At 48.3% G+C, this 139,098-nt stretch overlaps 8 protein-coding genes and 1 non-coding gene across 11 annotated transcripts in view; 7 read left to right on the top strand and 2 right to left on the bottom strand.

The window, feature by feature from the left end:
- Positions 1-45,507, top strand: part of SLC7A8 (solute carrier family 7 member 8) — a 47,767-nt gene extending 2,260 nt beyond the window's left edge. Inside the window, exons 2-11 of the mRNA XM_032343828.1 lie at positions 14,039-14,243; positions 15,161-15,312; positions 33,165-33,290; positions 35,007-35,160; positions 35,752-35,875; positions 37,336-37,439; positions 40,720-40,816; positions 42,839-42,988; positions 44,569-44,746; positions 45,244-45,507. Coding sequence (XP_032199719.1) covers positions 14,039-14,243; positions 15,161-15,312; positions 33,165-33,290; positions 35,007-35,160; positions 35,752-35,875; positions 37,336-37,439; positions 40,720-40,816; positions 42,839-42,988; positions 44,569-44,746; positions 45,244-45,344 — 1,391 coding nt within the window. The 3' untranslated portion in view covers positions 45,345-45,507. The remainder of the gene's footprint in view (positions 1-14,038; positions 14,244-15,160; positions 15,313-33,164; positions 33,291-35,006; positions 35,161-35,751; positions 35,876-37,335; positions 37,440-40,719; positions 40,817-42,838; positions 42,989-44,568; positions 44,747-45,243) is intronic.
- On the top strand, positions 34,006-34,167 carry LOC116592282. The gene has a single exon (XR_004286445.1). It is a non-coding gene; the product is annotated as a U1 spliceosomal RNA (small nuclear RNA).
- Positions 45,508-51,970: 6,463 nt separating the features above from the next.
- CEBPE (CCAAT enhancer binding protein epsilon) lies at positions 51,971-54,168 on the top strand. Its single transcript, XM_032343829.1, has 2 exons — positions 51,971-53,013; positions 53,628-54,168. Exons 1-2 carry the CDS (start codon positions 52,504-52,506, stop codon positions 53,961-53,963), a joined length of 846 nt encoding a protein of 281 aa, XP_032199720.1. The 5' UTR covers positions 51,971-52,503; the 3' UTR covers positions 53,964-54,168.
- An 8,449-nt stretch (positions 54,169-62,617) lies between these two features.
- Positions 62,618-67,721, top strand: LMLN2 (leishmanolysin like peptidase 2). The gene is made up of 14 exons (XM_032343827.1): positions 62,618-63,224; positions 63,334-63,427; positions 63,518-63,569; positions 63,836-63,979; positions 64,258-64,383; positions 64,592-64,676; positions 64,823-64,968; positions 65,043-65,214; positions 65,377-65,449; positions 65,526-65,622; positions 65,731-66,003; positions 66,227-66,456; positions 66,632-66,811; positions 67,313-67,721. Exons 1-14 carry the CDS (start codon positions 62,921-62,923, stop codon positions 67,518-67,520), a joined length of 2,184 nt encoding a protein of 727 aa, XP_032199718.1. The 5' UTR covers positions 62,618-62,920; the 3' UTR covers positions 67,521-67,721.
- Positions 67,685-70,930, bottom strand: C5H14orf119 (chromosome 5 C14orf119 homolog). Of its 2 annotated transcripts, none has more exons than XM_032343831.1 (2): positions 70,849-70,930; positions 67,685-69,022 (listed from the first exon to the last, which is right to left on the bottom strand). In XM_032343831.1, the coding sequence occupies exon 2, from the start codon at positions 69,019-69,021 to the stop codon at positions 68,593-68,595; it is 429 nt and encodes a 142-aa protein (XP_032199722.1). In that variant the 5' UTR covers position 69,022; positions 70,849-70,930; the 3' UTR covers positions 67,685-68,592. The 2 variants fall into 2 exon arrangements, with proteins under 2 accessions (XP_032199722.1, XP_032199721.1); XM_032343830.1 differs by lacking the exon at positions 70,849-70,930 and adding an exon at positions 70,385-70,767.
- Positions 70,722-104,783, top strand: ACIN1 (apoptotic chromatin condensation inducer 1). Its single transcript, XM_032343823.1, is given in 19 exon segments — positions 70,722-71,033; positions 72,444-72,509; positions 74,685-74,796; positions 75,197-75,316; positions 83,972-84,060; positions 85,345-86,616; positions 87,317-87,532; positions 88,035-88,150; positions 95,773-95,914; positions 99,438-99,480; positions 100,373-100,506; positions 100,604-100,756; positions 101,268-101,409; positions 101,950-102,095; positions 102,467-102,574; positions 102,714-102,821; positions 103,062-103,386; positions 103,498-103,598; positions 104,385-104,783. Coding segments are annotated over 19 exon segments (4,032 nt in total). The 3' UTR covers positions 104,712-104,783.
- A 651-nt stretch (positions 104,784-105,434) lies between these two features.
- On the top strand, positions 105,435-116,329 carry CDH24 (cadherin 24). Of its 2 annotated transcripts, none has more exons than XM_032343826.1 (13): positions 105,435-106,437; positions 107,964-108,268; positions 108,574-108,754; positions 108,909-109,028; positions 109,102-109,269; positions 109,446-109,633; positions 110,022-110,275; positions 111,200-111,336; positions 113,520-113,641; positions 113,723-113,834; positions 114,057-114,305; positions 114,878-115,893; positions 115,992-116,329. In XM_032343826.1, exons 2-12 carry the CDS (start codon positions 108,068-108,070, stop codon positions 115,375-115,377), a joined length of 2,232 nt encoding a protein of 743 aa, XP_032199717.1. In that variant the 5' UTR covers positions 105,435-106,437; positions 107,964-108,067; the 3' UTR covers positions 115,378-115,893; positions 115,992-116,329. The 2 variants fall into 2 exon arrangements, with proteins under 2 accessions (XP_032199717.1, XP_032199716.1); XM_032343825.1 differs by having other exon boundaries at positions 105,737-106,437; positions 108,460-108,754.
- A 3,523-nt stretch (positions 116,330-119,852) lies between these two features.
- Positions 119,853-120,734, bottom strand: PSMB11 (proteasome subunit beta 11). The gene has a single exon (XM_032341814.1). It carries the CDS (start codon positions 120,732-120,734, stop codon positions 119,853-119,855), a length of 882 nt encoding a protein of 293 aa, XP_032197705.1.
- Positions 120,735-126,875: 6,141 nt separating this feature from the next.
- On the top strand, positions 126,876-134,368 carry PSMB5 (proteasome 20S subunit beta 5). Its single transcript, XM_032343822.1, has 3 exons — positions 126,876-127,110; positions 127,849-128,155; positions 133,861-134,368. Exons 1-3 carry the CDS (start codon positions 126,913-126,915, stop codon positions 134,145-134,147), a joined length of 792 nt encoding a protein of 263 aa, XP_032199713.1. The 5' UTR covers positions 126,876-126,912; the 3' UTR covers positions 134,148-134,368.
- Positions 134,369-139,098: the final 4,730 nt, after the last annotated feature.

Genomic DNA, 139,098 nt, shown 5'->3' with positions numbered 1-139,098 from the left:
AATGGAATCCCGTTTTATCTAATTCTCTGACTCTGGGAAATTTTCCAGGCATCTACAATTATAAGAAAGGTAATGTTATTTTTAAAATTACAGTCATGATCTGAATCTTATTACCTTTTCTTTGCTTTTCCTTTATCTCAACTGCTCTAAAAAAATGAGATCAGCAAAGTATTCAATATGTACAGCACATGCCAATTTAAGGTTTATAAATAGCCCAGAGCCTGTTACCTCTTTCACCAGTTTGACTGATAGGATTAAGCATTTTCCTCCCTTTGGGAAGGTTCTGATTCATACACAAATGTGCACACTCACATGCACACAAGCACAATCAAACCTCCTTCCTGCCTCGGCCTTGCTCACCCACCCTGTGTATATGCAGGTATTCAAGGGTAGAGGATATTTTCCTATATACTGAGGTTGTTCTTTTCTCTCCCTTCAACAATGTAATAAATGTTGAAAAAAATCTCAGATGGGTGAATGTTACTACTGATTTGTCCACAACCTTGTGGACCGCGCTTCAGTGTGAGAATGGTCCCAATATTCCCATTGACGTTACAGTGATAAGAATAGTAACTCTGTGGTGAAGAAAGATCCCATATAGGTGATTTCAGAGAAATCATGATGTTTTTCCAAAGTGTGAGAATCTTTGAGTTAATAGGCACTATTCCAACTCCATTTAAGCCAGGGTAAGATACAGTTTTCCCCTTTAGGATGATATGGGGGCAAAATCCTTTCTGCTCCTCTTGCTTGGCTGTTGAATTTCAGATGTGCTAAGCAGCTGTCCTGTCCTCTTCTAGAGGGATTTCTATGATAGTGATTTAAGCCTTTTCAAGAATGATAGTGATTCAAGCCTTTTTAAGACCAAAGGCAAAAATAGAAATGGCATTTTCCATGCAGAATTCAGTGATCTTCCAACACTGTGGAAGAGAGAAAATTAGAAGGCAAAAAGAGAAAGGAAATTTCCTAAGTGGATCAGGTGATGCTGTATGGGAAAGTAGCTCACTTGCCCCAAATCCATCTATCTCATACCCAATTGACTTAGAGGGATAAGTTAAACTATGTGTTTTGTACAAGCTCATAAAATTTCATTGACAGTCATCCTTGATGATCTAAATAAGGAATAACAGGGGGAGTGGGTGGGAGGGGATAATAAAATAAAATAAATAAATAAGGAATAACAGAATGGCAGGTGTTATAGAAATATAGAATGAACTAATAGAAACCCATGCCCTAAAGTTACTTATAATCTGATTGGGGAGATGAGATTCATATACATTAAACAACAAAAAAAAAAACTTTAAAAGCTAATGATATTGTTGAGTTATGTAGGAGTTGAATGAGGACAAAGTTAGATGAATGGTGGGAAACACAAAGAGTGAGAAGTTCTCACCCAGCCCTAGATTAAGAAACATCTTAAAGGATATGGGAAAAGATAGAATAGAGAAGGTGATTCTGGGAGATTTCACAGGTAAAAAGATTAACAACTAAACAGTTATTTCCTTGAGGAAAAAAAAATGTATCTTCTACATCTTTGAATCTTTGGTACTTAGTCTGACATGGAACAATAACTCAAATGATTGTTGTATTTAGTTGGCTCTTGAAAAAAACCTGAATATGTTATAAGAAGTGTTTATCTGGGAACCTGGCTTGAAAAATCTTTGAGAAAGAAATAATTTCATCAAGCCCCAAAATCAATTAGTTTGGGCCATTTTAAATTTTTTTTTTTTTTTTTTTTTTAAGTAAGCTCCACACTCAGTGTGGGGCTTGAACTCACAATCCTGAAATCAAGAGTTGCATGCTCCACTGACTGAGTTGGCCAGACACTCCAGGCCATTTTAATTTTTTAACATCACCTTTGCCCTAATCTAACAAGACTATTGCTCTTCATATACTTGGCTAAGGAAATCTGTTGGCAATAGATGAACTTTGATTTTACCATGAATGTGTGGTCCCTGCAAAATCTAAAGAGAGTGTGATGGAGAAGCAAAAAAATTTTTTTTAATATTATATTTATTTATTTGAGAGAGAAAGCACGAACAGGAAAGAGGGGCAGAGGGAGAGGAGGAAGCAGGCTCCCAGCTGAGCAGGGAGCCTGATGCGGGTGCGGGGAGAGGGTGACTCAATCCCAGGACTGTGGGATCATGACCTGAGCCAAAGGCAGATGCTTAATGGACTGCGCCACCCCTGTGCCCCATGGAGCAGCTACCATTATTTTTTTTTAAATAATCTCCACCCGGCGTGGACCTCGAACCTACAACCTTGAGATCAAGAGTTACATGATCCATGGACTAAACCAGACAGGTGCCCCAAAGCTGTCATTATTAAGCACTTATTTATATGCCAGAAACTTGTGCAATTACCCAACATCAGTATCCCATTTATGTCTCACAATACCCTTCTTGGGGGGCACTTATTACCCTTTTTCCAGGTAAGGAAATAGAGGCTCAGAAGGATAAGCAACCTGTTGAAGTTCACACAGCTAAAAAGTATTGAAGGCAAGATTCAAACCTAGAGCTTATCTAAATCCTGAACTCAGCTTTTAAGCATTCTTCTCTACTATTTCTATTTTTATGTCCTAAAGGGATGCTTTCCTTTAGACCCTGGGCAGAGGTCCTTATTTGTTTTTACAGATGAAGCAGTTAGTGGTGCGTTCCCAGAAAAAAAGTGCCCCAGGATACAGGGGAGCTGAGCAATCAGCTCAGCTGATTGGGAGCAAAAGGTAACATTCCTGGTACAATTGCAGTAAGACTTGAGGGACAGCCTGAGGTTGGCTCAGCTACTACAGGATCTGGTCAGCACAGACCCTGCTCCTATTAACTCTCCCACATGCACACCTTTCCTCTATGGACTAGAGTTTTCCCCAGCCGTGGTAGAGGTGCCCACAGAGTTCCTGGCTGTTTAGGTCACTTTATGCCATTTACATATGTAGGTACATACCCAGAATCTAGGTCTGGAGGCACCAGGCCAGCTAAAGAGCCTAAAGAAAAAATACTCATAGTATGTCAGACCATTTTGTTTTTAGCACATGTATATTTATGAGTGGACTTGGTATACTTGCTGCAAAACAATACTGAATGCAGGTCTAGCTATTAAACCACTCTTTCCCACTAACAAGATTTTTTTTTTTTTTTTTTTTTTAAATAGTGTTTAGCGGAGTGCCTGGCTGGCTCAGTGGGTGGAGTATATGATTCTTGATCTCAAGGTTGTGGGTTCAAGTCCCACTAGGTATAAAGATTCCTTAAAAATAAAACCTTAAAAAATAAAAATTAAAACAAAAAAACAGTATTTGAGCTCTTACTAAATGCCAGTTCCTGTGCTATGAACTTTTAATGTATATTACCCTATTTAATCCTGACCACGATCCCCTGAAAGCAGGTATCATAATTATCTCTATTTTTAAACATGGGAAATTGAGTCACAGATCTGGTAGGTAATTTGCCCATGGTCACAACGGATTACTGAGATGGCCTAACTCCAGAGCCAAAGCTCTTAGCCACCCTGAGGGAAAGGAATAAAGCCAGTGTGTATTGTGTGGTGGGGCAGTGGGCCATGGAGGACCATAACCCTGACATCGGAGTCAGGAAAGACCCTAGATGTCTGATACTGAAAAGGTTGGGGGAAATCCTTTTTTTTTTTTTAGAGTTTATTTATTTATTTGACAGAGAGAGAGCACAAGCAGGGGGAGCGGCAGGTGGAGGGACAGGAAGAAGCAGACTCCCCGGGGAGTAGGGAGCCCAGTGCAGAGGGCCTCCATCCCAGGACCCTGGGATCATGGCCTGAGCCAAAGGCAGAAGCTTAACTGCTGAGCTGCCCAGGCACCCCTGACTTTTTTTTTTTTCCTAAGGGGGTTTGTCAACAAAGAAGTATAGCTATCTGTATGACCATACTACAATAGCACTGGAGTGATTTGGAAATTTTTTAAGTCCAAAAGATTTTCAGACCCATGCATTTTCCACCACTTCAGAAGATTTTACATTTTAATCTCTAATATGATGTTTATTAGCTTTCTAATCCCTAAAATGCCTATTGGATGTTAACCAGAGGGATGGAGTGTGACAATTGCTTCTTGAGTTTGTACTTCAACTTTAAAAAAAAAAACAAAACACAGAGGGATTAGGATTTGGTTCATTCAAGATAAAAACATGTTTAAAACTCATTGTTCTCAGAGAAAACTCGAGACAGAAGCCAAGTAGGAGGCTTGTCAAAACAAACACATCTTGGTGAATAGAGAAAGGCTATACCCGGCAGTGTAATCTTAAAAATAAGTAGCTGCCGTTTATTGAGCACTATGATGCACTGACAATAGTACCTGATCAATGCTTTCTAAATATTCTCTCCTAATTTCATGTAATTAGTACAGTCATAGACAGGAAGGGTTTGAATGAATAAGTGGGCAATGACAGAGCCAGGATTCCCTTTAGGTCATTAAACTCTGAAGCCGCTGGGCTTAACCAAAATGCTCCACAGCATGTAACTCCAGGCAGCTGGGGACAGGGATCCTGTTGCATGCTTCCTGCCTCCAGGAACCACAGAGCTCAAGGAGCAGTCTGGTTGAGCCTGCTACTGGCAGGGGTATAATACATTCTCCCACAGAGCAGAGTTCTGCGATTGAGTGTCTAGGAGATTCTTGGGGTTGGAGGAAAACAGTAGGAACCGAGCAAGGAAAAAATTGTGTCTAAGAAACAGAACCAACTAGCTCATTTTATTTAGGAAAAACAACAACAACAAAAATACCCTGTACACAGATCAAATGACTTCTTGGAGAGGTTGGCACCATATATATAGCTTTTCTGAATTAAACCAGCGTATTAAAGTGGCATGGAGGTATGGGGCATACAGATTGGGGTTTCTCAAGTTGCCTGGCTACCAAGGTTTTCTGCTTTCCTCTGAGGGTTAATCCAGCATCACAGCTACCTATAAAGAAATACGTCAGGAATTTTTGCCATTGCTCCTATTTTGTTATTGTTAATGTTTGGGGTGATTATGTAGGGGTGTCAAAAAAGCAGGCATGAGCAACAAATCCAATAATATATTCTGAACCACCAAAAACAACAACCATTCAGGAGCCTGGGGACTAGGAACTGTTACCTTCCAATTTTTAACTCCTGGCTGAGCACACCGAACAAGAAAGACTATGCCTTGCGTCCCTCCCAGAACATGCCCATAAAGCAGGCTCCCCAAGTCCCTTCTCTCAGGAAATCTGGAAATGGCAAACTGCAGGCTTCTCCTTGGGATGGAGGTAGGAGCTGCTGATAACAGGATTTGAGACTAGTCTATATTTTAACATTCAACAAACACTTACTCAGCACATTATATGCTAGGTCCTGTGCTGAGCACTGGTGAATTTTGCTTCTAAGAAGCAAAAAGTATCCCTCAGACCTATTTCAAGCTATTTTATTTATAGAATGAATGAAGTTTGAGCTGAAAGCTTTATCGATTCTATCTCATCCCTCATCCTTTGTCACAGTCACGAGTATTCCCATTGGTTTGCTCCCTACTTTAAATAACCTCAGCATGAGCAGTGACGTCACTTCTGGGGCGAGGGTTTCACAATATGCCAGAAGGTGGTCCAGGCAACTTCACACTGCTTCACGTTGTGACAGTGGATTACCCAGAGAGAGTACTCTTGCTGCAGAATGCTCAATGTACTTTTCTCATCTGTAGATAAATTTTAAAGAATATGAAATGCATAAATGCTTTAGCTGGTTCTTTAGGGTGTGGTTCTTTAGGGCATATTTAGTAAGCAGCTGATACAGGCGGGTCCGGTTGCCTTAGGGATAAGGCGGCTTTTGTTAAGCAGGCTCTGATGCTGGAGTAGAGGGCATATAATGAATTTTTGTACGATTTGTATCAGCGTGTCGTTGAAAGGGAGGAAGCATCGGTAATGTAGCAGAAGACGAGGGGCTTAGGAGATAGTCTTAAATTTGCAAACTGCTTCCCCATTTATACGCTTTGTAATCTGCAACAAGTTAGTTATCAGTTTACTTACCTGTAAGTGGAAGTTTCTTGTGGAGTATTAAAATACAGCTGGTCTCCCCTGGTATATATTTAATAAATTTTAGTTTCTTTCTCTCCTTGAGCTCCTCCTTCTTCATCACCCTTACTTTCCTCCCACCTCCAATTTCCTGACACATACTCAGTAATTCTGGTTCAGAAATTTAGATTGGACCGATCAGGCAGATGAGAAGAACTGGCCAGTTCAGACCAAGCCTGACCTGTTTATCAACCAGCCAAGGCTTTCCCCTTCCTCGCTGCTGATTTGAGTCTTCTTACACATCAGCATCTGTCTTGTACTTCCCCTCTTCCAGGAAGCTTGTTGTGAGCGGCCCACGCCAGTGACCTTTCCTTTTTGATATCTTGTCATATAGCACAGTCGTTGTCAGCTCCATGTCCACTTACGTGTCCTCACTTCACACAATTCCTTGAGGACAGGAACTGAGTCTTACTCATTTTCACATCCCTGAGTATTCAGCCTGGCACGTGGCAAATGCTTAGGAAGTGTTTGTTGAATGATAGCAGTCAGTTAAAAACAAATCATCCATTGGAGATGTTTGACAGTGTGAATATATTTAATGCTACTGCACTGTATATTTAAAAATGGTTAAGATGGTGAATTTAATGTTATATGATTTTTACCACAATAAAAAATTTTCTTGGCCTAAAAATCAGTTATTCTCCAGGTGTCTAGGTGGCTCAGTTGCTTAAGTGTCCAACTCTTGATTTCAGCTCAGGTCATGATCTCAGGGTTGTGGGATGGAGCCCTGCATCACATCAGGCTCAATACTCAGCAGGGAGTCTGCTTGAGATTCTCTCCCTCCTCTTCTTTCTGTGCCCCTCCCTCCACTCATGCTTTCTCTCTCTCTCTCTCTAAAATAAACAAATATTGGCTGGGTTATGGACATTGGGGAGGGTATGTGCTATGGTGAGTGCTATGAATTGTGTAAGACTTATGATTCACAGACCTGTACCCCTGAAGCAAATAATACATTATACGTTAAGAAAAAAATAAAATGAACAAATCTTTTAAATCTTTTATTTATTTAATTGTCAGAGAGAGAGCACACAAGCAGGGGGAGCAGCAGGCAGAGGGAGAAGCAGGCTCCCCGTTGAGCTGGGAGCCCAAAGCAGGACTCAATCCCAGGACCCTGGGATCATGACCTGAGCCAAAGACAAATGCTTAAACAACTGAGCCACCCAGGTGCCCCTAAACAAATCTTTTTAAAAATGAGTTAGTCTTGGGACGCCTGGGTGGCTCAGTTGGTTAAGCAGCTGCCTTCGGCTCAGGTCATGATCCCAGCATCCTGGGATCGAGTCCCACATCGTGCTCCTTGCTCAGCAGGGAGCCTGCTTCTCCCTCTGCCTCTGCCTGCCATTCTGTCTGCCTGTGCTCGCTCTCTTTCCCTCTCTCTCTCTGACAAATAAATAAAATCTTTAAAAAAAAAAAAATGAGTTAGTCTTGGGGCGCCTGGGTGGTTCAGTTGCTTAAGTGTCTGCCTTCCGTTCTGGTCATGATCCCAGGGTCTTAGAATCAAGTCCCACATTGGGCTCCTTGCCTGACAGGGAGCCTGCTTCTCCCTCTGTCTGCTTCTCCCCCTGGTTGGGCACTCTCTCACACAAATAAATAAATAAAATCTTTTTTAAAAAATCATCCAAGTTCTAATCTAAAAGGAACTTTAGTGCTCACTTCGGCAGCACATATACTAAAAGGAACTTTAGGGATGAACCAGATGATGACAGTGAGGCTTGAGGTTAGAACAGTGTTTCTGAACGTCAGTGCTGTTAACATATGGGCCAGATATTTTGTTGTTGTGGGGAGCTGTGACGTGTATCCAAGGATGTTTAGCAGCAGCCCTGGCCTCCACTAGATGCCAGTGGAACTCCCCTCCCCCAGTTGTAACAATCAAGTCTGTCTCCAGTCATTGCCAACTGTCCCCTGGGGCTGGGGGAAATGGCACAAAATTGCCCCTGGATGAGAACCACTGAGATAGATAAAACCTGTCTCTGCTGGTGCCTGGTTCCCCAACAAGACAGGGGAATGCTGGAGGCCAGAATTGAATCTTTAATGGGCATATGTGAAGGCTCAGCACTCGTAGCCCCTCAGGCCAGGATGCCTGCCTTTCAGAGGCTGGTGGGTGGAGGTTGGCTCCATCTATGTCATTAAAAGTCCGTGTGTGAACAAGTGTTTCCCAATTACCTTTTAAAACAAGCATGTACAGAGTGGGTGCTCAGTAAATACTTTTTAAGTGCAATTACCTGCTGGCCGCCCACCTGTGGCATCTAAAAATTATACCTAGACAAGCAGACAAATGACTCAGAGAATGCTTCATGGTCCTGGCTCTGCAGTGCTGTTTTGGAGCCAAGCCTCCAAAGCAAGTCCGTTGGATTCTTCTAGAGATCGATTCTATTCTTACTGCTATAAATTCTACCAATTCCTTATATTTGCTGGTATTTCACAGATTACAAAGTGCTCCTACACGTATTCCTCCCTTGATCCCCACAACAAACCCATTAGATTGTCAGGACAGGAACACCTCCATTCAGGAGGTGAAGGAAGGGACTGTCAGAGAAATTCAGGTCACATGGCTTGTGGGTGGCAAAGCAAGGAATCAGTGGCTCCCCCATCTCTGAGCCTTAGTGCCCTCCTCACTTTTCAGTAAGGGATCCAAAACAGTGGGGAGTCCTGCAGCACCTTCCACATCTCTATTCTGCTCAGAATGGCAGCTCCAAAGGGTCACTCTGATGTAGCTATTTGTATGGTCCTGAAGGGAAAGTGTCCTCAGGGTGAGCTTCCTGCCATGAGGATCAAAGCCCCCAACATACCAGACTCTGCTTCCATCTTCCCCCCATCCTGAAAGTCCTGAGATCTTCTCAGCCACTTTAAGGAAGAAACATAAAGAAAGTTCACCTTAGGGGCACCTGGGTGGCTCAGCTGGTTAACCGTCTGCCTTCAGCGCAGGTCATGATCCCGGAGTCCTGGGATCGAGTCCCACATCAGGCTCCCTGGTCAGTGGGGAGTCTGTTTATCTTTCTCCTTCTGCCCCTACCCCTCCCTGCTCATGCTCTCTCTCTCTCTCTCTCTCAAATAAAATAGATAAAATCTTAAAAAGGAAAAAGAAAAGAAAGAAAGTTCACCTTGGCTTTCTCTGAACATTATGGAAATGGACAGAACCTCCAAGCTGTAGGAGGAGCTCTGACTAGACTCTAAGACTAGCATGAGTTATTAAGGAAGGCCAAACCTTTTGTATCTGAGGGTCTCTTGGGCATTAGAAGTCTGTAAATCCATGCCCTAGGAAATTCTTTGATGTCTGCAGCATTCTAGTGTGGACAGGCCTGGATGTGAGTAAAGCCTTAATAGGAGTCACATGGGTATTGGCCCACAAGTGGGGAAGTCAGTGGTTATTCATGGCAAACATGGATTTTCTTAATTCCAACATTTCTCTAGTGATGACTTGCCCACAGATACAACTTGGCCTCTTTTTTAATGGAGTGGTTTGCTTAGCTTTTTTTTGACAGAAGAAGCCAAGCTGGGCCTCATTGTCCAGGCATCCTAGGACCCCTTTTGACCAAAGAAGATCTATGTGATAACATGATTATTTTACTAATTGGGGTGGATGAAAGGGAGAATTGAAACCTCGGCTATACTAGATGGATGGGCATTTCATTCATGAATGGTTTTATAGACAAGGAGTCTAAAAGTAAAACAATGGAGAAATACATCTCCACAGTAATCAGCTTTCTTTCAGCCTCTTAAGAAAGCTTCATAGTCAAAATAGAAAAGACATTTCCCCCTTCTCCTTTTTCAGAGCCACTCCAGAAAAACCTCATTTGGACAGGGTCCAAGTGTAAAATCCTATTATGCAATTTCTAGAGGAGAGGCCATGTAGAGTAGTGGAGGAAACCCAGGCTGGAAGTCCAAGGACTTGGCCTCTAGTCCAGGCCTTGCTGCCTATGCTTTGTGAGATTTTGGTCAAGTCTCCTCTCCTCTCTAAAACTCAATCTTAGCAAAAGTAAATCGGAATGATGATATCCACCCTGTGCATCTAGGAAAGTAGTTCCGAGAATCAAATAAAGTAACAAATGAGAACATTTTGTAAATCACCATCGAACGTGGTGCGGTAGAAGGAGGGAGTCGGATATATGTTCCAGTATCTTAATAAGCATCTTCTCATAATAAGCATCATCTTGGTAAAACTGACTATTCCCTGGGAAAAGCTTGAGGCTACAATAGAAGATTCAGGTTCTAATCCAGTCACTATTAACTTACTCTGTGGTTTAGGAAAATAACAACTTCTCTGTGTCTCAGTTTCTTCATCCATAAAATAGGGATGGTAATACCTCCCTCATTTTTTCCCATTTGGAAAATTGAAATAATAGTTGCCCTATTTTCCTCCCCTATAAATTGGAGATGGTAGGGGCACCTGGGAGGCTCAGTCAGTTAAGCCTCTGACTTTGGCTCAAGTCATGATTTCAGGGTCCTGAGATCAAGCCTTGCTTTGGGCTCCCTGCTCCCCAGGGAATCTGTTTGTCCCGCTGCTCCTCCCCACCTACCCCCTGCTCATACTCTCTCTCTCAAATAGATTAAATCTTTTTAAAAAATGGAGATGATAATAATAGCTGGATCACCCTTCAGCAGTGAAATAAGTAGGTTACTTTATTCACTGGCCTGCAATACATACTTGACATACTTCATAGGATTTGGAGATTTCAAAGAAACACATATAGTGCTCTGTGGAGCTAAGTTCTAGATGGAAGTCTGACACCATTCAGTAAATATATATGGAGTGTCTACTGTGTGACACTTTACAGGTGAAGGGAAACCATAGAGTCCCTGCTGTCGTGAGTCTTATAGTCCAGTGGGAGACAGAAATATTAATCAATCACACTAAGATTGTATATAGTAGGCATTACTTTTGAATGTTCTTTCAGCTATGTCTGACATTCTTCCCCCTCCAGAAGCTCCAGAGGCTGCTCAGGTGGAAGAAATGTTATCTGATTCTGGTTTTCTAGGTAGCAGCTTCCTAGAATCAAAGAGAGACATTCCTCCCCTTCTGTTCTCTAGCACTCCGTTTTGGCTATAGCATAATCCCCCCCACCTTTTTTTTTAAGTTTTTATCTTTGTAATTTTAATTTGGCCAAAATTAAGATTGTAGGGCAAGGGGTAGAATTCAATTTTTGTAAAATGAAGATTCTTGTCCCAATGTCAACTTATTACAAACCTTACCATCACTCCAGCAGCCCCATGGAAGGACATATCTAGAATAAGGGGAGGCAGGAAGTGACCAGACTGTGTAAATGGCTGTTGGTGTTGTACATCCCATCTTCCAGTGGCTGCCTCCACCTGGAATGAGGAAAGGAGCACACACTCTGGAAATGGCAGAACAAAAGCTGGAGAACAGAAGTGCTTCCTGAGCCCCACTGTGGTATTTGTTTTCGGAGAATCCTTAGTGGAACATTGACACTTCATTCCTGAGAAGACAGGATCTCTTTAATAACATTCACCCCTACTTCCTCCCTGTGACAGCCATTCCTGGCTCTGAGAAACACCTACCTCTTCCCCCATCACCTCCCTTTTCAGTACCTTGCAGACCAAAGTCAAACCTTGTTTTTCTCCTGTATTGATCGTTTTTCTAACCCCTTGAACTAGTTTTATAATCTAGGTGTGTTACTCTCTTCATGGCTGCCTTTGAAATGCCCTACAAATTACTCTTCTGATAAATTCCTGCTAGACAAGGAGTTTGCTATCACCTTTTGCCCTGTTAGCAACTCCATCTCCAGTTCTCAGCTTCTGGCACTTGGTATCTTCCAGGGGGCAGCAGCACATTTCACTTGGCAGGCTAAGGGTCACCTGCCAGGGTAACTGTGTCCTGAGTCCTGACACACCATTAGAAGGCCTCCAAGTTTCCACTAGCCCAGTCTTCATGCAAAGCACACGTGGAGACTGATGGAGGAGACAGGGTGCTGAAAGGTGTCTCTTGTTCCTATCATAGGACTTAAAATAAATGTACAAGAAAAGGAAAAGCCTTTAAGAACTGGTGGGGCCCAGAATTTCATTTTTCTATCTCTTTGCCTCATGTTTAGATCACAAAGTTGAACATGAGGTATTGTTTCTTCTTTTAGCATCATCTCTATATGTGGCCCAGTTCCGTTGGGTAGGACTATCTGCAGAGAAGGAAGGCAAGTTTGAGGGATGCCTGGGTGGCTCAGTCGGTTAAGCCACTGCCTTCAGCTCAGGTCATGATCCCAGAGTCCTGGGATCGAGTTCCATATCAGGCTCTTTGCTTGGCAGGGAGCCCGCTTCTCTTTCTTCCTCTGCCTGCCACTTTGCCTGCTTGTGTGCGCTTTCTCTCTCTCTCTCTGACAAATAAATAAATAAATAAACAACATCTTAAAAAAGAAAAAGAAGAAAGGCAAGTTTGAGACAAATGTGCTTCCCTTCCAGCTGCATCCAGCTGCAGATCCTGTATGTCCATCTCACAGTTACTGCTCTTCCACCTGCCTAGACCCCTTCCCTTTCCCATTCATCTCACACTACAGTTTTTTAGTGTGAAAAGCTATCCCAGAGGAATAAAATGTATTGCTTTTAGAAAGTGAATATTCTCTTCTTGTCCTCTTTGACTGAAATAACTGATGCATGGCCTGGGATTAAAAACTGAATTTTGATTTAGAAGCGAAAAGTTTCAGGACTGGATTGAGGTGGAGTTATGTTTGAGATCTGAAAGTCATTTTTGCAAGTTGAGTGTAAAATCCTATACTCTGCATCTTGTTCAGCCCAGATCTGAACCCCTTAAGAGAAGTGATAGGAATATGAGATGTCCTCAGAACACTGTCAAACCAAGCTGGCCTCATAATACTCCTGTTCTCCATTTCTACCTGAATCCACTTAGTCTCTGCTTCTTCCTTCAGACTTTTAGTAGTACAGCTGGGTGGGGCTCAGAGAGAGTTTCAAAGCACCTGTGCAGTGCACCCTGATCACCACCTTGAATCACAAGAAGTAGAGGGAAGCTTGGGAAGGAATTGTCAGGAGCTGCTCCCACCCTCTTACTCCTCCCCTACCCAGCACACGCATCCCAAAAGCCAACCATTCAATCCTTGCTGCCAGCTTCATCTCTCAGGAGAAAGTCACCCCCTTGCACACAGAAGCAGAAATAGATTAGTGGAAAGCGCACTGGATTAAGCATCAGGAGACCAACTTTAGATCCAATTTTACCCATCAGTAGCCGTGGAATTTGGAAAAGGCAATTAACCCCTCTGTGTCTTAGCCTCTTTGCAAAATAGAGAGAAGAATACCTGTTCTTCCTCCTCTCTCTGTACTTCAGAAGGTTGTTGTGAGGGTCACATGAAAGAATGGAGGGGGACAACCTTTCAAGAATGTAGTGCTAAACCCTTGCACATATTGCATTTCTATGAATCACTTTGTAGGACTAGGACTATTTTTAGGATTGTTTTTATAGGGTTATTTCATGTTCCTCACCAAGAGTGGGGCTGTCCTGTCTGGGGTGAAAGCCAGTCTCCAGGAGTGCTGTCGAGGCTCATAAGTCTTGAAAACCCCCAGTCACGGGGTATGACCACAGTCTGTCTGAAATGTATTGCCCTTAGGCTCACTTTTGAAGCTTTCTACCCTGCAGAGTATCTCTGAGAACAGCCTCCTTTTCCAGTCTTGCCATTTTGTTAGTCTTAAGATTTTTGTTACCTCGGGTGGACCATGGTAAGTCCAGTAAGAGGATCTTGAGGTTCAATACCCAACCCACCACTTACTACCATGTGGACTCAGGCAGTGCACTGGATATCACTAAGACTCAGTTTCCTCCTCTGTAAAATGGGAGAAATGATATATGACTCTATACTGAGGACTAAAGGAGACATGTAAATTACTACTAGACACACCTGCCTGAAGGTGAGTTGTAAATTACTACTAGACACACCTGCCTGAAGGTGAGTTATGCATTCCAAAAGCATTTTAGAATCAAACCAGAGATAAGACCACTCCTGCGAATGCTGACTCCACTGTCTCTCCTGGCAACTTTGGTGCCTCATACAGGGAACATCATTGGCTCTGGAATCTTCGTCTCGCCAAAAGGTGTGCTGGAGAACGCCGGCTCTGTGGGTCTCGCTCTCATTGTCTGGATTGTGACTGGTCTCATCACCGCTGTGGGAGCCCTGTGCTATGCTGAGCTTGGGGTCACCATCCCCAAATCTGGAGGTGATTACTCCTACGTCAAGGACATCTTTGGAGGACTGGCTGGGTAAGAGGATCTGTGAAGGCCTGGGTGGTCTAGAAGCCAAGGCCAGTGGTTGCCAGTGTGCCAAGGATCCCTCTTTTGGATTCCTATTTTGCCTCCCTGTCATGGTCGTTAGTGTAGGTAGCTATGTGTCCCCTTGATTCTCCTGAGGGTGGCAGAAGAACCAGGTTCTAGTTTTGACCTCTCTGTTGACCTCAGGGGGCAAGATTCTATGGGTGACAGCAAATAGAACTTTATGACAACTCTGACTATAGACTCTTAGGGAAAGCACATCCCAAAACAAAGCCGTCTTATCTTGACAAATTAGAGTGACCACCTTAGATATGGGGTACCCTCTTCTCACACAACCAAGGATGATGGCTTCCTGCAGGGCCAGGCCCTGAGCTTGAGTTTCCTCAGCATCTGTGGCCCTGCTACTAAGGAGCTGAGCGCTCACCAAGGGGCCAAGGGTGTGGAGCGCACTTCCCTCTCATGACCCCGCTCAGTGCCACCCTTGGCAGTTGCTTAAGCGGCCACACCCTAAGCGTGTCCTGGCTGTCAGAATTCTGGGGTTGCCAATTTTATTTTCCACCACTGGATGCTGGGGCCCAGACCATAGAGAAGAGACAGTAAGAGGACAGGGGAGAGAGAAGCGAAGCCAAGACATGTGTTTATGCTAACAGACTCTTCACCCCTTGTCATCAAACCACTTTATTGTCACTGCGGAGGGCTGGCTGTCTGGTTGAGCAGGGACTGGGCTTCTCAGCATCCCGGAAAACAAAAAGGAGATGCACCCCTTTAGCCCACCCACCTCTCTTAACGCTGCCCAGCGACATGCCCAGGCTTCCGCCCACGACTCGTGAATCCCTGCCATGCATGTTGGTGGGGGTGAGGGTCCCTGCAGCTGTCTTGGGTCAAGTTCTGTCCTGTTCCCTCTTCAGGTTCCTGAGACTATGGATTGCAGTGCTGGTGATCTACCCCACCAACCAGGCTGTTATCGCACTCACCTTCTCCAACTATGTGCTGCAGCCACTCTTCCCCACCTGCTTCCCCCCAGAGTCTGGCCTTCGACTCCTGGCTGCCATCTGCTTATGTAAGTGCCATCTGGGCCTTGCTCTCAGGATGGCCTCTTTTGGCCTTCCTGGCGGTCCGCATGCCTCCGGTTCTCCTGCCTCTCCCTCTTTCTTTCCTTCCCTCCTTTATTATTTCCCCCCATTGCTTTTCCTACATGGGTGCTTTGGATGAATTGATTCTGAATAATGAGCTGGTTTTCAAAAAAAAAAAAAAAAAAAGGAATGTTGGTAGCTACTCAGAGGCACAGTAATTTTCACAGCACTTTCATCTATACTATCTGATCTGAGCCTCATGACAAATCCATGAGGTAAGCAGGGCCTGGATTATCACTTTCCTAAAGCAGATAAGGAAAGAAGCCAGGCAAGTGACATACCCAAAGTGGGAGGCCCTGAGTGGAGCCGGGTCTCCTGACTCCTTCTCTTTCCAGCACGTATGTATGCCGTACACTATGCTGAAGCTTCCTGCTATTTGCAGGAAGATTTTTCTGGCTTCATCCACCTCCTCCTCAACCTGCCAACTCACATCTTAAAACTCTTTGGGAGGAGAGTATAAACATGTGAGTTGGGAGAACATAAATGCATTTTCTGTGGTTCCCCACACCTTTGATATGTTTCCTGCCTAACTGGGGAGAAAAGCTATATACACAGGTTCTGTGGTGAAGAGTCAATTGCAGTAAAAATTCAGAGAAGGGGGAAAGATTTGTGTGAGCTGGAATAGTTAGAGATTTATTGTAGAGAAGTTCTGCAACTCGTACTTTAAGGAATTCTCAGGGATCTCAATGGGTTGCGGTGTTTTATATCTTTAAACCAAAAACTAATTTTTTTTTTTTTTTAGATTTATTTCTTTATTTTGTGGGGGAGGGGCAGAGGGAACGGGAGACAAGCAGGCTCCCTCCTGAGCAGGGAGCCTGATGAGGGGCTGGATCCCAGGGTCCTGAGATCATGACCTGAGCTGAAATCAGAGTGAAATCAAGACCATCACCTGAGCCCTCCAGGTGCCCCCCACAAAACTAATTTCCAAAGTAAATATTTGGACTTTTTTCAAAGGCTCCACTTTTGGTGTTAACATGACCCCTGCCCTACCATACTTTTCAACACACATACACTTAGCTGAGAGCAGTGACCATCCCGGCCACACCCTTTCCCAGGTCTTGACACTATCCTTCTGTCGTGCTGGTGGGAAAGGGAGGGAGGCATCACTTGCCCACCCCAAAGCCTCTCACAGGGCAGCCAGCTGGGATCCAAGGAGTGGTCGGTCTCCTTGGCAAGTGTGCCCTCTTTGGCAGTGATATTCAGCCCTGGGCTAAACCCCTACCATCCAGACAGGTGGTACTTTGGGGCCAAGATACTTGTTTGGACTGTATTCCTTATGCTTGGTCAGGTCTGCTTATGGCCCTGGAGGCAAAGGAATGTGGGCTCCAGAACCAGGTTGCTTGAGGCTGTATCTCTCTGCACCATTTTCTAATTGTGGCAAAGGCTTGGCAAAGTTCCACACTCCACCCCACTGTGAGAGGGGGTTGTAATCCTGCCTGCACAGGAGGTCATGGTTGCAAGGATTGCATGAAACAACACATGTTCTTAGCACAGGGTCATGTAGTCACTGAGGGTGGTCCCTGAGGGTAGTCACTCAGTCCTTGCTTGCTAGCAGGATCCAGAGCAGGGAGGGAGAGGTGTGGGGAGGGGCATGGGAATGCAGGAAGAGTTGCTGTTTCTGCCATCAGCCAGGTTAATGGGCGTGGGAAGAGGGACCCCATAAGTGCTGGCCACTGTTATTTCAGTGTCTCGTGCACGCAGACTTGCTTCCTTTTTCCTGCTGATACTGCTGAAGTGTCTCAGACAAGAGGCCGCCCTTACTCTCCCATGAGAAATTGAGAACCCTCAGACTGGTCACCAAGGAGAGAAAGCAGGCCATAGGATAGAATTCCTTGGACTGCTGACCCTACAACTTCCTTTGCCTACCCCCAACCTGCCAAGTGTAGGTGACCCCTGTGCAAATACCCTCTGCAGTAATACAGCCCCACAGATATCCCCTCAGGACAGGAAATTAGGACTGTCTGCCTCTCCAGAAGACAGGTTGCACGCCGTCCCCTCCACAGCCCACCTCTCACCTTGACACTGCTAGCACAGAGGGAAGGAGGAATTAGAATTAAAAATTCCGAAGACCACATGACAAAGTCCCCTCCCAATTTCTGCCATCCGAGGTTCAGTAAAGCTTATCTGGTTTGTCCTCTGCCTCCTAAAGAGAACTGCAAGGAGATTATCTTGAACTTAACATTGGTCAGTCCTGTCCTCCAGAGACAGGAGTTTTTCAGTGTCCTTGAGATAGGTATACAAGTACTTTTTCACCTTCGTAAGGAGGAAAATCTTCTTAAACCTGAACTTATTTCTCCTTATTCCTTTTGGGGGAAATGGAAAACAGGTCCTCACCTTAATCCTGTGCCACCCCCTTCCTCCCAGATGGGAAGGCCGTATGGAGCCCAGGACCCCTCTCCCTGCAGGGGTATGTGAGCAGATGTAGCCACACACTCACATTTTCTCACCAAATACTCCCAGCCGCTTCAAGTCTGTGCAAAGAAATGTTATGTTTTCTGGTTTGTTGAATACTTTTTTTTCTGGAACCCACTTTCACAGGCCCCTCAAATCATCTCTTAAGTATCCAGTGAAGGGGTGCCTGGGTGGCTCAGTTGGTTAAGAGAGATCAGGTCATGATTGCCAGCCCCCTACCCCCGCTCATGCCCTGTCTCTCTCACTCTCAGATAAATAAATAAAAATCTTAAAAAAAAAAAAAAAAAAAAAAAGTTATCCGGTGAAATAAGAACCAAATGGTCAGGAAGGCTTTCCTTAAATGCTCTTACCTTTTTTTTCCCCCCAGGCTCCCTGTCCTCTTAGCTGGTGCCAGGCCAGCCGGCTGTGTGAAAATAGGCTTGGTGCTCTTTGGCAGGAGAGCCAAGTGTGGCCCAGTCCAGCTATATTTTTGAGAGAACCAGTGGAGATCTTGGGCTCTTCTGAGTGTATTTTAACCAGAGGCTCTCTTTTCTGCTGGATCATCTTGGCATGCCAAGGGCAAGCTGACCCACTGTAGGATGAGAGTTTTTGAGGGAAAGGCCACCCTCTGTGGAGAGGTCACTGGTGTGTTCTGGAGAGAGCTAGAAGACAAGGTGGGGAGCCCAGCAGGGAGATCCATGTGGCAAAGCCCCTGCCTGGCACTGGCTGTGGGAGGGAGATCAGGTCAAGTGTGGTTCTATGGTGGGGCCAGAATACATTGGATGAAAAATGGTGGTGGGACAGCCAGATGGGGGTTGGAGAGGTGGAGAGAACCTGCGGAACTGGCTTGCCTGCAAGGAGCCTTGGGGGGAGGGAGAAGGAACTGCAGATTTGGATCTGCTTATGCAACTGCAGCTGCCACTTTGAGTTATTCTATTATGTAGGTCAAAGCTGATTATTCACTGCTGAGTCAGCAGAATATCCCTGGCCACCAGGCAGTAAAAAAAAGAATGTATTTTACATTTTAATTAAATGGAAAGCCTTCTCCCTTCTCCAGAGCAAGCATATTAGTGGGAGGAAGGAATTAGGAAGGAGGGGAATAGGAGGTGTTGAAACTTGGTTTTGGTGCCTTCTTCTAGGATGTGCTTTGAGTGTTTCTCTTTTCCTTCTTTCCCTTTTTACTACTTTGTAAATAAATGACTATATTCTCTCGGGAAAAGATTCAAGGAATATATAAAGGGAGCCGACTGTGAGAGCTTCCCCTTATTATCACCCTTCTCCCATGCCCAGTAACCGTGCTAACTGAGGATAGGTATCCATCCAGTTCTAAATAAAATGCATGCCTCCATGTCTGGGCATATAGACATGTGTGTGTCTCAGCATATACATATGGATAGGTGATTTCTGCAGCTTACTGTTTGTCCTGAGTTTCTAGTTGTAAACAAAGTGGTCCCAGTGGCACTGAAGGAGTATCAGGTGTTCTGGGGTCCCCCATTTGTGCTTCTTGCTCCCTTACTCTGGGTTTTCTCTCAGGATCTGTCTCCCTGTCCTTGAGATTGGGTCAACTTTCACTCAGGCAGCTCCTGGCCTCCCTCCTCTCTTTGGGGTCTAGGGTCATGTCCAGGATCTGAAGTAGAATTTTTTTCTTTTCATTCAAGTCTCCTCTTTCCCCTGAATGCCTGTACTAAAGAAACTCCTTCTCCTTTCTCTCCCTGAGGGGACAAGAGTACCCTGCATGTATTTCACAAGTAAAAAAAAATGCTTCTTATCTTGTTTTCCAGCTTTCTACTTAGATACCTAAGGGGTTGGTTTTTTAGGGCGTCAGATTTCTCCTCCTCCTTTTTTTTCTTTTTGTCCTCCTTCTCCTTCTTTTTCTTTTCCCTTGAGCAGTTTAGAAGGGAAAGGACTTTACTGTTACATATAACTTTTAACCCTGAGTTGCTCTGCATTCCTCTGTGGAAAGTCCCCAGGTCCTTGATGCAGGATGCTATGATCGATAAACCTGTATGTTGTTTTGCAAGTCTCTTGCAAATTAATCCCTTGACATCAGAGGGTTCTAGTTGTTCCTAACTTCTAAGTCCCTTAATCTCAGTTCATTTGCCTATGAGGTTTCACATTCTCAAGGCCCAAATTTATCGTCATGCACTAAACTCTTTGCCTCAGATGCCTGAGCAGCAGTGCCTTCCTGCCGTCCTTAGCCACCAGAGTTCTTTGGGTGCCTCATAATCCTCGTCAGACAAACACAGACCACCTACACTTGATTCCCATACATCCAAGTCATCTTCCTTCTCTGTACATCTTCTAGCTAGCCAACATTTAAAATCTAAATACAGTTGACCTTTGAACAACACAGCAGTTAGGGACACTGACTCCCTGCATAATTGAAAATCCACATATAACTTTTGACTCCTCCCAAACTTAGCCTACTATTGACTGGAAGCCTTACCAATAACATAGACAGCTAATTAGCACATATTTTATATGTTGTATGCATTATATATACCATATTCTTACAAGGAAGTATGCTAAAAATATTATTAAGAAAATCATAAGGAAAAAATATATTTATAGTACTGTACTAAAGAAAATTCACATGTAAATAGAGCTGGTCAGTTCAAACTGTTGTTCAGGGGTCAACTGCATATTGAAAAATCTCTTAATTTTTTACTGAGTGGTCAATTTGACTAAAACCCCATTTTTCATTTTTATGATTCATAAAGACTAAAGGTATTTTGTAAGTGGCTTCCCAAAGAAAAAAGAAAGAAACTGCAAATCTATCAGTTAATCCTCAGATTGAGCTCCTGCTTTGAGTGGAGATAAGGCATTATTTATACAGAGTCTGGGAAGAGTTTAAAGGCTAATGAAGAGATTGGTGTGCAAACAAATAATTACAATACAATGTGATGACAAAAGTACAACACAGAGAAAGGTGCTTCAAAGTTGGGAGAGGAATACTAGGGAAGGCTCCCAGATTGAGCTAAATCTTCCAAGGTAAATAGGTAGCTCCCGATAGGCATGAGACAGAACAGCAGGGTAAAGGGATGGGCACAAGCAAGACCTGGCATCAAGAGAAAAATGACCTGTTGGAGAAAAGCAAGTACTTTTGTGTGGAAAGCCCAAGAGAGTGACAGGAGATGAGGTTCAACAGGCAAGCAGGAGCCAGTTCTGGAAGGATCCTGTACATCATGCAGGAGAGAGGAGTCTTTATCCAAGACACGAGAACCACGGATTTTGAGCAGAGGAGTAACATGATTAGGTTTACATTTGAGTGGAGAAAGACTGTGACATTTGAAGCAGTGAGATGAGTTAGCCAGCCAAGCATTTGTGCAGGCGCAAGAAGTCCTGGCTTGAAATAAAAATGAAGTTACAAGGTGACAAAAACAAGAAAGATTTCAGAGTAGAATCAACTGGACGTGGTGATTAATTGACTGCTAAAAGAGAGCAATCTAGTTTATCTAGTACAAATCAAAATGAAATATCTCAACTCTCCAGCATTTATGATGAGCAGTCATAATGTGTTTCTGCCTTCTACTGCCCCCGCAAAGCCCTAGAGAGCCCTTAGCAAGTATTTGGTTGGAAGTCTTCCTCAGGGTAGCCACCTCAGGTTACTGGTCCAAAGCCTGCTCTAGAGTGATACAACTCAGAAAGGGGTTGAGACTCTTGGGAAGTATTATGCAAATGAGAATCTCCACACTCTGTTCATTCAACAAACATTTATTAAGTGCCCATGATGCGCTAGATACTGTTTTGGGCACGAGATACAACCATGAACCAAAAAAAGCCCCTCATTTGTCTCATTTGCAGCTGCAGCAATGGGAAATTAAGACTTAATCAACATTTACTGAGTCTACTTGTGTGTCTTCTAGGTACCACACAGGATACAGAATCATTCAATCATTTTCAAATCTGTGAGTGTCTGCTTCAGGAACTTTGTTAGCCATGAGAGATTAAAAGATTCCTGTACTAGGGAACCATCCATTGGATGATTCTGACAAGTTCACCGGAAATTTCAGTTCTACGTAGTAAATCCTCCAAGAGGACAACATCCAGGCCGAGCTAGATATAACAGAAATGGGGGGTGGGGAGTGTGGTTAAGGAAAATCTTGAAGAAAACTACATATAAGTTAAGGAAAGACCAGTTGGAGATAGCCAGGCAGTATCCAGCATGGAGAGGAAAGTGGAATGGGATGGGGCAGGGAGAATGTTATAGCTGGAAGGATTAACATGTGCCAAGGTCTGGGGACAAGAAAGAACCTGGCCCCTTGGGAGAACTCCAGGTAGTTCAGCATAGCCACAGCATAGACTAGGAGATAAGAGATACAGATAGAAGTGAAGATCCAGCCAGGAATCCATTTATGAGCAATGCTGGAGAGATTGGACTTTACCCTAAGAGCAATGGGAAGGATTGACATGATCATATTTACATTTTAGAAGACTCATGGCTACAAGGATAAAGGATGAATTGGAGAGGGGAATAAGACCAGAAGCAAGGAGACCAGGTACAATGTGTTTACAGAAATCCAGGATAGGGATGACAATGATGTGAATCGGGGCTGGAGCTGTGGGAATATACAGAAATAGGTGTATTTGGCCTTTACAAGGTAAAAATGGCAGGACCTGATGATTAGGGTGACTAGGGAGTCAAGGATGGCACATTCTTGTTGGAATGCAGATGAAATAAATCAAAGATAACACTGGATTTTTTTTTTTTAAGATTTTGTTTATTTATTTGACACACAGAGAGATCACAAGTAGGCATAGAGGCAGGCAGAGAGATGGTGGGGAAGCAGACTCCCCTTTGAGCAGAGAGCCTGAGGCGGGGCTCGATCCCAGGACCCTGACTGAGATCATGACCTGAGCTGAAGGCAGAGGCTTAACTCACTGAGCCACGCAGGCGCCGCCAACTCTGGATCATATTTTAATGCCTTGTCATGGGTGTAGTTCTTACTCAGTTGAGTTGGCCCCCTGACTTTGCAACCATTCCCATTCACTTTTCAATACTCAAATTCTGATACTGGAACTTGAGGAAGGCAGTCCATGTGCTTTTGGCCTCCATGCCCATAATGGCAGAGTGAACACCTGCTCTTCAGTGCCATTTCAACCCATCTTTGCCCTATATGGCCTTTGGAGTATTCCTCATGCCCAAAGCCCTAGGAGTGAAGGTATCTTTGTTATTCTCATCTTACATTTCCATAAGAATGATCCAGTCTTGAGCTCTAGGAAGAAGAAACTATCAGTAACTACTTTATAGTTTATGTATCATAATAAGCAATTATAAGTATCATGGTGAATTCTAGAGTTTTATGGAGGTCTTCTTCCCTAGGGATCCACTGGTGATGGACACTGCTATCAATTAGTCTAAGTCAAGTTCTGTTCTCAGACCAGGCTCTTTATTCCCACCAGCTACCTGAGAAGTCGAGGTAGCTGACTGAAAAGCATTCTTTTCAGTTTCAGTATGCTTTAATTGCTGGTCCAAATCACCTCCTCTTTCCTGGCTTTTCATACTGTCTCTTCTGGTCTCCAGCTTTTAATCTCAGAGTGGCGTTTGCTGTTCAGAGGGTGCACATAGCCCAAGTTCTGGAAACCGGGGAATGAGGAGCTTGTTCCTGGGAATGTGTCCAGACCTAGTTGGGAGAATAATGAATGGGATTGAGGCCTCCTAAAATAGAGTTTTCCAGTAGTTCAGCTTCCACCAGAATGGAAATAACTTGCTAACATTCTTGAACCAATAGAAGATAAAATTCTCCTCTAGCCTTTTGTTGTTGACTCTCAGGATTACTTTGTTTTTCCCAGAGAAGCCAGAGCCTGTAGTTTATGAAGTTCAGGCATTAATTGTGTCTGGTGAACTTGTAAGGGTTAATGTGACACTCCAAATTTATATCACATACCCAAGAATATAAAAGTCAAGACTGATGGGAGTGAGGCTTAGTGTCACAGGGAGCTTTGGAGGAAAGATGAGAGTTTAGCGAGTTTGGACACTACCTACCATTGGAATAGGGTTATAACCAAACCAGTCTTGGGAATTTTGCAGCCTGGGTCCCTGTTCATAAGCTTCAGTGACACTAACAGAGCCCACAAGTCTTCCAGTCCAAGAACCAACCAGACCTCCCACACCTTCTCTTCAAAGGCTGAGGGTGATGGAAAGTCAGACTCGCCCTCCTGAGCTCTGTGCAGACCCTACAGAATACACCGCATTCCCCTTGCTGTGTGTTGGAGAGGCAACCACCCTGAGAACTGGGGCATGAGATAACAGGAATTTTTCAGGCCGGGACTGGAACGGTAATTAATAGGATTCAAAAGGGGCTTCCCCGAGGTGGCATGGTGCCTTAGGTCTGTCTCCCCTGCTTTCCAGCTGCCTTCCATTCCCCCCACCATCCCTAGCTCAGAGGCCATGTTTAGTTTCTGCTGAAGAGAGAAGTACTCAGCTCTTGGAAAATGCTGAGCTGGGAGTTTGGGTTTTCTTGGCTAAACTCAGTACCAGATGGTGATTCAGCAGAAACTCCAGGTCTAGCAACTGGCACCGAGGGGTCAGGGGAAGAAGGAAGGGGAAGAGAGAGCCGGGAAGGGGGTGGGGCAGCGTGGGTGGGAGCTTAGCTGGAAGAATGCTTCCAGATGAAAGGGGCTGGAGAAGTACAAATGTTACTGTGGCATGGTAGCAAGATTTGTTTCACAGCCTCGCTATGGCCTTACAGCTGGGATCAAAGCTGGGATCAAAGCTTAGTTTTTAGGGAAGGGCTCATTTCATTTATTCTGGTGTTATTGCTGTTGCTTTGTTTTGATGTTTTTGTCTTTCATCAGTCAAGTTATTTACATGTATCATAATACAACCTTTGTTTCAGTTAGTCAAAAACTTGAGACTTTATAATGCAACTCCTCACCCCAAGTGAAAATGTCTCGTCCTGGGCACTGCGAAGGATTTTAGGAAGCTGGCTCTGTCTCCTCACTCATACCCAGTTTCCCTCCAGGTCTCCCTGAGGACTCAGAGAAGGAAAGATAGCTCAGGCTGGCCCTGTGGAGACCTGGAATCTTATCAGAGCCTCAGGTTGTGTGCGTTAGAACTCAAACAGGGTTCCGTGTTTTCTTTGCCTATCAGTGCCTTTTGGCAGCCAGCACTGGTAACCTCCTAGATCTGGAAACAGCTGAGGTTCGGCAGGCCAAGCCAAGGCAGCCTTTCCACAATTAGAAACACGTGCCCAGATCCTTACAAGAGCAGGAGTGGGGAGAGGCGGCCAGGGAGTCCTATCCAGCCTATCACAGAGCCCACTTTTCGCCACACCCCCTCCTACAGGCCGGGTGCTCACGGCGTGCTCCAGCATGGGCACCATGAACACTAGAGGGCTGGTCTGAGGGGCGTCACTTTGCCCCTTTAGTTCCAGGTCTGGAGGGAGGGAGTCAGGGGGAGCTGGCAGATGATGGCGGAAGGTGGAAGGAGGAGCAGTGCGTGCCCCAGCAAAAGGTGAGACTAAGATCCCAGTGTTTCTGGCAGGCAAGCCCATAACCCAGGTGAAATTTACGGCTGTTTCAGAGGGCTGGGAGCTCCATCCGAGAAAGGTGCTTATTTTGATGTTCTGGAGAGGAACAGGGTGTTCTGATTTCTACAAAGTGGCGTCACAGCTTCCCTTTTCAACAGCTGTCTGCTTAGTGCATTACATCTTTCTTTTTTCCTGTCTTGGCCTTCTCTCTCTGTGCTATTCTCTGAGCTCTTTCTCCTCACTCGTAACGTTGTGTATTGTTTCTCCTCTTCCTTCCTCCCCACTGGCGTTTCTCAGGCTCACTCTTTCCCTCCCTTCTTCACTACCTGTCTTTATGGACTTTGGCAAGTCTGGGCATTTTTTTGCCCCTTTCTACTGTCTGTTTTCTCCTATCTGAAAAGACGGAGAGGCCTAGTTCTGAATATGCTAAAGGAAAACAAACCTTTCCAAGCTGCCTCTAGCCCACTCCTGAGAAAGATACAAGCAGCAAGACCAAGAAATCCTAAAGAAGTTCCCATAGTTCAAGAGAACATGTGATGGTGACATTGACAAGGGGCCAGAGAAGGGAATACAAGGCAGGGAGTCAAGTCTGCCAGTGAGAAATTATTTTCTAAAGCTCTGGGAACAATGGACACAACTCTCTTGGTCTCTCAGGAGTAGCCATCGTAGTCTTCCCCTTTTTGCCACATTGGCATCTTACTTCCCACTGTTCTGAAAGCAAACTGACTAGTTATCTTCAGGTTACTGACTCAGGGTGGCCCTTGAGCAATGAACATGGGTACCATTGACAGGAGCAGGGTGAGAGAGAATGTGGGAATGGACAGAGGGACAGTGGGATAATATGTATATGATGAAAGAAAGGCTGACATAGTGGAAGAATAAGCAACTGGGAACGGGTGGGGGCAGGAGGACATTAACTGGGGTCTTACTCCATGTACATATGAGGTTCTCAGGCTCTCAGGTCATTCCTGGCTCTGCTCATGAGGCTAGAAATGTGCCTCTGGGTAGTAGGGCACAGGCCTCAAACATCTCTCTCCAGTGCTGAGAGCTGTCTACAAGAAAAGCCCCAACCTGGTCATTCTTCTGAGCACTGTTCTTATAACAACCAGTCCAGCCTCCTATCTAAATGGCCACATCCTGGCTTTCACCCCATCACACCAGAATAGTGTGCTCCATGAAGCAGAAGCTGGCTTGACAAAAGGAATGAGATTAGTTTAGGGATGTATGCAGGAAGGTGTTCACTGGCCCTCTGATAAAGGCACAGAACGACCATTTGCCAGCCCAGCTCAGCAAGAGGCCAGAGTCCTATGTCCAGAAGCAAGGGAGCACCTGAAAACAGAGCCTTGGCTGTGCTGATTGCAGACACTTAAAACCAGCCCCACAATTCCTTCCCGAATCCATGCTTAAAATGTTCTAAATGAAAACTTGTTTACTTTGTGCTCGCAAGTCACTGATGTTCTGTTTAAAAATGGACTGGAGAGATTAATTTTAAATTGTTTCTGTTACCTATACTCTATAACATATTCATCTAAGGTACAGATTCCCAAAACATGTAGTTCCTATTCTTCCCTTCTAAAATTTGTAGTGCTTTAACCTTGCCTTACCTCCTGGGGGTTTGGGTTGGGTTGACTCCACCTGGAAAAGTCCCAGAACTAGCTCTGTCAGGGTGCTTTTGGTGTTGTCCCCTGCAAGATAGCACACAAATGTGGCCACCCTACCTTTTGTCTTAAGAAAGAAACTCAGTCTCAGGACTCTTGAGTTCATCTCTTGGCTTTCCATCTTTACTTCCTTTATGATCTGTGATTATAGCATCTGGTCAGTAAAATTAGGAGACCAATAAAACCATAGGCGCAGAGAAGAAAAGAGTCACTTCTGTGAGCCTCCCAGCACTAGACTCGCCTTGTAAGAAGTTTGAAACTTGGGCCTCCATTTGTATGTGTATCTGGGTTGCCTGTGTGGGCCTGAAGTTGTATGGAATATGGAGGTTACTGGAAAAGAGCCTGGAATTGGATAGAAGAGGAATATTAGCAGTGTCTTTTGCCCCTGGATTTTTCTGGGAGGAAAAGCACAGCTAGAGTTATTGGAGGGTGAGCCTGTTTAATACTATATAGAATTAGGAAGGGAAGAAACAGGAGGCACTGACACCTTAGCTATAGGATTGAGGTTATTGAAAAGTTGGGATGCTGTCATGTGGTGTAGAAATTTGCCAACTAGGTTAGCACGTGGGTGACCTCACTTTCATTGCTTCTTCTGGAGAGCCCCACCAGAAGAAGCACTGGTGTTCTACACGTTTTACCTCCACTGGCATTCTACAAGGCCTGAGGGGCTTCTCCTTTGGACAGGTACTTCTTTGGGGTCCGGCGGTGTGCCGCCTGGTTGCTCTTTAAAAGTTTTGCTATTTCAGTGTGTGCCACCTGCTTTCCGGTCTTTCTGTATGGTGCCTGGCCCTGAATTAATTCCCTATTGCTACTATAACAAATTACCATGAGTTTAGTGACTACAAACTACACAGATTTACTGTCTTATAGTTCTGGAGGTCAGAAGTCCTAAACTCAAGGTGCCAGCAAAGCTGTGTTCTTTCTGGAGGCTCTGGGGACAGTTGTTGCCTTGCCTTTTCCAGCTTCTAGAGACCTCCTACATTCCTTGGCTCGTGGACCCTTCTTCCATCTTTAAAGCCCATAGATGGCTTCTTCAAATCTTTCTTTCTCCCTCTCTGACCTCTGCTTCCAACATCATGTCTCTTTTTTCTAACTCTGGCCCTCTGTCCAGGTCAGTGACAGGATTGCATTGTCATAAAAAATCTGACAAGGACTCCGCACCTCTCTGTCAGGCTTTCAGCTTTCCCACAGACAGGGAGTCCCGAGCCCACCTCTCCTATTCAGCAGCTGAGAGGCCCTGTGCCCTGAGTTCTGAGGAGCTCACAAGATTGCTGGGTTCTGAGTGCCCTACTCCTGCCTGCCTGTTTTTTGTATCCCTCCTGTCACCTTGACATTAAGGTGTCACCTTGTCACCTTTTCCAGCTTGGCAGATTAAGTAACCAACCCCTGACTTCAGCATTTCTTTGAAGTATCGTCTTGATAGTCTTTCCACCTTTTTTTTTTTTTTTTTAAACCTAGCAAACAGAAAGGATACCAACGAGAAAGAGGAGAAAATGCCCAAGAAATACAGATAAGCCCGAGATTCCATGGGGGCTTCTAGAGAAGCAGGAACCTCCACACAGCCGTATTACGATGGACAAGAACCAGAGTCTTATGCCTTATTTCTGTTATCCAGCTGGGTCAAAATTATAAAATTCACCTTTTGGTTAGGGTCTCCCCCTCCTATAGGACACAAGTCTGAGTCCCCTGGGCTGCGTTTGGGACTCCTCATGGATGCCCACTTGCTTCCGTGAAGAGCCTTGCTGTCAGCACACTGTTGTATGATCATCTTTTAGCTCACCCATCTTCCCCACCTTATGCTCTCAACTTCCTGAGGACAAGGACTTGTGTCTTATAACTCCCCCACCTACCAGGGCGCCCAGCACAGGAGGCCATTTGTAGATGGGTGGTTAGATGGATGGACAGACAGATGGATTGATGAAGGAAAACCCTTACATTTCAAGCTGCAGAGGCCACTGGTCCCCACCTACATGTGGCTTCCCTGAGGTCACTGTTTCTCAAGCATTCAAAATGTACCTTCTGGCTGAGAAGAGAGAGGAGCCATAGCCATTAACAATACAAAGGGGCTCTGGGTAGCAGACAGGCAGAGGTAGAATGCCTGAACAGGGCAGGGGCTTGGCAAGCACCTGACAGTATTGCCTTCACTCACTGACCTTTCCTCTCTGTTTGGAGGCTCAGGTTTCAGCCTGCTGTGAGGGAAGCTGTCCTGTGGTAGCAGGAGACTGAAAGTGCCCTCTTTCCCCTCAGTCACATGCTGTGATCACCCAACAGCAGGGATAAGGGTCAGATGTGAGGGCCTTCAGTCATTGTTCTAAGGAGATTAGTGTCACAGGCAAAATGTCTCCCCACCCAATTCTCGGGATTTCTCTTTTTATGTTTGAAAGATCTCTGTAAAGGTAAAAGGTTAAATATTAGTCAAAGACTGGGTTCTTGTGAAATTGTGAAGATAAGGTCAGGTGGGACAGAAGATACCCACAGTGAGTTTATTTAACAAATTATCCCTTCCTTCAAACATCTCCCATCCCCCAGGAATATTCTGGAGTTGACTGAAGGAATCTGTCTTGACAAAGTCCCTCTCCTAAGGAGATACGTGATTTTGTGTTTTCTATCCCAGCCCACCAGGAGGTGGCCACATTCCCCCCACCCACTGGGGAAAGAATGTCTGTGACTTGTCCGGCTCATCCCTTGTTTCCCTCCAAGTACTTTGCCCTCTCTTCCCCACCGTGCCCTGTCCTCCTCTTGATAGAGGATAATTTTCTTCTCTGGAATCATAGTCTGGTTCCTTATTCTGTAATCCTTACCTATCCCTGAGCCTCATGGGTTTTATGTCCTAATCTTCTTTTCATAAATCAATCTCCTTTATCCTTAAGTCATTGCTTGTGTCTTCCTGAACTCCTGGGAGCTGAGGGCCCAGCCTTGTACCTAGCAGTCCTCAAGGCCCTGAGGAGAAACAGATCTCAGGCCCTGTTGCTTAGAATGATTTGGGTTGGATTGTCACCAGGCATGTGATCCTGAAATCCTTTTTGAATTGAGTAAGATAAACCAAATGTGTGTTTATCAGGATGTCTCGGTCCATCTGGAACATTCGAGTATTTACAAGATGTTCTCCCTGTTCAGGCGTTTAAAATCCTTCCTCTGACAACATGTTTTTGTTCTCCTTATATGACACCATCTTGGATAACAACTTCTCTGTGAGGAGTCAAGAGTTTCTACTCTTGAATTCAAGTTTCCTGTCGCTCTTTTGACTCTGTGCAACCAACTGGGACTTGTGTCTCCTTTTGATGAGATTCCTGGGGAGCAGGGGAGATTGTGTGCATTGTAAAATGTGTAGACTGAGATGAGATTGCAGGGCTAATGAACTGAGGCATTTTCTGTATCCAAGTATTAAATATTTGTTGAGCACATGCTATTTGCAGACATTAATGATGCCCAGGGATTGAAAACATGAAAAGTCATAGTTCCTGCTCTCCTGGTCTACATGGAGACAGAGAAAAAGAAACAGATCTTTATAATACAAAGAAGTAGATGCCAAAATTAAATATAAACAACGTGGTCTGAGAAAAAAGAGGAGGGACAAACTTTGTTTGTTTGTTTTGTTTGTAAAATGCAGCTGGTGTATCTTCCCTTGCAGCCACATTGTCAGGAATACATAAAATAATAAAGACACAGAACAGGTGACATTTGAGCTGGATCTTGAACGATGAGAAGGAGTTTGCCAGGTAGAGCTGGTGTGGGGAGAAAGGTTACAGATAGATAATAATGTCAGGTCTTCACCCTGTTGACTTGGTCTCAGAATCAAGTAAGGTCAGAATATACTTGAAAAGTAAAAACACAGTTTAAAGATCAGGTATTGATATAATTTGAGCAACTGTTCAGGTGAAGTCAGAAGCCGGGGCAGCGCTTGAGAAGAAAGGCTGGTGCTTCTACATGTGTGACTTGTACCTTTGGAGGACTGGGCGGGTGGGGGGGGAGTCCTCGTCATTGTCTCAGGGAAAGGGGAAACAAGAGGATTTTATTTCTTTTCTTTGTTCTCAAGGACTTCCTAAGCACCAGGAAGATGAGAGTCCCATTCCTGCGGCACAGGCTCCCTGGGTTGCTGGGAGAGTGTGGCTGTAAAATAGAGTCCCTTCCTCCTAGGATTCAGCCTCTGAACTCTCCTCCATACCTTGGAGTTTCCTTGTTGTTGGGATCTCTGTGGGAGCCCTGTGACTCCTAGGATAGGAGGCAGAGTTAAAAGTCCCTATGCTACCAAAGAAGACAAAGTACTAGTGGCATATAAGCACATGAAAACATGCTCAACCTCACCAGTCATGAGGGAAATGCAAATTGAAATAACAGTGAGATGCCCCTACCCACCTCTCAGAAGAGCCAAGCTTTTGGAGCTGAGGATACCAAATGCTGAAAGGATTCAGAGCAACAGGACCTCGCCTACATTGCTGGTGGAAATGCTAACGATACAACCACTTTGTGGGGTTTTGTTGTTGTTGTTTTTAAGATTATTTATTTATTTATTTATTTATTTGAGAGAGTGAGAGAGCACAAGCTGGGGAGAGCAGCAGAGGGAGAGGAAGAAGCAGGCTCCCCACTGAGCAATGTGGAGCTTGATCCCAGGACCCCAGGATCATGACCTGAGCCGAAGGTAGACACTTAACTGACTGAGCCACCCAGGCGCCCTGATATAACCCCTTTGGAAAGTAGTTTGGCTGTTTCTTATAAAGTTAAACATACATTTAGGGACGCCTGGCTGGCTCAGTCAGTAGAGCATGTGACTTTTCATTTTGGGCCTATGAGTTCAAGCCTGTAGAGATTACCTTTTTTTTTTTTTTTTTTTTTTTAAGATTTTACTTATTTATTTGTCAGAGAGAAAGAGAGAATAAGCAGGGGGAGCAGCAGGCAGAGGGAGAAGCAGGCTCCCCGCCAAGCAAGGAGCTCAGTGTGGGACTTGATTGGAGGAGCCTGGGATCATGACTTGAACAAAAGGCAAATGCTCAGCTCACTGAGCCACCCAGGCGTCCCTAGAGATTACTTAAAAAAATAACAATTAAAAAAAAAAAAGTTTTTCATTTACCTTATGACTCAGGATCTCACTTCTGGATATTTACTCAAGAGAAAGGAAAACTCTTCTCAAAGATATCTACAATCCATTTAAATACTTCTATGCAGCTGTTTATAGCAGCTTTATTCATAATAGCCCCAAACTGGGAGCAGCCCTGATGTCCATTAGCCAGTAAGTAGAAAACCAATACATAAAATGGAGTACTACGTTGGGGCACCTGGGTGGCTTAGTCGTTAAGCAGCTGCCTTCAGCTCAGGTCATGATCCCAGGGTCCTGGATTCGATCCCCGCATCGGGCTCCCTGCTCGGCAGGAAGCCAGCTTCTCCTTCTCCCATTCCTTCTGCTAGTGTTTCCTCTCTTGCTATGTTTCTGTCAAATAAATAAATCTTAAAAAAAAAATGGAGTACTACATGACAATAAAAGGACCAGACTATTGATATACACAGCAACATGAGTGGATCTCAAGAGCATCATGTAAAGTGAAAGAAGCCAAACAAAAGGCTACATATTGTACAATTCTGTTCATGTGACATTTTGGAAAAAGCAAAACTATAGGGACAGAAACCAAATTAGTGATTGCCAGAAGTAGGGGAAGGGAACTGACTTCAAAGGAGCTTAACATGCCAGAAAGAGAACTTTTGGGAGTGTTGGAAATGTTCCATATAAAGAGTGTGGAAGTGATTAACTAACTGAATACATTTGTCAGATCTCATCAAACTGTACACTTAGAAAAATGAATTTTATTCTATGTAAGTTATACCACAGGTTAAAAAAAAAAAAAAAAAAGATTCCCCCTAACCCTCTGTTGCCCCAAAATCAGGCTGAGGAAGATGACATTCAGGACCCACCAGCTGCTCAGGGCTCCCCTTGAACACACAATGCCCTGGAAACAAAGCCCATACTTGCACTCTGGTGAGATGCTGATTTCCCTCAAAGCCTGTGCCTTCACTTCCATGCCTACTTCTGGCTTCCAGCCCTAGGCAGGGCACGCTCTGACCAAGCTCTAATTTGTGGCATGTAATCTCCATTTGTAACCCATTAACCTAGCCAAAGTTTCTGGAGACTGGGGCTGGGTCTGAGGGAAATTTAGCTCGCCTGTTATAGTCCCATCATCAGAAGCAGGGAACATTTCTACTTCTGTCCAGAGGGCCTCCTACAGCCTCAATAGCCCTGAGGGTATGTTTGGGGTTCTGTCATTTCAGTGCTCCTCACATGGGTCAACTGTGCCAGCGTGCGATGGGCCACCCGGGTTCAAGACATTTTCACAGCTGGGAAACTCCTGGCCCTGGCCCTGATCATCATCATGGGAGTTGTCCAGATCTGCAAAGGTGAGTAGCACCCAAAAAACAGGACCCCAACCAACTTGCTGCCTTTTTCATGTGCACACCCCCTCACGTTGTCTTTAGATGCGTGCACCCTGAGATTTTCCAATTCTGACCTTGAGAATGACTTCTCTTCTTCACTTGCTTCACAAAGGGGAAGAGAAACCATTTTCCTGGGATGGTTGGAAGTTGAGCCTTCCCCACCTGGTTTTCAGAGTTCAGGTCTCCCATGCTGACCTCCTGGCTCTGGACCAGCTAGGTGAAGCCCCCAGACCTCTGGACTCCTGTTCCCCTCTTGTCCCATCTCCAGAGAAGCTCCCTGCATCTTACATTGTATGTTGCCCGTATCTTAAAATGGAGAACAGAGGAGATTTTTACACATTTCAAAATTACTCATAATCTCTACAAGAGAGAGCTCGACATTCCTGGGGCCCCTGCCAACATTCCCCACTGGATTTGGTCCCTTCCAAGTCCAAGTCTGTATTTGGTTTCCACAGGAACCATGGCACCACTAGGCTCTGCCCAGTGTCACTGCCTCCTGGAGAAAGTCAGATGACAAACAGAGAGACCTCCCACCCGCCTACAAGCCCTGAAGGCCATGTGGGGTGCCTGGATATTTACTCTAGGGAACATAATTAAGGTTCTGCTGTTATTTTAACCAGTTGTGTTAAGTTCTTTAGCAGGTAATATTGTGTAGGCTTAAAGAAATCACTTTAAGAAATCCCCTGTCTGGTAGGGGAGATACCATGATCATGAAGGGGGTATTACAAGGGCAAGGTTTATCCATTGCACTATGGATATGCTGACCCCTGCAGTTTCCCCAAACATGAGAAATGGGACTACATAATATGTGGTAGTGAGGACTGGGTTCATGCTTTCCCCCTAAAAAACAAAAGAAAGAAAGAACCCACTGTGCTATCTTTTCAGAGATAAAAGTCTCTTCTATTCTGGCCCTGATGCTTTCTCCTGATCATTCTAATTTCCTTATTTTCTGTCCAAACGATGGATTGCAGATGAATAAGTAAAATATGGGCATTTACTCTGTGTTTCGTTACAACATCATCAGCAAACTTTCTTGAGGGCCCATGTGCATGTAGGACACTGTGCTGAAGGTTGGGAAGGCAGTGGAAAAGCTCTTTGCTGAAGGACCCTGTCCTCAGGGAATCTATACCATGAAGAGAGAGAGAGATGCCTTAGAAAGACAAGAGGTTATTGATAAAGAAAGCAGAATGCGCATGAACTTCTATGGTGTTAGAGGAGCTTCCGTTTGAGGGTTTGTTGTTCTCTATGCTTTCTTTGTGAAAATGTATAAATTTAGATCTATAGGAAGGTGGTCAAGAGACTGCCAATGGCCCTAATCCTGCATCTCCAAATCCCAGCTCCCTCCCACCCCACCCCCTGCCCACCACCCCTGATTTACTCTACTCTGCCCTAACCCGCCTTTCCTTCCAAGCAAATTTGCCTTTGAAAAGAACATTGAGATCTGTGCTTTGAACCTGAGCCTACATTTGGACTCCTGGTTCCTGGGTTCTGTGAAAGTCCTAATCTTATTTCCATTCTCCTTTTGGTCCTGCTTCTCCAATGTGTGGAGTTCACTGGAAACAAGACAAGAGCTGGATCTTCACTGCAGGAGGAGCTGAGACAGGACTAGGCAGGCTAGAGGCCTCCAGGCTTCTAGCTCCTTTCTCTGAGCAGTCCCCTCCCTGCCCCTTGCATCCACAGGAGAGTATTTCTGGCTGGAACCAAAGAACGCATTTGAGAATTTCCAAGAACCCGACATCGGCCTCATCGCACTGGCTTTCCTTCAGGGCTCCTTTGCTTACGGAGGCTGGAACTTTCTTAATTACGTGACTGAGGAACTTGTTGATCCCTACAAGTGAGTTAAAATAGCCCAGCTCTTCCCAAATCCCTTGAAAGGCCACAGCACCTGCTACTAGGAAGAGAGAGTCAGGTGTCCATTGGCCACTTCACCTCTGCCCCTGTTCTGACTGTGACCTGCTCTATCCTGAAGAAACAATTATTTCTCAGGAACTTAAACCATTTGTCATCTGCCCTGCCAGGAGGAGAAAAATGATCCCGTGACTGTCCCAGAGCAGATTAAAAGCTGAAACAGTGCTGAGATAGCACCATTGCCTTAGAGGATGAAATGTGCCAAGAGGCCTCTGGGCATCTTACTTACCTGTCTTAGGACAGGAGGGTCTTTGTGTCTTGAGGCAGGGGAGAAGGGTGCATCATGGAGATCCCAGTCAGAAAGAGGTCAACCGGTATGAAGCATATTCCCAGCCTACCCTGTTTCATTTTCTCTAAATTGCCCTTCCCATTTTGAGAAAGAATACATCCCCCCAGGGAGAGGGAGTGTCACACAAGGTTGCCAGGTCAGTTTGGAGCAGAAAGACAAGGCACCTCCCAAACCCCGTGATGAGGCAGGTGCCAGGCCCTTCCCCTCTCACCTCCTCTCCTTCTACAGGAACCTTCCCAGAGCCATCTTCATCTCCATCCCACTGGTCACATTTGTGTATGTCTTTGCCAATGTCGCTTATGTCACTGCAATGTCCCCCCAGGAGCTGCTGGCATCAAACGCAGTCGCTGTGGTAAGAAATCAAACTCACAGTTCCTCAAACCAGGAATGTTGACATAGACTTGCCTGATTGGCCCTACTCACTTTTCCCTGATCCATGAATTTGTGGAATTGGAAGTCATCCCAAGTTCTCAGGGCAGAAACCATATCTTCAAGTGCCCAGGTGGAAACTGACAGCCATGTTGTACCTAGAACAGTGACAACAGCAGAACCAGCTTGTTGCCACACACTCTATGGCCCTTACTTACTATATGACCCTTTACAAAAAAAATTTGCCAGTTCCTGATCTGGAACTTTAAACTTTAAACTCTAAATGTGATGATTGTGTAATGGAGGCAGTCTCCTCCTAGAAAGATATAATCTTGCACAAGACAATGCCATTCCTCTCTGCCTTTGTTTCTTCCTCTGGAATTCATGCAGCCTGACTCCTTTCCTCATCAGGGAAAAGTGTGTGCCAATAAACAGGTAGTAGGAATGGTCTGTGCTCTTTCGGGAAAGAGATCATGCGGATCCAAAGCACTGGGGTCTTTGATACTCAGGAGAAACCTGGGAGCCATGCAGCCCCCTGACCTGGCTTCACCTGAGCCCTGACGCCACCCTACCAAACTGTCATCACATTTTTCCTCTCAGAAGACTAAAGAAAGAGGCTCTTCAGTGTCCTGGGGCACGACCACTGGCCTAACCCAGCAGCACATCTATTCTAAACAACACCTCCCCCATAATGTGTGAGAAATTGAGTGTGTACTTGGCTCAGAAAATATAGAAAAGCCTAGTCCCTTGACATTTTACATTCCTTCAGTATAGGGAGACTAGTCTGTAGCTTTACCACCTTTTCTTTCTCAGCCTACATAGTGGCTTGTTCTTACCATTTTCCCCCTCCTACACTAATTCTGTGAATTTAGAAATTCTCACCCTATGAATTAGGAACCATTTCTATTTTACAGATGGGAAAACTGAGGCTCAAAAATTAAGGATCTTGCTCAAGGTCTCACAGCTCCAAACTGTTGGGCTAAGATTTGAACCCCAACCTGCCTGACTCATGAGTGTGTAATGTAACTGAGGCTTGGACTCCCACAGCTGGTTTCTGGTCCTGGCCCTCCACTTTCTGGGTTTGTGATCTTAGGCAGACTACCTAATTGTTTTGTGCCTTAGTTTTCTCATCCATAAAGCAAGGAGAACAGATGTTAGCACATCATCATCATCGTTGTTATTATTATTATTATTACCACAATGCACTGTCTCCTTCAGTTAATAGCCCAAAACACTTGTTAAATCTCCACTGTGTGTGATTACCATGGGAAGGGAAGTGGCGGTGCGGTGCAGGAAGGGCTGGGGAAACAACTCTCCCTGCAAGGACCCTGGTAGGAGAGACTCAGCAAGCGTAAAGATGGGAGGGAGCATTCCCAGCAGTGATGTACAAGTGGTGAGTTGTAACCTTGCCTCTTCTGCTCATTCCCTTGTTTTCTCTCCCAGACATTCGGAGAGAAGCTCCTAGGGGTCATGGCCTGGATCATGCCCATTTCTGTTGCCCTGTCCACATTTGGAGGAGTCAATGGGTCTCTCTTCACCTCTTCCCGGTAAGTGTCGTCCCAGTCCTTCCTGGGCCAGGGGCCATTCTGCTGCGCATACTGCTCTGTGTATATGTGGGGGGCTTGTCTCTGTCAGCAGGGGTCTGTGTGGGCACCTGGGTGGTGACCTCGTAGGGGGTGATTGCTCACGAAGGGGCATTTGTATGTCAGCTTGGACGCAAAGGGGTGTGTGCTGCTCATGTGGTTACCTGCTATGTGTGTGGCTTCACATGTAGTGGCGAGAAGCCCTGTCCCACCTCATTTCAGCAGGAGCAGAGGGCTGAGGAGGTCCCAGGCTGCCTGACGCAGTCCTAGGTCTGGGCACCGTGACTAGCAGCAGGACAGTATCTCAGCAGCAACCGCAGAGCCCCTTTGCTACTTGCCTGGAAACAGGCTATGCTGCCTTGAAAGGAGCCCCACTCTATCAGGGACCAGGAGGGACACAGGCTTGTGGGCTGGGGGCTCTGGGCTGGCCTCTTATGGAAGTTCTGGGACCAGCCTGCAGGTGGGATGGATCCTTCTCCCTGCTCAACAGACAAGTGGCTGTGGGCGGCCTTGTCATGCTGCTCGGAAGACTTAGGCAGAGCATGTAAAGTGAGAGAAGTGGGGAAAAGCTGAAGGAAAGCATTTGTCCAAAGCCAGGCCCCCAACTCCCAAACTCTCAGGGAAGCCAGAAGCTCAAGTCAGTCCAGAAATCCCTAACATTTGCCTCTACATCCCCAGGAATCTGCCCCTCCTCAGGGTCTCTTCTCCCTATCTCCAGAATGGACCGTTGAGGCTAGCAGACTGGACTGTTTCCTATCAGTGTTGTTCAAGGGGACTTTCCCCATTTCTTAGAAAGTTACCCTGCCCCCAGGCCATAGTCCTACTTGAAAGATACAGCAAGAACAGGGAGTCCCTGAGTTCAGCTGCTTCCAAAGCCACCCATTACCTCAGGGAGGAGTTCTCATGAAATGTCAAGGGAGTGCCATGTTTTCAGGACCCAGGGCAGGAAAGAGGGAGTGTGGGTGTCCTCTGTGGCCTGGGACCCTATGAGTCTGAGACTCACCCACAGCAACCTCGTGTGCGTGTTACACAGGAGCTGTGGCCACCTGGAGTCCCCAACTGAGGGCGAGCAGTGGAAGAGCAGTGACCCATGAGGCTCTCTGGGATCTATTGGAAGAGAGTGACTGGCTACAGTCGCTTTAGAGTGGGGTTTGTCCCTCGAGCAGGCCAAGTGATGGTCTGCATGCATGTGATACAGCTGTGTGTGCATGTAGGACACGGCGGCCCTGGCGTGCGAGGCCTCTGATTCAGAGGCACAGCTCACCCACCAGGCCTCCTCTGCTCATCTTTCCAGTTCCTTTGTTCCTTCCTCCTCCTTCCCTCCCTCTCTCCTTCTTTCCCTTACTCTTTTGTGTTTGGTATATGGAGAGGTTGACCCTTCCTGAGAAATAGGAGTGTGTGTGGGCGTGTGTCATGCTTAATGTCATTGTCTCCTCTGTTGTCAGCTAGCTGGGCAAGGATTGTCTCTTGTGAACTTGACACTGGCAAATGCTGTTGGACCTGGACAGTTAACACTGGTCCTGGCTGCATGTGGAGGAGGGACATGAATGTGGGGCCCTGGCTACGTGCATGATGAGGCTCCCTGAGCACCCGGAGCTCATTTAGGTGCATGAGTCTGCACCATAGAGGGGCAATGCTGCGTGGCTGCATGAAACCAGTGACAGTAGCCTTGGTAGTTGATGATGGCAACTGATGGTGATGCACATGGGTACTTGGGGCCATAATGGACTCCCACACTTCTGCCAAACTGCTGCTATTAGTTCCTCTCCCCCTCACACACAAATTCCAAAGTAAGTGACAGGTTTTTGGTTTTTTTTCAGAACACCCAGCGTGCTGATTCTGTGCCTTCCTGTGCCCTTTACACCAACAACTTCCTCCTACCCCTTAGGTGCTTAATTCATACTAATATGTAAACAACTTCCAACGGCTTATAATATTTTTTTCTCTGAGAAAAGGAAAGGGGAAGAGGAAGTCCCTTTTATGTTAAAATTTCTCTTTTTAAAAATACATATTTTTAGCCATGATATTATACTATAGTTTGACAGTATGTTACCAGTAGAAATAGATTGAATACCTAGGATCTCTCTGTATTATTTCTTCCAGTTGCATGTGAGTCTACAATTATCTCAAAAAAAAGGATCTAATTTTTAAAAAGTATTAAAAAATCATTTTTATTCCAATTTAAAATTTCTCATCTATTTTAGAAATTAACTTTTTAAATAAAGTCTATGGAAGAAAATTAAAATTACTCATAATTCCATCCCCCTGAGATAATCAGTTGGTATGTTTTTACATGACCATAATTTCTAAATTAATTAGAATCATACTGTATGGAATCATATAGTGTTCTGTCTTGCTCTTTCCATTTAACGTTGTATTTGAGTATGTTCTCATGTAATGAATTTTTTTCAAAACATTAAGACTGTATAATATCCCATCTTATAGATATGCTATAATTTATGTTATCAGTCTTTTACTTTGGGGGCATTTAGGATATTTCCTATCTTTTTTATCATCAGAATATCTTTTATATATATCTTTCACTAACTCACTATTCATTTCCTTAGGATGGCTTCTTTGGGAATAGAAAAAGTAGCTTAAGGTTATAAATTTTTAGGTATGATATAATACAATACATACAATACAATAAAATACACAGATTGTCCAGATTAATGAATTTTGAGAGTTGTATACAGTGATGTAAGCACCACTCAAAACAAGATATAGAACATTCTCACATATCCACCAAGTTATTCCGTGTCCCTTTCTGGTCCACCACCCATTCTCCGTCACCACAGTAGCAACTACCTCCTGACTAGAATATCAGTGTTTTTAAGGCTTCCCATGGACATACAGTTCAGTCCCCATGTTTCAGAGAACCTGTATTCCTTGAGGATGGGGGAGGCCCATTTTTAAAGGGATTAGGACGTTGTGAGACCCATAAAGTGAAGTCATAATCATCAGTAACCCCAAGCCACTCAGACCATACTTCGGGTCTCCATGCACCCAGAATCCATCCGTTATCCACTGGCTGCCTCTGGTCTGCCTGCACCTGCACTTGTGAATGTGGGTCCTGTGATAAGTGGGCTGGAGTGTGCATGGGAAGGCGGGTACGTGGTTGGGTGGGGGAGATGCTCCTGTGTGAGCAGAAGGTGGGCATGAATGAGGAAGACTGGGCTGGGGAGGGAACTTCCTTGGGTAGTCTATAGGTCACCCCATGCTGACCTGTTTTTCTCTTTACCAGGCTGTTCTTTGCTGGAGCCAGGGAGGGCCACCTTCCCAGCGTGCTGGCCATGATCCATGTGAAGCGCTGTACCCCAATCCCGGCCTTGCTATTCACAGTAAGGGCCCCTCCTTCTGCCAGCCCTACACACACCCTCCCTCTTTGTACTTGCTCTGAGCTGAAGTTCGCACTTCGCACACACAGCCCTGTCACCTTCCTGGTTTGCTCCCAGGTTTCATTGGGTCTTAGATAATCTGGTAAATGGTATACATGGGTTTTGTGAATATCAAGAGAAATAACAAGGAAAGACCCTGTGTCCTGAAACACCTTCAGGCTCTCACCCTGGCTCATTGCTGTTCTCCCATCCTTTTGGATCAGATTGAAGTGACTATGTCACAACTCTACAGTCTCATAAAGAAACCCCCTTTCTTGGCTCTCCCCTGCACTTGTTGCCCCCAGGATTGCAGCTTTGGGCCCCCATTCCTGGCCAATCACATACACGTCCACCACTCCCCATCAATCTTCTTGCCCCAAGGAGGCTCTGCCTGTCTCTCAGGAAATATCACTGAAACAAATTCAGTGTTACAGGTACACCAAATAAGACAAACTATAAGGAAAGGAAGACTAGCAACTGAAAATGGAGAAAAGAAAACTTGGGGTAGGGAAGAAATGAGGGTAGAATGGCCTAGTGTAGAATCATTTAGAGGGGTAAAAAGAAAGAGCAAAGACTTGTCCCCACTGAGTCTTTTAAGTTACTATTTTTTCTTTCTGGATCCTGAATAAAATATTGAAAATGACTTTGGTCCATCAGAGAAGCAGTTAGATCAGGATAATTGAGAGCTCTCAGGAGTCAAGTGCCTTCATTGTACACCATGAGGGGGAGTTTCAGAATGTTCAGATACAGGATGAAGGCCATCATGATTGGTTAGCTGTGAAAGGTGCCCGGAGACCCCTGGTACTCCCAGTGAGACACAGACTTATTTCCAGTTTGAGCTATTGGTACAGTACTGTGCTGCAAGGCAAATACAGTCAGAATCTGGCTTATTCATCCATTAAAATCTTCTAGGTTATTTTCACTGTCAGATCTTACATGAGAACTGAACCTTCTTTTTTTTTAGTTTAAGATTTTATTTATTTAGGGTTACCTGGGTGGCTCAGTGGGTTAAAGCCTCTGCCTTCACCTCAGGTCATGATCCCAGGGTCCTGGGATTGAGCCCTGCATTAGGCTCTCTGCTCAACAGGGAGCCCGCTTCCTCCTCTCGCTGCCTACCTCTCTGCCTACTTGTGACAGACAGAGAGCACAAGCAGGGGGAGGGGCAGCGGGAGAAGCAGGCTCCTTGCTGAGCAGAGAGCCTGATGTGAAGCCCGATGCAGGACTGGATCCCAGGATCAGGACCCAAGCCGAAGGCAGACGCTCAACCAACTGAGCCACCCAGATGCTGTAAGAACAGAATCTTCTGTTGGCCTTAACAAATTAGCAGAGGGGCAGAACATGATTCCGAGAGAGCCACTGAGCTGAGTTTGAAATTGTAAAGTGGATTCTATCAAGAAAACCTCATGAGGATGTTATGAGAGTTAAATGAGTTAATATCTGTAGAACACTGAGAACAGGGCTTGCCACCTAGCAAATGCTTTATAACTGTTTAGAATATTAAAAAAGGTAGAGGGGGGAGAAAAATAAATTACATGACTCAGCCAGGAGAGGATGAGGGCAGGAATTAAAGCTTTAATCTGCAGTTAACAATCTTCCCTAAGGGATTAAAAAAAAAAAAGGAAACACCAAAATTAGCTTGAGGTACAACCAGGGAAGAAATACAAATGAGACTGGCACTGCCTGTGTGGCCAAGCCAGTTTTGTTTATGGCCAGTATCTATTCTGACTGGTTAGTGCCCATGCCATACCAGTAGTTAAATATTTTGATTATCATTCCTGCAATAAGAAAGAATTTCCTGGCAATGAAGCTGTTAACAATGGCCAGGATGCCTAGGGAGGGGAGGCTGTAAAGTCTCTATTTTAGGACATTCATCGTAAAATGACATCGTCTGTCTAGAGGCAGGGGAACAGTCTCCCACCTGTAAACAGCTCCTTCAGTGTCCAGATACCTTACTGATCACTGATGAGCTTCTCCCATTTCCCACAGTGCATCTCAACCCTGCTGATGCTGGTCACCAGTGACATGTACACCCTCATCAACTACGTGGGCTTCATCAACTACCTCTTCTATGGAGTCACAGTCGCGGGACAAATCGTTCTTCGCTGGCAGAAGCCTGACATCCCCCGCCCTATCAAGGTGCGAGAACCTCCCCTTGAGATCCCTTTCCCCTCCTCTACAAATCTAGCTGCTGCTCAGATTTTTAAATCCCCTTGTTCTCAGCTGCTGACCACATATATGATCTACCTTCTCTATGATGGTAGCAGACCCTTTGGAAAGCAAGTGCTATGTATAAGTGGGGCAGTCATTTCCATTTTCCACTGGAGACAGGACCAGAACAAATCATAGCTGGAAGAGTAAGTTAGATTAAATGATACTCTCATCATTGTAGTTGTTTCCTACAACTCTTATAAACTCCGGTTGATTTTTCAGGGCTCCCTTACCTGTCTAGCATTTCCATGAGTCCACTAGTATGGCCCATCTCCTCCTCCTCCCTCCATCCCATCGCGGAGTTCACTTGAACTATGTCTCCATCCCAGAATGAGTTTCCTTCTCCCATCTGCCTATCCAAATTATAACTATTCTCCACATAGGCCTCAAGTTCCTCCTCTCCCTTGAAGCTTTTCAGTCCACTACAGCCCTCCATGAGCCTCCCTTTTTAAACTACTATAGCCTTATATGTAGTAGTGTGCCTGGTGAACCTACTGATTGCTGCAAGAGATAACTGTGGTGAATGAATGGCATTGCTCAGAATAAAACAGGCAAGAGCATTATGGGTTCTCGTGCAAATTAGAATAGAGCATAGACCTGAGCTATTTGAACAATCCTTTTCTGGAAACAGGAGACTAGATCCTTCAAGAAGATTCTCCCAGCTGGGGATTTCAGCTTTCCAAATCTGTTTTCCACCACCACTTTCCTGTCACTCTTAGAAAGCTTGCTAGAGGGATGACAAGGTAGAGTAACCCTCCCTCCTCCCAACACTTGCATACCCTCTGAGATGACAAGGAAGAGAAAAGCAGCTAGATGTGGAGTCTTGAAGAAGACTCTACTGGGCACTCCCACCTGTGGCCAACAAGATGGCCAATAAGCCCATAGAGCTGATGCTTCTTTCTGAATAAAATCAAGGTCCCAGAGTGCCTGACAGTATGGTAGATTTCCTGACTTCTTGGATCTTAGCAGACTTACCTTCTCAGATTGCTTGAGAGAAACACATTGAGACTGATCCTGAAAAGAAGGATGGACATTTGCCACATGGTACCCAGATGAGGGCCCTACCTCGAACTGGGAAAGGAACAAGGAGTATGACAGACCTGGGCCACTTCCTTCTTGCCCCTCACTCATTTCTCCACCTCTCTTCTACTCTAGGATGTCAGCAAACATATACCAATAAACCAGCGAGCCTATCAGTCCCCATGGGCTTCCCTGGCTGAAGCATGGATGACAAGGACTTGTTTAGCCTCTGCCCAGGAGAAAAGAGAAAGGAATGAGGATCATTCCCTTCCTAGTTGCCCTTCCTCTTCCCATCCTACTACCCAAGTTCACCAACGTTTGTTGACATGACACTTGATCTATCAGGGCTTGGGGTGTGGGAGCCAGAGAGCCAAGTGAAGCCTAGCCTTTGCCCTCAAAGGTGCCTCTCTGTGGATTGAGAAGAGAGAGGACACCCTGATCCTGAGGACCACGGGATCCACACATCTAACAGCACATCTGTTCCACAGATCAACCTGCTGTTCCCCGTCATCTACCTGCTGTTCTGGGCCTTTCTGCTGATCTTTAGCCTGTGGTCAGAGCCCGTGGTGTGTGGCATTGGCCTGGCCATCATGCTGACAGGAGTGCCCGTCTATTTCCTGGGTGTTTACTGGCAACACAAGCCCAAGTGTTTCAATAACTTCATTGGTGAGTTGTTAAAAATGCCGGGTGGCTAGAGGATCTCCTTGTCTGAGTTAGGTCTCCTGGTCAGGAGACCTAGGCTGGTCCACAGAGCTCTGGAGAAGATGGGGCAGGAAAGTGTGGGTGCCTTCCCAGAGACCTCTGAGGAGAGGAGAACAGCTGAGGTTTGCACACAGACCCTAGAGCTGGAAGAATAGGCACCCTGACAGCCATTCTGTAGGAGCTGCCCTGGGGAGAGGCCAAGGGAGATCCTGGAACTGGTAGTCACGAGGCTTAGAGAAGGTGGGGGACTCGGGCTTTGATGAGAAGGGGCAACCAGCAGACGGGCTGCTCAGAGCCACAGGAAGAGGCAAGGTGGCTGTCTCCTGGAATGGAAGTCTCCTGAAGGCACCAGGGCTCTGCTGAGGCAACACATGGGGCAGGGGAGTGGAGCAGGGTCATGGCCGGCTTGGCGGGGTGGGTGGGATGCTCAGCACTGACCCATTCTGTGTAACTTCCCATAGAGTCACTAACCCTCGTGAGCCAGAAGATGTGTGTGGTTGTGTACCCCGAGATGGAAGCAGGCTCTGGTAAAGAGGAGATAAATGAGGACACAGAGGAGTAGCGGCAGTCCATCTACCAACCCACGGCCTCCAAGGACAAGGATTCGGAGCAGCCCCAACCCTGAGAACCACCATCGCCTCTCAGCTGGCTCCTTCCTCCTATACCCCCTTTTTGCTCTCCTTCCCTGCCTACGTCCCCCCAATACACACACACACACACACACACACACGGTGTGTCCAGCAGGAGCAGAACCTGGGTGTGGGTGGTAAGAAACTATAGACAAATACACTGACATTTGTACCCAAAGAACCAGCCTCTCGCCACCAGGGCCTGTGTCCAAAACCCTCACCAGGGCTGCTCCAAGAAGTGGGAGGAGAGTGGAGCTTCTGGCGGTACCCCACAGGGCCCTCTACCCTGTACTTGCCTCCTCAGGAGCCCAGTCAGTACTGCCTTCCCTCCCCATTCCTGAGCCCAAGGGAGGCCTCTGCTCAGAGAACCAGAAGCTATAGTGAGTCATTTGGGGAGGGACAGACTTAGGCAAATCTGTCATCTTTAAAGGTCAGCTGGAGAGACTGGTATCACCCTCCCTTTACTAGGGACCCAAGAAATGAGAGATGCTTCCCTCTGCCCTCTCCTCTCCCCCTCCCCATCGTGCCTCCCCTCATCCCAGCTTGAGCTCCCTGTCCAGAACAAGGTTCCTGGCAGGACACCACCTCCCTACTGAGCTAAGGACCAATGAGCAGGAGAACTGCCCCCTCCCCCTAACCCAAGCCAGGCCTGTGGAACAGATTGGGAAAGGCTCAAATTGCAGAAACCCTGCCCGTCTCCTGCATCCTGACCCCCACTTGGTGCCAAAGCTTCCTGAAGCCAGAAAGTCTTCTTATTTTCCATGTAGAGGACATTTCTCTCCTAATGGCAAAGCTGCTTAGCTCCTCCCTCCCCACTCTGGTGAGAAGGAACAGTCACTCCATGATCCCTGCAGCTACGTCCCCACATACCTCCATGGAACCAGCACTGCTGGCGGCCCCCATTGTGCCCTTTCCCTCTTCTCTGGCTTGGCTCCGGGACCAACCGGTATGAAGGCTCCCAAGACCTTCAGGCCGGAAACCCAAGCCAAATCAGCCTTAAATCACTTCCTATCCAAGAACTGGACCTAAAAATACTCCCTGATTTCTAACCCTCAGGACAGACCTGGTATGAAAAGCCTTCCTGGAATGGAGGGTGATTTTCCACCCACCCCCCAGAAATGTGCCCATCCCATAACCTCAGATACTATGTGGGGAGAGAGTGTCTTCTGAAGACCAGTTCCTTCCTCCTCCCCCAACTCAGACACCTCCCCTTCTGGTCCCACCACTGCCCTGTCTTGGGACAGCCTCCCAAACAGAATGAAAAGGCAGTGGCAGAAAGTACCCATTTTGGAGACACATTCTGGTTTGCACACTTCTGGCCGTCCTGTGGGCAGAGGCTCCCTTTCCCTGCGCTCCGAGGGAACACCACCATGTTTACCCTGGGCCTTGCAGCCTCCCTATCACACTTGATGTGCTAAGGACTAGGATCCTTTCATCCCAAAGCAGGAGGGCCCTCTTTCCTACCTCCCCCTATCACCTGCTTAGACTAGAATATGCTGGGAGTCCTCCTGGCTTGCTTGGCTTTCCCAGCTTCCTACCTGGCCTGCCTGACTGCCTCCCCTCAACCCCAACTGGTGAGATGTCAGGTTTGGTTTGAGTTCCGGTCCCTTCAGAGTGGACCCCAGGTGGGCTGGGCCTGGCCCCTGGAAGGTCAGGGGACCACCCTCCTGTTCCCTCTTCTCATTCCTCCAACCTCCATCCCTCCTTCAATTGTTAGGGTTTATTTGTTTGTTCATTTGTTTCATAAAGTGAATGCCTTACTTTTTTGGATAAATATTTTTGAAGCTGGCATTTCTATTTCTTTTAAATTTTTTAATGTAAGGTTGTTTGGGTGGGGAGGGCATTAGTTATACCTGGATAATAATCTTCTGTCTTTGAGTTGGTCTAGGGTTAGAGTTTGTTTTGTGGAGGGTTTTTTTTTTTCTTTTGATGTAATAAAATTTTAAATTGAAATGAAGTTGTTGGTGGTAGTAATTCAGTGACCTTCTGAGACAGAGTCCCTGGGCATTTCCTATCTTCGTCAGGACTTTGGTTGCTAAGTTCCTTCCTGGATGGCATTCCCAGAGGCCCTTGCTCTGTCCCAGGGACCCAGTACCAGCACACTCAAACAACTCTCTCGCGTTTTTTGGGGGGGAGGGGTTGGTTTTTAACTACCTTTCATTTTGAACCAATAACTTCTTCATTTCTTCAGTGAAGTCCCAAAGTGTTCATTAAGTTCCTGCAAACTAGCTAGGAAGAACATCGCCACTGCCCAGGTGGGAAAGTAGATGGCAGACAGGACTTAGCTGAGTGGAGGGAGGCAATGGCAGAGTGGTTCTCCAAGGTCTGGTCAGCCAAGCCTTCTGGCACTGGGACAGCTGGCACTGAATGGGAAAGGAAGGGATGGACTGAGCCTATGGAGAGAAGCCAGGGGCACTTAGGAAAGCAGCCAGCCAGATCCGAGGGGTTTGACAGAAGGGACTGGGATGTGAGGCAGGGTCCCCTCAGCTGCATGGAGCTGAATGAGAGGGCTGTGTCTAGTCGGCGGTCTAGGAAAGCTGTTGAGTGGGGACAAAGGAGGAACCAGGTACGGTAGGGACACATCCACTGGTGATTGGGGTTAATTGCTGGAGGAAGTTGATGGGATTAGACCCAGTGCTTGCTTGGAGTGCCTCCTTCGTGGGCAGCCGTCCCAGCTGCCTGTTCTAGGGCAGCATTACTCCAGAGCCTGCACGTCTGACAGACATGGGCAGGGGGAGAGGGGTTGTTAAGACATCATCCTCCACCATGAGGGACACGTGAGGACACAGGCAGGCAAAACGCCTCACTCCCAGTCCCCGCCCAGCCCCAACACTCCTCATCTGTGGCTGGCATTTTTCTCAGCTGAGGCTGGAGGTGTGCCAGTCACAGGGCACAGCTGCTTGGCTCTAAGTTCCAGCTCAGCAGCCACCAAACAGCTGTGTGTCCTTGGGCAAGTCACTTAACCTATTTAGTACTTTCTGAGAAAAGAAAAAATAAAAGGTTGAACCGAATCTCAAAGCTTTCCTCAATCTTCAGCCCAAGGTTGTCCCCAGATACTGATGGCAAAACTGGGCAGAGACCAGTCTTATGCAAGAGGCTGTCCCCGAGGTCTCAAATCCACTTTTGAACTGCTTCTTCCCCAACACACACACTTTTCCTTTCCATGGGCTGCCACTGTATTCTCCATGTTGCCCTGTTCCAGCAAGTCCGGCCCTCCCCAAAGCCCCTCTCGCTCTGTGGAGACACTCGCTCCTATCCATCACCAGCAGCCCCCCTCCCCACATAAGTGACACATGCTGATCTTTTTAATCTGGGCCATGGTAAATGTGAGTGTCCTCCAGAACACAAGGTATTTATGTTTAGCCTGGGCCTTTACCCAGTCTTAACCCTGTCAGTCCCTTTAATGGTAGGAATTCAGATGCTCTGACCTTAGGGAATTTGGGGGGGTGGTCACCGAAATCACAGCTGCATAAGCATTCATTCGTTAGTCACACAACACACCTTATAACCATTGTGTCCAAGGAGTTTTTTAGTTGCTGTGAGAATAACAAACTTATTCCTGAAGTTTCTGGGTCAGCACAGATTTCAAACGCTTTGTTCCATTGTCTTCATAAAAATATTCATACTTGACAATCCACCTTTCCTTAACTTTTATTCAGGCTATACGGTCACCACAGCTGAAAAGTTTCAAAAAATGGATCTGACCCTACCCTCGAGGAGCAAATCGTCTACAGGGAAAGAAGGCGAGAACACTCCTGGCACACACGCACTGCTGACTGCCCACTTGGGGAGGGGGGACCTCCAGCCATGGCAGACAGGAGCTGAATCTGCCAGATCCCCAGAGTCTGCACTGTGTCTGCTACTTCCGTGCCCCAAAATGCCTGTTAAACTGAGGCATCAGATGGGGCTGTAGATAATGTCTGCTTAGGACACTCAGATGAACTGCGGGCGGTGGTGGGAGGAATGGCAGAAGACTCAACACTGCTCTCCATACAAAGTTTCATTAAACAATCTGACAAAGTAGAAGTTACTACTGCCATTTTACAAGTAAGGTTAAATAACCCGCCCAAGGTCACCAGACTGGGATGTGACAGAGGCAGGATTTAAGCTTGGGTCTCTCTGACACTCCACTGCTGCCGTGCTTGGCTGGCTCCTTGTTGTAAAGACTTGGTGAAGGAGGTGATCTTTGAACTGAGGCCTGTTACAAAGTCACTAAGAAAATATACCTGCATTGTTTCCATTAAGGCAAACAGGTAGCAACTGAAGCAGAAAGGAGAAAGAAAGCCTGCTGCCCAGGGAGGGCTTCATTCCACACCTGAGCAACTCCACAGAACCCAAGAATCCCCCAGCTCTTGTCTGGGACTGCCCTCCCCACCCCTGCTCCTGTCCAGACCCCCCTCCTCCCTTGCCTAGACATCCAGAATGCTGCCTGCCCTCCCCAAACTCCTCAGTTACTGGGAAACGTAATGTCAGTACTCCAGCAACGTCAGCCACCAGCCTAGAAGGTGAGGGACCGGAGGGAGATCACTTATCTCCCCCTGGCCCCAGCCTTTCTCATTTCCTGCCGGCTCTATTTGCACACTTCCCTGCTTCCTCCAGCGCCCCGTTCACTGGCTTCTGACGCAGTCGTCCCGCCGGCCCCCCCACCCCCACCCCTCCACCCCCGCCTCCCACCCCCGCGGCAGACTGAGGGCAAACAGGGCTCTCTGAGTCACACAGCTCCCCCTTTCTCTATCCCTAATTGCCTAGGGTTTTCAAGAACTAACCCACTGCCTTTTCCCCCCAAGAGCAAAGCTGCATCCTTGTCTGACCTTGGGCGGTTGGGCCTTTCAGCCTCGTTTCCCTCCTTGATAAGGCAGATTTAAAATGGCATCGGTCTTGCTTTCCTTCCTACTTAACTCACAGGGAACCGATCCGTGTGGAAAAGTGAATGTTTCAATGACCAAAAAGAGCATAACTCCAGAAAACGTCAGGCCTTAACCGTCATCACTACTTCAAAGTCGGAGAGGGCTAGAATTTCTGCTCATTGAGACACGACCCTCGCCCCAGTCCTCTCACCCTGCCCACTCTCCCAGTAACTGCGCTGCAAGACCCCACCTCACCACGATTCCCCTCCTTCCTCCCAGAGGCCCGACAGGGTCCTGCCCTTGCAAGGGCTGCAGAAGCCTGCCCCCTGCCGTCCACCGGATGCCTGACCACAGCAGCCCCTCCAGTTCCGAATTCTGGACCAATATTGCCGCCTGCCGGTCAACAGAGGCATTCCTGCCAAACTGAGGTAGTTCAGCTCTGGTTACCTGTTTGACCCAAGGTCCTTTGAAAGGGAGATGAGATCGATACCTACCCAACCTACACTTCCGGTCCCTGAGCTCTGTCTCCAGGATGCACACAGATCTCCCAATGCCAGGTCAGGGCTCCCAGAGAAAGGACCCTAAACTGTGCCCAGAAAGCTCCTGGGGTTGATGGGGTGGGGGGAGCAAGGGAAGGAGGAAGATGCTGCCTGGAAGGGTAACTAGCCTGATGCAGAGGCAGGCCTGTCTCCACCTGCTTACTCTATTTTACCATTCAGTGCCACCCATATCCCATCTGCGTCTGTCCCCCCTGTGGCCTGGCCCTTGGTGTACCCTACTTGTTAAACCTTCTGACCTCCATGGGGTGCTCCCAGCATTTGCCAATGATCAAAGAGCCAGTGACGCATTTCTGCATCCTTTCCCTCTTCTGGACCTCTAGTCCCTTTTGTAGGTGAAATTCAAGGTAAAAACAGAACCACAGCAATGCCTCTAACAGGAGAGAGTGGGGAGTTCCCAGAGGAAAAAGAAAAGGGAAGGGAAAGGGGGCCCAGCATGAGACCCAAAGTGCCGAGCATGGGCTTCTCCTGGAGCCCCTGAAGCAGTCCCAGGAAGAGATGATGACAAAAGAGAAGGCTTCTCAAGCCTCACAAGAGGAAGTGGACCCAAGAGACACGCATCGAGGTCAGAGAACGGCCATGCAGGAGGAAAGACAGCAAGCTGAGCTGCAGGGAGTGCCTGAGCCCTGTGGCCCAAGCACAGGAAACAGGGCTGAGCCCCAGGGTGGGAGCAGGGGACAGAGCGCCAACCTGAGGCTCCCACAGTGCAGGGCAGCTGGAAGGGGAAGCACTGGAGCCCCCCACCAGAGGAGTGCGGCTGTTGGCTCCTGGGGCAGGGGCCTGCCTGGGTCTGGGGCACAGGGCCCAAGTCGGGAGCAGGTGCCTTAGCCCAGCCTTGGCAGTGAGCGACAGTGCCAGGCTGCTAGGGCCACCCTGGGCTAGAAGCATCAGAGGGTTTGAGCTATTGCACAAAAACCTAGCAAATGAGCATGCTCTGCACCACAGGACCCCGTGTAGGGCTTGTTCGCAGAACTTATCACTATAACCCCCTCAAACAACGCCCCTGGCCTGCCCCCAAAAGAATGCCCTGGAGGTGGGGCTACAAAAGGAAAGGACTGCCCCTGGGGGGAGGTGGAGCCCAGCCTTGCTGGGGGACAGAGAGGGAGGCGTGTCAAGGGAGGAGCTCAGATCAGGTGGGGGGTCGGCACTGGAAGAGGGTTTTTTCTGTTCATTCTGACTTGGCACCTCGTTCTGCACAGAACTTTTTGGAAGTTGGAGGGAGGAGGACACTCAGAGTGAGGTGTTGCCTTCAGCGAGGACTCTGGAATCCCCTGGACTCAAGAGGGAAGGGGGAGGCATTCCCAGAAGCATCAGCCAGGCATCTCAGAACCCTGGCTTGGACCCTGACTAAGGAGTGCTCCCAACTGCTAAATAGGCCAGGGCCCCCTTTCTTTAAGCCCTGCATCCCTCCCTCTGGGGTGCACCCTGCCCCTCCCTAAGTCACCCCAGGGAGAGAGAGGGGAAAAAAAGGGAAGAGAAAAGAGGCATTGACTACAGAGGAAGGAAAAGGAAACAGCAGAGGTGGGAGGAGAGAGGCCACTCAGGAGTGGGTGACAGAGGAGAACGGAGAGGGCAGATCTAGGGCAGATCTAGGGCAGGGGGAGATAGGGAGAGGGCAGGCAGAGCATCCCAGAGGGTGCCCCAAGAGTAGGGTGGCAGGGGCGGGGAGCCGAGGGGGCGGGCCGGCCATGTCCCACGGGACCTACTACGAGTGTGAGCCCCGGGCTGGCCAGCAGCCTCTTGAGTTCTCAGGGGGCCGAGCGGGGCCCGGGGAGCTGGGGGACATGTGTGAGCATGAGGCTTCCATCGACCTCTCCGCCTACATCGAGTCTGGGGAGGAGCAGCTCCTCTCCGACCTCTTCGCAGTGAAGCCGGCACCTGAGGCCCGAGGCCTTAAGGGACCCGGAACCCCTGCCTTTCCCCACTACCTGCCGCCGGACCCAAGGCCCTTCGCCTACCCCCCACATACCTTCGGCCCTGACAGGAAGGCCTTGGGGTCTGGCATCTACAGCAGCCCAGGGAGCTATGACCCCAGGGCTGTGGCTGTGAAGGAGGAGCCTCGGGGGCCAGAGGGCAGCCGAGGGGCCAGCCGCGGCAGCTATAATCCCCTACAGTATCAAGTAGCACACTGCGGGCAGACGGCCATGCACCTGCCCCCGGCCCTGGCAGCGCCCAGCCAGCCCCTGCGCGTCCTCAAGGTAAGTGCAGGTCAGATCTCATTCCTGCCACCCAGGGGCTGGAGGGAGACCAATGCGTGTGGGGCACTCTGCACTCTGTTTGCGTTCAGGGGTCCGTGTTTGGTGTTGCTCTGGGAGACCCATCCACCCCCAAACCCTCTGTGCTCACCACACCACCACGACCCTGCTTTGCTTTTCTGTCACTTCCTTCTCACCCTGAACCCCACCATGTGGCTGGGATCCCTGGCGTCCTACAGTCCGGGCTATCCTACTGGCCAGCTGACCTGCCCAGACCTCGGGACCCATCACTCCCTTCCAGGAGGGAAGGGAGTTTCTCTGCCGCCTGCTTCTGGAAGGGGAAATGCCTACCGATTGTAAGATTAGAGCCTCAAAAGAAATTTAAGGAAAGTGTCCTCAGACAGTGTGGGAATGGGAAAGAGAGTCTGGGTCAGAGCAGGGGTCTCCTCTGCACGCGGGGGGGCTATGGCTGTTCTGACTGGGAGACCAGAGCTGGCTCTGGACCCCGGACCTTTTTGATGCATGGGCGTTCTCCGACTGCTGCGATTCCTGCCCAGCCGCCACTCTGCGTCCTGGCCAGCCCTCACCTCTGGTCGGTCTGTGCCTTCCCCCTCCAGGCCCCTGTGGCCGCCGCCGCAACCCCCTGCAGCCCCCTCCTCAAGGCGCCATCCCCAGCTGGCCCCTCGCACAAAGGCAAGAAGGCGGTGAACAAGGACAGCCTGGAGTACCGGCTGCGGAGGGAGCGGAACAACATCGCCGTGCGCAAGAGCCGCGACAAGGCCAAGAGGCGCATCCTGGAGACGCAGCAGAAGGTGCTGGAGTACATGGCGGAGAATGAGCGCCTCCGCAGTCGCGTGGAGCAGCTGACCCAGGAGCTGGACACCCTTCGAAACCTCTTCCGGCAGATCCCGGAGGCCGCCAGCCTCATCAAAGGCGTGGGGGGCTGCAGCTGAGCCAGGCTGACAGACTATGGCACCAGCCCCTCCCCCTGCCCCGGCCCAGCCTGACTCTGGGGATACCTACCCTGCTGGGGCCCTAGAGCCCCTCACGGGCCAAGCCTGAGACAAAGACCGTGGACAAATGGCAGCGGGTGGCAAGGGAGGAGGGCAGACCCCAGCATAATGATTCTGCGGCCGAATAAAATTGCACTATGACTCAGTAATGGGCCTACACCCCGGGCCTGGGAATTGGGGGGGTGCACATGGGACATGGGGGCTCCAAGGGCAGTGAGGGCCTGTTGCTGGGTCTGCATATCTCTTGGTTCTATTCCCAGATGAATATCCAAGAATAGAGATACACTGCCCACAGCTTGCCCACAGCACACCACACGGCCAGGCTGTGTGTCTGCCACTCTGCTCCTCTCTCCTCCTGCCCCCACCCGAGCCTGCTCTGTCCTTCTAGATGATGAAGGCACCCCACCCGACAACCCCACCGGGCCTGCAGCAGCCTCAGGATACTTCCCTAATGGAGTTCTGTGGCTTGTGGGGGGAGATCCCAGTGCCACCCAGTCCCTTATATCTAGGTCTGCTGACCCCAGCGCCTCGAAATATGGGTTTGGGAGCTCCATTCAGCTTCCAGATGGCTCTGCCATATTTAGGGCTCCCTAGCTCTGCAGCCAGGACTGGACCACTTCTCTCTGGTTCCACAACTTGAGCCCACCAGCCTGACATCCGCCACCCCCCACCCCGTGGCTCCCACCCACTCCCTCATTGTCCCTCACTCCCTGGGACTCGGGTTCCCCATAGCACTAGAATCTGAGTGCCTGGGGGAAGACTCCATTGGGAAAGGCCTCGAGACCTCTGTGAACAGGAGAAAGTTGGTAATGAGGAAAATAATCCACCTGTGCCAGTGAAACCCCCTCATGTGAAGCGTATCCTCTTTCATAGAGCTCTAGCCCAAGGGTATCCATCTGATCTCCCTCCTGTTTTTGCTAGCTGTACAATGCGAACCAGTTACCTCTCTGTGTGCCTCAGTTTCCCCATCTGCACCATAGAAGGAGGCAACATTAGTACCCACCTCACAGTGTTGTTGTATTCATAGACAAACATGGCCTGGCACATGGTAAGATGACCAGGCATTATTATTCCATTTTGCTAGAACTGAAAGGACCTTAGAATCTCATCTAAACTTCTCACTTTGCAGGTGAGGAAACTGAGGCCTTGGGTGGGGAGGGTGTGGGGGGGTGCTTAGCCAGAGTCACACAATTGCTTAGAGGCAGCGCCAAAAATAGCTCCAAAAAAATCACGGATCTCCGGAGGTGCTGGAGGAGACCTCAAGAGATCGTCTGCTGGGCTTTGGCTTCAGACGAGCAAGATAGTGAGAGCCACATCTTACAGATAAAGCGGCTGAGGGCCAGAGGGGATAAGAGACATTCTCCTGACACTCTCTCTGTCCCTTTGCTGTGTCAGCACAGGGCACCTTCTCTAGGCCATGCTCACGCCCTCCCCACAGAGGCACACCGCACGGGGTGGGCCTGCCAGTCCCATTCAGCAAGTAACCAAGGACTGTCGAGACACAAGACACAGTGCGGGCCAGAGTATCTCCCAGACCACCAATGTTATGTAGGCCCCTGCTGAGAAAGCCTGAGTTGGAGGTCAAGGAATAACTTTCTGAGAGGGGAAAGGCAGGATCCTCTTAGTCTCTTCTCTCTCTCCCACCCTTCCCCTTATTTCCACACCCCTAGCGGCAGAGACTTCCTATGTGTTGGGCACCTGTGTGCACCATGCCTGCCTCACCTAGGACTCAGCCCCTCTCCTGCCTTTGCCTCTGTGTCCGTCAGGCCCTCTCTCCTTCACCTGTCCCTGGAGCCTACTATCCCAGATCTGGTCTGGGTAGATAAATTCGAACTCGCTGGATGGTTTATTCCCTCACCAGTGGGCGTCCTGAATTCATTAGGGGGAGGTTTCCGTCTCCACGGATGCCCGGGAGAATCCTGTACCTCGCTTCTAGCCCAGGGGGATGGGGTTGCATAAGGGGGGTTTGTACAGAACAGGGTAAGTGACTCAACCTCCGGATTTCCTCCTCTCAGCTCAAGACCACTGCCCCTTGACTTATTTTCAAGGTTCTGGGTGATGGGATCTTCGGTTGCTTCAGCATCAGCCCGGAGCTGCTTTCCCACCATTCGGAACTGGGTCTCCTCCCAGCCCCCGACCACCCTGTGGCTCCTTGAGGCAGGAGCCTGGCACCAGGGCTGCAGAAGAGTAACGGCCCCAGCTTCAGAAAAGAGCACACCTGGTCCGTGCATGAGCACAGTGGCGAGCATGGCCCCAAATCTCTGGAAGATCACGTCCCAGGGAGGTGACAGGTAGTCACACTTTCTGAATCAGGCTTTTCACCTGGCCTCGACTGGTGTGGGCCAGAGTAGACTTATTCAACAAGTATTTATTGAACATCTTTCCTCTTGTGTGCCCTTGTCGGGTGTCAAGAACACTGTGGTGACCGAGACAGTCCCAGGTCTTAGCCGAATGGGCGGGAAGAAAAAGGCACCACGCTAGTGCACACTAGGTGTCTTCCTTTGCCCTTCTAGATCCCCTCCACCCCTGGTCATCCTGCTGTGCTCCAGGTGGGACAGGATGGTGCACAGAGGATAAAGTTGAGTGCTTATCCCCCAGCTCTCTCTTGTCGGGGACGGACACCTTCCATTGTCCCCTCTCACAGATGCCACCCTTATGGCCTTGGGGGCAGTAACGGAGCCTGCAGCAGCTAGTCAGTGTCTTCATCTTTCCTTGCAGCTGTCCCTCAGTCCTGTTCCTTCACACCTCTACAAAGCACCTTCAGTAAATTCATTAATTACTCCACTCGGGAAAACCAAATACACAAGCAGGAAGGGAGGTTATTTTTGCTGGGGTGGTCAAGGACAGCTTCTCTGAGGAGGTGACATTGAAGTTGAAACCTAAAAAATTTCCGGGAGGAGGCAGACGTGCCAAATTGGCGGGGAGGCCTAAGACATCTGATGATCAAGAAAAAGAAAGGAAGCCAAGGAGCCTGGCCGAATGGAAAGGAGGAGGAAAGGGGAGAGCAAGAAAATGCCTTCCTCCATCTGGAATGGAATTGCCAAGACCTTTCTTTCCATTCCCTCTGCAGGAGAGCTCAGTCTCTAAGAAGCCCATATGGGCCAGAGAGCAAGATTCCAGTACCCAAGCCCTTTCTCCCAAGCTGCTGTAGGGAAAGAAGAGGCAGAAAGGAGCCCCAAGGCACTAGTCCTTGGGACACGGTGACTTTAAGAAACCAACAAATCAAGATCCAAACAGCATACATGTGCATTCCCATTGCTTTAGACTCTACAGTGGGCTCAGGCCCAGTTTTCCCTCACGAGCTGAGCCTGGAACCCAGATGAGAATGCTGAGCTGAAAGTCAGGATCTCAGGCCTGGGGGAAACGGCGGAGGAGAAGGAAGGCTGTTTGGTGATACTGGGAAGAGAGAGGAAGCTGCCCAAGGTGAGCCAGCCAAGGTCAGTCCTGCAGTGGCTGCTTGTGAAAGCCGCTCCCCTGCTCGGTGCACACCTCCCACCCCACCCCCACGGATTGCCACACGCCTGGGCCCCCAGGGCCCCCATCCCAGTGTTGCAAGATCCCGGTTGGGGTTGTGGGGGTGGAAAGGGGCCTCTTCGCCTCCACCCCTACCCTGCGCCAGGGAGGGAGGGGGCTATGGGATGCAGGGGGCTGTATAGGAGATGCTGAAGCAGCGATAGCCAGGGCTGGCTGAGGGCCTGTGTGCCTCCTCTTCGACAGGCCAGTCACTTCCTGTCACCCTCGCCAGCCCCCAGCAAGCACACCTCCCCTTTCAGCCTGTGCTACTCCTAAGTGGGAATGGTCTAGCTCAGGCAGGACTTCTGACTGGCCCCTGTCAGTGCAACTTTAAGCAGGCCTGGTCCTGGAAAACCTTCAAAGGCACAGGAGGCCACCCCGCTGGAGACGTGGTTGGTGTTCTTAGAGGAAAATGGCTGCCACTGGCCACCAGTTCTGACTTCCGGAAGAGCAGAGGGGTCCTAGGACTTGGGAACTGGCAGGCTTCCTAACAGGGAGAGCCCCACCTACAGAGCGGCGACCTTCCCTTTGGTTTTAGAAACAGAGATCTGAGGTAGGTAGAGGCAAGCCACATACAGAATGGCTCCCACAAACCAGATTTGCTCCGAGGCCCCCAACTTGTCCAAGCCTATGTCGCCCCCTACACCTAGCACTGCTGGCCCTGGCCAGGTCATCCCACCCTGCTGCAATCGGGACGGTTTGCAAAACGTCTGCTCACTCCCGCTTTGTCACCATCTGAGGTTAGGGCTGCGCTTGGGAGATAAGCCCAGGCCCCACCCGCCGTCCAGAGCGAGCCGGCTGGCCTGCTGCAATCGGGACGGTTTGCAAAACCCCAGCTCGCTCCCGCTCTGTCACCATCTGAGGTTAGGGCTGCACCCCAAGATAAAGTCTAACCCCGCCTACGGGCTGGGCCTCCAAACCTCTCAAGCAGCATGGCCAAGGGACAAGAGCTCCTGGGAAGCCACTCAGGGTCTGGAAGCCTCACGCAGGCCCACAGAGAGATGCCTCTGCCTGGTCTTCCTCTCCCCGCTTTTCCCCTCCATCCCTAACCTCACCTCTGCACGCCACCCATCCTCATTACCATCCTGTCCCCACACTGCCCATCTCCTCTCCTCACCTTCTACCTTATATCCCCACCTGCCCTCCCCACTCACATCCTCCTGTCTCCTCACCATGCCCATTCGTGCATTCATTTGCTCAAAAAATAATTATAGGGGCGCCTGTGTGGCTCAGTTGATTAAGCGACTGCCTTCAGCTCAGGTCATGATCCTGGATTCCTGGGATTGCGCCCTGCATTGGGCTCCTTGCTCAGCGGGGAGTCTGCTTCTCCCTTCAACCCTCCCCACCTCGTGCTCTCTCTCTCTCTCAAATAAATAAATAATCTTTAAAAAATACTTACAACACCTACTTCAGGCTGGACACTTTGCTTGTTATAGAAGCTACAGGATAAAGGTGGAGAGCAGTTCTTGCCCCAGTTACAGATCCATGAAGGGGACAGACACACACACCACCACAAATAAATTGATTATTCTAAATGGGCAGGGGTATGTGGCAAAAGCGAAGGGTGACTGGGATGGATGTTAACAAGGGCACCTGACTGAAAGGTGAAGGTCAGGCAAGGCGTCTTTGAGGAAGTAACACACAGACATCTGCAAGGTGAGGAGTCAGACAGGCAAAGGGCAGGGGTGCCCAGCAGACAGAGAAATGCATGCCAAGGCCCCAGGCAAGCCCTTCCTGGTCACTGATGGACTGGGGAAGAGACCGAGTCAGAGAGGGGCTGAAGCCACATCTCCCACTGAAGGAATCCAGAGCGTGGGAGGGATGAACCACCTCCCAAAGGATGAGGATATTTCCTGTCCTCTGAGGAGAAAGAAGGGACAGCAGCAGCGATAGACACCAGCGCAGGGAGGATGAAAAAGGCGGCCCCTTCGCCTGTTCTGTCCAGTGGCTCTGTCTTTACCAGGACGGAGGAGCCCAGTGCTAGGGACCGAGCAGAGGCTCGGAGGAGCAAGACCCCAGGTGCTGTGAGGGAAGAGGACTGAGATCTCTCTGACTTGAGGGTGCCCCGCTGAAGTCAATGATGCCAATGGCATGACCGCCGGCTGTCCTCTGGGGTGATTGCCCTCAGTGGTCCTTAGCTGCTGGGGGCCAGTGTAGAGAAGACGAACATTCGGGGGCAGGAGGCACAGGACAGACGGGGAAGGAAATCCCTTTCAAAGGAGGGATTTGGTGATGAGCCTGAAGGTGAAGATGAAAAGACAGGAAGGGCCAGCGGTTCTTCCATGAGCCCCTAGAAGAGCGGCAGTAAGCCCACTTGAGCAAACCAACGGTAAGGAAAGGAGATCATATCAGAGCGGGTGATGTTTGATTCAGTTATTTCATAGGTGCTACAGTTTCTGGTGATGATAAGGCTCCCGGGAGTGGCTTGCTGAAGTGGAACAGAGAATGCTGGTGATGGGCCAGCGAAGGAACTGACCATGGGTCAGTATGCCAGATGGAACATCCACACGGACCGTGAAGTCACCGAGACACGCTCTGCTCGTCCCCATCCTCTCCCACTCCCTCTCCTCATCCTAGCTGGCCTCTACCTCCTCCCCTTTCTCCTTAACGCCTTCCCTCCCTGTCCCTGATTTCCTCCTCTAACCTTGTCCCTTCCTGTCCTCTTCACCTTCTGCTCTGTGGTCTGCCCACCCTCTGCCACAACTCATCCTCTCCTTACCCTTCTTCCCTCCTGTCTCCACCCGTTCTCCCTGCTCCCCCTCCTTCTCAAGCTGCTTCTCTGATTGATCAATCTTACTTTTAGTCTCCATGCTGTGCACTTGAGAACGTGATAGCATGGTGGCTTAAACCGCACATTTACCACTGACCCACACTGCCTAATTTTGCTGTGCCTCGGTTGTAAAACTGGGGTAATTATAATCATTCCTACCCTGTATTTTTGCCAAAAAGAATACATGATTCTAAAGCACCTGCAAGACATCTGGGCACAAAGGGTGTGCTCAAATAACTGTTATTCTCACCCTCTCTCCTTACCTCCTCTTTATTCCCAGCCACCTTCCTACCTCCGTTATCCCTCTGTGCCTACTTAACACCTCTTCAAAGAGGCACAGGCGAATCAGACTCAGCCCCTGCCCACAGTCTAGCAGGCAAATAAGCACAAAAATAAATGTCAGGAGAATGTAATAGCGCTACTTGAAAGATGTGTGAGAACTGGTATTGGAGGACAGTGAAGAGGCAAACCACCCCCGCCCCCCCCCAGGTGGGGGTGGGTAAAGAAAAAAAACTCAGCAGGTGGAGACCCTCTCAGCTGGCTCTGGAAAGACTAGGACGAATTTGCCTGGCAGAAGCAGGAAAGAGGTATTGCAGCAGAAGAAGCACGAGCTGTTTCTAGTGCCGTTGCTGCTGGAAGGTAGAAGTTCTGCAGGCATGTGTGAAGTTCAGCTGAACTCCAGCCCGGCCCGGGCGCACCCTCCTCGATGCAGCCACAAGGGGGCAGCAAAGTACTAGGAGTGACAGCAGCAGGGTGGGGGCTGCGTGGGGGTACCTGAGGAGAGCCCCCACAGACTTTGACCCCCTTGGGCAAATCTGCCCGCCTAGCCAGGAAAAGGAGGGCATGTGATATTTGGAGGAAAAGGTTTGCCTTAGAAAAAGAACAGGAATCCTGTAAAGATTGATACACGTGTCAAGAAGAACAGAGCTATTCTCCACTGAGTTGGAAGTGTAGAATATGAACTGTTGATGTGACTTGGTATTGAACATGAGCTGCAGGCTGTTCTCAGCACCCTACAAACCCTTTTTTTTTTTTTTTTTTAAGTAGGCTCCATGCCCAGCGTGTAGCCCCATGTGGGTCTTGAACTCATGACCCTGACACTTAACCTACTCAGCCACCCAGATGCCCCTGAAGAAGTCTTTGCTTCCTCCTCAAAGCAACCTTGCCAGGGACATGCAGTCATCCCCCTTTTGCAAATGGAAGCCTGGAGGCATTGGACCAAAGTCACCTAGGTGGAAAGCGACAGAGTTGGTTTGTCTCCAGCATCTGACTGCTCCCCTTGTAACTGGTCGTTCCAGCCATGGGTTTGGTAATGTCCAAGTATAAAATCCAGCCTCCCTGGTAAGTCAGCAGCTTTTCTGTAAACTCTTGGCCTGTCTGTAACTAATTAGCTGTGTTGCTTTACGTCATTTCACCCCTGACCTGTTTCTTCAAAAGTTAAGCAATGGGGTTAGGTTCTGTTCCTTCATCCACAAACTGAAGACTAGGCCCTGGGGACAGTGCTGAGCACTGCAGCTACCAAGTCAGCTGGGAAGCAGGCTTACCTGGAAGGAGTGAGGGACCGGAAGGAAGGGAAAGCCACTAAGCCAGTGATCATTGCAAGAGAGGGGAGGAGATGCCCCTCCTGTGAAGTGGGCTCCCTTCCCCCTCCAAGTGTGGAATTTGGGCAGAAGGTGTTAAGCACAAAAGGCTTCCCAGCGTAATTATAGGGAAGGTAGGAATTGGCCAGGTGGGCAGGGAAGGAGGAGTGTATCCAGACAGGGGAAACAGGATGTGAAAACACAGCATGAACAGAGAAAACAGGGAGTTCCAAGAGCTGGGTGAGAACATCCTTGAGCACATTCTATTAACATCCATTTTAAGAGGTGACTTTCCCTTCCAGCATGACCATATGTGGCTCTGTGAAGCTTCATGGAGCTAACACAACAGCTTTTCCTAGGAGGGGTCAGTCAGCCAAAGTGTATTTCCTGAGCACCTACTAAGTGCCCTGCGTAGGTAGGAGAGGTGCATGAAAGCCTTGCAGTTTAGTTAGAGTCCACCCAGCTCTGAGAGCAGGCCCAGGGATGTGCAGAAGCCTCGTTTGCCCATCTCCAATAAGATAAGTAAGCATCTATGAAGCACAGAGTGTCCCCATGAACACCGTTACATTAACACTGATTTTGTAGTTCTGGGGAGGTTCCAAGGTTATCTACTCAGAAGGAGGGCAACTAGGATGAGAGATTCCTGAATGAGGCAGTCTCCTCCCTGGAAAGATCAGCTGAGGCCTTAAGTAATAACACTGCCTTCCCCACCCCTGCCATCTCTCTCTCTCTCTCTCTCTCTCTCACACACACACACACACACACACACACACACACACACACACACACACGGCTCCCCACCTCAAGCACCCCCTGGGGGTGGCAGCTTTGGCCCTTCTTCACATCCAACCTCCTGGTGGGAACTGCGGATGTGGATTTCGTCAACAACACACTCAAATCTTGAAAAGCTAAGTGAGAGAGGTGTGGAGGGGTATGGAGAGAGAGTAGAGAGGGGGAAGCGGGAAGTCAGTGAGGCAGGGAAGAGAGGAGCAGAAGACAGGATCCTGGCCAGGTAAAGGAGAAACACTTGCAAAATGTTCCTGCTGCTGCTGGTGGTGGGGACGGCTGTGAGCAGATGCCTACATGATGAGACGCAGAAGTCTGTGACACTTCTCAGGCCCCATCTCTCCCAACCTGCACCCAGCTTCCGCTTTTCCGCCCTCGCCCTGTCTGGCTCCCGTGAGCTTCAGCCCCTACGAATTCGAACCTACTCTATCAGAGACCCTGTATCAGATGGAGCCTGGGAGCCGGAGGGAGCCAGAATGAGAGGAGGACCACGAGCCCTGGCCCTGGCCGCAGCCAGACAGGCTGCTCAGCAGCTCCAGGGGATGCTCACAGGTGAGTGGGGAGGCAACAGGGTGGGCTGGGGAGCAGAGGGTAAGGGAGGAAGATGACTAGAGGAAAGGAACTCTAAGATGTTGAGGTGAAACTGACCACTCTTTTTAAGTCCCTCCAGTGCAAGGCCCTCTGCTTCTGAGTCGAGACCCCGCACAGTACTGCCACGCTGTTTGGGGGGACCCAGATGCCCCAAACTACCACAGGTGAGTTCGTGGTGTCGAGAATGTATATACGACCTCTTCAGGGTACCCAAAGATGGCTCCAGCTCACCTACAGATACTCACGCTTGGCAGGTGCAGCCTCTTGAACCCAGGGTACCAAGGAGAGAGTTGCCTGGGGGCAAAGGTGAGAGCAATTTCTCAGATTTGGGAATCCAAAGATCTCTAGCCTGCCTAGACTTCTCCAAGACTATTAACATCAAAATTACTTAATGTGCTTCCTAACAAAAGTAACTTCCTGAGCCCCTTCTCCTGGCAGTTTATCAAATCAGAGACCTGGGGGTGGGAGGGATGGCAGGAGTCCCTATTCTGATAAAGACTGCCTGCTCCTCACTCCCAGTTTCCTGCTGTCCTCATCTGCTAAGCTAGATGCAACATTTCACTTCTGGACAGATCCCAGATGCCCATCTCCGTGGTTACGCATTGTGGCCCGAGCACGGTCCCCCACAACTGGTCCAGCCAGATGGACCCGGGGTCCAAGACACAGATTTTCTCCTGTATGTGTGGGTGGCCCACACTTCCAAGTGCCGTGGAGAGGTGAGACTCAAATCAAATCCTTTTACTTGTTCTGCCTCTCTTAATTTTAAATATCATGGGAAGGGGGAGAGAGCACAAAGGCAGCTTTTATTAACTTGTGATTATTTGAGGTGACTTGGTCATGTTGATGAAGTTTGGGTGGGAGCTAAGCCCCTTCAAAGCCATCCCCTGGAGCTATCCCTGCTGGGTTCCCTGGGTGTCCATTTTCAGGAAGAGTGCTTTTGTGTTCCCCCACTTCCCTGCTTTCCACCTCTGACCTTCTCCTGGCCCATCCACAGCCCTCTGTCATAGCCTACGCTGCCTGCTGCCAGCTGGACTCGGAAGACAGACCCCTTGCTGGTACCATCATCTACTGTGCCCAGCATCTCTCCAGCCCCAGCCTCAGCCATAGTGACATTGTCACGGTGACTGCTGCATGATAAGTAGGAAGGCGCAAACAGGTTGGGGAGAGGGGGCACGTCATTCAGCTTCCCACGAATGAAAGAATCTATTAAGGATGGAGGAGAAGGTGCCTCAACTCTAGGAAGAGCTGACTGGGCAGAGGAACTATCCAGTGGCAGGTCAACCTGCTCCACCCCCGGTCTCCCTCATCCTGCGGTCATTTGTCCTCAGGTCACTCTCCATGAATTGCTCCATGCTCTGGGTTTCTCAGGACAGCTCTTCAAGAAGTGGCGGGATTGTCCCTCAGGACCCAGTGGTAAATGGGAGGAATGAGGGCAAGCTTTCCCATGATGTCAACGAGAGGGGATCACTAGCCCCCCACCCATGCCTTCCTCCCAGTTCTGCTCCCCTCTTCCTAAGCATTCCTCACCTCATATTGCCTTCTTCCCCTTCTGTGCTCAGTTAGAGAGAACTGTTCTACAAGGCAACAAGTGACAAGGAGAGATGAGTGGGGACAACTGCTTCTTACCACCCCAGCTGTTAGCCACAGCCTGGCCAGACACTTGGGAGTGCCAGGGACTTCACCAGGGGTTCCTTTGGAAGAAGAGGTGGGAACAGGACGCCTGGTGGTGCTGGAAGGAAGAGGGAATGGTCTGGTGGCAACCAGCTCCCTCCTTCCTAGGGCCCTCTGTCTTCACACTGGGAGGCCCGACTGCTCCAGGGTTCTATCATGACTGCTACCTTTGATGGTGCCCGGCGCACTCGACTGGATCCCATCACTCTTGCTGCCTTCGAAGACTCCGGCTGGTACCAAGTCAATCACAGTGTGGCAGAGGAGCTGCCGTGGGGCCAGGGTGAGAACAGGGAAGACTGGCAGAGCACCGTGGGGGCAGTGAGAGTTTGGGGGGGGATTTTCTGCCACTGAGATGTCACTGAAGCCATGAGCACAGCTCGAGCTGAGGGACACTTGGGGGCTTCTTTTGTTTGGAGGGCTCTTTCTCTTCCTATCTCTCCAGCAGGATCTGGCCTGGAATTTGGCCTGGTGACTACATGTGGGGCTGGCTCCTCAGACTTCTTCTGCACTGGCAGGTAGGCGTGCTGTGTGGTTGGGGGGTGATACGGCTGTTGGGGACCCTAGTAGTCAGCTGCCCTCCCTTCCACGCAGTGGGCTGGGCTGCCACTATCTGCATCTGGATAAGGGAAGCTGCTCCTCCGACCCCATGCTGGAAGGCTGCCGCATGTACAAGCCCTTGGCCAATGGGGTGAGATGACTAGAGAATAGAAAGGAAAGGAATGGAGCTGGCCCAGAGCAGAGTCAATTCCTAAGGCATTTCGGCAAACACTTTTCTGCCTCCTGTCCCGCCCCTCAGAGCGAATGCTGGAAGAAGGAAAACGGGTTCCCACCCGGGGCAGAGAACCCCCACGGGGAAATTTACCATTCCCAGAGTCGTTGCTTCCTCGCCAACCTCACTTCACACTTGCTCCATGAGGATGAGACCAGGCATCCGTCTGAGATCCCACATCCGATGGAAGCAGAGCTCACGGGCCGCTGCTACTTACACCAATGCACAGAGAGAGGAGTGTATGAGGTGCGGGCTGAGGGGACAGCCTGGGTCCAATGCCTTCCCGGAAAGGCTATTCAGGTGGGTATCATAAGCAAAAAACCACATAGTGCATTGGCAAAAGGAAGTCTAAAAGTGCTCATATAGCAAGCAGTACTATCCAACCTCTTCCAATGTTCTTTCATTTTTTACTAAGTGCCCACTGAGTCCATGACCCCGATCTAGATCGTACTTTTTCCATAGAAGGGGGGCCTGAGCAAGCAACTGAGGTCCTAAATACATCCTGCCATGTATTTCGTTGCAGATACCTGGGTACTCCGGTCTTCTCTTCTGTCCCCGGGGTCGGCTTTGTCAAACTTTCAAAGGTACGGGTGCTGTTACTTCCCCACCTGTGAGTCTTCCGCCTCAAGACCTGTTATTCCAGCTGTCTTTACAATTAGCTGGGCCCCCAGGCCCCTCGGTGGGGAAGGAAGAGCTGGATGGGCTGACCGAAGCAGTACTTCAGGCTCTGGTGAGCAGAGGCAACACCAGCAGGTAAAGGGACAGTTCAGGCTGAGAGTTATACAGTGGGCCACAGGAACAGCTTAAGTGGGTTACTTCACAACATTCCTCTGAACACTTTGTCCCACTCCTAAGCCTGCACCTGCTTCAGGAGATATACTCTTCCAGGGATTCCTCCTCCCTTAAAAAGATCCAAATGTCCCTATAGGTGCTATTTCCACAGCCCCTCCATTACCACCAGTCTGGTGTTCACTGTGTACATGGGCAAGTCCCCTGGCTGCCAAGGGCCTTCGGTTGGTATGCTGCACAGACACCTGACCCTCACTCTCCAGCAGAAGCCCCTAGAAGTACATTATGGAGGAGCCAGCTTTACCACAAGACACATCAAGTAAGAGAATATCCTAAGTAGTTTTCTTTCAAATTTCTGGAGTCCAGATGTTGGAAATTGCATTAAGCTCTCACTCATATGTAGTCTTAGGGTTATTTCGGAAGACAACTAATATGATCACCTCAGGTCTGTCACTATGGGACACCTTTCCCTCCATAATCATTGGACTTCTCCAAGTCTAGGACATAGGGATCCTAGTCCTCTTCCTCCCTTAAGTACTACTGGGGCACCATGTCCAGTCACCCAAACACCATAGTCTAACTCTTCCCTTAAACTTCCCCTCACTGCCAAGTTAGGTCTCCTTCCAATAACTTAAGTTGCTGGGAGGCTCAGACCTTGGTCTTTTTCCTACTTTCAGGTTCTATATTCCTGACTTCCTTTGTAGCTTACTGATTGGAAGAGGCAGGCTTTCATGAGCTCTGCGTATTAGGATAAAGGTGAAGTCCTTCACCCATAAGCCTAGGCATTATTCCAAGACAAACGTTACTTCTGTGTTCCTAGGTTGCTGGTTACCTTGGACCATAAACCCTCTGTGACCCATCTAGCACTGTCCACAGGACTCTGCCTAACACTGCTTATCCTGGTGGGTGCACTGGGAACCATGGCCTATCAGAAACGAGCTACTCTTCTGGTGGCACCATCTGGCCCTTACAGTTCACCAGAGCTCCAAGATACAAGGGGCCCAGTTACAGGAATGAGGGAGGTGTGATGTTACCAAGAGAGTAACAGGATAGATATGGAAGATTATTTCTTGGAAGACAACTGGATGGCAAGTCTACACTTCAGTTCTACTTTTCTCAAAATGCCTCTTTCTTTAGCTATCACCTCTGTACTAGCCTTGTAATGAAAAAAAAAAAAAAGCGAGAGACATGGTTCTGAAGATTCATTCTTTATTCTGATACAAAAAATAAACCCTTCAACCTATGAAGAGTGTCACTTGTTTTTGTTTCACAAGCAAACTTACAGAATAGGAAATCTGTTATCAGCTCCAAGAATATCACATATGCTTTAGGAAAAATCATTGCTATTTAGATTCAAATAAACATCAGTGTGGGGAAGGAGTAACGAATGATATCCCTTTCCTGATTTTTCCATAATCTTACAAAATTATTACTAGGAAAGCTAATAGTTGGGATGTCAACATAATTATGCCAGAATCTGATAAGGGCAGTGAAACCAGCCATGTGAATCCAGTTAATCTACAAAAACATGACCTTTTTTTAATAGTCCTTCTCTCTGTTTCTGGAATAGGAAGGCTCTACTTTATAGCCCCATGGGCCAGCAATACACTTGAGTTACAATGTGTAGGTTCCTTCTGGTTATACTTGCAAAAGAAGCCATGGAATTCTTGAGGGTGTGACATGTAGAAAGGAACAAGCTAGGAGGCAGACTGCTGATCTGGATTGACTTAGATGGAAAACATTCATATGAGCAGTCCAGCTGATAGGCTGTTAATGCTGAATAAGCAAGCCTTGGGGCGCCTGGGTGACTCAGTCCCTTAAGCGTCCAACTCTTGATTTGGGCTCAGGTCATGATCTCAGGGCTGTGAGATCAAGCCTCGTGTTGGGCTCCGTGCTGGGCCTGGAGCCTGCTTAAGATTCTCTCTCTCCCACTCCCTCTGCCCCTTCATCCTCCAAAGAAATAATCAAGCCTGTACTGGTCAGAAAGTTCAGTCAGCGGATCAGGATACCATTCCTAGGCCTTTAAGTGACACATCTGAAGATCTCGCAGTGAAGTTGCAGTTCTATCAGCTGTGATTATCTTCTTGACTTTAATGCCCATCAGTCTTTACCAGCCGTAGCAGCCACTGCCTGGTAAAACTTCGCCACGAAGTCTGGCTCACTGACCTCTAGCTGCCTGACAAATTCATTGCGCTCCTGCTCAGCCCAACCTCGAAACCACTGATCCCAAAGTCGTAGCTGGCACTCAAAGATACAAGGTGGTCGGTTTGCTCCAGACACACTAAGCTGCTCCAGCCCTTCCAGCAGTGGCTGTAATTTTCCTGGCACTGCCTTAGCTACCAGGTCCTGTAGGAAACGTTCACGCTGTGGACCTGACCAACTGGCAAACCAGTGAAGAATACACTTCATCTCCTGGGAAGTGATGTAAGACATTGGGGGAGGGGAAGAGTTAGTAATACCGTCTGGTACTGGGGGTAGGGGAGAAGGGAGGGATAGTGGTACTGAAGAGGAAGATGATTCCAGTGGCATCCTGAAACATAAAAGCACTGTTATATACTCTCTAGAGTAACCAAAATACAACTTCCCAACAAGAAATCTTATCAAAACCAGCATCTACAGATAAAATTACTTTTCAACAATTCAGCCTACAGGAAAACAAAAGGGTAATTCATATAGATTATTATCCGATTACCTCAGAGAAGTCACTCAAGAATAACTTCATTTCATACTTGCCAACCTCCCTCTTTTTCAGACCCATCACCTTCCCCAACCCCTTCTTCTCTCCATTATTCTTATAAGAAACCTAAAAATAACCAACATATTTCTTGCTCATTCTCCCTGGCCTACTTCTGTATTCCAGGGTGAGCGAAGAAAAAACGATTAATGTTAGTGCATCTCACCTTCCTTAAGATGAAAAAAGGTACACATTTTAAAATCTAGTACATGCAGATGGTCTGGGCATAGATGCTAATCATCCAGAGCTATCAATGGTGAGAAAAGAAAAAAAAAATCACATATGATGAAAAAGCCTTCTTTGTAATGTGCATATAGCCTCTGAATTATGCCCAGAACTTCCTAACATCCATTTCTTCCTTATATTTCCAATAAAGCACCACGAAAAATTAAGAGCAGAGTGAGTGTGCCTCATCCCAAAGAAGATAACACAGTAAGAAAAAACAGAAGCCACATGTTTATTCAAGACTGAAGTCTAGTCGGTTTGGTGGCTTAGGAGTCTAGTAAGTGTTACACTGCAGTAGATGTGTAACAACTGATGTCTTTGCACATTTTCAAGGTTTAATGCAAAATACCCAGTGGTGCCCTGCCATTGATTTGCATCAGTAATGCAAACAGAAGGTCAGTTAACTTGAATAGGTTTCGAGTTCCACAGTTTGAATTTCTAACAATGAAAACCTTAAACTACTTATCAATAACCTATTGTGTCTGCGTTTCCTCTGCTGAAAGTTGGGAGTATTTGTAGTAACAAAGAAAAGAACCCCTAAGCAATCAACATCAGTCCAGTACACAAACAGTCCAAGGAGATCGCCTTCTTCACAGCAATTCCTCCTAAGGAACTTTATTCTTACTCGGGTAAGAAAAAACTTTCGTCGGGTCTTGCGACACGGCCTCCACAGCAAACTCAAGTTCAAAGAATATGAATCAGTTCACAGTTTGGGCCCCAAAACACGGTGCTGCCACTTGCCCACTTTGGAGGCCACAGAGCCTGGCATTCCAAGGACCCAAAGAGCAACGTAGTCTTAGATGGGAGTGGCGGGGACTCAGCGATTGGGAGGCGGCAGGGGGATCGGTAGCAGAGCGGGTAGTGTGCCCTACTAGCGTAACCCGCAAACACCGAGTCTGACCCAGCCTAGACAGAGACTTCTACCCCGCTTACCTCCCCTTTCCTCTCACAGGGCACCCGAAGACCGTCACAAAAGTGCTTAAACTCCAACTGTCGCCCGTGCTTCCATGTTTCCTGAAAACCCTAAACACGGCCAGCCCGGCAGCCCACGCACTTCCGGTCCCGGACCAGCCCCAAACACCCAAGCTCCTCAGCGTCTCAGCCTTAGGTTCGGAGATGGCCGAGTAACTCCGATTTTGGTTATGCCAGAGTCGACGGCTTCCGAGTACATTCGATTCACAGCCTCGGTAAGACGAAAATAACCGAGCTCTGCAAGCAGAGGGAGGGAGGGGGAAGTGGCTGGGAGGAGGGAAAGAACTGATTGGTGCCGATGTAGAGACGGAAATACCCGAGCAGTTCCGGAGGAACCCGGGGAGTTCTGAGTGGTAATCGAGGGGTTGACTATGGCAGTGGGCGGGGTCAGCTCGGTACGTTCGAAGGGCGTTGGCGGAAATTACCGAAGATGCCCGAAGCCGTCGGGACGGACCCGAGTACCTCACGCAAGATGGCGGAGCTGGAGGAGGTGACTCTGGACGGGAAGCCTCTTCAGGCGCTGCGGGTGACCGACCTGAAGGCCGCACTGGAGCAGCGAGGCCTAGCGAAGAGCGGGCAGAAGAGTGCCCTGGTCAAGCGGCTCAAAGGGGTGAGAAGTCGGCGCTGCCGGGGTGTCGGAGGGGAGCGGACCCGGTAGAGACGAGTCTCTGCCGCGGCGCAGGCGCAGTGTCCGGGCTCCGCGCGAGCGAGCTCAGGCCGCCAGCGCGAGCCTCCGGATCCGCGCGCACGGTGGTTGGTGAGGCTCGCGCTGGAATAGAGATAGCGCCGGTTCCCGCCTTAACGGCAGCGGCGCGAGCCCAAAATGGGAGGGTGCGCGCTACTCTCCCGGAGTGTCTTAAGCTCCTTCCTCCTTCCCCCACCCCCTCCTTGTTTGTGTCTGTGGTTTCGGCGCATGCGCTGCAGAAGGAGTTAAATCCCACTACTACCACCGGCGTTGCTGGCCTGAGGGGGGCGAATTGGGCTGGGTCGGAGTTAGGGGTATAGTTGGGCGGAGGAGTTAATGGGGTTGGGGTCGGTGTTGGTGTCCGGAAGAATAGGATTGGGATAGAGTAAAATGTCTACCTGATTAGATTAGTAGGTGAGATGAAGAGAAACCTTAATTTGAAGGGACTCGGTTATAGAGGGGTGTATAATTTATAGGGCATCCAGAAGCAATTTGGGCGGATAAGAGTTTGGTGAATATTGGTGAGAGAGGTGGGGCAGGTTGGTATATGTTGGGGGTTTTGAATCGATTTGAGTAGTTTAGAGTGGGATCGTCATGAAGTAGGTGGATTTGTATGTATAGATTCGGTGTAAACGGAGGGAAGATGAAAATGTCTTGGTTTTAATTGGGGTTAATTAGGATACATGGCCTGTAGTGTAGATTAGGTTTGGGTTGGCTCAAGGGTTAAATTGACAGACCGTTGCCTCTACAGAAGCTGACAGTTTTGTGTGTGGATTGGGTCAGCCATAGTTTAGAGTCTGTGGTGGTTTTGTTCTGTAGCCTCCTTGTTGAAATTTTTATATAGTTGATAAATCTAGGTGCCACTCTGTTGGAAGCAATACAAGTTCATTCAAGTAGATTTAGTCCTGGGTAACTGACCAAGTAACTCAATCAGACCACAGTAGCCCCATGTTGGTTTCCTGTATTTGAAGCTGACTTGAGTATTTGAAGTCATTTTACCTGAATGGCCAGATTTAGAAGGGGCATTAGTAAGAAGTACAGAAGATAATAAAGAGTGTAGTACGGGTTCTGTCATTGTCACTGATTTTATTACATAGCCAAGTCAATGATTTTCTCTATGTGCCTGCATTTTACATTTGTACTTTTGGCAGCAGTAACCATGGCTACTTTTAAAGGGTCTTCTGAAGATGAAAGAGAATTAGTAAAGGGCTTTTAGGTCCCTGGAAAAGGAGTACAGGTTAAGTGTGTGTGGTTAGCCATTGCATTCAATGAAGAGATTGGGGAGGGCTGGGGTTTATTCCCTTAGATTCTGACTTTTGCCCTTCTCTGTACCAGGCTCTAATGCTAGAAAATTTACAGAAACACTCAACACCCCATGCTGCATTCCAGCCAAATTCCCAGGTAAGAAAAAAGGTTTATTAGATAAGGTGGGCTTTTTTGGATGCACAGACATATAGAAGGACATAATGATGTATACTTGGTGCTTACATCCGCACCAGTATTTTCCTAAGTTCCTGGGTTGAAAATTTCCTCATACCAGGACAGCTGAATTCTAATAAAGAATTCAAGAACTGAATTAGGAAAGCTATTAGTTAATTTCTGATGCTTGCAGTGGTATGTGCAGAAAGATGTGGCTCCAACTGATGAAGTATAGTACAAGAATCTGAAGTCATTTATTTGCTGTTGATTTGGGAAGAATAGTTGGATGTCTTCTAATGTAGAAATAAAGTAGACAGTAGGGCAGTGGAAGAAAATACTTGTAAGAAGAATTCTTATGTTAACATAGATTTTTGAAGAATTCAATCTTTTGGAAATTAAACACCATCTCTAGTGCTAATACTGACTATGCTTTTCCTCCTAAATATCATTAATTCCTCTGTTACTTAGGGCAAGAAGCTTAACCTTTAGAGGCCCTGGATTCCTAAGTTCCTATGTACAATATGAGAAAAGTTTGGACTAAATCCATGGTTTTATAATTGCTTGACTTTGGTTTTGTAGAGCTGCTTTTGGGGGCTTCCTGGGGAAGATAACTTTCTTCCCAAGTGAACAGGGGTTCACACTCCCCTCTTAATTAAATTAGATCTACTTTTATCTGTTCTTATATATTGAGTTTCAGCATAAGATTTCTTTAGAAGTCGTCATTCCACAGTTTATTTATTTATTTATTTATTTATTTATTTATTAAGATTTTATTTATTTGACAGACAGAGATCACAATTAGGCAGAGAGGCAGGCAGAGAGAGACGAAGCAGGCTCCCTGCAGAGCAGAGAGCCCGATGCGGGGCTCGATCCCAGGATGCTGGGATCATGACCTGAGCCGAAGGCAGAGGCTTTAACCCACTGAGCCACCCAGGCGCCCCCACAGTTTAAAAAAATAAGATTTTTAGACATTTTGATCTCATAAGATTTTTTTCAGCTCTTAAAATCCCCTCATTATAGTATGTTACATACATAAAGGAAAGCATCCAGGTCTTCGTTAGTGCTGTGTTGTGCAGCTCTGGTACTAGATGAAGTCCCAAGATACTGTGGAAAAACAAGAGAGCCTTCCTACTCCCTGGTTACCACTTCATTAAGCTATATCATAGTCTAGTCGGTTTACAGATGTTTAGTTAAGTATAAGCTTAAGAAACTACGTAAGTTAATCAGTTTGTGATTATATTCCTTTTATTCATTGCATTTTAGTCTTTGAAGCTTTGCTTTCATTAATCTAGGATTTTTCCTAGCAAATGCATATGCTTTCTAATACATGCAACTTATACTTCATCAGTGTCCATTGAATACCAAGAGGAGACTCATCTCTATTTTAGGTGAAGATAAGCCTTTACCATGCTTAGGAAAGATAACTAAAACCATAAATAGTATTTACTCAGATATTTTTCCTTTTTTTTGGAGTTCTAGTAGGACTTACTAGGCAAGAAGGTTCTGGGAGGAGGGCTTGCAAAGAGAAAACTGAAGGACGGAAGAGTGCTGTGGAAGTCTGCGTTGCAGGAAGAAATGGGAAAAGAGATTAAACTCCTGGAGTTTAAGTATAATATTACCATTTCTTCCCACCCAAAGAAAACGGAGTTAAAACTCTGTCTAAATGTTGAACAGACATCCCTTTTCTTAATCTTTCGGTTTCATACTCTAAGTACTGCATTTGAATTTTGGAGATATTTGACAAAATGATTCCTGGAAAGGAACAACAAAAAAATGACCTAGTATGAACTAATATTTTTTCAGTTCTTGTTACTAAGGGAAGGAAAATTTAGATAATATTTTAGATTAAATTTTTAGATTAAAAGGCATAATTTTATGGGAATTTTGATTTTAAGTTACTTGGGCATTGCTGGTTGGGATCAGAATATTTAGAATAAGAAATTATGTGCAGTTCCTCTTTTTGTCATCTTTTATGAATCATGAGATTTTTTTATTTTGGTCTCAACAAGAGTAGCTTAGAAGAGGACCTTCCAACATTTTGATTATCTTTCTTGGGCTCAAATATAAGGAGGAAGCTTTTGTTCCAAGGAATTTTCTTCCTTCCGTTTCCCTGGTTTGCTTTCCTCAACTTTTCTTTTTTCCATGTCTTCTACACAGATTGGCGAGGAAATGAGCCAGAACAGTTTCATAAAGCAGTATCTGGAAAAGCAGCAGGAGCTACTTAGGCAGCGTCTGGAACGTGAAGCCCGAGAAGCTGCAGAACTTGAAGGTAAGCCCAGAGTGTCACAAGGAGTTTTTCATTGTTACTCCTGTCACTGTGTAGATAGGCCCGTTTAACTAGGCAATTTCAGGAATAGGCTGAAACTGCTACTTACTTGCTTTGGTAGTTAGGCCAAGTGAGTTGTTTATTTACCTCTTGTCAGGGAAGAAAACAATTTAACTCTCTGTTAGAAGAGGATTCCTGCCAGCAGCAAGAGTTCTAAGTAAATTAAGCTACCCTTTAAATGAGGTAGATCTTAATCCCAGGGAGTTTTTCTCTATGTACAGTGCTCTTTTTAGTATATACTTTGTGTCCCGCGACTTTGCCTGATCTCCTTCATTCCTCTACATATTCCCACATGCTTAGCCCTTCACTCCCTCCCTGCCCCGACCCAATCTGTACTTTGCAGAAGCTTCAGCTGAGTCGGAGGACGAGATGATCCATCCTGAGGGAGTGGCTTCCCTGCTGCCTCCTGACTTTCAGAGCAGCCTGGAGAGACCAGAGCTGGAGCTCAGCAGACATTCGCCCAGTACGTATCTCCCTCCCCACTGCGCTGTTTTGTCAATCCTGCGTAGTTGGTGGGGGGAGGTAGTTAGGCCTCCTTTCATCCTAAGCCTCCATTAAGAGTCCCAGGGAAATTCTGTGACATTGATACTTCATATCTATTTGTCATGGGAATTATGTCCTTTTGGAAGTCTGCTTTCACCTCTATGTTGCATTAACCCCTCAGAATGTTTTTCCTGAGGCCGTATGATGTTTCTTCTCATCTGTATCTCTTCAGTGTCCTCTATCTCTGCATTGAGCAGTAGTCAAAACCCTTTGTCATCCCTTCACCAGTTGTATAGATGACATATTGCACATCCAGTAATCCCCCCCCCAAAATGGGTATCTGCCATAGTTCATTAATACATATAACAAATTTTTGTTTAGTGCCTGTTGTATGCTAGGCACATGCGAGGCACCAGGAAAATAGGAGAGAAAATACAAGTCTTTGCCCTAAGGAAAGTATAGCCTAGTGAAGAGTTAGACATTAATCAAACTGTTACACAGTAGTTACTGTTGTTCTGTGTGCTCTGAGAAGCAGTGCGGCGCATCATGTGAGCATATTACAAGGATCTCTAACTCGGTGTATGGAGTCAGTTTAGGCAAGATTAGTTTTTTCATATAAAAATTAAGCACTCATTTTGTATAATATTTCAAGCAAAAATCCAGAAATGCAGCGTTTATCTTCTAAACTACCTAAGATGGTATACTTTTAGGAAAACATGTATATAAGACACATGGGCAATAGATAGATATGTTAAACCCATGTGTACATTTAAAGTATTTTGAATCATTATTAATGTTAAAAGTCATATGGGAGTTGATCATTCCATATTTAATATTTTTAGAGCATGTCAAAGTTACTAACCCTTCTGATAATAGAGAATTCCTTTTTTTTTTTTTTTTTTTTTAAGATTTTATTTATTTATTTGAGAGAGCAATGACAAGCATGAGCAGAGGGAGGAACAGAGGGAGAAGCAGACTCCCTGCTCGCAGGGAGCCCAGTGTGGAGCTCCATCCTGGGACTTGAGATCATGACCTGAGCCGAAGGCAGACGCTTAACTGACTGAGCTACCCAGGCACCCCTAGAATTCCTTTCTGAACATAGATTTTTAGAAGATATTTAGTGATAGAAGAAAAATAAGTTATTTTAAAGATCTCTTTTCTCCTTAAATCCAAAAGTAGCAATTGATCCATTTTGCTCTTAGCACTCTTTTCCCTGATTGTAAAGCCAGGAGGAAGGGGAACACTCTTCTAAATTAGTGTTTCTTCTCAAATAAAAGTCAAGAAAATATTTATTAAATTTCTGCTATATATGTATCTCCATGGTCCATATGGGGAGTTAGCACTTCGTAAAATGTTTTCAGGAGAGAAGGTAATTGCATATAAAAGCAACAACAGAAGATGGTGTGTTTTAAAGTGCCATATAAATAATGTAAACACACAGATCATAAAAATACAGAGCAAAAGTTCTCTGAGGACTGGTGTGATTAGAGAGCTTCATGAAGAAGGTGTGGTATTTGAGCTGAGCCCTAGAAATAAGTAGGATTTGAATTGGTTCAGAGGAAACTCTCAAGAGAGGATTTTTAGGAAGGAATGAAAGCATAAAGCTAGGGATAAATGTGATATTTTTAAAGGAGAGGTAATAAATGAATCTAGCTAGAGTAAAGCGTTCTTTTCATATTCAAGAATAGTCAGAGGAACAATTAAAAAGGTACATTAGGATAATATGGCCAAGGGCTTTGAATATCAAGCCAATAAATATGAGAGTTTTTTATTCTAAAGTAATGGTGAAAACATTGAAAATTCATGATAGGAACATGATTTGATGAGGAACTCTCTTTAAAAAAAGAGTCTCAGTTCTAAATGTAATTTGAAATGAAAATGAAAAATGGATTCTTAAACAGAAATAAGGTTTCAAAAGCTAATAATAAAGATTTAGAATAAAGGTTAACCAGTCTCTTCAGTGCTTTTGTCGTCAGCCGGACTTTGCCTATGGTGGTAATTGATCAAGGCGGGGAAGAACAGGGAAAAGAAGAGGAAAGATAGAGGTGAAAAATAAATTAGAAGAGTTGAATGTAGTAAATTGTAGAGTAGCTAACAATTGCCATTTGTGCTCTTCAGTGTACTCTCTGCCATAAACTTTCTTTTTAAAGATGTTATTTATTTATTTATTTGTCAGAGAGAGAGAGAGGGAGAACACAAGCAGGCAGAGCCGCAGGCAGAGGCAGGTAGAGAAGCAAGCTCCCCACTGAGCAAGGAGCCCGATGTGGGTCTCGATTCCAGGACCCTGGGATCATGACCTGAGCCGAAGGCAGCGGCTTAACCAACTGAGCACCCAGGCCTCCCTCTGCCATAAACTTTCTTACCTCTGATCTTCTCTAGAATATGAATCTCTTAGACACAGAATTTGGTCAGGGTCCTAAATGGAGTGGTAGTTGGGAGTTCTAGTGATGTTTAGTTGCATCAGTGGTAATGCCTGGAGTTTACCCAGAAGATCAGATTCTTTCAAGATGTGCAATGTTAGTCTGCCATAGGCCAGTAAACTCTTGGGGTGCCCACTTATTTGGATGTTTTGAGGGTTTTCTCCTTAATAAGATTTTCATTAAAGGAAGGTTTTTAGTAACAGTTTGCTAATCAGTAATGGCATCTGAGGCCTTTTTTTTTTTTTTTTTTTTTTTTTATTAAACTGTTTTTAAGAATATGGCTTCCTCGGCCCTACCCCTGTTAATCTACTCAACTGGTGAATGACTAACAGAATAGTTTTTTAGTATTGTAATTAACCAGGATCTTTGGCTTATATTCCAGCAACCTCCTGTTTAGGTGCTGTAGACAAAATCCCAGATAGGAAGAATTGGTGTATAACTTCCTTCCTGGCTCTCCTTCTTGACTTTTCTCTCTACCACTTTCTTCAGATTTTTCTAACATGTTGAGAGACAGTATCCACTCTCTGTAGTGAGAAGTTGTCTAGAATCACCTCTAGATCATGGTTGGGTGATCAAAATCTTTATTGCCACTAGTTAATTATTTCAAGAAGAGTCCAGTCTAGGAAAATTAGTAGAAAAAAAAGTTTTGGGGTGCCTGTGTGGCTCAGTGAATTAAAGCCTCTGCCGTCAGCTAGGTCATGATCCCGGGGTCCTGGGATTGAGCCCCACGTTGGACTCTCTGCTCAGCAGGGAGTCTGCTTCCTCCTCTCTTTCTGTGGGCCTCTCTGCCTACTTGTGATCTCTCTCTGTCAGATAAATAAATAAAATCTTAAAAAAAAAAAAAAAAGTTAAAAAATGGTTATCCGTATACAGATTCTTTAACAAAGGTATAGCTCCAGGGGATCTTAACCAGCCTTTTGCTTATAGGGCATAAAGTCCTCATTCCTTTTTCTCATATTAAATCTGCAAGCTGAGATTGTAGAGAAATGCTAGTTAAGTTACTCAGCTAACATGAGTCTGATTCAGGTTTGGTGTCATTGCCCGGTCTCCCTCCATTCTCTTAATTCCTGCTTCTAACTCATATCCAAGGATTTGTTTTCTAGAATGAAGACAGTATTTTCCTATATGGCCCTTATAAACATTCTTCACTTCTCTATTGTCTAGCAGCCTGAAGGCTTCTGGCTTTGGAATCTTGGAAATCTTACATTTACCCTTGCTTTTCAACTCCTGAAATACATTTCTTAACTTGCATTGGCTCCACCCTTTGCTAAAAGTGCTCAGTTTCTACATATCACATATTATTAACACTTGGTTTAAGACACTTAATGTGGCCATGTGCCCATAATAGAAGATGTCACCTTTCCCAGAAGCTTGTCTGCATCAGTTCACTTCCTTACAGGGAGCTAGAATGTAATTCCTCATTTTTTCTTTATCTTGTTTTTTTTCTTTATGTGCTGCTTACTGATTTCCCATTTTATGTCTAAGGGTCCCCTCCAGTTGTCTTTTTTTTTTTTTTTTTTTCCAAAACAGTCGTGACCAAAATTTTCTGAAGAGCCTACATCTCTTTGATGACTTATTACTTAAGTGCTTCCAGAGAAGCAGTCACCTAGACTCCTATCATTGCAGTTTTACAGCATCAAAATAACATTATGATCCAATAGAACAGCATTCAGCTTTCGATAGGTGGAGAAAGAGGCTATTTACTTGTACATACCTAATTTTAAAATCACAACTCTAGAACTCTTTGACACATTTATCTCTGACCAACTTCATAAAACATGTCTTTTTCTTACCCCTTAAAATCACATTTGTTTATACAGAGTGTATAAGTGCTTATGGAGAACTTGTTATTCACCACAAAGCATCTTTAGTATGGCTTTAAATATGTGCATATAACTCCTGTTTTTAAATTAATAAGAAAACAAAGAGGGGGCACCTGGGTGACTCAGTGGGTTAAAGCCTCTGCCTTCGGCTCAGGTCATAATCCCAGGGTCCTGGGATTGAGCCCCGCATCGGGCTCTCTGCTCAGCAGGGAGACTGCTTCCTCGTCTCTCTCTGCCTGCCTCTCTGCTGACTTGTGCTCTCTGTCTGTCAAATAAATAAATAAAATCTTAAAAAAAAAAAAAGAAAGAAAACAAAGAGAATGTTTCTTAGATAGAACTTGGCAGTGATAGGGATGCCTGAGTGGCTCAGTTGGTTGCCTTCTTAAGCCTTGGGCTCAGGTCATGATCCCGGGGTCCTGGGATGGAACCCCACATTGGGCTCCCTGCTCAGCAGGAAACCTACTTCTCCCTCTCTCTCCATGTTGCTACTCCCCCTGCTTACGCACACTTGCTCACTATCTCTCTATCTTTCTCAAATAAATAAAATAAAATAAAAAAGAATTGCAGTGATAAAAGCCAGTAGTTGGGTTGGCTAGGCCTATGAATTTTAGCTGTTCATAGGATTTGAAGGGTGTATTTTTTCTCCAGAGGATAGGATTTTATCCTTTTAAATAATATTTTCTTATTATAAAAAGTAGTATGTATTTATTAAAGAAAATTTGGAAAAACTAGAAGAAAAACCAAGTTTTTAAACAATTCATAGTCTCACAAACTAAAAACAAAATCTCAGTTGAAATTTGCTCTATAATCTTCCTCACCTTTCTTTGTCTTTGTAAAGCTTAAAATATCTGCAATATTCAGATATTTATTGTCCCTCTGACCTAGTTAACTTTTTTTTTTGAGAGAGAGAGAGAGATAGTATGCAAGGGGACAGGGAGGCGCGGATGGAGAGTGAGAGAAAGAATCTTAAGCAGGCTTCAAAAGGACTCGATCTCATGACCCTGAGATTATGATCTGAGCTGAAATCAAGAGTCGACACTAACCAGCTGAGCCACCCAAGCGCCCCTTCTTTTTTTATTTTTATTTATGTTTTTAAATTCTTAAGTATCTGGATGAATTTCAGACGTTTTAAAAAAATTTTTATAAAAATAATGTTCAACATGGAGTTTGAACTCATAACCCTGAGATTAAGAATCTCAAGTTCTACCAACTGAGGCAGCCAGGCACCCCTCAGGACATTTTTTTAGATGGTTTTAGGTTCATGGCAAAATTGAGAGGAAGGTACAGAGATTTCCAGTATGCCTTCTACTCCCTCACATGTATAGTGTCTCCCATTAACAACATTCCTCCATCATTGTGGTACATGTCTTTTTCTTTTTCTTTCTTTCTTTTTTTTTTTTTTTTTTAAGATTTTATTTATTTGACAGACAGAGATCACAGGCAGGCAGAGAGAGAGGGGAGGGGAAGCAGGCTCCCTGCTGAGCAGAGAGCCCAATGCGGGGCTCCATCCCAGGACCCTGGGATCATGACCTGAGCCAAAGGCGGAGGCTTTAACCCACTGAGCCACCAGGTGCCCCCATTGTGGTACATTTCTTAAAATTGAAGGACCTACATTGACAAGTCATAATCACCCGAGATCCACATTTTACCTTAATGGTTCACTTTTAAGTTGTACCTTTTATGGGTTTGGACAGATGTATATTACATATCCATCATTCCAGTATCATAGAGTATTTTCACCGTTGTAAGAATCCTCTCTGCTCTGCCTGTTCATCCTACCCCCTAGCCTCTACCTTATTTTTTCTTTTTTGTTAAACTATAAAAATTGGTTATTTTAAACTTGTAGAGGAGCTTTATCTAAAATTAATGGAAAACAGTTTTCTTTTCGGTTTTACTCATGTTGTAATTTAACCTATTCCAGGTTATTTAATTATTGGTTAATTTATTAATTAAATAATCCAGGTTATTTAATTTAATTATTAATTATTACAATCACCACATTATTAATTTCTTACAGATTATCCCTCAGTGTTTGCTAGAGAATCTGGCTTGTTACTAAATATCCTAACCATAGATCCTGTACAGACACCCATAATGCAAGTCCTTATTCACTAACCCAGATATGAAATGGTATATATTCAGAGATCCTGTGAGTAAAGTGATCATGGAGTAAAGTTTTACAGAATATGTGCAGTCTTTTAGTTCATTTTCTGTTTCTTCTTTTAATTACAGGAGCAAAGACTAATTCCTTTTAGATTGTCGGGATATAGAAACAAGACCTTGGGTTGGAACCATCTGATAATAGTATATATAATATATATGTGTATATATAATATAAGCCATCTAATAATAATATAATAATAAAAATAAAACACCACCTGTTTTAGTTGTACCAGTTTAGTCTAGGACATGGTTTCATGGTTTATTTAAGCCTTTTGTACTATATTAAAATTGAGCCCAATCTAACTATGTATCTGCAATATACTTATCTTAAAGCTGTTTTCTAAACTGGCTCTCATAAATATCTGCATTGCTATTTTGTGTAATTTTTTTTTTTTTTAAGATTTTATTTATTTATTTATTTGACAGAGAGATCACAAGTAGGCAGAGAGGCAGGCAGAGAGAGGAGGGGAAGCGGGCTCCCCTCTGAGCAGCGAGCCCTATAGAGCCTGGGGCTCTATCCCAGGACCCTGAGATCATGACCTGAGCCGAAGGCAGAGGCTTTAACCCACTGAGCCACGCAGGCACCCCATATTTTGTAAAGTAATATTTTAATACTGGTAGGAAGATTAGAAATCTTTCAGTTCATTTCTGCCCTTTTTTGGTCAAGACATTTAGACCACAGCCTGGTTGTTGGTCCTTTTTTTGTATTTTGTTTTAAGAGTAAGAGCACTTGCAGGGGCGCCTGGGTGGCTCAGTGGGTTAAGCCGCTGCCTTTGGCTCAGGTCATAATCTCAGGGTCCTGGGATCGAGTCCCGCGTCAGGCTCTCTGCTCAGCAGGGAGCCTGCTTCCTCCTCTCTCTCTCTCTGCCTGCCTCTCTGCCTACTTGTGATCTGTCTCTGTCAAATAAATAAATAAAATCTTTAAAAAAAAAAAAAAATAAGAGCACTTGCAGGAGAGTGAGGAGGGGCAGAAGGAGGAGAGAGAGAATGTCAAGCAGGCTCCGTGCTCAGTGCGGAGCCCAATGCAGGGCTCAGTCTTATGACCCCGAGATCATGACCTGATCCAAAATCAAGAGTTGGACATTTAACCAACTAAGCCACCCAAGTGCCCCAAGATTAAATTGTTTAAGTGATTTATGCACAGTTACCTTCATTCATGGAATGTGAATGAAATTTTTTTTCCAGTTTTATATGGAGTTATTATTTGAAATGACCTAGATTGATGGTTTTCAAGCTTTCTTAAACTTATTTTTTCTTTCTTTTTTTCTTTTTTTTAAAGATTTTATTTATTTATTTGATAGAGAAGCAGGCAGAGAGGAGGAAGCAGGCTCCCTGCTGAGCAGAGAGCCTGATGCGGGAGCTCCATCCCAGAACCCTGGAATCATGATCTGAGCCGAAGGCAGAGGCTTTAACCCACTGAGCCACCCAGGCGCCCCTTATTTTTCCCTTCAAAAAGAAATCTCACTTTGAGCTTTTCATGTAAAGACATAATTGAGAGGGCCCATTTCTGAAGCCCTGTCCAGTGTCTTGAAGTAATTTCTAGGAACTTTAGGACCTAAAAACAATTCATTTTATAAGTACTTTATTTCATAGGATTGTTGTTTCGCAAACTGTTAATCATCCTATTTTGTTCAAAACTAGTGGTTGCAATAGGCAATCCAGAAAAATGGTGACAAAACATTTTATAGAAGTAAGTACACTTTGTACATCCCTGCAAGACAGTTTGAAGCCCCTGGTAGTTATGAAGCCACCAATGATTATTTTCCAGTTGTTTGTAATATGTGAATTGGCTTTGAGATACTGAAAATATTCCAGATGTGCACAGCAGGAATTATTAATAAGACCCTTAGAACTTAATTATTTTTTAAGATTTATTTCTTTATTTTTGGGAGCAAGCAAGTGAGTGCACATATGTGAGGAGGGAGAGGGGCAGAGGGAGAGAGAAAATCCTGGAGCAGACTCCCCACTGAGTGTGGAGCCCAACACAGGGTTTGGTCCCAGGACCCTGCGATCATGACCCGAGCCAAAGCCAAGAGTCAGACACTTAACCAACTGAGCCACCTAGGCGCCCGCCCCACCCCCCACCTTAGAACTTCATATAGTCCCTCACGTAGTTTAATTAATACAGATATGTATTGTCGAGTTCATATGCTGTGATTGAATTTTAGAAAGCATCCTTGAATGAATGTTTATGCCATGAATCTGACTTGATTTTCTTTCATTTGATAGGAAAAAGCTCCTCTGTTTCTGAAGAGAAAGGTGAATCTGATGATGATAAACCAAGAAAAGGAGAAAGACGATCATCCAGGGTCAGACAGGTAACTCAAATACCTCTTAAAGCATCTGTCACTTCTTTAAGTACTGCTTTGGGTATCTCCTGCTCCTCTTCCTTGGACTTTTTCAAAGTTTGTGTCTCTTTACATTTCTGTAGTACTCCTCTTTATCTCATTGTGGGTTTTTTCTTTGGCGGGGGGGGGGGGGGGTGGGTGCTTTTTGTTCATTTTTCTTTTTTTTTTTTTTTTTTTTTTTTTGTTTTTTTCCAAAAGTATTTGTTGGCATTTAATGAACCTTTTTCCAAATGGCTTCAAGCTACCAGGACACAGCACCCTCCAACCCCCTTCATCTTCTCCTCAGCTCTTCTACTCAGAAATTTGGCCTTCACGATGACAGGCTGTTTGGGGAGCTTTCTCTTTCCCAAAACTTCCTAGTAGCCTGAGTGCACCACATCAGGGATAGGAGCAGGTCTAGGCTTGTTTCTGGCAGCCTTTACCCGTGTCTTCTAACTGATGGAGGTCCACCATTTGTCAAGGTTGACAGACGGGCAGAAGCTCTGGTTCCTCTTTAAGTGCTCATGCCTCATACCAACGTTTCCAGAGTAACTTGGGTGATATTTGTTGAAATTGATCATGTGATGATGTGTGCCCCAGCATTACCCTGGCCTTCTCCGACTTCAGTGTTTGCTGATGTGGCTGTGACCCCAGTGGCCCCCAAAGTGTCCAGGTCTTCTCAGTCTGGGTGGTATATGGGCAGCCCAGACAAAAGAACTATTTTTTTGTTTTTCGATTAGGTCTACTCAGATTTCTAAGCAAATATATAAAAATCAAAACTAAATTATGAAAGTTAACAGGCTGGTCTGTGTTATTAAAGTACATTATTAGAAAAGATACAGTTATTCAGTTAGAACTTTAAAGCCATATGATACAGTGTTAAGTGGGCAGAACACAAAAGTGTATTGTGGTATGATTATGAGTATGGAAAAGAAACGATGGGGAAAAAATTAAATATACTAAAATGATAAAAATAATTACATTAAGCAGTGATAGGTTGGTTCCCCCACCCCCTTGCCACTTTCTAGATGTTCAGTTTGTATTTATTTTTAAAGCTTGAAACTAAAAAATGAACTAGTAGCAGTTTCATTATTGTACTCTGTTTTGATCCCCATAAGAGTTTGATAGGTCGTGCTTGTTTACTGGCACACTTGTTTGTGTAGATGCAAGCCTGTATCATTGAGTTTTTCCTTCCTATGTGTATCTCCTGAAAGACCCTTTCCCCTCTGATAGTGAGCAAAGATACTTGGATCCATTGTATATCTTTTCTTTTAGGCAAGAGCAGCTAAACTCTCTGAGTGTAGCCAGGTGGCTGAGGAGGAAGAAGATCAAGAAACACCTTCCAGAAATCTGAGGGTCAGAGCAGATAGAAATTTGAAAACAGAGGAGGAAGAAGAGGAGGAGGAGGAAGAGGAAGAAGAGGAGGAAGAGGAAGAGGAGGATGAAGGACAAAAATCTAGGGATGCACCAGTCCTGAAACAGTTTGAAGAAGCAGAAGAGGGGGAAGAGTTGCCCAGAGTAAAACCAGAGGAGATGATAGATGAGAGACCCCAAACCGTAAGATCCCAGGAGCAGGAGGGGTTAGAGAGAGGAGGAAGAGTCACAAGGTCCCAGGAAGAAGCCAGAAGAAGTCATATGGCCAGACATCAGCAGGAGAAAGAAATGAAAACAGTTTTTCCTTTTGAGAAAGAAGAAAAGGAAATAAAGTCTTCAAAAGGCTTGGAGGAAAAATCAAAGTCTCCTTCCCCCCCTCGACTGACTGAAGATCTAGAAAAGGCCCCTCTTGTGCTACAACCAGAGCAAAATGCCAATGAGGAGGAAACTCCCCCACCTTTACTTACCAAGGAAGCATCTTCTCCACCACCTACTACACAGCTCCAGAGTGAAGAAGAAATAGAGCCCATGGAAGGCCCAGCTCCCCCTGTCCTCACTCAGCTCTCTCCTCCTAATACAGATGCTGAGGTCAGGGAGCTGTTAATATCTCAGCATACTGTCCAGCTGGTGGGAGGCCTATCTCCTTTGTCAAGTCCTGCAGACACCAAAGCAGAAACTCAAACAGAGCAAGTGCCAGAGGAGAGTGTCCTGCCTCTAGTTCAGAAAAGCACACTAGCTGAATGCTCAACCCAGAAGGGTCTTGAAACTGAGGCAGAAAAATCTGCTCAACCACTCCCTCTTAAAATCGAGGAATTAGCACCGGCCAAAGGGATCACCGAGGAATCTCTGAAACAGCTGTCTTTGGAACAGAAGGAAGGTAGAAGGGCTTCTCATACCCTTCTCCCAAGCCACAGATTGAAAGAGTCAGCTGACTCCTCCTCAAGCCGGTCCTCCTCTTCATCCTCCAGTTCTAGATCAAGATCTCGCTCTCCTGACAGCTCAGGCTCTCAGTCTCACTCATCTCCAAGATCCAAGCAGAGAGATGTATCTCGGGCACGTACTCACACCAACCCTCGTGGCAGATCCGAGATGGGCTCCCGATCAACATCAGAGTCCAGGTCACGTTCCCGTTCCCGTTCCCGTTCTCGTTCAGCTTCAAGCAACAGCAGAAAAGTAAGTGTGGGAGAATCCTGGGTGCGTTGGTGTTTTGTTTGTATTCCAGTGTTTTTCAACCCCAGGAGAACCTATTATGATTTCTGTCAGGAATGGGAAAAGCTTCCTTTACTCCCCAGGTCAGTGATTACTTTCCCATCTTTTCAGAATCTAATTTTTTTTTTTTTTTTAAAGATTTTATTTCTTTATTTGACAGAGAGAAATCACAAGTAGGCAGAGAGGCAGGCAGAGAGAGAGGAAGGGAAGCAGGCCCCCTGCTGAGCAGAGAGCCCGATGTGGGACTCGATCCCAGGACCCTGGAATCATGACCTGAGCCGAAGGCAGCGGCTTAACCCACTGAGCCACCCAGGCGTCCCTCAGAATCTAATTTTTAATTCATCAATCCGTAAATAGAGTCCTTTTAATTTTTTTGAGTCCCTTGGATTCCAAAGCTGAATCCTTTATCTGTCTTCACTAGACTATAAACTTGAAGATATGTGCAGGCCTTTTTACATGTGTATCCTAGTATTCTAGCACATAGTTGGGACTTAATTTGCTGAATACTCTAGGAAGTCAAGGAGATCACGAACTCAAGGAGGAATAAACATAGGGAGGGAAGGGTCCAAAGTATTAAATTGAGTCAGCGGAAGTTGGAAAACTCAGTGATGTACTGAATATATACCATATAAAATAATTTGCCTTATGTGCTTCATTTCTTTAGTCTCTGAGCCCTGGAGTCTCCAGGGACAGCAGCACCAGCTACACTGAAACCAAAGATCCCTCTTCTGGTCAGGAGGTTGCAACTCCACCAGTGCCACAACTGCAGGTCCTTGAGCCAAAGGACAGGACTTCCACCTCATCCTCTATCCGAGCGAGGCGTTTGAGCCAACCTGAGCCAGCTGAAAAGCATGTGACCCAGAGGTTACAGCCTGAGCGGGTAGGCTATTATGCCCCTCCCTAGAAGGAAATGGAGGATTAGGCATGATTTTCCCTTTTGTCTTAGCTATAAAACTAGAAGGTCAGTCTGGATAAAGTTCAGTAGAAATATAGATGGTTGGGGATACCTGTATGATTCCAGTGACCTCCGTTCCAACCCCCTAGTTCATGAAAGCTCTATATGAGGCTAGGCAGCAAGGTCCTCCTCTCCAGGGCTCCCAGGGTCACTTCCACAGAGTGTCATCCTTTTTTCTGCCCCAGAGGAAGGCTTTTCTTAGTTCTCTCAAAGAAGAAGTCTAATAAAATGATTGCTGGCATAGAAATTCCTTAAGCAGCATTCCATTCCACTTTCTAAACAAAAATAACAAAGATCTATAGGGCTAAGTGTGGAGCTGCCACTATGGAAGTCCTGCTTTGCCTTTTACCAGCTCCAGCTTAAAAAAAAGGAACCAAGCAGATTTAAGTTTGTTGCTATGGGTGTTTTGCTATGTTTGTTCTGACAGGGGAGCCCAAAGAAGTGTGAAGCTGAAGAGGCAGAGCCACCAGCTGCCACACAGCCCCAAACCTCAGAGACCCAGACCGCTCACCTACCAGAATCAGAAAGGATTCATCATATTGTGTAAGTAATCTCTCTCAGCTGGGGTATAACAGGGAACTGGCAGTGTGGAGTAGTTCTTTGCTCCCTGGGGTTCTTTGACTAAGCAGTCCTAGTTTCCTTTTAAAACGTAAAGGCAGAGCTTTATCTGGACAAAGGCTAGGCTTCAGTTACATTGAGAGCCACCACCGACTTTCTTAAGATACTCTGAAAAGTGGTGGTTAGAGAGCTTATCTGGGATCATCTGACCAAAATAGTTCCTTTAAGGAGCAGATAGCTGAGGCTTTGGTTTCCAAACTCAGGGCTGTGTAAGGGAGTTGACTCAGGGCATTTTAACTCAGTGTTTAACTCATATTTACCAGCTACATCTGAGCCTGGGAACACACTTTAATAAAGGATGTCAAGAGTCTACCAAGAAAGGCACAGAGAGGTGTTTTGAGTTTCTGTTGTTTTCCTTAGTTGCTAGCCATCTTTTTATTAAGCATAGTCTGTCTTAGTTTTTATGGATACAGTACAGCAAAATATGAAGCATCTGTCAACCAGAAGTTTGTTTCTGGGACCTTTGGATTGATTTTTACCATTTACATAGTTAATGTGAGTTTTTATTCCTTATATTTAGTTCTAGGAAAGTACAAGTAAGAATAGCTATATCATTCATTATTCTGAGCTAGGTACTATACATACGTTAAGAAGCCATTGAACCCAAATTCCTGGCTTTAGAGTCCCAGGGGAAGTGAAAAGCAAAACATTGTGGAAATAAGATTGCTTAGCTTTTTTTTTTTTAAAGATTTTATTTATTTATTTGTCAGAGAGAGAGAGAGAGAGAGCACAGGCAGGGTGGCAGGCAGAGTCAGAGGGAGAGGCAGGCTCCCCGAGGGGCAAGGAGCCCGATACGGGACCCGATCCCAGGACGCCGGGATCATGACCTGAGCCGAAGGCAGCTGCTTAACCAACTGAGCCACCCAGGCGTCCCAAGATTGCTTAGCTTTTAGACATCAAGAATCCTGTGCTTCTTTAGTGAACATCCAGTTTAGACAGTTGGCCGCCTAAAGTTGTTCTTGGTTGGTTTTATGTCTTTTTAACACTAATACTACCAGTATGCTTTTTCCCTTTATGTAAAAGTCTAATAATTTACACTCTTCTGAGCGTTTCAGACTGATTTTGGAGGGTGGAGGGCAGGTGACATGATTTATTATCTTATTTCCTGATGACATTAATACTAGTTTTGTACTCCTTACTATCTATAGCTTTTGCCTTGGGATACACCTTCGCTACTGTCTATTCTAATAGTCTTGTCTCTGCTGCCATCTTGTGGCCATTACTTTTTTCGTTTGAAAGTCAAAAGTTCACTCTACTTCCTTTGAAAAGTTTTGTTTTTCCCTTTTGGGGAGGGTACATTATCCTTTGGAGAGGGTTTTTCTTCTAGGACCATAAAGTGAAAACCCCGCGGATTCTGGAAGGTGTTCAGGATTCCCCAGCTACACCATCGATGAGGAAATGGGGTGACACCTTCCCTTCCATATCGATCAACCAGAGATACCTTACCTTCCTTACCCCATCCCAAGGGGCTGCAGCATGTCCTTTGTATAATGGCAGTTTTGAAGTAGGTGTTGACAACCTACTAGTAATTGGGCCTGAGGAGCTGCCTCCTTTACACTTTGAGAAGCAAGTAATTTTCTAAGAAGGTTTTTGCTTGCCCTGAAATTTAGTGGGTGTATGAAATCCTGGCAATAAAATAGCACTTGATGCTGTTTTGAAGCATCTTTATTTCTGGACTTTAGCATGTAAGTCCAAGGCACTTGAAACTCGGAGTCCTGTACAGAGTTTTTCTCCCCACGTAAAGGTGCCTTTGATTTTCCACTTTATGACAGGTAATCTAGTCACATTAATTCCAACAAGGTGATAGGCAAGTGGCACCCTGGGGAAATACAGACTGTCCATTGTTGCCTAGGCAAGCTTCAGTGAAGCAGCCTATAGGTGAGAAATGCAGTCTGAGTTTGGGAGTAACTCACACACATCCCCTTTACCTACTTTCCCTCTGCCTGTCTCCCAGATGGTCTATTCAGCAGCCTAATAAAAAGACATGCCCAAGGGCCTAAACTCATAGGCTATTCTGGCACTGGATTTGGTAAATGACTCTTGAACAAGAGTTTTACCTCCATTTCTGGAAGCCATACTGCATCTGATTCACACCAGTCGTCCTAGTCTTTCACTCCTCTAGAGTCCTAGTTTTCAGTCTGGTGACCTCTGGAGCCTCTGGCCAATTTTAAAAGTGGGATCAACAGTGCTATATGGAAAAGACTATTTGTGGCTTCACCTTGGTTTTCCTATCTGTCTCAACAAGAGACGGAGCTGGGGCCTGTTGAATCAGTAAAATGTTAAAAAAAAAAAAAAAAAAGACTTCAAGGACCTGTCAGCACCTGGAAGAGCTTGCCTAACTTTTTCTGTGCTTTGTTAAATCCATTCTGATTCTGATTGTGCCCTGAGGAATTGTTAATTTATGAGGTAAGGTATCTTGTCATTGCTTGGAACAGGAATTTGTGGCCCTCAGTCCTATTTCAGTTGAGCCATGTTCCAAAATCCAGTCTTCTGCCTGCTATGGATATAACAAAAGTGTCTTCATACAGCAGAATATGATGCTACTCTGTTTTTACATTTAAAAAAAATAATAGGGGAGAAAAAAGAACATGTGAGAACTGTATTATCCAGCAGTAGTTGATGCAAACCTGAATTTTTCTTAATACAACCTTCTGAGTACACAACCCTTGCAGGCAATAGCGGCTTTCGGCTTTTGGCTTATTATGTTTATTTGTCCTTTTGCCTAAGTACAAGGAAGAAAATAGTCCTTTAAGCCAATATGACAATGTAATGGTCACTCCAGGGAACCCACAGTACCAGTATGCCAGTAATGCATAATTTGTAAAAGTAGAATTTATTGGTGCTCATCAATGGTATTTGCTTACTGAGAAATTGGAATCTAAGGACATACCCCCCAAATCATATCATCCTTGGTTATCTTGAAACTAGTATGCCCCTGCGGTATTCTGTATTTAAGACTCACTGCCTGAGAATAGTCGCATCCCACTATTTCATATCAGGTCCTCAGCTCCTCGTGAATTTTCTGCAGTAACTAAAATTCAAACATACATGCCTGTAGAAATTTCCTTCTCTTTTTTTCTGAATCTTAGATATGAACTATAATGTGATGTTGTTAATCTCCAAATAGTTCTGTCCTTTTCTTCTGGGCTGCAGATGCTTTTTGTGCTGTTCAATTATGGATAGAGGTCTCCTGTCCCTAAGCCCCCATGCAGTTTCACAGATTTTTCAAAGATACCAGAAATATTTGTGCAAGAACTTAAATGTGGGAAGGGAGATGTCTAGATGCCTTTTGTTTAAAAAGGGCTACAAAGAAAAGCTGTGTGGACCTCTGACAAGTAGCTGACAAGGCTTTGGGACTGGTCCTGCAAGCCAGTAGGTTTGAGTCTCTTTTGGGGGCAGTTTCAAGGATTCCCCTTTTTCTTATGAAAATAAAGTCTTTGGAATCCTGGATCCCACAGAATTGTTTCTGGGGAAATAGATGACACAAACTCACTGAGTCTAAAGAAGGCCAAGGATAATGTCATAACATTCTCATTCTTGAAAAACGAGAAAGAATTTCCAATGAAAGAAAAATTTTTCCTCCAGGGAAGCTACTTCTGGAGAGGCATATTGGCAGCTGAAACTATTTTAAGACAGTTGATGGATAGAGAACGTTTATTTGAGGATGTTGGAAGGTAACATTCTTTGTGAGGTAACATTCCTTGTGGGAATTCCATCTAAAGTGATGTTTAAGAAGAAAACTTTGGGGTGCTTTGTGGCTCTGTTGAGAGCATGCGACTCTTGATGTTGGGGTCATGAGTGCAAACCCCACATTGGGTGTAGAGCTTACTTCAAGAAGAAGAAAACTTAGATCAGCAGGCAGTCATTAAAGTGTCCACTTGGTACACACAATGACAGCCTAGTTCAGAAATATTTACTGACCATTTCTTTGTGTTAGGCCCTGGGCTAGGGTTGAGAAATGTAGTCCCTGACCCTGAGGAGTCCTACAAGGTGGAGGTGTGGGGCAAGTCATCCAGCGGTTATTATAAAGTGATGAGGTCCTTGCTGAAAACCTGTCAGACCAACTACTGAGTGCCTTCACATCAGAGAAAGTGCAGTCTACTCTTTGAGAAAACTCAGAAAAAGCTCCATAGGTGGTATCAAATGAGATAAATGGCATATTAAATGTACATGTTTTTAATGCATATCCTTACCTTGACCTGGAATGTTGTCCAAGCCAGACTTCTGAGGGCAAAGCCTTATCATACTGTTCCATGAGATAGGTATTTTGTGATCCCCACTTTACAGGATCAGAGACTAGCCCAGTGTCACAGAACTTGTGTGGGAACAGGTCAGGTCATGATTGGGCCCTAGCCAGTTTGACTGCAGAGCTCAGAGTCTTAATGAGCAGACAGGGATGACTAAGTGAAAGGGAACTTTTAGAGTAATGTGTAAACATGACCACTTTAGCATGTAGTCAGCATGTACAAGATTCTAAGGAGTGGGGAGGAAAATTTATTCCTGGCTGAAAGCTCTGATACTACAAATGAGATAATAAATACCAAGCTTTTGATTAAATACCTTACTGTTAAACCTCTGCTGCCGCTAGGATGCAAAAGGAGCATCTCTGTAGTCAAAAAAGGAGTCTTTGAGCATCTACTGAGTGTGGTTTTTTTTTGTTTTGTTTTGTTTTTTGAGTGGTTAGAGTCAGCTTATTTCACATTTAGTCTGGTGAAGATGCCCATGATTAATAATTTCCATTTAGTTCCCAAACACTTCAGGCCCAGCAGACAGCCCTCTACACCCCCCCCCCCCACCAACCGCCCATGTAACAGCTCTCTCTGGCTTCCTATCTACTTCGGAGCCCCCACCTTGGAGCCCTTGCTCCAAGAAGTGGCCTTCATGCTTCAGCTACCCAAGGTCCCCTTGCCCTGTTTATCCTTTTCCTTTCTGGCTCCAGTGGACCCCAGGGCAGGGTGACCTGATTAAAGACTCTGTGAAACAAAGTTGTCTGTCATCTCTTCAGAGACATCTCTCCCCCTCTCTACTGGTAATTCAAAAAGGAGCTCTCTTCTATCCTCTCCTCCCGCCATCCCTGGAGAAAAGACAGGTTGGAGTAATAACACGTGGTCATTGCTTAGGGTGAGCAGCCAGCTAGCTCCTCCAGTGATTGGATAGAGCCAGTTCTCATCCCACCTCCCTGCATGAACAGCTGACTGGCTTCTAGGATGGAAGGAGGTGGGCACATGAAAAATTGCTCATGACCCTCCATTCTGTGTCTTTTTAAACTTTGACTTTGTTATCTTCCTTCTTTAGTCATTTTTAATTCCCAAACTCGGCTGTTTCCCTTTCTTCTTTTCTCTGGAATCTTCCAGGCAAGCAGCTGTAACTTTGTATGTCCTCTCCACCCAGCCCCCCGCCCCCGCCCCCTGGGAAGACAAGGAGAGTGCACCCTTTCCCTGTGGGGTTAGGCCTCGGTAGCTGTTGTAACCTGAGAAAAGAAGGAAAAAGGCCAGGCCTCTTGAGCCAGCAGTGAGCTCCCTGTGGCCTGCCAGAGGATAAGAACCTTGCTCACTCAGCGCCCTCCCTCTTCTCTTTCCCCTCCCCTGCTGCAGCAGGGCCCTCCCCCATCCGCACACACGGGCTGCTGGGTAAGTGGCAAGATGGCTCCCCTGCATGTCTCCGGCTGATCGCCGCCGCTCCGCCAATACAATAGAGCCAGCCACTACCAGCAGCCTGGCCCTCTTCCTCCTCCTTCTCCAGAGAGACCAATCCAGCTGAACTCGGGGTTTGCCGTGAGGACTTAACGCTTATCTCTTAAAAGCCAGATCTATTTTAGCCTCCCCTCTCACCACCACCACCACCACCTCCCCTTCCATTTACCATTTTTTGGATCCCCAGTTGCTGCATCTCGATTTTCTCTCTCTGGATCGGGTGGCTGGGGAGGAGGTGGTGGGCTCTTGGGACAAGGAAGGTGTTGCGGGTTTTTTTTTTTAATTTTTAGGATTTTTTTTGTTTGGTTTTTGTTATTTCTTCCATTCCAGAAAGGGATAAACAGCACTTCCAGGGGGAGAAAAAAATCATGTTATCAGAAAGCAAAGAAGGGTGAGAGCTTCACATTTCCATGTATCCCTTTTCCCCACCGCTCTAGCCTACCTCATCCTCCTCCTCTTCCCCATGGCTTTCATTCCGTCTTTTCGTTTTGGTTTGTTTTCAGTCATTCTGCTTTCCCCCTTTGTCCTTCCTGCCTGGTTTCTAATTGGCCCAACTTGCCCTCTCCGTATGGGAAATAGGTATTTTTTGTATAAGTCTTTTCTTTAGATTTAGGCAGTTGAATCGCGTGTTTCTGTGGGTGCCGGATAGCTGGGGGCACAGTTCCGATTTTCCCCTCCCCCTTCCCGTGCATCCCTCCCTGCCTGCTCTGGGGAGGCTGTTCTGACCTCTGAGTGTCAGTCAGCCTATGGGGAATGCTGAATTTTCTGGTGGTGGTTCTCAGTGTGGGGATGCTTCATTTCCCCTCTCCTGGGTCTTGGGCCTCTGATCATCTTAATTTGATTTTTTTTTTCCCCTTAATGTTTTGGGTGGTAGTGGGAGTGAGATTAGAGATAGAAGTTACGAATGAAGACAGAAAAAGGAGATGGGAAGATAGTTTATCTTAAGTGAATCTCTGGGATTCATTCCCTGAAGTGGGAGCTAACTTGTGTGATTCAGAGTGGGGGTGGGGGGATTCAGTATTTGTAGTGGGGAGGGGATCCAGGGTGTGGGGGAGGGTGTGTCCTGACTGGGAGGCCTGCTCTCTTTATCTCTTGGAAGTTGGAATGAGGGAGTGGGAGAAACTGGGCGAAAGCTGAATGTAAGAACAATTCCTACACCTCTGAGAAGGTAAAAGTGGCCTGATTCTTCTCTGAGCCTTCAAACTCCAACATTTGTCATTTTTCCTTTTGGATGAGAGTGTCCTTACTGAAGTTTGAACCCTTACCAGCCCTGCTTTCCCTGCAACCACAGCCTCCCCCCCCCTCCCCAATTTCTCCATTCCTGTTTCCAGATCCTGTGGGTCGGTAGGCCTTATTAAGCAGTTGATTGTAAACACAAGCGTGGGATCACTTGCCACAGCCATTCTTTCTTGTCTTAAGCAGTCAGGCTTCCCTTAATTTCTCATGCAATTTTGTTAAAAGATGCCTGTGGCCAGGGGATAGGGAGGGTATAGGGTTGTGGGCAAATCGGTCACATTTGAGGGACTGTTCAGAGGGCAGTTTTCTTTACTTGTAAGAGTACTCTGTTGAATTGCCTAAAAACAGTTGGTAGTCCTGACCCCACATGTCACAGCTTTATCCCATCTGAGCAGTGGGTGGATGTGGTTGCTACGATCTGTGCTCTTCTCCCAAGGAAAACAGTTTTCCAGTTTTCCTGTGGGGGCAAAGTATCTAGTCTCATCTGAAAAGCAGCTCTCCCAACCCCACCCAAGTGATGAGGCATGGGGGTTTCCTGACCCCAAACCTAACATCTTGCTCTCTCTTCCCCTTGGTTCTTCCCTGCCCTTCCCTCCCTACCTCTGCCCATACTGTCAGTGAGGAGAAGGAGGAAGTGACCATGGACACAAGTGAAAACAGACCTGAAAATGAGGTTCCAGAACCCCCCGTGCCTATTGCAGACCAAGTCAGCAATGATGACCGCCCAGAGGGCAATGCTGAAGATGAGGAGAAGAAAGAGGTAAATTTCCAAGCCACCTGTTGGGGTGGGTGGACAGGAGCGGGCCGAGGAGAAAGAGTTAGAACACTTTGGTAATCACTCTTACACAGTGGGATAGCTTAAAGGAGGGGGTAGGCAGATTTGGATCAGGATAGGGCCAAGGGAGAATTCGCTGGTTTAGCAAGGGAGACCCCTTGTGATGGGGACAGGGTTCATTCATTCCTCTTTTTTTGTTGGGGAAGTGCAGTCCAGACTGTTGGAAGTTTGTAACTAAAGGACAAGTCAGTTAATGGCCCTTTATCCAACACCCAGGCCCAGTTTTCCTGCTATCCTCTCAGGCTTCTCCCTGTGGTAACTGTTAGCTTTCCCTCCTTTTTAAAAGCCTGTGGGGGCTCACCGCCATCTAGTGGGCTTTGGTGGTTCTCAGCTGATGAACTGTGCTGAGGAATTTTTGTTCCTCCTCTGCCCTCTAGTGGTCATATCGGAGAGATATAGCTACTTAAGAAGCCCGCACTTGGGGTGATCCCAAAGGCCCCTTCTCCATATATCTCTGACTCCTCTGCTTCCTTTTTTAGCATATATGTTATCTCGTATCCTGCACCCAATTCATGGGGACTCCCCCCATCAGAGCCAGCGAAGTCTTCTTGGCTCTTAAAGTAATAGATAAAGAATTAGCTGGGTTTGGGAGCGGGGTAACAGGATGGGAGGGACTGTCGTGTGTGTAGCCTTTCTTTGGTGTGTGTTGCGGGGGTGGGGGCCGGTGAAAGTGATTTGATGTGCAGAATATTATTTATTACAAGGTCCTTCTTCCCCGTAAAACTTTGTCCAAGTACCTCATGTACGGTAATCCGCCCGTAAAATATAACCCTGCCCAACTGGCCAATCGCTGATGCCGCCTCTTCCTCTGGACCCACCCGCTGCTACTGAGCTGCCCAATCAGAGCCGAGTCTGCTATCCAGGTGTCTTGGCCAGAGGGGGGCATGTATATGGGATCCTGTGATGGGCCCCCTTTTGCCTCCCTGCCTTGCTTACATCAGGGGGCCAAGAAGAGCACTGTTCTGGAGAGACTTGTATTGAGAAAGCAAAAAGCATTTGGAAAGGGGTGGACTTGCATCATCTCCCTATTTGGGACACCCCAAGAAGAGCTTGTGTCAGTGCTGGGGCGCCTGTCCACATGCCCTTACCCTTTTGAGGACTGTGGGTTGCCTTGTTTGCTACAGACTGTTGGGATTCCCATCTAGGGCACCAAGATCTCCTAAAGAGTCAATGTCTGTGATCACAGTGCCATGCTGTAAAATACCGAGTGGAGGCTCTCGGCTTAAGCTGTGACGACTAGGAGCCCTGCAGAGAAGTCTAGGGTTTGAGCCCAGGGATTTAATGCTGATGACAGCCAGCCATGTATCACCACTTGCTCATCAGATGGACTTTCCTTTGGTCCCTGTTGTCCATGGTGAAGGGCAGCATGTTGGTTGCTCCAACTTCTCCTCCATCCCTGGAGGCAGGGGTTCATCCATCCACCTGACTGGAAGCACTGTCTCAGCTGGAGTCCCTGAGGAGATGCCACACACAACTCTCAGAAGAAAAGTATTCTGACCTTGCTGCTGAATGTGTGCCAGGTCCTGGGGCTCTCCACCTACTGCCCCCAGGCTGCCTTCATCAGAGGCTCCATGATCCCACTCGGTGAGAGGACCCCTTCCCCATTTACAGGCAGAGGAGAAAGGGACTCTGGAGTCATCACCTGGATTCCAAGTATTGGGTGGTGGTATTGCTGGATCTTGCCACTGGTGGACATAGGGTCCTGCCTGCCTCTCACGATAAAAGGCCAGGACCATTCCTGCTGCTCACAGGCCATCTCATCAGGGACTGCAAGATGATGCCCCTACAGGGCTGGGACTGATGTCTCTGCCCCTTTTCCCCCTGTACCCCTCGCTGAGCCTGGCCACCGCCAGTGAACTGTCTTGACATCATGGAAACTGGGCAGCGTCCCCCCACACGTTTTCCTCCCGCCCCCCCTGCGCCCCTGGGAGGACTCTGGCAGTGCCGTGCTGACCACCACGCCGTGCGCCCACCTTTTTTGCCAACCCAACCCCCCACCAATTGCACAGCGCCTAGCAGGGAGGGCTCATTCTGATTGGACCGGCGGTTGACTAGATACAGTACACAGTGAGGTGCGATTGGCTGAACTGAAGATCCCAGGTGTGAGATGGTACCTGGAACATTTGTCATATTCCTAGTTATTTTCTTCTTTATTTTCTTCTTTTTCTTTTTATTTAATCTTTTATTTGATTATTTTCTCTTTATTTTTCTGATTTCTTTATTGGATTTATTTATTTGGTTCATGTTTTTCCTGTTTTAATTAAGACCTTTTTTTTTCCTTCTTTCTTTACTTTTTTTTCTACTCTTTTTTTTTCTTTTCTTTTTTTTTTTTTTTCCTCACTAACTTACCCATCGAGAGCGGCCCGGCTAGGGGTCAGGTTGGCCCTTAACGGAGACCAAGGAGACTTGGTTAGACGACACAAACGGGGCTGGGGGGTGGATGGGGAAAAGGGATTTCATCAAGAGGGTCCTGCCCTACCCTTTAGAAGGGTGGTAGGTCTTAGTTTTTCCAGAAATAAGCACTGAAATCTGAAAAATACTCTAATCCCCTTTTCTCCCTCTCCCTCTTTTTGCTCTATCCAGAGTCTTTGTCCCACTGAGTATTGGGGGCAAAAACTTGCTCAAAGGCAGGTTTGGGAGTTTCTGATCCTTGGCAGAGCCCCTAAGGCTTAAGCCTTGGTTGGAGAGGAAACAGTAAGGCTCTGGTAGAGCTCTTTATAGTGGGTTGAAAAGCCAAGAGGCTCCCTGGGGACAGTTTGACCCTCAAAAAAAAAAATAACCTTCCTTTACCAAAGGCACCTTTAGAGTCTTTATCCTGGCCCTTGACTCAGGAGCATCGTCTTTGATGGGTCTAGTGCTGCTCTGCCCTGTAGGGGTATGGACAGCCTTAACAGTCTGCTGTCCCAGTAAATCAGAGCCACAGTCCTTGGATGTCAGGCTGGGCATTGAGAAGAGGAGGCTTACCTTGTTGTAGTGATCATCCCAAAGTTGGTTTTCCTTGCTTCCTCATATTTTCTGAGAGTTTGCAAGAAGACCTAGGAGGACTAGATGACCCAATTCTGGGCGTATCTTGTTGGGTTTGGTGTCCTCTTGACCCATAGAGACAGTGGAAGAGGACAAGACCTATGCCTTTAAAGGGCTGGGAGGCTCCTGAATTCCTCTTCCAGCTTATTTCTGGTTAAGCTAATACACAGGTGTGGTATGGACTAGATGACTTTCCCCTGCTGTGATGTTTGATTTTATTTTTTTCTCTAACTTGCATTGATTCTGCTTCGTTTTTGCCGTTTGCCGCTTCTGTTTTGGTCTCTGTCTGTCTCTGTGTCTCTCTCTCTCTGTGTCTTTGGAGCCTGTGCTAAGACTGCCCCATCTAACCTCCTTCCCCCCTCTCTGTGGGGTGTGTCTCTTTCTCTTTTTTTTTTTTTTTTTTCCCCTTTTCTTCTCTATACAGAGCTCGCTGCCCAAATCATTCAAGAGGAAGATCTCCGTTGTCTGTAAGTCTAGCCCCAAATCCCTGATAAAGGTCAGGAGTACCATAAAAATCAGTTCATAGAGAAATAGGTTTCCACTCACTCTCAGTGGCATTCTTGGGTCACCCCTTCCCACCCCACTTCCTCCACCCAACGAACCTACATCTTCTTGGCATATGTAGGGTTCCATTTTGAAATTCAAAACTTCAGATAATCCCTGTCATTTTCCCCAGGTCACATTTCTTTCTTAACTAATGACACTATAAGGTGTCTCACAGTTTCCTATCTAGCCCTACGTGCATTTTCTCTTTCAGATACCTGAACCCTCAGAACCAGCAGTGGGTTTGAGGGACTTCTCTATAATGATCATCAGTTTATCCTTTATTCTGAGGGAGTGTCTGAGGAAAGGAGAGTGCTCACACCTCAAACAGTAACATTTTTAACATTTTCCCAATGAGGAACTCTAAATCGAATAAGTGTGATAGATCTTTATAACTTAATGTGAAGTCATAGTGTGAAAATGAACCTAAAGCATGATCAGATCCCATCACAGTCTTAAACTTTACTTAGACATCAGTATTACATAGTCTTGTTTTTCTGCATTCCCTGTCCTTCTCAGTCTGTCTTTCCCATGACTTTAGTTATTTCTGCCACTAAAAGTTTAAACTGCTCACCACCCTAGTTAACCATCCCTCTTTGCCTTCAGAGATACAGTAGTTTTTATTGGTCAGAAAGTGGCTCTAGTCCTTTTATTGTTCACTCTGAAGCATGGTTTCCCCAATCCCCAAATACAGTTTCCTTAAGTAACAAACCTTTTACTGAAATTCCAGTCGAAGGCTATCTTTAGGTGTTAATGGTATGAACCAGCAGAGGACCTAAGACCATCTAACTGTTCGGTCCTATTTCTTGGGGACAGCAGCTACCAAGGGGGTGCCAGCTGGAAACAGTGACACAGAGGGGGGCCAGCCTGGTCGGAAGCGGCGTTGGGGAGCCAGCACAGCCACCACACAGAAGAAACCCTCCATCAGTATCACCACTGAGTCACTCAAGGTGAGGTGGGAGGAGCCAGGGAGGGGAGGATGAGACATATTGAGGTGGGAGTAGACACGGGCCCAGTGTAACGGGGTGGGGGGTATCTGTGTCCCAGAGCCTCATCCCCGACATCAAACCCCTGGCGGGGCAGGAGGCTATTGTGGATCTTCATGCTGATGACTCCCGAATCTCTGAGGATGAGACAGAGCGTAATGGTGATGATGGAACCCATGACAAGGGGCTGAAGATCTGCCGGACTGTCACCCAGGTAAGGCTCTTGTACCCAGTGTCAGGGGAGCAGGCAGTGGACTGAGTAGGCAGCCAGGCTAGAGTCCTGGAAGGGAGATCTGCCATCTATGCAGAGGGTTGGGCTAATTGTGATTTTAGGGGTCAGCAGATTACCACATCCTATTTCTTGTCCATAATAAAGAAAATTTTATTAGAACAGGGCTATACCATCTCATTTACTCTTATCTCTGGCTGCTTAAGTGTTGTAACGTTCTCCTTGAGGAGTTGCAACAGAGTGTATGACTCACAAGGCCTAAAAATATTTCTCATCTTGACCTATACAGAAAAAATTTGCCCACTCCTGCCTTCGTTTTCCTCATGGCGGTGCTGAGGCATTCATAATCCCCGGATCCAGTGGAGGAGAATGAAATCTTTCTCCTAGTGGAAGGAACATGCTAGGTTGACTGTCCCACCCTCTCAGGAAACCAGAGGTGGAGAAGAATGGGCCAGTTTGATGTTTAAGAGTTCCTCCATTATCTAATACCTTACAGGTAGTTCCTGCAGAGGGCCAGGAGAATGGGCAAAGGGAAGAAGAGGAAGAAGAGAAGGAGCCTGAAGCAGAACCCCCTATACCTCCCCAGGTTTCGGTAGAGGTGGCCTTGCCCCCACCTGTGGAGCATGAAGTAAAGAAAGGTGGGTGAAGCCTGCAGCTCCCTGAATCCCCAGTGCACTTGATTTGGACCTCTCTTAAAGCCTTTAATGTTTCCTGCTTTTTATTCTAGTGTTTTGCATCTCTGTTTTACCTTCCTCTCCTAGTTAGTAAGCTGCTTGAGAGCTAGGTTTGAATCTTTGAATCTCCATAATGAGGAGCTTTGCCTAGGTTCCTTTTTTTTTTTTTTTTTTTTTTTTAAGATTTTATTTATTTGACAGAGATAGGAGAGCACAAGTTGGCAGAGTGGCAGGGAGAGGGAGAAGCAGGCTTCCTGCCAAGCGGGGAGCCTCGAAACAGACTCGATGCCAGGACCCTGGGTCCATGACCTGAGCTGAAGGCAGACACTTAACTGACTGAGCCAGCCAGGCGCCCTGCCTAGACAGTACCCGGCACGTTGTAGGCACTCAGCACAGTTGGGTGGAAGAGTGACTGCTTGGTAGGGAGTAAGAGAAAGGCATAGCGGAGGTAAGAGAGCTAGCGTTGCTCCCTGCTGAAATCTGTTCCTTTGCTCTTTTTGATAGTGACTTTAGGAGATACTTTAACTCGACGTTCCATTAGCCAGCAAAAGTCTGGCGTTTCCATTACAATTGATGACCCAGTCCGAACTGCTCAGGTGCCCTCCCCACCCCGGGGCAAGATCAGTAACATCGTCCACATCTCCAATTTGGTGAGTCGGAGTCATTTCCCACAGAACAGCCTTGTTCAGTGGTTAAAAGTTTGAGCTTTGCATTCCTGTTTCTTCCACTCCTAGATCTGCCAGTTACTCACTTATTGAGTGACTTAATCTTTCACAGCCAGTCTCCTCCTCTGAAAAACGGGGACAAAGTATGAGCCTACAGGGCTGTCTGGAGGATTTACAGAGGGCTTGGCACCTACTGTCTCCCTTAGTGTTACTGCTCTTCGCTCCTCTCATACTCCCTGCTCTGCACCCACACTCTGAAGTTGTACTTCTGTGCCAGATACTTGGGGAAGCTGAAGACTAGTTACAGGAGTGTTCTTGCCTTCTTCAAGACCTGGAAACTCCATTTTCCTTGGCAGGTGCGCCCCTTCACTTTAGGCCAACTAAAGGAATTGTTGGGCCGGACGGGAACTCTAGTGGAAGAGGCCTTCTGGATTGACAAGATCAAATCTCACTGCTTTGTAACGGTGAGGGGAGGAAGCTGATTTTCTAGGTTGTGGCGCATATTTCCTTTTGTAACCAATGTGGGCAGGTTCAAGGGGGTTGTGGCAAGTGGGAGGGATTGAGGCCTGTTGTGACCCTCTGCCTTCTCCCTTCCTCCACCAGTACTCAACAGTAGAGGAAGCAGTTGCCACTCGCACAGCTCTACATGGGGTCAAATGGCCCCAGTCCAATCCCAAATTCCTTTGTGCAGACTACGCCGAGCAAGATGAGGTAAGAAACCTAGGGAAAGGAAGGAGGAGAGGGGCAGGGAAGGCCATTATCTGCTAGAATCCAGCTGAGATCCTGGCCAAACCTGCAGTCACTGAGATTCCTTTCCCTCTTCTCCCTACCCCTTGGTTCCTTTCGTTGGACCAAGGGGCTCCAAAATCTGTCTGCCCTGATACCTGGGCTCCTTCAGTGGGAGTGTTATCCTCTCCATCCTGACTGTCCTTGTCCCTCCTCTACCCACAGCTGGATTATCACCGGGGCCTCTTGGTGGACCGTCCCTCTGAAACTAAGACAGAGGAGCAGGGGGTACCACGGCCCCTGCACCCCCCGCCCCCACCCCCAGCCCAGCCACCACAGCACCCCCGGGCAGAGCAGCGGGAGCAGGAGCGGGCGGTGCGGGAACAGTGGGCAGAGCGGGAACGGGAAATGGAGCGGCGGGAGCGAACTCGATCAGAGCGTGAATGGGATCGGGACAAAGTTCGAGAAGGGCCCCGTTCCCGATCACGGTCCCGTGACCGCCGCCGCAAGGAACGTGCGAAGTCTAAAGAAAAGAAGAGTGAGAAGAAAGGTACTTAGCTGTGGGGACACACATACCTGCTAGTAGGTGGGAAAGGAACCCAAATGGGATGGGACACAGAGTCCTAGGGCATAAGGTCTGACTCCCTTTCTTCCACCTCAGAGAAAGCTCAGGAGGAACCACCTGCCAAGCTGCTGGATGACCTTTTCCGTAAGACCAAGGCAGCTCCCTGCATCTACTGGCTCCCGCTGACTGACAGCCAGGTGAGTGCCCACTTCATGCTCCACTCCGAGTAGCAGCCAGGCCTCGCAGCGGTGCAGGGAGATGCACTTGACTACTGGCATGCTTAGGGCCCAGGTATCGGCATAGGATAATAAGGGAAGAAACGATGCATCAAGGTAAGGCAGTTTGAAGAACCAGATGACTACGCCACAGAGAAGCCAAACCTGAGAGTGTGAAGGTCAACATGAAAACAGGAACTGGGTTTGTGCATCTAGGAAGCTGACTGTGCCGACCATCCTTGGAAATTGGTTTCAGCTAGCTGAGAAACCATTTCTTTGCTTTTCTGTTTCTAGGATTTTTTTGCCCTTTTTTTTCAATTTTTATTTATTTAGTAAGTAATCTATACGGCAAATGTAGGGCTCAAGAACAAGAATTGCATGCCCTTCCAACTGAGCCAGCCAGGCAGCCCTAGGATTTTTTGCTTTTTAAATTTAAGTTTCTTTGTAATGAGCCTTTTTGGGAATTTGAGGCTGGTGTACTCCACTGAAGGGAAAAGTAGTTTGTTCACATCTGAGTAGCTAAGGAAATATCAGAGGCGGGGCATGGGGCATGGATGGTGCCCGCTGCCTATCGTGGTTGTAAAAGGCGAACACTTGGAGGGATTAGGCCCAGAGACAAAGATGTGATTGCTGACAACCCCGTTTCTGCTTAACGGCAAAGCTGGCAATGATCCTGAGCTAGGTCAGGGTCAAGGGACATACAGACAAAGCAGGACTGGCGTGAGTGGGGCTGAGATCCCTCTTCTCTGCCTTTGCTGCCTGCTGCAGATTGTTCAGAAGGAGGCAGAGCGGGCTGAACGGGCCAAGGAACGCGAGAAACGGCGAAAGGAGCAAGAAGAGGAAGAGCAAAAGGAGCGGGAGAAGGAAGCAGAACGGGAACGCAACCGACAGCTGGAGCGGGAGAAGCGTCGAGAGCACAGCCGAGAGAGGGACAGGGAGCGAGAGAGGGAAAGGGAGCGTGACAGGGGTGATCGGGAGAGGGAGAGGGAGAGGGACCGGGAGCGAGGCAGGGAGAGGGACCGCAGAGATACCAAGCGCCACAGCAGGAGCCGGAGTCGGAGCACACCTGTGCGGGACCGGGGTGGGCGCCGCTAGCCAGGAACACACGAGGGAGAGCTGCAGGCATCAGCCACCCTGCCCTGGGGGGTTCGAGGCCACAGAGGGATAGGTACAATCTCCACCACCCTAGAACCAGGGGTCTTTCACACCATTTACCCAGTGCTCACGTATGGCTGCCACCTGTCCCCACATACCAAATGGAGCAGTGGCTGTCTTTCCCCCACAAAGCCGCACCCCCATAACCTATCTCTTGGGAGTTAGCCCTCTCCTCCCTCTCATTTCCCATTGTTGAGTCTGAGAGGGAAGAGCTAGGTTAGGGATGGAGGTGGTTGGCCCCCGAGGTGGGGAACAGCTAGGAGCCCCAGACCTCTCATTTTTCCTCCATCCTGCTCACCACCTCCTTTGGGTACTCACAACCCCCTCTTGGGAACAGCCGGGGCCAGGAGACTGGGTCACCTATGAGCTGAATCAGCATCTCCTCCTGAGTCCCAGGGCCCCTGCAGTTCCCAGTCTCTTCTGTCCTGCAGCCCTTGCCTCCTGCCCACCGGTTCCACTTTATATCCACCTTTTCCTTTTGTTCAATTTTTATTTTTATTTTTTTTATTATTAAATGATGTGGTCTATGGAAAAATAATAAAAATCTGACTTAGTTTTAACTAGTGTGTGTGACTGGCTTTCCTTGGGCAGGGCCTGGGGGATAGCCAAGCTGAACTGAAAAGGACGGCTCAGCGCTGAGGCACCATTGCTTTCGCTCCATACCCTCGTTTAGGCAGGCTGCTGCTTCCTGGAGCAGGAAATTCCCACCCTCCATCTCTGTCTTGGTCTATCCGCATCACCACAGAGCGTCTTCCCACCAATCCCACCCCCAGGAGGCCAGAGGGGAAGGCCCCTGGGAAGAGGAGGGTCCCAGACCAGGTTCCCAGTCCCAGGTTAGAGGCGTTTAGTCACCTGCTCGCCACCTACAAGGCGCCTCCCACAGCGGCCGCCAGGGGGCAGCAGCCACTCGCTCAGTGGGAGCCTGTAAATGAGCTTCCCAAAAAGGTTGCACTCCCCACCGCCGCCCCCTCCCACTGCTGCCGTGCCTCGGTCCCTGACCTGCTCCCTGGGCCCAGTCTGCGGACTCCCTGGACCCTTCTGCCGGCCTTAAGCGCTCCCCAGTCGGCCGGCTGTGGTGCCGTGCACCGGGACCCCAAATGCCGCCTCCTTGCGGCCGGGGTCCTCAGCAGCCCCAGACGCTGCCCCAGGAGCAGGAGCCCGGCCTCTCTGCGGCCGGCGCCTATTCCCCGCCTCGCCGCACGCTCGCCTTTCGACCCGCGGCGGGGACGTGCGGGGACGCTCGGCGCTCCCGGCTGCAGCCTCCCCGCCAGCCCTTCGGAGACGGCCTGGCGCCGGGGCCTGGAAGTCCTCCCGCCCGAGTGCCCCGCCGGGCGCTGCGGGCACGGCCCGGGAGGGGCGCCGCATCTGTATGCGCCCGGCGGCCAGGGAGCGCCGCCCCCGCCCCCGCCGCGCGGGCCCGGGCTGGCCGGGGAGGGTCGGAGGCTGGGCTCTCTCCCGCGCGCCGCGGAGCCGCCTCGCTCCTCCGCAGGCGGAGCCTCCTTCCCCCGCCCCCTCCGTCTCGCTCCCTTGTTCTCGCCGGGGCCGCTCAGACCTGCAGCGGAGCCGCGGCGCCCGCTCGGATCGGCTCGGGGCTGCGCCCCTGGGACCCGGCGAAGGGGGCTGGCGGGGACGCTCCCCGCCGGCCTGGGCCCCTCGGCACTGTCAGGTAAGGGCGCCTGTCCCGGAGCCCGGGGTCGGGAACCCGCGGAGGGGCAGCAGGGGGCCCGCAGCCTGCGGGTGTCTTAAGAGCGGTGCGCTCCGCGGCTGGGAGCCCACTGCCCGTTCCCTTCTCCCGCGCTCTACCTCTTTCCCTTCTTCCCTCGCACCTCTCTCCCTCCTTTCCCCATTTTCCTCTTCCTCGGTTTCTCTTCACCCTCATTCTCTCTGCCTGTTTGCCTCCTCTGCCCCTTCCCTCTCCTTCTTGCCCTGTCTTTTCTTCACACCCTCTTCCTCTTTGCCGTTTCCTTCTCCTATCTTTCCTTTCCTGTCTTTCTCTTTGCCTTTTCCCGCTCTCCTTTCCTTCCCCCGTCCCTTCCCCTCTCGCCTCCTCTTTCCTTGCCTCTATCCAGTTTCCCACTCCTCCAGCCCTTTCCTCTCCTCGTCCCGCCTCCCGCTCGGTCCCCGGCTTCCCTCTTCCCCCGGGAGGCAAAGGACTGGCAGGTGTGTGTCTGCTCTGGGGGAGGAGGGGCAGCAGCCACAGCTACCTGAGGGGTCCCCCCAGGAGGAGAGGGAGGAGACAGCAGTGGGAAGGGTCCTCTCTCTGGCTCCATTCCTGAACCCCCTCCTGGCTGCCCCCTGTCTCAGATTGAAGTTCCAGAGGCCTGCTCTGACCCCCTGCTGCTGAGGGTTGCCCCCCACCTGCCCATCACTTGCAGAAAACCCCTCTGCCACCCACCCTCACCATTCCCAAACCTATTACCTATGACTCCTCTCTGCCTGTCAGACACTCAGGCTGCCTCCTTTGATCTCTCTCCTTGTGTCTCTTGCTGCCATTCTGTCTCGGTCTGTGCCGGACAGTGCCTGAGTCTGGGTCTCACCATCACTAACACTGAGTCTGTAGTCTCTGCTCTCCTCTCTTAGCCTCCTGGCCCTGCCCCCAGCTCTACACCCTCTTCTTTTGGATTTGGGGCCCCCCCACTCCTCAGAAGCCCAGTCCCCCTTCAAGGACTTCAGCTGGCAGTGTGGGCTGGGGGCAGGTTCAGGAGAGGTGGGGTTCCCAGTGGAGGAGGGACTTTCACAGTCTCTCAACCCTAAGGCTGCACCCCTTCTCCTAGCTCAGCCTGACCCCAGACACCCTGAGACCACACCTCCATGAGTCCCAGCCCCTGGATTTTAAGCCCTTTCCCTGGTAGTCCCCAACGCCTCCAGCCCCCCGGGGTGCATGGCCAACCTGGAATAACAGGGGCCAGATCTGGGGTTCCAAACCTACCCTGCACCTCCCCTCCTGTTTTCTCCCCTCACTTCTCTACTCAGAGTTGACTGGTCAGAGATTTATCAGCTTGTAGGGCTGGAGGTGAATACAGGCAGAGCCTGGGTGGAGGGAAGGATCAGACTGTCTGCTCTGTCTCAGTCTGGGTTCTGGGCAGTGGGGTGTCTGGTTCCTGGGAGGTCTGATCTTCAGCCTCTAACTTTGGTTGGGGGACAGGGAAAGTTAAGGGTTTCCCTGACCCTGAACAGCTACCTGCCCTACAGGTGTGGATCCATGGGGTAGCCCCAACGCGTCTGCCCTTCTGGCCCAGCTGGCTCATGCCTCAGTACTCGGGGACAGCGACCAGAGCCCTAGCTGGAGCCCAAACATGTGGGGCCTGGTGAGGCTCCTGCTGGCCTGGCTAGGTGGCTGGGGCTGCATGGGGCGCCTGGCAGCCCCAGCCCGGGCCTGGGCAGGGTCCCGGGGGGCCCCAGGACCAGTGCTGCTGCGGAACCGAAGGAGCTGGGTGTGGAACCAGTTCTTTGTCATTGAGGAATATGCGGGTCCAGAGCCTGTCCTTATTGGTAAGGTAAGGACCAGCCCTCCCCAGGTCTGCCCTGACTCTCGAGGCCCTTAGGCCCAATCCTGCAACTTCATCACTTCTTCAGTGACCTTGGTCCCTCAGGACTCCCAACACTCCACCCAGTCATAGACCTAGACTCTTTAACCTTTCTGTCCCCATGCTTGGAACCTGCTGCCGTTTTTCCCTGACCCCTACAGCTGCACTCGGATGTGGACAGGGGCGAGGGCCGCACCAAGTACCTGCTGACCGGGGAGGGGGCAGGCACTGTATTTGTGATTGATGAGGCCACAGGCAATATCCATGTCACCAAGAGCCTGGACCGGGAGGAGAAGGCACAGTACGTGTTGCTGGCCCAAGCTGTGGACCGAGCCTCCAACCGGCCTCTGGAGCCCCCGTCAGAGTTTATCATCAAGGTGCAAGACATTAATGACAACCCACCTATCTTTCCGCTCGGGCCCTACCACGCCACGGTGCCTGAGATGTCCAATGTCGGTGAGTACCCTAACTCTGACCATCCCAGATGCCGTCTCCTGGAGCACCCTCACCTCTCCTTCCCGCGTTGCTCTCGTGTCTGGGTCCCCCTCATTTGCTGTTCTTTCCCACCTGGCCCTGCCCCTGCTGAGTGGGGTGCCGGGATCCCCCACAGGGACATCAGTGATCCAGGTGACTGCTCATGATGCCGATGACCCCAGCTACGGGAACAGCGCCAAGCTTGTGTACACCGTGCTGGATGGACTGCCTTTCTTCTCTGTGGACCCCCAGACTGGTGAGGCTAGAGCTCAGAGCCTCGTAGGGCAGCCATGCGAACAGGCACCCACTGACCCGTCGTCTCTCCCTAGGAGTGATACGGACAGCCATCCCCAACATGGACCGGGAGACGCAGGAGGAGTTCTTGGTGGTGATTCAGGCCAAGGACATGGGCGGCCACATGGGGGGGCTGTCGGGCAGCACGACGGTGACGGTCACCCTCAGCGATGTCAACGACAACCCCCCCAAGTTCCCTCAGAGTAAGGGGCCAGTGCTGTTCCCAGAGCCGTCCTTTGCCTGCCCCCACCCCCTACAGCCTCCAGAGAAGCTTTCCCTCCCCACCCTCCCCCAGCCAGACCCCAAGAGAAGGAAGGAAGTACTGGGAGAAGAAGGAGGGCTGGGGACCTAAGATGTCTCCCCTCCGTCCCCACTCAAGGCCTATACCAGTTCTCTGTGGTGGAGACGGCTGGGCCAGGCACCCTGGTGGGCCGGTTGCGGGCCCAGGACCCAGATCTGGGGGACAACGCCCTCATGGCCTACAGCATCCTGGATGGAGAGGGGTCTGAAGCCTTCAGCATCAGCACCGACTCCCAGGGTCGAGACGGGCTCCTCACTGTCCGCAAGGTTAGCCTCCTGTCTGCTAACACTTACTCATACTGCCTCTTGCCCCATGAGGCTCCCTTCTAACTGGTCTGGAACAGACTTGGGACCACCGCATTGAAGCTTAGAGATCACGGTTATCTCATCCTCTTTCAGATGAGGGACTGGGGCGAGCAAGTGGGAAAGCCTGACTCAGGACTATTCGTGTAGCCCATCTATGATGGAGGTGGGGGCAGACCTAGCGTCCCAGGCTAAGTAATCTGCCTCACCATGGCTATTGCCCCTCGGTGCCTACATCTCCTCTCAGGAGGGCGGAGCACTGGATGCTGGAGAGGGGTCCTTTCAACTTCCAGAAGCTGGGGCCTGCCCTGGTCTCCATGTGCCTCAGTCACTCCACCTCCTCTCCCCATAGCCCCTGGACTTCGAGACCCGGCGCTCTTATTCCTTCCGCGTGGAGGCCACCAACACCCTCATTGACCCAGCCTACCTGAGGCGAGGGCCCTTCAAGGACGTGGCCTCCGTGCGCGTGGCTGTGCAGGACGCCCCAGAGCCGCCTGCCTTCACCCAGGCTGCCTATTACCTGGCAGTGTCTGAGAACAAAGCTCCCGGGACGCTGGTGGGTCAGGTCTCAGCAGCGGACCTGGATTCCCCAGCCAGCCCGATCAGGTGAGCTGGGGCGGGGCAGGGGAAGGGCTGAGCCTCAGGGGAGGAGCCCAGTGGCAGGCTATTCCCACCGAGGTTGGGCACCTCCTGGCAGAGGTCTCCCTCCCTGCAGGGCTGAGGGCCTGGGAAGGCCTGGAGGACGCGGCTAGCTCCGCCCCCACCCCCGCTCCACCCATCCCTCTGGGAGGATAGCAGTGGCGCCTCCCAGTGGCGGTGCAAGCAGATGCAAGCTCATCTGATGTGCGCTTTTGCTGAATGGCTGGCTACCACAACCGGTCACTCCCTTGGCGCTGCACACTTTACCCACTTGGGAACATTCAGTTCTCACAACGGGCCTGTGAAGTGAACACGGTCGTCCCCAGTCGTTTTAGAGGCCAGGCCCAGACAGCTTAAGTTCCTTGCCCAAGGTCACACAGTCAGGAAGCAGCAGAGCTGGGACTCCAATCCAGATTTGTCTGCCTTGAGAAGAGCCGCTCTTCCCACCTTTCAGCATCCCGGCCACGGCACTCCCATCTTGGTTGAGTAAACAGAGGTTAAACGATTCACCCAAGGTCACACAGCTGGTCTGAGGCAGAGAAAGCCTGGTGTCTCTGGATCTCTAGAATAGAGCCCAAAAGTCAGAAAGACAGGCTGTTTATCCCCTTCCACCTCTTTCAGTCTCTCCCCCACCAGGAAACCCAGTCCCCCTGAGTCTTAGGACCGGTGTTTAATGTCCATAACTTCCCCAAGCCATTTGTCTTTTAAGGGGACCCTAATGTGAATCATGGCTCTGGGTACCCTGGGCATGCTCAGCCCGGTGAGCTCGGGCCCTCTGCCCAGAAGAGCCAAGAGGCCAGCAAGACAAACAGAAGGGAGGGAGGCCTAGCTGCAAGCTCCAGTGCTGCCCACAGATCAGATCAGCCTCCAGCTCCACTCCATCTTCCCCAGATACTCCATCCTCCCCCACTCGGATCCAGAGCGCTGCTTCTCCATCGAGCCTGAAGACGGCACCATCCGCACGGTGGTGCCTCTGGACCGCGAGGCTCGCGTCTGGCACAACCTCACGGTCTTGGCCACGGAGCTCGGTGAGGAGTCCCGGACCTCCAGGAGACAGGGAAGGCAGCAGGCGCCTGGCAGAGGAGCTGTCCCTGAGTGGGGAAGGGGGAGGCAGTCACTGCCACCAGGCCTCACCAGTGTACAGGGCTGCCTTCCCAGCCTGGATCACCACCGCCAGGCAGGCTTCCTGGTCTCTGAGGCTGGGCTGACCTGGGCACAATGATCTGTCTGTGTATTGCCCTGACTTTAAATTCACTCCCATACCTGACTTTCCCCAACTGGGAAACCTCAAATTACTGCTGAGTCCTGGGAAACCCCAATCTGCACCCTGGCAGACCCTGCCATCCCCGCTGTCTGCTTCAGGCTGAAGCCAGGGTGGGGCTGGGCCCCTCCTCCGGAGGCTGACTGGAGGGGTTCTTCCAGGGATGCCCTGCAGAGAGCCCCCAAGGCAGGGGAGAGGGCCAGCTCCTGCCCCTGTCAGCCACCAGTTGACAGCAGCATGCTTTGGCTGTCTATGGGCTGCCATGGCCTGTGGAGGCAGGGACACCTCCCTTCCCTGTGCGAACCTCCCCTTATCACTCCTGCTCACACCCCAGGGCCTCCTGCATTTGCCTTCTGTGTCCTGTCTCTGGGAACTGTCCTTGTGCGCATGAGATGTTTGTACAGGGCAGCGAAGAGCTCTATGTATGTGCACATGTGAGTGCATACCTACATGTGTGTGTAATTCCATGTGTGTAACAGTTCATATATACCCACACGTATTTGTGTGTGTAGTTGAGCAGATAGAATATTTGTGCGAATGTGTGATTAGAGGTATATAAGGATTGGTACAGGTGGCTGTTTGTAGATATCGTTTTGTGTATGTGAGTGTTCGTGGACAAAGAATTTATGACTTATTGTATACCAAGTACTGTTCTACTGTGTACACATTAGTACCAAATGTGGATCGCTTAATGTAATCACCGTCACAGCTTTAGGAGGGAGGTACAATTACTTCCCCACTCGAAAATAAGGAGACTCGGACAAAGATAAGTTAAGTAGCTGCCCAAGGTCATGCTGCTGTGAAGGGGCAGAGCCCGAGACCCTATGAGGCTGTGGAGTCAGAGCACTTATCCCTGCCACCATGTTACCTCTTACGTGTAGAAGGTCTTGTTTATGGCCCTGTCGCTGTGTGTTACATGGCGTTGCATGCATGTCTGTCCATGTGAATGTCCCTGTGTGTATGCAGTGTTTAGAGTTGCCTGTGTATACATTGCTAGCCGTGTGTGTGTGTTTCCCTCTCTGTCTTCTCACCCTCCCACCAAATCCTGCTCTCCAGCAAACCCTAAGATCAACTAGGAGGCCTAAGACCCTTATTGCAGAGAAGGGATGGAGCCCTGAACCCTTAGCCAGAGAGCCCACGCAAGCCTCCCTTGCACAGGCTGGGACCTTGGCCCTCTCCCTGGGGCCAGCCAGCTCTCTCCCGACCTGGGAAAGGACTAAAGAGTCTGGGAGGCTCAGCCAGGAGAAGTGAGCACCAGCCTGGGCAGGGATACCCATCTTCCATTCTTCCTTGGATGGCATTGGCAGTGAGGAGCAAGTCGGTGATGACAGGGAACAACCTGATGAAGGATTGCATGAAGAAGGGGGCCTGTGTCTGGCTGTGGCCCAGGCTGGCCTGGCTCCCCAAGGCCAAGTCTAAGTGCTAGTCATGGCTATACCGTAGCCTTCCTACTGCTGATGGGGCATGTGTGTTTGTGTGTGTGTGTCTGTCTGTCTGTCTCGTGGGTGCTATGTATGAAAATGCATACTCTCGACCCTGGGTGGGGGGTGACACTGAATGCACGGTGTGTATCCAACACCCACTCCGTGTATGTTGTATTTGTTGTAAATGCTGAGTGTACATCGAATATGTGGTATGAATGCGTTTGTTTCATGACTGTGGCCTGCATGCATCCTGTATGCACCTTCTGTCCGCCTTTCATTTACGGCACACGTATGCCTGTCCCGGGTGCTCCGCGCCCCCATGGAATGTACCTTCTGCACTGCACTTATCTTGGCTCCCACCTGAATGTTGTCGTATACTCTTGGTGTTGTTCCCTTCGTCTCATACCATTTGCCCCATGTGTGTCCACGTGACGCGTGTGTATGCTGGGCGCTACACGGGGCATCCGTGCCCACACACCGTGCATGTTGTGTGTAAACTACTGTGTGTGTCATGTTCTGGCTTCAGACAGCTCCGCACAGGCCTCCCGTGTGCAAGTAGCCATCCAGATCTTGGATGAGAATGACAACGCCCCCCAGCTGGCTGAGCCCTATGACACCTTTGTGTGTGATTCAGCTGTCCCTGGCCAGGTGAGCTGCTGCGGCAGAGGGCTCGGGACCTTAAGACCTCCCAGTGCCCACTCCATACAAGGCCTATCTTCTTTTTCCCAGTTGATTCAGGTCATCCGGGCCCTGGACAGAGATGAGGTGGGCAACAGTAGCCGTGTCTCCCTTCAAGGTCCTCTGGGCCCTGATGCCAACTTCACTGTCCGTGACAACCGAGGTGGGTGGCCTCCCTGCTCTCCTGCTCCCCTACCACCCCCTAGCCTGGTCTGCCTCACTGCCGCCCCCACATCTGGGCCCTCCACCTGATAGAAGGTAGATGTGGATGTGCACACATTTGCTCTTTGCCAATCCTCCCCATGGGCAGCTGTCTCCCTGGGCCGCGCCCACCCTACTGGGACCATGTCTCAGGAAGGGGCCCCACACCTTCCCTCTCCCGCAGATGGCTCCGCCAGCCTGCTGCTGCCCTCTCGCCCTGCTCCGCCCCGCCAGGCACCCTATCTGGTTCCCATAGAACTGTGGGACTGGGGGCAGCCAGCCTTGAGCAGCACCGCCACAGTGACTGTCAGCGTGTGCCGCTGCCGGCCCGATGGCTCAGTGGCTTCCTGCCGGCCCGAGGCTCAGCTCTCACCGGCCGGGCTCAGCACTGGGGCCCTGCTTGCCATCGTCACCTGTGTGGGCACCCTGCTTGGTGAGTCGGGCCACCTCGGAACATCAACGTGGGGTCTGAGCCTGCAGGGGGTTGAGAGAGGGGCCAGGTCCCTGGATCTGGGGAAGTCCCCCCCCTTGGTATTGAAGGAAGCCCCATGCCCAGATTTTCCCACTCCCTTGTGTGTCCAAGAGAAGAGCTCTGGCCTCACGTCCCTGACATTACCAACCCACAATGCTAGCCAGAAGCCTTAAAAAACATTTACTGAAGCCTGTCTGGGCGGCATGTGGTGCCTGGCACATCACTTGTGCTAGTTCGGATTCATCCTTTCAACAGCTCTAAGGGGGGAATTCATTTTCCCTGTTATCTACACAAGCCCTCTAAGGGTCAAAGAGGTTCAGAGAAGTGAAGCAACTTCCCATAGTCACCGGTCGAGTGCAGGGTGAAGTCAGGCTCCAGATGAGGCTTGCCAGGTGTCAAACCCAGGTCTTACCACCCCGGGCCACACTGTCTTCCTCTGTCTCCCAACCTGCGCATGGTCCAGAAAGGAAGCAGGCCACCGTGCTCCCGGGGACCCCGCAGACTCAGCGGGCCTGTGTGCGCCTCTCTCCCAGCCCTGGTGGTGCTCTTCGTGGCCCTGCGGCGGCAGAAGCAGGAAGCACTGATGGTGCTGGAGGAGGAGGACGTCCGTGAGAACATCATCACCTATGACGACGAGGGTGGCGGCGAAGAGGACACGGAGGCCTTCGACATCAGCGCCCTGCAGAACCCCGACGGGGCAGTCCCGCCGAACCCCGGGCCACCAGCGCGCCGCGACGTCCTGCCCCGGGCCCGGGCACCCCGCCAGCCCCGGCCCCCTGGGCCCGCCGACGTGGCGCAGCTCCTGGCGCTGCGGCTCCGCGAGGCGGACGACGACCCCAGTGTGCCGCCCTACGACTCCGTGCAGGTGTACGGCTACGAGGGCCGTGGCTCCTCCTGCGGCTCGCTCAGCTCCCTGGGCTCCGGCAGCGAGGCGGGGGGCGCCCTCGGCCCCGCCGAGCCGCAGGACGACTGGGGGCCGCTCTTCCGCACCCTGGCTGAGCTGTACGGGGCCAAGGAACCCCCGACCCCCTGAGAGCGGGCCCCAGCTCAGTGGGGCACCCCTCACAGGCCCTCTGAGTGAGCCCCCACGCCCTGGGCTCCAGGCAGGCGGCAGCAGCCTGGGGGCGAACCCCCAGGCCTCCTCTCCTCCCGGTGTCCCTCTTCCCAGCTTCCCCAGGGCAACCTCCTTCTTACCTCCCTTCTCCCAAGTCGTTAGTTTGTCTCCCTCCAGGGATCTCTGTCTCTTTCTGTAACACTCTCCTGTCTGGGTCTGGATTGTGTGGTTCGACTCTCAATCTGTTCCTTCACTGTGATTCCACTCTCTCCGTGACTCTGTTTTTGTCTGCCCGATTCTAAATCTCTCCCAAACCCTCTCTCTGTCTCCCTTGCCCACACACATGCTCTGTGTCTGTCTCCTGCCCACATCTGCCTGCATTCTCTCCGGTCCCTGTGACTGGCTTTTCAGTTATTTCTGTTGTCCATCCCAAAAAACAAGAGAAACTTCCAGCCACTGCTGCCCACCCTCCTGCAGGGGGATGTTTGGCCCCAGGTCAGTGCCCCTAATTAAGGGGGAGGAGGGAGCAGAGGGATGGCCTGAAGCCCTCCTCCACTCACTGCCTAGAACCCCTGGCTCTCCTGTCTTTACAGACCTGCCCGCATGGTTCCATCCATCACTCATGGCCTCATCCTGGCTCCACTGGCCTCCAGCAGAGAGAGGGTGCCAGCCCACCTCCCAGGGCAAGAGCTCCAGCCCCCCACACGGCCGCCTCCCTGGAGCTCTGCGCAGCTGTTGGCCTGCCCTGGGCATCCCAGCTCTGGGCATTGTCTTGTGTGCTTCCCAGCCCCAGGGGGAGGGGAGGGGAAGGAAAGGAAAGAGGGAGGCAGCTGGGGAAGGGGAAAAAGGGAGGAAGGGGAGGGGCCTCCATCTCTAATTTCATAATAAACAAACACTTTATTTTCTAAAGCTGGAGCCCTGTTTCCAGTTCTGCATGTGGGTTTCTGTGCAGAGCTTCTCTATGCCAAAGGGTGGAAGGAGAGGCCTGACCCAACCCTGCTGGTTCCTTTCTTCTTTGTGGGGCAGTTCACTGCTTTATTTTTTGGGAGGGCAGTCCACTCAAGTCCCTCTAGTCTGAGGAGGGAGTAAGTACCCCCCACTGTGACTCTCCTGTTCCTTGCTGGTCTCAAAATGTCCAAGGGAGTTAAGGGGATTGGCCAGAGGGGAGGGTGGCAAGGAGAGGTTGGAGTGAGAGCTCCTGAGAAGAGAGGGGGAGAGATAAAAGACTAAGAGAGGAAGCTGGCTTTTAGACTAGGAAAGCCTGTCTGTGCCAGGTGGGAGAGGGTGGGCCGGGCTGAGATGGCATAGTCACTCTGATTCTGGGCCCAGTGACCCCACCTTTAATTCTCTCCAGTCCTGGTCTTACTCTCCATGGAACACATAGGGAGAGGGAGAGGGACCAGGAGTGAGCTATCAGGGGGCCCAGGAGTCGAATCAAAGTCAACTGGGATGCGAGCTGAGCAGAGGCCATCGTTTCTCAGTGTGTGCTCCCTAAGCAGAGAAGGGAGGTCCTAATTCCAGACAGGGCTCCTGGAGGTGCGCAGTGATGATGGGTCCAGACAGAGCCTCCTGGCTCTTCCCTCCAAGTGTGGGGTGCTGGCCATGGGGGGAACTGCTCCAATGGGAAGATGCCTTCTCTCACACCTCCATGCGTGCTTGATTAGGGTAACCAGGTGCCAGGAGAACAGGACCCTTGCCCCCAGGCTGGACTTGTCCTTTACTCTGTGAAGGGAACTGGAACTGGAGGCCCAACTGGCCAAAGGCCCGAGCAAGAGCAGGCTGGCTGTCTCCCAAAGGAGATGATTAGGAGCCAACACCCGAAGCGTGGTGTCAGGGACAGGGTTTTCTGTTTGGGGGCAGGATGGGCAAGCTCTCTGCCCCTTTGCTCTCACCGCAGCATCTGCAACCAGCCTTCAGGAATAAGTGAAGAGCAATGAGGGACTGACCCATGGGCCATTCCTAGGTGGGATGCGGCCTTTCTCTACTCTCCCAGCCCTCCCTACCTGCATCCTGAGGTCAGGCCCCAACTCTGACTTGGTAAACTTGGAGGGAAACACAGGACATAGGGAAACAGGCCTGTCAGCAAGACCCCTGGTCTTATCTCTGGTCTCAAATACCTCATCATCCTGAAAGACAGAACCTATCAAAGGGAATGAAGAGGGGCAGGACTGTGGAAAGAAAGGAGAAGGGAGAGAAGGGGCTAGGTGACAGGAGAAGGAGGGTCTCCCTTCCTATTTTCCCCTGTATGTGTGTTCAGTCCTCCTTCCCCTGTTTGTGGGGAGGGAAAGACTGCAGAGCATCCCAGGGAGTGAGCTGCAGGCAGTTTCTGAGCCTAAGACCGTGATCAGGCAACACTCCTGGGCTGCAAGGTCCCCACCACACACACACATACCCACTGTTTCTCCTTCCTGGGGCTTCAGGATAGGGGTGTGACAATGCAGATGTGGGGAACTAATACGATAAGCTCTGCCCCCACTTCCTCTCCATGTTGGGCCATTTTTCCAAAATAAGTGACAAGGCCTGGCTTTCTCTCCCAAGAGGGGCTGCACTCCTTATCCAGGTGTTAACTCTTTTTCTTCCAGTCTCTTCCCTGTCTCTGTACTCAGGAACTGCCACACATCCTCTAGCACACTCATGCACACATCTCAACTGGGCCCCTCACTTACAACAGGACACAGATCCACGTACGTCTCTGCACTTGGAGATGCACCCTCTTATGCCAGAGTCCATCACGTCCTTGAACCCTGGGCAAAAGCTTTCCTCCTGTTCTCCTCCAGGACTAGGCTGGCCCTGGGGGCGTCCCTGAGCTCTGCCTATCATTCCCAGAGCTCTGCACCTTCTCCCCAGAGACTGGAGAATGGACAGGGGTGTGAAGGGTTGTTGTTGAAGCCACCGATGAGATTCCTGGACCCTGACTCTCAAATGCTAGCTCTTCTGTAGGAAGCACTTTTCTGCTGCTCCTCCTCCCCCACCACAATTTCCTCCCTCAGCCTCCACTGCCTCCACGGCTTTCCTTCCTAAGACTCCCTGGCCTTTCCTTCCTCCTCCCTAATCATGCCCCGAAGGCCAGAACCTGGGGGTCTCTTAGTCAGGTCAGCTCCAGCCTGGAGGAATTCTAAGCAGGAAGTCCAGTGTTGGGGCTTAGGGCTCAGAGCTGGGCGGCAGGCTGAGAGGAGGAGAGAGGAAAGGGGGCTTTGAATCTCGGGCCTGTTAGCTCTGCAGGAGCGGGATGAGAGAAAGAAGGTTCATCAACATTCCCTCCATTCAGTCCTGTCTCTTGGGCTTCCCGCCCATCCCCCTTCAAGTTTGCCTGGGGAGAAGCCGGGCGGGGAAGGTGGCCCCCCGGAACTGGCAGCCAGCCTTGTCAAGTCAGGGCTTATAGGGGAGCTGGAGGAGGGGCAGGAAGGGCAGGAGAGGATGTGCTAGCCCAACAGTTCCCACTGGCACAGCCACCTCCCTCTTTTCTTCCTTCCCCAGAGGAAGTGACAGGAAGGAAAGGCTGGAAAGAAGGCAAAGGGAAGAAAGCAGGAAGGGGAAAGAGGGAAAGAAGTCTGGCCTCAGCAGTGACAGGGTCTGAAGACCAGAGCTCCGGGTAGGTGATGACCATGGCTCCAGGTCCTGGGGGGGGGTGGGGGGGGGTGGCCACCCTCCAGGCCCTCAGGCTCCTCTGTCCATCGGGCAGGGGTTTGGCCCAGCTCCTCCCCCCCTCCCCACTCCCAGATGCCTGAAGGGCCTAGGGCAGAAAGACGGGGCAAGAAAGAGGACCTGGGAGGACAGAACTGTGTTGAAAGAGCAGAACTCTGGAGCGAAGGCCCGGAAGGCGGGGTCCCACCCTCATCTCTGCCACTTACTGTGTGACCCCAGCAAGTCACATAACCCTTTGAAGCTGTTTCCTCTTCCGCAAAGTGAGGATAATTTTTACCTCAGAGTTATCATGAGAAGGGCATTCAGAATGATTAGTGATTGTTGTCCTTAGGGTCTGTGCTGCCCTGCCCCCCGCCCAACCTGGGTGCTCTGGGCCACTCGCCCCACCTTACTCCACCCCCAGTTACTCCCTCACCAAGGTGACAAAGTGACAAATACTTTGAAGCTGAGATACAGAAATGGGAGGCAAAGAGAGCAGGGATCAGGTGGGGAAAGGCGGCAAAGAAGTTGGTGAGAAATCTGGCACCTAGCCCTGCGTCTGGCGTGCAGCAGGCACACAGAGATTATTTGTGGAGAACTTGGGGGTGGAAAGGAGGCTGGACCAATCCACTGGGCATCCAGAGGAACATGTTGGACAGAGCCACCCACAGCGCTGGGAGGCAGAAAGGGAAGGAGATCTAGAACAAATAGAGCTGGGGACCCCTGTGGGCTGGAGCCAGATGCTGTGAGTCTCCTCTCCCGACCCCCACCCCCATGCCTATCCTCCCACCCACTCCCTTGGCCAAGGTCCCCTCAAGTCCTGCTGCTTCTCACAGCATCTCAGTCTCTGCGGCCAGCCTGGAGTCTCTGTGCAGGGTGGCAGGCTCAGCCTGGTCCTGGCGGGCCTCCTCCTCCTCCTCCTCCTCCTCCTCCTCCTCCTCCTCCTCCTCTGGCTCCGGAAGCTTCTGCAGTTCCCAGTACAGCACACAGGCATCGCTGCGCGACACATACTCCCATCCGCTTTCCCGCACATGGAAAAGGTCTACAGAGCCCCCTGAGTAGGCATCGCGGTGGGTGGCGTGGGTCACGGCGCGGCGAGCCAGGGCATAGGCTTCCTGGGGGCTCATGTCGTAGCGGTAGCCGCGGTCAAGCACGCCATAGGCGTAAGGAGATCCAGAGCCCACCGAGAAGATGTTCCCCTGCAGGCGGGTGCCGTCACTGTCCACATAGAAGAGGGCAGGGCCCGAGCGGTCCCAGCCACACAGCGCGGTGGCCACGCATAGATCCAACCCCCGGTAGCAGGACATCAGGGCCGACAGGAGTCTGGCGGACCCCGCCACGCTGGGCAGCCGCCCCTCCCTCAGGGCGCGCAGCTGCAGTTCCCGCCGCAACACGCGGTACCACGTGGCACAGTCGGCAGACGTGCCGGATGTGGTGCCCAGCAGGTGACGGTGCACCGGGAGGATCTTGCGCGAGGCCGGGCACTGCACGTAGCTGCCACAGGACGCCCGGGTGTCCGCAGCGGCGATGACTCCGTGCCGGAAGCGGAAGGCCAAGGTGGTGGTGCCGTGGGCCAGCCTGGGGCCATGCGTCCGCAGGAAGGTTTGAGGGTCACAACCTGGGGGCACGGCCCAGCCGCTGGCCTGAGGCAGGTGAGGCGACAGTCCCCAGGTGTCCGGGGCCTGCCACTTGCACACATCCTGCAGAGCCATCCCTGGGGCTGAGTGATGGCTGGAAGGAGCAAGGCAGGGATTTGTGGGCTGGAGTTGGGGAGGGGAGGGACGCTGTGGAGACGCTGGGCTGTAGCCAGAAGGGCACAGAGGGGCAGGTGATCTATGGCTTCACTTCTCCCTACCCCCAAGTCAGGCTCTGGGACTGTCCTGAGCAGCGGTCTCCTGTTGCTCAGAGGATGGCTGAGGAGAGACAGGAGGAGGCCAGGGAAGTCTGCACTGATGGGAAGACGCCACTGGTGACACACCTGAGCGTCACCCAAGGAGTCTCCCATCTATCATCCTCCCAGCACCTGAAGTGGGGCGGGCAGTGGGTTGACTTCAGAGGAAAGGAGGCATGAGTGGAAGGAGCAATGCTGGGTCCCTCTTGTTTCTCCTGTGGGGAGCACTGGACATGCAAAGACAGATGAGGCTCTGTCACAGCCCCTGCAACAGCTCCCAGCTGTTGAGAGAGGGACACCTGGGTAACTCAGTCGTCAGTTGAATGTCCAGCTCTTGATTTCGGTTCAGGTCATGATCTCAGGGTGATGAGATCAAACCCCACCTCAGGCTCTGCGCTTTGCATGGAGTCCCATTGGATTCTCTCTCCCTCTCCCTCTGCCTCCTCCCCCGGCTCATGCTCTCTAAATAAATAAATAAATTTAGATAAATAAATAACATCTTAAAAAAGAAAGAAGAGGGGTGCCTGGGTGGCTCAATGGGTTAAGCCTCTGCCTTCGGCTCAGGTCATGATCTCAGGGTCCTGGGATCAAGCCCCACACGCATGGTCCCTCTGCTCAGTGGGGAGCCTGCTTCCTCCTCTCTCTCTCTGCCTGTGTCTCTGCCTACTTGTGATCTCGGTCAAATAAATAAATAAAATCTTAAAAAAAAAAAAAAGAAGAAGAAGAAGAGGGGCGCCTGGGTGGCTCAGTGGGTTGAGCCACTGCCTTCAGCTCAGGTCATGATCTCGGGGTCCTGGGATCGAGTCCCACATCGGGGTCTCTGCTCAGCAGGGGCCTGCTTCCCTTCCTCTCTCTCTGCCTGCCTCTCTGCCTACTTGTGATCTCTCTATGTCAAATAAATAAATAAAATTCTTAAAAAAAAAAAAAAAAAGAAGAAGAAGAAGAAGAAAAGAAGAGTGTTGTGAACCCACCAAGGCAGGAGTCGTTTTTTGTTTTTTGTTTTTTTAAGATTTTATTTCTTTGAGAGAGAGAGAAAGCACAAGTAGGGGGAGCAGCAGAGGTAGAGGGAGAAGCAGGCTCTCCACTGAGCAGGGAGCTTGATACAGGACTCGATCTCAGGACCCTGGGATCCTGACCTGAGCCAAAGGCAGACACTTAACAAACTGAGCCATCCAGGCACCCAAGGCAGAGGCCTTTGACGTCGGGTTCCCTCTTCAGGGGTTTGAGACCAGGGAACTCGAATGCTCAGCTCACACTCTGACTTTCTAGTCAGGAGAAAAAGAAATGCACGGAGAGCAGGACAAAAGAGAAAAGTGCAAGAGAGTCTTTATGAGGGGGAGGGGTGCTCAAATACCTTCTAGAAAGGCAGGGTACAGAGGGACCTGGGTGACAGGAAACTAGAACGTGGAGTTCCCTTTCTCCTTTGTTTTGAAGGTGCATATGACCTTCCATCTGCATGAAGACCGCATTCCTGACAGTTTCTAGCGGTATAGTTTCTCTGTTGTGGGATACTTCTGAGGATGTAGCTGAAAGTATCTAATGGCCTTCCCTCTCCTGGTCCCCCTTCGCCCAGTAGTTCACAATAGTGGGAGAGTTGTTTGTAGTTCCAAGGCAAAACAAACAACTGACCTTGTCCCCATTAGGCTGAGTCTAAGTCTTAGACCAACCAGGGGTAGGCAAGGGATAGGACTGCTGGCCCTTCAGAAAGACGAAGTAGACTGGGGCAGAGTGACAAGCCTTAACTACTTCCAACACCATCTGGAGTATATTTTACTAAAGCCTGCAGCTCAAAGGGGTGCTGTGAAAATGGGCTTAGTCAAAGAAACAAACCCACACACAAGGGAAAGAGCCTGGAGCCCCCCCAGATACCATGATGGTGGGGCTGTAGAGTCAGTACTAAAGGCAAGTGCAAACATGTCATGGGAGGACTGGAGAAACCAGGAGGTCACACTAAAGTCCAACCAGTCTTTCTCCTTTCTTTTGCACAAGACCACATGGGACTCTTACTGGAGAGGTAGGTATGTCTCCTGTTTTTAAAGACTAAGCCTTAGATGTTGTATATATGGATGGATTGTCACCTCCTTAAGTCAAGCCATTCTCAAGTCAGATGTAGACAGTTGAATGGCCTTCTAATTTGCCACCCTCTAGTCTCCCCTCTAATCTTACCCTTCACACTGACACGTTTTCCTAACGTGTCTTCTCTACTAAGAAATCTTGAAGGACTACAAGATCAAACCCAAACCACCTTCTCCTCATCAGGCTGGCATTTAAGGCCCACGATGTTCCCATCCTGATCTATCCACCACAACCTCTTTCATACCGTTCCTAACACATCTCACACCTCCCCTTCATCTACTTTTTTCATCTATTTTTTTCAAGATTTTTTTTAAACATTATTTATTTATTTATTTGAGAGAGAGAAAGAGAGAGGGAGAGAGAGAGTAAGTGAGCATGAGTTGGGAGGGCAGAGAGAGATGGAGAAACAGACTCTCCCCTGTACAGGGAGCCCTATTTGGTTCTTCCTCCCAGGACCTAGGATCATGACCCAAGCTGAAGGCAGCTGTTCAACTGACTGAGCCACCCAGGTGCCCAAGATTTTTTTTTTTTAAAGATTTTATTTATTTATTTGACAGACAGAGATCATAAGTAGGCAGAGAGGCTGGCAGAGAGAGAGGAAGGCAAGCAGGCTCCCCACTGAGCAGAGAGCCCAATGTGGGACTCGATCCCAGGACCCTGGGATCATGACCCAAGCTGAAGGCAGAGGGCTTAACCCACTGAGCCACCCAGGCACCCCAAGATGTTTTTTAAAAAATATATATTTTTAAAATTTATTTGTTTATTTTGACAGAGAGAGACAGAGTGAGAGAGCAGACAGAGTGACAAGCAGGGGGAGTTGGAGAGGGAAAAGCAGGCTTCCTGCCCAGCAGGGAGACTGATACGGGGCTCGATCCCAGGACCCTGGGACCATATCCTGAGCCGAAGGCAGATGCTTAACGACTAAGCCTAAGGTTTTATTTTTAAGTAATCTCTACACCCAGTGTGGGGTTCGGAATTAGCCCCAAGGACAAGAATCACATTCTGTTGACTGAACCAGCCAGGTGACCCTCTCCTTCATCTATCTGAATCCTATCCTTCAAAGCCTGGCTTGAGTATCTTCTGTTTTGAAAATCCTTCTCAGGTGTGGTCTGAGAGAGGTGAGGCTGTTGGTTTGAGGAGCAATGGGATCCCCACGGTATTTAGGGAAATGAATCTACACTTCCTTAGCATGCCTTCCTGGTCTCCCCACCTCACCCCAAGCTATATTGATCTCTCTCACCTCTGAACTACAACACCTATCATTTTTTTTCTCCCCCAAACCTTCTTTATTGAGATAAAATTGACACATGACATTATGTAAGTTTAAGGTGTGCAGTGTGATGATTTGATACAGGCATATATTGCAAAATGTTTACCACAATAAGGTTAATGAACACATCCCTCACTTTATATAATTAACCATTTTTGTGGTGGTGGTGAGGACATTTAAAGTCTACTTTCTTGGGGCACCTGGTTGGCTCAGTCATTAAGTGTCTGCCTTTGGCTCAGGTCCTGATCCCAGGGTCCTGGGATCAAGGCCCACATCGGGCTTCCTGCTCCTCAGGAAGCTTCTCCCTCTCCACTCCCCCTGCTGTGTTCCCTCTCTCACTGTGTCTCTCTCTGTTAAGTAAATAAAATCTTTAAAAATAAAATAAAATCTACTCTCTTAGCAACTTTCAACTACGGAATACAATTTAGCATCATTAACTATAATCCTAATGCTGTACATTAGATTCTCAGAACTTCTTAAACTGGAAATGTGTATTTACCCTTCGAACAATATCTCCCCGTTTCCCCTACTCCACAGCCCCTGGTAACTACCAATCCACTCTCTGTTCATATGGAGTTTGGCTTTGTTAGTTTCCACATATAAGTGAGAGCATACAGTATTTGTCTTTCTCTGCCTGACATGTATCTCTCTATATAGATACAGATAGAGATAGTGACAGGTGATATACATATATCTCTATCTATCTATCTAAGAACTAATACAAAGTAAGTTGAGAATAGATTATGGAACGCCTTGAATGCCATACCGAGGAGCTGAATCTTAGAGAACATTTTTAAGCAGGCAAGAGATAAGATTAAGAGGGCGTTTTAGGAAAATTAATCTGGTACTGTGCAAAATGAATTAGAGAGTACAATTTGGGCCCAGAAAATCAGAAGAATATTTCAGTAATTCAGTAGTGAGGAAATAAGAAGCCAAAAGGTGGTATCAGTTGCAATGAAAAACAACAACAACAACAACAACAACCAAAAAACACATGAGAAGCATTGTACAGGAAGAATCAACAGGACTTGGCAACTTATGGAATGTGATGGAAAGGAAGGGGAGTTGTCAAAGATGGCCAGGGCTTCAGGCCTCTGCGACTGGAAGAACATTGTTACCATTCTCTCCTGTATTCACTTGGCAAGCATTTACTAAGCATAGAGTGGACGCAAAGATGAACAGTAGAGAAATACCTGTCTTTAGAAACTCGCAGTCAAGTACACTTACAACCAATCACTTTAAAATGTGAAAGTGTCTTAAGAGAGGTACAAATGCTATTAGTGGCAGTGTGAACAAACCACAGGGGAGAGTCAGGAAGAGGACAAGTTGCATCGCAGGGGGGACGGCAAAATAATACCTGCTCTATAAACGGAGGCACTCCGAATTTTCCACACCATCCAAGTGTGAGACGCAGAAAAAGATCTTCTGCTTCATTACATTCTGATGGTTGGGCTTGGAAAGGGTTGCCAAATTTCAGCATTAAAAATACAACATATGCAGAGTCAGAGTCTGCTGGGGAAGAGGAGGGGCTGGGTTGGGCATCAGAAGAAAGGGGAATTTAGATATTGATGGATGTTGCTGCTGGAATCCAACAAGGAAGGCCAGACACTGACTTCATAGAACCATAAAGCAGGAGGCAACATTTCATACATTTGCCCACTTCCTTGTTTGTTATGGGTCCCCAAAGGGTTGAAAAATGAAGGTGGGTGGAGAGAGGGAGAGACAATGATAAATACCACATTCCTGTATTAATAAAGAGCTTGTCTTAGCAAGCCTAAGTTAGAGAACCTCTTGGTACATTTTTACTGATCGTCACCCTTCTTCCAGGCTCTGAGATGGTAAATGACTATTGACTCAGTTATTCGGAGCTGAATTGAGAATCTAGTTTGTGGATTAACTGGGTCCCATACGTTTCCTTCTTTATTCTTCTGCCTTTTAGGCAATACATTACTTAGAATTTCCACCACAGGGTGGGAGTAAAGAGAATATTAAATCTTAAAAACTGGTTATGTTACAGAAGTTGGTTAGTGTGGCGATTAATGCTATCAAACAACAAGAGGTATAGCACTTTTATTTTGTTGCAATTTTTACCACAAACTACTGGGGGTTAACTAACTTCACAGGAAAATGCCTCAGAGTACATCATTATTTTACCCAGTGTTACCGGGTGCCCTTAAACAAAATGGCAACTTCAGTTGCGTTAACAGGATGCTAAAGCCGCCCAGATGTAAAGTATTGCTTAGACACCTGGCAGGACGGGGACGACTTAGTATTAAAGGTTCTGAAAGGATTTCAACTAGTCACGCCCTTCTCAAAGATGGCCGGCCTCACTTCCTCTACGCAACAAGGGCGTTTCTGATCGCTTCCTATGGATTGGAGGTGAATTTAATCCGGTATTGCTTGCCTGACGAAAGTAAAGATGACAACAACATCCTTTTAAATTTTAGAGGAATTTAAGGCATTTATTTTTATCCCCTCGGTGAAAACAGTCCCTGGCATCGGGTTCTTGTTTTTTGGAGGCGTGGTTGCCAGTAGTTAAAATGGCTTCTCCCTGGGATAGCTTTAATAGGAAGTGAAGCTGTGACGGCGAGGCGTTGCCCGGCTGCTCTTTAGTAGGCCTTCTGGCAGCGAGTTTCTTGTGCCCTTACTAGACATGGCGCTGGCCAGCGTGTTGGAGAGGCCGCTACCGGTGAACGGGCTCGGGTTTTTTGGACTCGGGGGTCGTGCGGATCTGCTGGACCTGGGTCCAGGGAGTCCCAGCGATGGGCTGACCCTGGCCGCGCCCAACTGGGGTGTCGCGGAGGAGCCAAGAATCGAAATGCTTCATGGAACCACCACCCTGGCCTTCAAGGTGCGGACCCAACCGCCGCGCCGCGCTGAGACCCGCGCGCCCGCGCCCTTGCCGACCTTCCCGGCCTTCCGGCCGGACCGAAGCCCGCGGAGGCCGCGGGGGCCGCGACCACGGAGCCTAGTGGGAGCCTCGGGCCTGTCGTCCCGACCCCGGTGGTTTCGCTGTTTCATTGACCTGAGAGGCTTCGGTTCTCGCTCTAGCCGTAGGACCGTGGGGCTGAGGTTAAGGGGGAGAAGAAACCCGAGGCCGCTTGGGTTGATTCCTAGGCAACCCTATGACTCCGGTTCAGGAAAGGGAAGGCCTCAAAGCAATGAATATTGGTAGAGGAAAGGATGTTTAACCATTAACTAAAGGTTTTTAAAAACTGGGTCCCCATTAGGCAGGGGTAACTGAAAAGCGATGAGGGAAAGAATTGTGGGAGGGAACACTGTAGCGGGAGCTAGACAACTGGAATTCTTGATCCAGCTTTACAATAACCAGGTGTACGATCTTGGGCAAGTCATTGGATCTCTTGAACTCGTTTCCTGATCTATAAAATGAAATTGAAGTTAATACCGGTTATACCATGTCGTGGGATCTTGTGAAGCTTAGTTGATACCAATATGTGGAAAGCATTTTGTGAAGTGTGAAAGGATAGAGAAAGATATTCTGGTTTTCCACTGATGCAAAAAGAAATGTGAAGGAGATGTTTCTGTGGTCTGATGTGGTCTGCTTTGTGTTTTCCTCTGATCTTAACAGTTTCAACATGGAGTCATTGTTGCAGCGGACTCTCGGGCCACAGCTGGTGCCTATATAGCCTCCCAGACAGTAAAGAAGGTGATAGAGATCAATCCCTACCTGCTGGGCACCATGGCTGGGGGCGCAGCGGATTGCAGCTTCTGGGAGCGGCTGTTGGCTCGGCAATGTCGAATATATGAGCTTCGAAACAAGGAACGCATCTCGGTAGCAGCTGCCTCCAAGCTGCTTGCCAACATGGTGTATCAGTATAAAGGCATGGGGCTGTCCATGGGCACCATGATCTGTGGCTGGGATAAGAGAGGCCCTGGTGAGTTAAGCTGCAAGCACTTGGTTCTTGGGCTGGCACTACAGAGAGGAGGGGTTGGATGAACAGGTGAATGAAAGGGCTTTGAGTAGGCGCTGGGGATGTGTTGATTAGGTTCTCCACCCTTTCTTCTCTTTGTTCAAGGAAGGCACTACTGTGTAGGAGAGGGCATGGAGTTAGACTAGCTGTGTCATTGACTACCCCATGTGACCTTACTTTGGCTGCTCATTTTCCCAGTCAGTTTCATCATCTGTTTTGTTGGTTAAAGGAGGTAATACATGTAAAGCATGTCTGGCACATAATGTTTCTCCTCTCTCCCATTAAATGGTAAGACCTACAAAGAGTGTATTTGAGAATTAAATTGGATAATAGACATAAAAACTCCAGTCAGTGCTTTCTAATAAAAATATGATGTGAACCACACATGTAATTTTAAATTATCTTATGGAGGGGCACCTGGCTGGCTCCATCAGTGGAGTATGTAATTTATCTCAGGGTGGTGAGTTCAAGTTCCACGTTGGGTGTAGAGTTTACTTAAAATAACAATAATAATAATAACTTTTTTAAAGATTTTATTTATTTGAGAGAGCGAGTGAGCTTGAGCAGGGAAGGAGTAGGAAAGGGAGAAGCAGACTCCCCACTGAGGAGTGAGCCAGGTGCAGGGCTCAGATCCCTGAACTCCAGGATCATGACCTGAGCCAGAGGCAGATGCTCGACTGAGCCACCCAGGCGCCCCAATAACAATTTTTTAGAATTGTCTAATGGATATATTTAAGAAGTAAAAAGATGGGGACATTGTAATGATTCGTTTAATCCAGAACACCTAAAGTAATATCATTTGGCATGTGCATTAGCCCCATTTCAAGTGCTCATTGCCACATGTTGCTAGTGGCCATTGTCCTGGACAGTGAAACTCTAATAGGAAGTTAGTCATTTCTCTTCTTTTTTTCTTTAGGGAGTCTTTGGCCTAGAAGGGGCCTTTAGGGCTGATCCTTTCCTTGCTTGATAAAATCATCCTAGGTCCTATTCTGTCATCTCTTAAAATAAATTCCTTAGCCTTTTTCTGTTTTTAGTATATAGAAACCTTGCCAGGAAGTTCAGCCTTGCATCTGATGTCAGTTCCTTTTCAACCAGTTTTTTTTGTTTTTTTTTTTAAAGTTTTCATTTAAGTATCCATTTAAATAATCTCTATACCCAGCGTGGGGCTCAAACTCACCACCCTGAGATCGAGAGTCGCACGCACACTCCACACAGACTGAGCCTGCCCGGCACCTCAGCTTTTTGACCAGTTTCGGATGTCTCTTTATCAAGCTGGAATACAGCTAGTTACTTTCTGTATAATTTTCCCCCTCCATGCTTGAGTAGTTTATTCTTCCCTTTTGTTTTTGCTTCATACATTCACCTGTTTACTGAGTGCCTAGTTTTTTTCTGTCGAACAACTGCAGGATACCCAGCACTTTTCCACTTGGTTTAGAAGCTCTCGGTTCACTGTTCAGTGGAGGGTGAATAAGAAGATTAAAAAAGGGGATGTAAGAGAGGAGCATGGCTTGTTACTTTGGAAATTGAGATGCTTTTTTGGGAAAAGTGTGAAAGAAGAGCTCCATACATTTTTTGTGTGGCCCAGGGAAGCATTTTGGAACTGTTGCTTCGTACCCTTAGCTACTGGGTCTGTTCCAGGGGACGGAAGCAGTGTTCGAGAGTACAGATGCTGGCTAGCAAAGAGAACCTGAGAAGCTAGAGCATAACCTAAATCATGCCTTCACAAGAACCCTTCCCTACAGCATGTCTCATCTAGGATGAGTCAGTCCGTTGCCTCAAAAAGCAGATGACTGAAAAATGATTACGGATTACTTAACACGAGGCTAAATGAGATGAATGCCATTGTAAGAGAACCGGTATGCCGCTGAGGGAGTTTTGAGGAAAAAGATTATTTCTGACGGGAGGACACAGGATGACTTCATTGATAAGTGGCAGTCGAATAGGATGTGCAAGTGAGAGAAGGGAAGCATGGTGGACAAAGGGGGGTGGATGAAGCATGCGGTTTGGGAGGAGTAACTGAAAGCCCAGTTTGTTTGTTTGTTTTAAATATTTATTTATTTGAGGGAGAGGGAGAATGTGCACACAAGCAGGGGGTGGCAGGCAGAGGGAGAGGGTAAAGCAGGCTCCCTGCTGAGCACAGAGCCTGATGCAGGGTTTGATCCAGAAACCCTGGGATCATGACCTGGGATCATGACTGAAGGCGGACGTTTAACCGACTGAGCCACCCAGGCACCCCCAAAAGTCCAGTTAGTTATCAGAACTAAGGTTGTGTGAAGAGGAGTAGTGATCCATAGAGCTGGAGAGCTAAACGGGAACCATGTAGTGAGCCCACTAGGCAAGGTAGTGGCCCTGGGACTGAGGAGGGACTGGGGTAGACATTGGAATCCTTGAACCTGAAGACTGGTGAGCATTTGGTTCTCAACTGGGTTGCATTAGAATCACCTAGAGAACTTAAAACACAAGTCCCTCGGGCTCTCTGCTCAGCAGGGAGCCTGCTTCCCGCTCTCTCTCTCTCTCTGCCAGTCTCTCTACCTACCTGTGATCTCTCTCTGTCAAAGAAATAAATAAAATCTTTAAAAAAAAAAAAAAAAAAAAAAAACACAAGTCCCATACTTGTTCTCCACCTCAGACCAACTGGAAAAGAATACCTGTTGTAAGTCCTGGGTATCTTTTTAAAAAGCTTCTTAGATGATTCTAATACATGGTGAGAGATTGGAACCACTGGAACAGAAAAATAACGATCCTATTGGCAGGCAGAACTTGAGAACATGGGAGGCAGTGTGGGCTGGTGGAGCAGTAGAGAGAGATGAGTTTGGTTGGTAATGGAGAACCACTGAAAATATTTGAGGATAGGAAGTCTGAATCTGAACTTGGTGACAAAGGCATCCTGTTGGAAGATCCAGCAGGTAGTTGGAATTGATAAGCATTTTATTAAAATCTTTGTCTAAATTTTCATCTGTAGTAAATACTAGCTAACTTCTTCATAAAGTACCAAATAATAAATAATGTAGGACTGCAAGCCATATGGTCTTTGTTTCAACTACCTAACTCTCCTGCTTTAGCATAAAAGCAGTCATAGACAATATGTACACAAATGGGTATGGCCGTGTCCCCATAAAACTTTGTTTACAGAAATGGGCAATTGGCCTGGCCAACCCCTGATCTATACCAGCACCGTCCACTGGAAATAAAGTGTGAGCAATACATGTAACTTTAAATTTTATAGTAGCCACATTTTCTAAATTAAAGATAAAGAGAAATTAACTTTAATGATATATTGTATTTTGGAGTGCCTAAGTGATGCAGTCAGTTAGGTGTCCCACTCTTGGTTTCAGCTGTGATCTCAGGGTCGCACTCAGCCTGGAGTTGGCTTAGGATTTTCTCTCCCTCTCCCTCTGACCCTCCACCTTGTGTGCACACGCACTTTCTCTCAAACAAATCTTTTTTTTTTTTAAGATTTTATTTATTGGGGTGCCTCGGTGGCTCAGTGGGTTAAAGCCTCTGCCTTCGGCTCAGGTCATGATCTCGGGGTCCTGGGATCGAGCCCCGCATCGGGCTCTCTGCTCAGCAAGGAGCCCGCTTCCTCCTCTCTCTCTGCCTGCCTCTCTGCCTACTTGTGATCTGTCTGTCAAATAAATAAATAAAATCTTTAAAAAAAAGAAAGATTTTATTTATTGGGGTGCCTGGGTGGCTCAGTGGGTTAAAGCCTCTACCTTCAGCTCAGGTCATGATCCTGGAGTCCTGGGATTGAGCCCTGCATCGGGCCCTCTGCTCAGCGGGGAGCCTGCTTTCCCCTCTCTCTCTCTGCCTGCTTCTCTGCCTGCTTGTGATCTGTCAAATAAATAAAATCTTAAAAAAAAAAAAAAAAAGATTTTATCTATTTATTTGACGGAAAGAGGGACCAAGCAGGGGGAGTGGCAGAGGGAGAAGCAGGCTTCCCACAGAGCAGGGAGCCCTATGTGGGCCTTGATCCCAGGACCCTGGGATCATGACTGAGCCAAAGGCAGATGCTTAACAACTGAGTCACCCAGGTGCCCCCAAAATAAATAAATCTTAATAGTATATATTTTATTTTATAGATCCAAAATGTTAGCACTTCAGCATGTAGTGCCAGCTTCATTTCACATGCTCAGTGGTCACACACGGCTAGTGGCTCCCATATTGGACAGTGCAGGTCTTTGCGATATAATTTGGAACTCTAGGCTCTCTCCTATTGTGCTGTGTATGTCTTGTTCCCCAGATAGTCTAAACTTTGAGGACTAGGGTTGTTTTTTTTCTTTATAAGTGTTGTTTTGTTTTGTTTTTTTGTTTAAGTTTTTATTTGTTTATTTGACAGAGACCCAAGACAGCAGGAGGGGGAACACACAGGCAAGGGGAGAGGGAGAGGGAGAAGCAGGCTTCCCAGTGAGCAAGGAGCCAGATGTGGAGCTCAATCCCAGGACCTTGGGATCATGACCTGAGCTGAAGGCAGATGCTTAATGGCTGAGCCACCCAGGCGCCCTGTTTTCTTTTTTTAAAGATTTTATTTATTTGAGAGAGAACACCCCTAGCACCCAAGGGCTAGAATTGTTTTAAACATCTCCACAGTGCTGACATTCTGTGCTTGAAACCTAAGTCATGGGGTGCCTGGGTGGCTCAGTCGGTTGCATTAGCCCTATATCAGGCTCCTTGCTCCTCAAGAAGCCTGTTTCTACCTCTGTGTCTCCTGCTCCCCCTGCTTGTGCTTGTGGGGTCTCTCTCTCTCTGTCTCAAACAAATAAAAGTAAAACCTTAAAAAAAAGAAAACCGGGGCACCTGGGTGGCTCAGTGGGTTAAAGCCTCTGCTTTCAGCTCAGGTCATGATCCCAGGGTCCAGGGATCGAGCCCCGCATCGGGCTCTCTGCTCAGCGGGGAGCCTGCTTCCTCCTCTCTCTGCCTGCCTCTCTGCCTACTTGTGATCTCCGTCTCTCAAATAAATAAACAAAATCTTTAAAAAAAAAAAGAAAGAAAAGAAAACCTAAGTCATTTGGATTCTACTTGTTTTTTGGTTATGCAGTGAGGATAGTAAAGCAGTAATAATGTGAAGTAGAATCCAGGAATCTTAATATTTAATTTTATTCCTTCAGCTATTTTTTAAAATAGATTTTATTTATTTATTTGACAGAGCACAAGCAAGGGGAGTAGCAGGCAGAGGGAGAGGGAGAAGCGAGCTCCCCATTGAGCAGGGATCCCAATGCAGGGCTCAGTCCCAGGACCCTGGAATCATGACCTGAGCTGAAGGCAGGTGCTTAACTGACTGAGCCACCCAGGCGCCCCCAGCTATTATTTTTTTCCAAGTAATTTTGTAGAAATATTTTTGCTTTCTTTATTTTTTTTTTAAGATTTTATTTATTTACTTGACAGAGACACAGCGAGAGAGGGAACACAAGCAGAGGGAGTGGGAGAGGGAGGCTTCCTGCCGAGCAGGGAGCCCGATGCGGGGCTGGATCCCAGGGCCTTGGGATCATGACCTGAGCCAAAGGCAGACGCTTAAAGGCTGAGCCACCCAGGCACCCCCAAAGTATTATTTTCTTGTATATCTGTTGGTCTCTCCTGGGTTTCAAGAGGGATAGAGAACTTTTCTTGGAGAATGAATTAGATGTCAAAAGAGATGGTCATTTTTTTCCTGCTAACCTCACCTCTCTTTCCAGGCCTCTACTATGTGGACAGTGAAGGAAACCGGATCTCGGGGGCCACCTTCTCTGTAGGTTCTGGCTCTGTGTATGCTTATGGGGTCATGGATCGGGGTTACTCCTATGACCTAGAGGTGGAACAGGCCTATGATCTGGCCCGTCGAGCCATCTACCAAGCCACCTATAGAGATGCCTACTCGGGAGGCGCAGTCAACCTCTACCATGTCCGGGAGGATGGCTGGATCCGAGTCTCCAGTGACAGTGTGGCTGATCTACATGACAAATATAGTGGCTCTACCCCCTGAAGGAGGGTGGATGTGGCTGCTTGCATTTCTTGGGGGAAACTGTTGCTGCCAATGTGGGTACAGCCCCCCATCCTCTAGTGGAGGGGTCCTCAATTGTACTGATAATTTTTTTAAGCTCTGGTGGCATTGACCTCTATGTGTTACTAGTTGTTAATGACCTGCTGCAGAGGTGATTATTTGTTTTACTTTCTTGGATGTTAACATTACACTACTCGACCTCAGCCTGTGTTGTGTCTTTTGTCCACACTGTCCCTCCTCCAAGCACTTTTCAGCCAAAATAGCCAGGACGGTGGGAGGGCACCAACTGTAATTACAGGAAACAGTGGTGTGAAGACATTGTCTAGTGAATACATTAGCATCCCTACTCATGAAGCTAATAACAAAGGAGATGGAGAGAGAGGCAGGGAGGAGGGAGAGACTTCCCGATTCTGTTTGCAAAGAGATGAAAAGTTGATGAGGTGGAAAGATGCACAGGGCTGTATGAGGAAGAGCTGCACAGGGAAAGACTCTCATCCTGCTCTGGGGGAGGGGAAGCCATTGCTACCCGCAGAGCAGAAAGGTGAAGAGGGTGAATCTTGAATTTTAAACCAACTGGGAAGGGAAGCTTTGTTTGGACCTTGAGAAAAGAGGACAAAGAGGTGAGTGTGAAAGTGGTAGTGACCATAAGCTTGGTGATCCTTGTCCTTTTGACCATCCCGTGTACACAGGTGGGGGACAGAGCGGTTGATGGTGGGCTTACAGTCTCCTGAACAGGAAGCGGCTCAAAACTGTCACTGGCACATGTGGGTGGGGAGGAGACCCTGCTGAGAGCAGAGCAATGGCTGATTTATCACACCCCGCACTGAGGGGGTTCCCAAGCTAATGGTGGCAGCAGATGGTAAGGCCTTCTGTTAAAGAGAAGCCATAAGCACAGGGGAGGTTGATGGGAGAAACCTTTGAAAAAACGGGAGAGGAGGGTATGAACAGTACCGCTTTGTTTTTGGTGAGTAAGAAGGGAGAAGGTGGCTGGTGAGGGTGACAGCCCAGCCTCATACCCTGAGAAATCAAAGGGTAAGGGCTCCTCTCGCCTGTGGTGCAGATACTTTCCCTTCCCCCTCAGCCTTGTGCAGTCGCATATTGATTGATGAGGGCTGTCGGCCAGGAACTGATCGAGGCTTGTTAATTGCATTTGTCAAATGCAGGGAAATTGGGAATTAGTGAGATCCGAGCAGGGAGTTTGGAAAACAAATGACTCTGGTGCCTGAGGAGATTCATTTTGCTGAAAAGTGCCTCTGGAGCCCCCGGAGCCTGGGAGCCGCTAATGCTAGCCGGGAACTGGGCCCCCTCTGCGTTAGAGGCAGCTGGGAGGTTAGCTGTGTGAGAGCCCCAAGTACAGACATCCTCTCCTTCAGGATGCTGGTTGGCAGACCTTTGTCACAAATCAGAGCCCTAGGGGCACCTGGCTGGCTCAGTGGGTGAAGCATGAGACTCTCCATCTTGGGATCATGTGTTTGAGCCCCACGTTGAGCATAAAGTTTACTTAAAAAAAAAAAAAAAAGTCAGAACCTTAAAAAAAAAAGAACTCTTAGGAGAAATTCTAACACCTGAGAGAAATCAAATCAGGTTGAAATAAGAGTTGGGGGGTGGTCAAGAGCCTCTACCCCTGAGCCCCCTCCCCCTTGGGGCCCCAGCCCACAGTGCCACCTCCCTGCCTCCACACCTTTATATATATACATGCTCCCTGGTACTTCTTGGAACCCGAAGGAACACAATTTGACAGTTACTGCCCTGGGACATAACCTTGAGGGTGGAAAGAGAGTTGAAGAGTGGAACTCTTGTCCGTGAATGAGCCTAGGACTCCCTGGCCTGTGAAAGAAAATTAAGTCTGGAGATAAGAGATGGTCTTGAAGCAGTGCTCCCCTAGCCCAGTTTCTGTCTCAACGGCCTGCTTTGGCAGTGGTCTGGCTGTGTAATGTAAGCACCCATTCTGCACTGGCTGAGGCCTTATATTCAGGCAAGGAAATGCACAGCCATCCGTCCCATGTTCTGTTCTGCACTTGCCCATTTCTCTTCCTTCCTGGATCTTGGATAAAAGAAAGAATGAATGGAAGAGATGGAATTGTGGTAGGTGTTCTGGAGAGAAAGTAGAGCAGGGGTAGAAGAAACTGCAAGCGTCTAGGCCCAGTCATGCCCAGCCTGGGCAGTCGTGGCTTCTTGCTGCTGCATGCTGGCAGGGAACTGGCTTGGCAGGGATGTTGTATGTCTCCACTGTGTGGGGATGATGGATGCCTCACAGCGCTGGAGAGATTCTGTCGAGTGGAGTGGACCAGTTCGGGGACTCCCATCAGATTCATTTCCCAGTGCAGTCCTCTTGACAAACGATGATGGAAAAGAAATTGCCTTAAATAGCTGGAAGATTAATTTCTCTCGGCAGTTCCCAGGCGTCCATGGGACAGGGCTCTTTAAGTGATGTCTGACAATTTCTCCTCCTTCTACAGATAGCTCGGTGACACCAAAATCTGACTCCTCAGGGTAGGTAATGGGACTAATCTGATTAAAGAGAGCAAACACTCCTCCAGGTCTGGGTCTCGTGCTTTCTCTAGCTAGCAGGGAATGCGTGGGCTTGAAGGCAGATGAGAGGGCTTTGTGGGGGTGGGTAGAATGTTCAGGGGGGAGAGGGAAAAGATAGGCGAGGACAAGGGGGAGGGGGAGGAAGGGCACAGTGAAAGGAAATCAGGGACCAGAGCATAATAGTTACTGAGTGTTCCCTCTTTAGGCAAAACCAGAAGGTCAATGTCTCTTGATATCCTCCTCAGCTCGCAAATGAGAAAACTGTCAAAGCCGTTTGGGAGTGGAAGGTTACATCCTTTGAGGGAAAATAAAACAACTGATTTATTCTGGTCCATGGATTCCATGTGGTCTGTTAGGGGAGAGGAGTAAGAAGTGGGATGAAAAGGGAGTAAGGTTAAGAAAAAAAAAAAAAAAATGTGGAGGGGAAAGGTGGGGGGGAGCAGTTCCCTTGTGTCAGACGGTGTGGAGGATGATTGGGTGAGTGAAGGATTTACAGGAGCGTATCTAATCTGGTGAGTACAGTTAGGGGTTTTGATATTGTTGCTTGTGTGTGTTTTGCTAGAAGAGCCCCTCCTACCAGGGCCAGAGCAGGAGAGGAGGTCCTCTGAAACTGACCCTCAGCAGTGACCTCAGGATATGATTAAGTGCTTTATGATTAAAATATGCATATATTGCAAACAAGCAACTCTGCCATTTTTTTAATGTTGTTTCTTGTTTGTTTTCAAAATCCTGGTTTCCCTTCAGGAAGCCAGAATCACATCAGGAAAGCTTTAATTAGAGCAGGCAAGGGGAGAGAGCACACACAGCAACAGAACTACCGCAATAAGCAGCTGCCTGTTGCCCCCTCCCTCCTGACCCTGGCAGGCCCTCCTTCCCCGCCCTCTCCCTCCAGTCCACACACAGTCCGCATTCCTGCGGTGCTCCCCAGGCCTAGCCTCTGAGCCAAGTTCTGGCTTCCAGGGGCTATGCCGCACTGAAGCATTTCAATAAAAACCATTTCTAAAATGTCCTGTTCGCAGTTGTTAGTGGGTCAGGCAGAAGAAATTCTACCCACGTCAGCTTCTTGGGTTTATTTAACCCAACTTTTTTCTGCCTGAAGCTTTTGCCTCTGAGTGAGGTGCCAAACCTAACTTGGGACTTAACCCTTGATAATCCAGACTCTGCGGTCCTCAGCCACGAATATCCTCCCTAGTTTATTTGAGGGGAAATAAGAGTATGGGTTCTACGTCTTCTGATGCCTCCCTTTCCAGCCCCCACCCCATCTGCTCAGGCTGCCTGCCCCTTTTCTCTATGCTCCCTCAGCTCAATTCTGTTTTCTCTCTGCTCTCTGACTTTGTAAAAAAAATTCCCTTTTCTTGCCTCCCCAGAATTTAAATAAAAACCAATCAATCAATAAACCAAGTGCTGCGGTGGACTTTAATGTAAAGAGAAAAGGTTATCACTAGCTGCGGGGTACCCAAAGCGTTCATACTGCAGAGGGAAACCCAGATGGAACGAGAGAGAACGGGAGCTAGAGAGAAGCAGACACATGAGAGAAGCTGGAAAGCAAGTCCCCTGCAGCAAGTGTGAGAGCGAGCGCAGTGGCCAGCCTGGCAGGAAGGATGGCAGGAGACAGCGATGGGCAGAGCAGCACCGTGGGGAGCGGGGGAGGGAGGGAAAGGAGACTCCAAAGGACAGTGATGGAGAGAGAGTGGGCAGAGAAACAGGGAGGAAGGAAGCGGCTAGAAGCTAATGCACAATGAAACATGTCCCCCTGGAGACAGATAATTTCTCCAGCCATACATAATGAACACGTGCCCCTCTGTGTGTTGCTCTGTACTGTCACAGTCGCTTATGTTCCTCGAGAATCTCTCCATGTCTGCCCTGCTTCTGCGAGGTTGGGAAGAAGATTTGAGCCCTCAGAAGAAGCACCTTCTCAACCCAGCCAGGCCAAAGACAGGAAAGAACTCTGTTTCACAAGAGGAACTGGGTCACAGATTCAGTCCCTTTTACCTTTTTTCTTTTAGGTTCATGAAGAGAACCTCTCTTGCCCCTTTCCATAACCCCTGGCCACACCCATCACACATGCATAACTCATCCCATTTGTTTTTCTCTAATGCCCACAGGTCAGAGCCAAGGCTGTTCAAATGGAGAGAGAAAGGACACAAACTCCCAGAAAGACCAGAATAGCGGGTGCTTCCAAGGAGGGGATGTGTGCAGACCAGAAGGGACCAAAGTCAAGGGGCTATTTTTGCAACTACTGCAAAAATAGTTTTTTCCCAGCTTAGCCTCACTGCCACCGTTGTCCCAAGGACATCATATGTCGGAAGCTTCCCCATGCATACAGAGTTTCACACCATACATAGGCTCTTCTGGCATGGTCGCTCATCTGCAGCGGGGATGTGGAGGGAAGCCAGTGAGT

Source organism: Mustela erminea, chromosome 5, assembly GCF_009829155.1.
Source record: "Mustela erminea isolate mMusErm1 chromosome 5, mMusErm1.Pri, whole genome shotgun sequence".
NCBI classification, from domain to species: Eukaryota; Metazoa; Chordata; class Mammalia; order Carnivora; family Mustelidae; genus Mustela; species Mustela erminea.
This window is presented reverse-complemented; position numbering and strand designations above follow the sequence as displayed.

Bases quoted from the DNA above. Each gene is read 5' to 3' on its own strand.
- CEBPE (XM_032343829.1), top strand. From the start codon at position 52,504: ATGTCCCACGGGACCTACTACGAGTGTGAGCCCCGGGCTGGCCAGCAG. The intron at 53,014-53,627 runs GTAAGTGCAGGT...TTCCCCCTCCAG, and splicing joins AGCCCCTGCGCGTCCTCAAG to GCCCCTGTGGCCGCCGCCGC.
- LMLN2 (XM_032343827.1), top strand. From the start codon at position 62,921: ATGTTCCTGCTGCTGCTGGTGGTGGGGACGGCTGTGAGCAGATGCCTA. The intron at 63,428-63,517 runs GTGAGTTCGTGG...CACGCTTGGCAG, and splicing joins GATGCCCCAAACTACCACAG to GTGCAGCCTCTTGAACCCAG. The intron at 64,969-65,042 runs GTGGGAACAGGA...CCTCCTTCCTAG, and splicing joins GGGTTCCTTTGGAAGAAGAG to GGCCCTCTGTCTTCACACTG.
- C5H14orf119 (XM_032343831.1), bottom strand. From the start codon at position 69,021: ATGCCACTGGAATCATCTTCCTCTTCAGTACCACTATCCCTCCCTTCT.
- CDH24 (XM_032343825.1), top strand. From the start codon at position 108,068: ATGTGGGGCCTGGTGAGGCTCCTGCTGGCCTGGCTAGGTGGCTGGGGC. The intron at 109,634-110,021 runs GTTAGCCTCCTG...CTCTCCCCATAG, and splicing joins GGCTCCTCACTGTCCGCAAG to CCCCTGGACTTCGAGACCCG. The intron at 113,642-113,722 runs GTGAGCTGCTGC...TCTTTTTCCCAG, and splicing joins ATTCAGCTGTCCCTGGCCAG to TTGATTCAGGTCATCCGGGC.
- PSMB11 (XM_032341814.1), bottom strand. From the start codon at position 120,734: ATGGCTCTGCAGGATGTGTGCAAGTGGCAGGCCCCGGACACCTGGGGA.
- PSMB5 (XM_032343822.1), top strand. From the start codon at position 126,913: ATGGCGCTGGCCAGCGTGTTGGAGAGGCCGCTACCGGTGAACGGGCTC. The intron at 127,111-127,848 runs GTGCGGACCCAA...TGATCTTAACAG, and splicing joins CCACCACCCTGGCCTTCAAG to TTTCAACATGGAGTCATTGT. The intron at 128,156-133,860 runs GTGAGTTAAGCT...CTCTCTTTCCAG, and splicing joins CTGGGATAAGAGAGGCCCTG to GCCTCTACTATGTGGACAGT.